This window comes from Gasterosteus aculeatus, chromosome 12 (genome assembly GCF_964276395.1).
Source record: "Gasterosteus aculeatus chromosome 12, fGasAcu3.hap1.1, whole genome shotgun sequence".
Classification (NCBI taxonomy): Eukaryota; Metazoa; Chordata; class Actinopteri; order Perciformes; family Gasterosteidae; genus Gasterosteus; species Gasterosteus aculeatus.
In genome coordinates, this window is record NC_135700.1 from 9,569,663 (window position 1) to 9,681,012 (window position 111,350).

Consider the following 111,350-nt stretch of genomic DNA (forward strand, 5'->3'; position numbering starts at 1 on the left):
CAGGGATTTGGAAGAAATGTCAATTTAAAGTCAAATGCATCAATCCGGTGCCCTTTGAGAGCAAAAGAAAGATCTAAGAACATTGTGCTCTTGTTTTATCAGTAGTGCAATGTAACTAAGTACAATTACCCAAATAACATACTTTACTTGAGTATTTCTTATTCATATAAAGCTTAGTTCAACACATCTCAGAGGAACAAGCAACAAACACACACTGCTACAGCTACTTTGCAGGTCCAGGTTTCTTAGTACAAAATATATTTGAACAAAACAACTATGACGTATTAATAGGTACTGAATAGCTTAATCCGTACGTATATAAAACATATACTATATTGTTAAAATTAGTTTTCCCCTTACTTGTACATGTCACTATTGACACAGGTCTACACACAGTAAACATTTTATGCTTTGATTTGAATAAACTGGAGTAAAGAAAACACACACAAATACACTTTGCAGTTTGTATATAATGTAACATCAAATATATTTAATATACTGTATATCTTAAGTATATGATGATTAAGTATATCTGATTTTAATTACATATATTTGTGGATTGGTACCATGTTCATTTAAAACCTCAAATGTTTGCCTATCCGTCAGAAATATATTTGTGAATCCAATATTTCTGCCATTTGTTCATTAATCTCGAGACTGAACTGAGCTCGTCGATTTCTTGTTGTGAAAATGTCTTATTGGATAAAAGATGGAAGAGACCAATGTGCGGGATTCTCCCCAATCGATCACACCTTCCTCTGCTGACAAGACATAACAGGATACTGAGCTCACACCTTGAACCTAAACTGCAGCTCCAAGGCTCAACCAGCAAATTCCTGCAAGCCAAGATATCTCAGACTGCTTCCACCTCGGGCTTTTCTCCAGCAATACAAGCCATTTGGGGAGACGTGCAAAAGAAAGAAGAGTACCTCCTTACGTTAGGTCACCATTTAGTTTTCAATGATGAATTATAAATGTAATGCTTCCGATTGGATTTTTACATACACTGTATATTTTCTTATATCCTACCTTAGAATCTAAAACTGTAACATTTTGGTACTTTCATTGGTCTCCTCCTTAGGATTGCCCTTTGTGGGGCAGCATCAATATTCTTGCTAATTAAGATTTAGGTCTGTGTTGTCCCCTGTTGAGTCTTTTGTCACCACAGTGTAAGTGATCTGCATTGATTTTATTTTCTCATTTCTTTTTAATTGCATGGATTGTGTCCCAGTGTAACTGAGCCTTTTCACAATCACCCAGTTCACGGAACGTTACCTCACACACTGAGATTGTTTTAAGCATCAAATGTTTCATTCAGGCTGAACTTTACTCATACATATTAAGGGCACACACACATACACACACACACACACAGACGCACACACATTTAAAGCATTCTATCTGAACCACAGACTAATTGTGCTTAGCACTGGTCTGATACCCATTATTACACAATGTCAATATGTGTACAATTTTATTTCTCAATAAATGACCTGCCTTTATGAAAAATTGTGGTTGGCCTTGATTTCATTTAATTATCTAATTTTAATCAAAGGATTACACATGGGTATCGTTGAAATGGCTGCCTGTTTGAAACGTAATGCCTCTAAATAAAGCCTCCAAAACAAAACAGTAAAATGAACACTGAAGATGTGCTATGATTAATGCTGCATTATCAATTTATTTCTATAAAATTAGATAAATCTCAGTTAAGCAGGTGGAATCATCACCTTTTCAAATCCTTTTCAGACGTGACAACCCATGGAGTGAGCTCCATGTCGGGCTACATCAGACAAAAGTAAAAAAAACAAAAGGATGGGTGAAATATTATAATGTAAATGAGGGAAAGAAAACTTTTATTGTTTCTGTAGGCTTTGAAACATCTGGCAGAAGGATGAGAGGGGAGACAACCCCTCATATTCTCCAGATGTGATCCCCACCAACAGAGCTGGGGAAACATTTTGAACAAGTTTGAGACAAGTGTGGATGGGAAAATGGATGTGTTTATTGCTTTATTACCAGGACAGATGTGTAACCCTGCTAGGAGAAACACCTGTCTGTTACGTGTTATGCTTGAATTAGTATATTATAGTTTTTCTACATTTTAAAAAGTCCCAGTCAGGTTTGTAGATTGTTAAAGACGTCTTTGTGAGACAAGAAGTACAAAAAAACTGCATTGCAATATGAGAAAAACATTTGGCCATTGGCGTTTAGGGATTAACTGGCTGATAAAGAATTGGAATAGCTAAGTGTTTTAGTCTTTTTATTAAAAAGTGTAACCTTAATAAAAGCACAGAAGAAAAGCTTCACAAAGGGTAGTGGTGGAGTGTTGAATGTATTAATAATTTGTTCGGAAATACCAAGATTAAGGTGCCGTATCCTCAATAGTCAACATTGGGTTCTTTTTTAAATCCTCACTCAGTATGACGTTTCCTAAAGAGAGACATATTCTAACCATGAGGGTTATTTTAAAAAACACTGACACAAATCTATTTTGTGCTTTAGCTATAGCATGTCCAGGCTAAATCTTATTTAATACTTTGTTTTTCCACCTGCCTTAACGGAAGTAGTGAGTTTAGCACTCCTCTGAGAGTAATCTCTTTCCTGAGCCTTGTTCATTATCCTGCTACAGTGCAGAGAGCTGTCTGGTAAATTACTTTATAATGGCTCTTTGCTTCCGCTGTGATATCCCTGCCCGTTTTTCTGAATTCAAATTCTCCTTGGTGCAAAGAACCGTGTGACTCAAAACTACTATTAGTCTACCAATAACACCAAACTCTATATTCTGACACCAAAACTTTCGCTCTATTTAAATGCACCGATCTTCAGCGCAATCATTTTTTTTTTTTTATATTCCAAAAGTAACCAAACAGAGAGCGGGCTTAGCTTAAGCAACTCAATGTTAACAGGTTTCTGATCATTTTGTCCTCGCCTCATTTCATTTTACTCACATACCATTCCGACTGCAGCAGGATCATCCTCCATGTGTACCACCAACCCTCGGCCATCTCCTCATCCGCCCACAGAGGTGAGTCACTGGCCCCTGCGCCACCTTATTTTATGTCAATTATTTCCAGATATTCAAAAAGCTTTATTATAAGCGTGATGCATTTGAAATACTCACCTAAAATAAAAAGAGTTCAAACAGTAATGCTGCTCTACGAACAAACACATGTGAGTCTTTCTTTCTATAGTATATAAAGTCCTGAATGCCATTTTGGGACTTCAATATTTCCTTTGTACTCTTACGTGTTGCAACTCAGAAACAACACATGTTGCAAGTCACAAACACCTGATTGATTTTTGTCTCCTGCAAGTTTCGTGATGCACATTTGCGACTAAAACAAATGTGTTTATTGGTGAAAGTAATTCATTGGTAAAATTTGTCCTAGTGTCAATCTTATATCAAAATCAATATCATGTACGTTTTTCAGTTTCTAACAATGATATAAATTTAATAACAAGACAGATTCTACAGCTGTAAGAGCTCTGTAATGTTATTATTCCTGCTTCGCATTATTTATTCTGCTGGCGCTTCAGAGGTTTACTCTTACTTACTGACAAAAGAACATTGTACATTATGACACACTCACTTTGACAGCCCGCGTATTAATGGTTTTATGTTCTTCATAGTTTGTCCCTGCTTGTCCAACTGCAGTCTAGATAATCGGATATTTCTACAGAAGAACATTTCAAAAATAGCTACAGCTAAAGCCATTATCATTAACAACCATTTTGCTTTAGTTTCAACTTTCCTTTTACTGTAATGAAGTCGGATCATGGTGTTTTATATCCCAAAGCCATCAGAGTGCCCATTTCAAAGGCCTTGATTTATTCTGCTGTTTTCAGGTCTTTCCCGGACAATCAATAGATGCTATCAGGTAAACAGATATTACTGGCATGTGTCTAAACTAAATGATAAGGGTATTGCAGCTCATTGATTTCAGACAAATGGGATTTTGAATAATGTTGAGGAAATCAAAACAATTCCTTTGCCCGTATAAACCAAAAGCGTCTTGCAAAATGTTTGGTTATGGTACATATAATTCTATTTCACTTTTGTTTGAATTAAAGACGCCTTTTATCCTTTTCACAGTATTAAATACTTCTCAATCTCGGCACTACTGTCTTATTATATTTATTCACCAAAAGACACCATAAACCTTAAACTCACCTCCCAGTTCACACTTTTAGGAGCCAGGCTTGCAACACATTGAATCAAAAATACATGAACTTAATGAAATGCAACATGCTGCACTCCCCTCTCCGCCCCCATCCATTTCACCTGACATTTGATCGCATTTACGTGCATTTACTCGGCTCCGCAGGAGTTCGCAACAATGAGTTTGAGACACACAACTGTCTCTTTGGTCCATTTAGAAAGAAACTTGAAGTTAATCACGTTGTCTATGCAAATCAGGCTGGATATGGTGCTTTGACAACCTACGGCACAGGTTACTGATAGGTTACTATTTTTAATTTGCCAGAGTGACAAATGCCAATTCAGCTGCTTTGTATAAAATCAAACTGGTGTAAGCTTGTACATCAGCCGGCACAAGCTAAACCAGAAATCCACCAAATATTATATGAATACAACCCTTTCTTTAATAGGGAATTGGTTATGAAGCAGAAGCCCAGGGCACAATGAAAGTGACTAATTATTGATTCACTGCGAAAACATAAAATATGCCGGTTGCAGTGTACTATTTCCATCACTTGGTGAACTGCACGGACTTACTTCTACCTACTTTTTAGATTTGGGTCTCATCTATGGCGAAATATGGGATTTTTTTTTAACCACTGGGAGATTTATTTTCCAATTTCTAATGATCCCACACATATATTTCTTTAGTAAAGTAATTCAGAGAAAAGTACAGAGAGGGAAGTGACAGCAAAATACCACTTGAATTAAAACCATTACAGCTAGGACTTTATTTGAGGGTATATGCACTTAGGCACTGTTTAGCCGCCTTTCCAAATATTGAATGTTTCTTGCTCACATGCATCATCACACCAAAAGTATTTATGCATGGTTGACTGGGGTACAGATCGCTTGCTTTTTCCACTGGTATTCTCAACAAGCAGGGGGAAGCTGCCCACATGCTGAGTGGAGATAAAAACAAACCCTCCTCTGCACTCAAGCCAGCATCAAGCAATGTAAGGCACTTAATTGTTATCTCTACAAATGAAAAGAAGGTAGTTTTATATAGAGAGCGGATCTCACAGGATGCTTCACTGTAACAAAACATATAAATCTATCCTCCAGATGTCAGAACCTATAAGTTCTTATCCTGAGCATAAGTTCTGTAGGTCAGATTGAAAAGAGGAAAGTGGAAACTCTCTATTGCAGAGATGGCGGTTCAGTAGGTAAGAGAATTAAACTGAACTCTGCCCAAAAGAGACCCATCTAATTTTCATTATCAAGTGCAAAACAGTATTGGCTACAGATAATTATTGCAAATAAGGGATATATTAAATCACAAATTGTCTAAAGCAAATGAAAACCTCTTGTTATCAGAGGTTTTTCTTCATGGACACATAACATCATCATCTGGAAAGAGCTTTGCAGAGTAGACAACTAAGAGAGACACAGATACTTAATTATGAATGAATTAATGTTACAGGCAAACATTAATACGGGGTGGGGGTGTGCTGGTTAATGTTATGTGGTCTTTTGTTTTTGGCCCATTCATTTCCACTTGCTGGTCAGCAGTCCCAGCGGACGGAGGGCTTGATGATGTAAGCCTGCTGTTGTCCCTGTCGGAAGATGACAAACAAGGGTTTGTGGACATGTCCCCGTGTAGCGGGAAAAGAAAACTCCAGATTTACCGTAGCTCAACTGCTTCCCCCTCAATCAGCAGGACAGACAAAGGTGCTGACGCATCTCAGTGCCTCCTCTCCTCTTCTTTTCAGGTCAGTCATTATCATATTGAATTTGCATCATCTCCTCGCTGTCCCGGAGCAGGAGCAGCACCTCTCTTACTATTCCACGCATGTTCTATCACAAGCAAATCCTTGCATTTCTCTCTGCCCACTCACTCAGATGTGTTGCCACGTTCTTCCTTTTGTAAGTCACGTTATTCACACGTTTTCATGTCCATGTCAGACAGCACACATCTAATACAATCCACATATCCTGAGATTGACTGTGCTTTACACTTTGCGAGTGAATCATTATTTCAGAGATTGAATGTGCACAAATCCACAAGTAATGAAATAGGAAAGCTTCCTTTTGACTCCAGAGCTCGCCTGTGAAGCGACACGCACATTGTGAAAATCCCTGTGCATTCAGAGAGCTCTACCATGAGTAGCATAGTCACTGTCAACCGCTTTGTTAACGGTCAAACATTTTTCTTTTATTGTGTTTTGGCAGGTCGGATATTTGCATACCACAAATGCGTCGGTGGTTGCAGTGAGTGTAAATGGCTGCATTAATGGCAGCATTGTTTTGACTAAAAATAAACTTCAGTATTAAAAGGTGACATTAGCACTAACATTGACATTAAAAAAGTATATTTCTATAAGTGTAGATGTAAGCTACAGTATATATGTACAATGCCTCTAAGGGAGAACGGCAGACAAAATATTCAGCAAGGATAAAAGATAATCATATCGATATCCATCAAATAGATATCCATCTGTAACTCCATAACATGGCTTTGAGCCATAGATATCCATCTTTAAATCTCTAAAATGGCTTTGAGCTTGTTGCTTTCCTTAATATTTTTTACACAATACTGTTTCTCATTATTTTGCTGTACTCATTTTTTGCTTTGATTAGTTAAGAATTGTAGACAGAAGTAGTTTTTTTTAATAGTGGATTGCAAACACTATTTCTCTAATACAAATACAAACAATACAGAACACACAACATGAAGTGATCAAGTCAAAGCACTAGTGCATCTGGCCACTCAGATGGTGGTTTAAAGGGGATTTTACAAGCGGTGGTATGATAGCTTGGAAAAAAACAAAGGCACTGTCTTATATTTTAAAGCCTAAATGTTCCCTTAGAACAGCTCATCAAGCAAATTTCTACTACTATTGCAAAGGTGGTTCAATTTTTGCAGGCTGGTACACGCTAACTAATAGAAGCAAAAAGTTGGACTGGGTTAGGTTTATTTTTTACTGATTTTTTTTCTGATAGCGTGGACATGTTAAGCTTATTATAATTCATACACAGGACTAGTCTAAACTTTACCAATGAAGGTAAAAGCCGTGTGACAGTTAAAGGTCAAGACGACTTATATGTTTACAATGGACTTAAGAATGATCAATGATTAATACAACATTTGAAATAACAAAGAAAGAAGGAACACAAAATAAGGAGAGAAATGCAGCCCCTAGCAGCTGACAATATGTGCCTGTAAAAAACATTGCACTAAACCTTATAGGCAACCTTTATCTCTGTCAGACCCACAATATCTCCAATAGAATTGCAGCAAAATAACAGGATTTAAAACGTATTACCTTGGAAATGCACCGGCAGAGTAGCACCTTGAGCGTGCAAACAGATCACAATCAAATGTTTTTGTTGTGAAACATCACAGAGAAGTAGACTGCAGCAAGAGTTTGAGTCTTTACCTATTAAAGCTGGAGGGTGGGGGTGGAAGGGGGTTGTTTCTTTGAAGAATCTTGTTGCATGTTGAAAGACTCAAAGACTTGTTTTCTTCCAAAGAAAACGCCTCCCAACAGACCATTGAATTGTTCCTGCGCTCAAATACCTGATTTAAACGGGCAGCAGAGGGCGTGCTGTTCGATGCCACTTTGTGTTCTGACCAGAGATTGTAATAGAAAGTTGAATTTGCTATTTGACCAGAAGATGTGAATACCCGCCAGTCCACCTTCAGATGCAGCAATTTGGAAGCTAATAGTGTGCACTCCCACGTGGCCACTTAACGGCTCGCAATGCCTAATTAGGCTTTTACTTCATATTTTTTTAATTGTCTGGATGGAAGCTGCCTGAAAAGTTACACATACTACCTTGTCATCATTGTTAACGGGATGAATATTAATCGTTAACTCTAACTCCCCCATCAACCCCTTACAGTGTCAGCTCCCTGCATGCACGATACAGTGCTAATCCTTACATTTGAATAATACAACAAACTCTGAAGGCAATCAGAAAGGCAAACCACAATCAGCTTTGTTTCCCCCCCCCACACGGCTGATGCCCCCCCGCCCTCCCTTTCTCTGCTCAGAATCAAAAGTTACATTAAAATGCAATAATGAAGAACCTCCCAGGTGACTGGGACTGCAGAGGAAGCACTCTCACTGTTTTCCCAGCCAGCATCCTGTTGTGATAATGTTTCATACCTTGGACCACACACACAAGACACTGGGGAGCGGAGGCGGGTTGAGGTGAGACTGAACCACAAACCTGAGCTCTAAGGCTCTTGCTAAAGGGACAATTAGGAAAATTGTTTTTGTTGTGTTTTTTCCCCTTTTCATTTTTTTTTCGTTTTACGATCCAACTGCCCGTAACATACTGGATCCTTTGTCCAAGTTGGTAATCGCATCGTTGGTAAGGTACTGGTGGCATGCTGGCTCTAAGTCCCCAGGAACATGAGTAGCCAATTTAAACCTGTTGTGTTGATTTGATATATTATCCGTAAAAGCATAACAGCAGGACAGCAGGTCATAACATCCATGAGCCCAAATGGTTGCTACGGTAGATGGTTTCAATTTTCACCTTTTTTTTTTGTCCACTTAAAGCCCTAATTTACCCATTAGTACAGAATCATGATCCCTAATGACAAGATCACAACATTTTAGCTGTTTGCTGCTCTGTTCTCCAGCACAAATAAAGAAAACAACCGTCTTGCATTTGAATACCATAGTAAAGTATAATAGTGTAACCTTACAATTATTATTTTTCTTTCTGAAGCACACAGGAGCCAGTAAAGGGAGCGTGCAGATTCCTGTAGGGTTTAAAAATAAATAAATAGGTGAACTAATATGGAAATGTTTGTTTTTTCACGCGATTATCTGGATAAAATGCACAAACCAATGACTATATTTACGTCTATAGTGGGGACTATAGGGGGACACTATAGTTAGCCCTCCTCTCTTCAGAGGAACACTATAGGCAAACCCTCCAGCTATTGATTTTATATTGGAGAATCATCACCCCATTGATTCACTAATGCAGATTCTGCACCAAATATAACATTCATACTCCATAGGTTTCACTCATTGTGTGAAATGGCCAATGCAATAAGCACTTTGGCTGCGCAGACAGACAGTTTGATGCCACAGAGAAGGAGGTTGGCGTGAGGCTGAAGGTTCAATATTCTGTATTGTTAACATACCGTGTTTTAGTTTTCCGTCCAAAATTCTGGAATATACATGTGGTGGTGAATTAACAGTTGCTGATAGATGATCCCCATCACATTGGGAAAACTAGGAAACCATATTTATTACGTTGTAGTACACACGTATTTTGTAGGTATTTGTAGACATTTTTTGACTACCAATACTGTGTGTTTAAAAATATTCTATATGCGTCTGCATTTATTGTTATAAGAGTTTTAGTCCAAAGTTATTTGTTTTCCATTCAAATTCCCTCTGGAAATTAATGGAAAGGAGATTCGCTGCTGATGTTGCTGCTGTTGATGACAGTTATGATAGTGAGTGTAATTGAAAACTGTGTATTCTAAGTAGCATCACATAACTCTTCTCACACTGGACTCGGGGGAACACGCAAATGGGAAGTATGGGAAATATGGGAAACTACTGCTTCATGTGAAGGCAAATCAGATTGTCGTCACTGTCCATTTCACTCTGTCTGCCATCCCTAGTCTCCAAACTCAATACCAAACCATCAGAAGCCCCACGCTGCCCGCTCCAAGTGATGCATGAACATGCAGAATTACAGCTACACCTACTGGTAGTCATGAATAAATGCAACAGATGATTTCCTTAGCTCTAATAAGAAGATGTACTCAGCGGAAAACTCATGAAAAATGAAAAGAAATGCATTTCCTCTCTGTCTTGTTTTCTGTTACACCCCCCCCCCCCTTTATGCAGTTCCTTCTCGTTGTTATACTGGTTCCTTCTCTAAGATAAAGATAAAGCAATCTTTGACGGCTGCCACTGCGCATAGTAAATGTAAGGCTAAAAGCAAGGCCCTGCAAAAATCTATCCGTCCATCTAGCAATCTATCAATCTAGCTATCTCTCAATGTAGTATCTCTGTCCACCATCTACTTACGTGTATATCAACCTAAACATCTGTCTATACATCCACCTGTTTTCTTGAAAAGATATGCCAAACATAATAAACCCACATCAGATGAAATTATGCACCAAATTTAAATGAATCGTCACGGTACGTGATATTGTTTGCATCCTTGTAGTCTATGAGCTTGATACTGACTAATCTCGCTTCTCATTTAATAAGCAGCAGATCAGTTTGTGCAACAAACCCTTGTCCTTGTAATAAAGATGATGAGCATCAATCTGTTTTCTCAAGTGTCCCACTCGTCACTTTCAAGATCAATTAGTATCACATGTGCCACGGTGGTGGAGTGCTGTTTCCTTCAGCTTGGAGGGAGCACATTGCTGACACAAAAGACTGAGCTGCGGTCGAGCCCCCGCGTGAGGATATGGACATGAATATACCAGGAGATCTAACAAGCCAAGATAAATCGAGCAAATACCAAGCACTTCGTAAAGGTTGAACAGAGCTGTTTGCACTTCGATAGCACCGTGAACTCAGATGTGCAAAAACAAAGCAAAGCTATTTGGTGAAAAATGGACCTTCTGTCCGTCTACCTGTTGTTTTTGCAAAAGGTTAAAGAGTGTCCAGGCATGCTTTTTTTTAAAAGATGTTTGTTTTGAACAGAACTGGAAAACCGCTTCAACACGATGTCAGAACATTGAGGACCTCACAAGTCTTGATACTTACAAAAGTGAGAAGGTTCAGAATTTAAAGATAAAATAACTTAATTCCCACTTTTCTGTTAGAGTAAAAATACTACCAGAGCAACAATACTACCAGAGTAACAATACTACCAGATGGGGGAAGGAAAGTTATTTTAATTTCCCCGCCTAATAATAAATTGAAAGTCTGTGATCATTGATTCACATAATGTTCTTTGTGCTCTTAATAGGCAGGCAATTACCTTTTCTACAGTGTCCTACACCTCTGCACCTCATTTTACTTTTAAATATTTGGATTCCGTCACCGACCTTGTTCCCCACATAGAACACCTCTTTGGGCATTTGGCAGGATATTGGATCGGAGCGAGCACGTGCTTTAATACAAGATGAGGCTCACACACCAGATTCTTGTTATGCCACAATTTCAATTGTGTAAAAAAGAATACAAAAGGAAACCTGTTTTCTATTCATAGACATACGCAGTGACCTATGGTGTGTGGAAATTAAATTGTCACAGGCCATCTTTTATCACTTCAACACATAAAGGCAAGCGAGTGGAGACACCTACCCTTGAAGCACACTGTCATATTCTGCAGACATTATCAGGCTGCTGCTCTTTCTGCAGCAAAAGACAAAGGATGTGGGTAAAGAGAGGAAGAAGAGACAGAAGCAGATTGTTTGTGTCTGTACACAGCCTGTGTAGACAATTTTCTCTTTCACACGTCTGCCATTTAAATGCTCGTCATCCTCTGAAGGTAGTGGGTGAGTACACATGAGGCTTCTAACATTTCGCAAATTGTACCTGTGATGTCAGTGGTATGAATCAACCACAAGAAAGGTTGATTCTTTTTTTTAATGGAAGATGCTGAATTTCGAATTGAAACAGGCAGGTTTGTCATGTGTAAACAGGGCTATCTACCTTCTTGTTAGATTACAAAATAATCCGTTTTTAATGGGAGGATTTCAGCTTCTGATCTTCCTCTCTGTGTTTCACTTCAGATCCAAAACTTTGCTCAGTAGTTCAGAAGTGGGCGGAGACCTTTCCTCTTCACTCCAGCCAATAGGCGAACAGCTGTGAGTGATGGGGGGAGAGTCGGGTGCAGAAGTGCGCACCGGTAACCCGGCTGTCAATTAGCGAAGAGCCTCCACCGGTGAGCAGCTACGCGCGGCGCGAGGTGATTAAACACGCGGCGTTTTGTTTGTAAATTAAAAAAAAAGACAATTAGCATGTATTGACCTTTTGTCACCAAGCCCGAGCTGTGTTGTCTTTTCGTCAGAGTCGTGCCGTTTTGCCTGTCCGGCTGGGAGACGATGGAGTGGCGCCAGCAGACCAGCGTGAGCTGTGAAGAGGCCTTCGGCGAGGCGCAACGCTGGATCCAGGTACGCGCTGCACCTCCATCCGCCGCCTTCTCTTTTCTTTTGTGTTCCTTTTTTAGCTCACCTGTGCGCAGGTCAACCGGGAAAAGTTTGACCAATGAGTCACTTGACCCCTGAAAATCTATTGTCACCCACAATAGATTTTAAGTTCACGGACTTATTTAAGTTTAAATGAGAAATATTGCGCGAAAAGACTCCTGACAGACTTTTTTTTTTTTTTTTTTTTTTTTTACTGTAGCACTCACAGGCCCGCAGAGGGAAATGCACATTGCATTGAAGCCATATAGGCCGGTAACGTTAATGTTTAAGAGAAAGGCCTTGCACTGTGAGGAGGTTTGTTCTTCACTCACTATCTCCATCTCATGGTGTCATAAAAGCTCTTCTAGGGACGTCTGATGCAAATTAACCTCTGCTTATAAACACACTGATACTTCCATCCAAAAGCTGTTTTTGACTTTGTCTATTGATATTTTGTCTGTCCTTAACAAATAAACCACAAATACCCCAAAGTAATGTTTGTCAGCTGAGATGCGGTGATCTCCATGAACACATCGTGGAGAATGTTGTTTTTATGGCAAAGCCTTTTTCTAGGTTGTTAAAGGCTGCTGCTGCCAACAACATTGTTGAAATTGTAATCCTCAAGTCCTAACCAATAAATACAACTTGTAGGCTCCGGGCACAGAATTTCCACCAACTCCAAATGGAACCATTAATGTCAATTGTGTCCGAGTGGCTCATTAGGAGAATTCTGTCTTGTGCGTTCTTGGCATGAAGCCCGTGCCAATTTAACCTGGTTTTCCTGCACTGGCGACTGGAAGGCTGGATGGGTGAGCAGTGATGAGGTGTGTGTGTGTGTGTGTTTTTGTGAAGGAAGCCAAGCATGCTATGGCAAATGGTTCCACAAATTCTCCCACATGCCAAACATCAGGAACGCGTTGGCACCAATATTCAGTGTAACCGATTGGAGGATAATAAGCTTCCATGCATTCAGGTGGTCAGCAATTGTTGTTGTTCATCTTTAGCCGGGTGCCGGCGGCCATTACCGGTAAATGTTTGCTCAATCCCTACTGGATTTGAGAGGAAATCGAATGGATTGGCCTCTTCTACATAATGTAAACAGTCCATTTCATCTTGCTGTAAAAGGAGCAGAACGTTGCTGACACTACCTAACCAGGGGGATTCATCTCGACCTGCAAATGTAGTGCAATGCTCCCTTTTTTTAAATATATCTACAGCTCTGCAACAATTATTTTCTTTATGGGTTCATCTACCATTTGCTCAATTAATATTTCTCTCTATAACATACAACACAGTGGGGAAAATGCAGATTTGTTTACAGTCCAAGGGGACATCTTCATGTCTTATCTGCTCCACGGTCCAGAATCCAAAGAGATCTGCGTCACGATTTGACACATTTGAGAGGCTGGAACTAACAAATGTTGTTCACATTCAAAAATGACTATACAGTTAACAAAATAGTTACACATGTATGGACTGATCAGTGCCTGAAGGCCTATCAATCGAAGTCTTTGAACTGGAATGCGTGGATTTCGTAATGATGCTGCATTTTCATCCCAATTGAGATAATTGCCGTCCCTTGCTTTTTTTTTGTCCAATTTCAAGTTTGCAACTTACTTATATATGGCTGCAATCCATGAAAAATGGCCGTTAAAGTTCTGGTGCCGTAGAACAGAGTCCATCTCCACCTGGTGATAGTGCGCGATGCCGTTAACCGGGCACTGCGTTGTTTGTCTGATTCCGTTCCCGGTGCCTACCACTGAAAATGAGTTGTGACGGTGGATTCCCGGGGGGACTAATTAGTGAGAAGAATAGCATTTTGGGGCTCTGTTAGTTACGGAGCTGAACCGTAATAGCCCAATTTTTATGTCCTCATTACAAAGCCCACATTGCAGTGTGCTTGCTTCTACTCTGTAAAATCAGTTTAGATGCCGCCTTTGTTTTGATGCGAAACATATTTGATGTTTTTGGTGAGAATGTCCATGTATGTATATGTAAGCATGGCCCGATGTTATGCTGTTCAGATAGTTTTGATTACAGCGCCTAGCTTTTGTGCCGTAGTCGGCAGGTTTTCCCTGCTGAGTGTTAACAGTATCCAGCTCACTTAATTTAATTTACTTCATTTTACCGTTGAGAACTACAACATGGGAGTGTTTTCACAGAGGGCTGAAGAATGACTTTAATTAACTCCAACCAGGACTTTGTTTTCCTAATTCTTGCCACAGTTTCTTTTTTGTCCCCCTAACAGCCACAGAAAAGTGTTGTGCATAAAGGACCAAGTCACTCGTCAACAGTTGACCCAAACACTTTAATTAAAATAGTTTTAACACCTTAGAGACCTCACTGCACTTAACTTAACAACCTAATTTGGTTTGTTAACTTCCATTGTTTTCATGTGTTTGTACTATGTTCATTATTTCTAGTGTTGACACCAAATACATTTTTGAAGCCAATTATGGAGGCCGTTTCAGTGATACTTGATAAATGATGCTGATCATAATTTAGGACATGGGAAAACAAGCTGATAATGATTATATTTTCTTTTCAACGTTTTGTTAATGATGCCCTAAATAGTTAATGACAATTATTTACCCATATTCAATGACATTCTTTTTCGTTTTGGGGCTTACGTTTGTTGTTACCTGCCAGTCAAAAGTTTGGACACCTTCACATTTAATGAGAAGCTTTGACTGTTACTCTGCGCCACTACCAGTATTTGTTTAGTATAAACTCATAGCATTCTGTTTGCATTCTGTGGCCAAGTACAAATGCAGTCATCAAATTCTAAATATTTCCTTTTTTTTTCTTCTTTTTTTTTTAGGATGTGACCGGAAAATCATTTGGCTCCAACGACTTCCGTGCCGCACTGGAGAATGGAGTCCTGCTTTGCGAGTGAGTAACGATGCACAAACCTTTTTGCAATGTCACCTTTTACTTTCAGGGAATTAAATTCAAGCTAAATGCTTAGGGAAGTATAGTTGCTCTTCGATGTGGCTCGCGGTCTCGGAACCTGCTTTTAAGTGGACGTAAACATTACCAAAACGCATATGGAATGAATGAATGAATTACATGTTATCAGATGAGATTTCTTTTTTTCTACACCAACTTTCTTATTTTATATCACTTCCTGTGGAGTAGTTTCCTGTAAGTAAAATCAACTTGTAGCTGCAAAGGAACACCCTGATAATACCACTATAAATTGTTTCCAAATATGTGGGGCATCAAACCATAATGTTCTAAATGTCCTATTTGTGCTTCTTCTAGCTTGATCAACTGTCTGAAACCTGGCATTATTAAGAGAGTCAACAGGCTTTCTACTCCCATCGCTGGCCTCGTGAGTTTATGAATTTACATTGACGTGTTTAAGTGACAGGTAGCTTTGTGGTGTGGCGCAGGCGGCTCACTCTCAGGAAGGTACAAAAAACATTTAAAAGACTCGTGCCAGCCAGGAAATTGACGCATTTTGTGGTTTCCTGTTCAATGCTATGAGAGACGGTGGTGCCTCTGTCTGAATGATCCTGAAACTGTATTTCAGTTTGACGACTGAACTGCTGAATATATATATATATATATATATATATATATATATATATATATATATATATATAATATATATATATTCAGGACTGTTTTATTTTTGTATATGGCATGAATACAAATTTTTATTTAGGCTCCAGGCTGGGTTTTTTGTTGGCAAATTTAATTGCCCAAACTGCCCAAAGCAAAGGGAATAAGGCATCGACACATTTCAACCTCCCAATAAATAGACAGCACAACGTTGGAAGCTGGACTGAAGGAGGGTGTCTGGTGCAGATGCAGCAGAGAATGTGCAGTTACTTTGACCCCCTAACGCACGACAGTGATGGTTTTGATTACTGCTGATTATACCGAATTGTCTTTACTATAATATAAAGATTGTAGTATGTAAAAGACTAAAAAATGAATTAAACCAGGGTTTTAGATTTTAGAATTTATTTTTAAATGTATGAAATAAATAAGAAGTTGAAACTGCTATTAAGATAAATGATGCTCTGCCCAGCTTTCATTGAATCCTTTTTAATGTTACATTTAAAACTAGTTGTGGTTTTGAGTTAAACTAGAAAGGTTTTTTTTTTGCTGTGCTTATAGATATCCGATCAGGCAGCGTACTGTTGGTGTTGGATTTTCCCCCAGCTCTCCTGACGTTACTTCAAACGGCATTCACAAGCTCTTCTGACTCCCCAGTTTGCTACCTGCACTCATTTTGCTGCCTCGTTTTAATCTCCAGGATAACGTAAATGTATTCCTGAAAGCCTGTGGGAAAGTGGGACTGAATGTGTCCCAGCTGTTTCATCCAGGAGACCTGCAGGACCTGTCCACCCGTGCAACACTCAGGTAAAGATGTCTCACACAAGCCATGTCTTGTCAGGTTAAGTGACTGTGTGCATCTGCCTAAAGCTTCTGAAGCTCATGCCAGCACAGAGATGCCCTCATTTCTACTTCCAAAGGTCAACTAACTTGACAAATATCATTGCTCGATTCCGATGTGTTTTGTATTTGCTGCACATTGTTCAGCGCATGCCACACTGAGGTGGTTTTAACTGTAATGCCTGTGTTGGAAGAAGCTTATAGTCCGAGACACTCTGCTGCTTTGCATTTTTTAGAAGGTATGAGCTGTGCCCGATGACAAGCTGCTGCTTTGTACGCGTTGATAGCCCGTCTCCATCTGTACGTTCTGATAAGTAGCTTGCAAATGAGAAGGCTTAAAAGGCCAGTGTAGATCTCCCTCCCCCACACCCCCGCTATCCAAATACCTCATTTGTTAACTGCAGTATGCAGTAGATTTTAAATTGTATCAAAACGGGTGTCACTCTTCTGCATAGATACTTGTTTATCTTTTTTTATTTTTATTTTAGGCAAGATGAAAGTGACCGAAGACTCAAAAATGTAAGTTTGATTGGAATGTATGCTCACGTAAACATTTTCTTATTCTGTATCTTTGCTGTTAATTACGTGTACACGCTTGTGTGCACGGCTGGTATTTTACATGTTTCAAAGTGTATGACCTTGTTTGTGAAGCTTCATTTGAATTGCACAATAGCTGACAACATGGATACAGTAATGAGGATGTTTGTCAGAGCACTTTCTTTGAAACGGTTGTAGAATTTTCTTTGAATTCACCAATTAGGGTCAATTTGCACTACTGAAATCCAGTTTTTGTGCAGCTCTCCAACTAGGTGCACTAAACAATTTAAGTTTCTTTACACTGATTTCACGTACAGCACTGATGCATTGTTAATTAATGTTGCACCTTTAGACAAAACACAGATTTACTTGAAGAAAAATCACATGTGGCAATTAACACCATTAGCAGTGGATTAACCTTTATATGTGCTGTGTAATTATTCTGCTTTGCCTGAAGTTGTTATTTGACTTCATCATTTGTGCTGAAACATGAAGTAACTGTTAAGTTGGTTTAACACTGAGTGCCGGTGAGGTAGCGGCTACAGGGAATCCATAGAGGTATTTCATCCCCGTATTCTTCAGCACTGTGAATGTGGATTGATTCAAATCTCACGGTCCACCATGTAACTTCTCAATCTTTGACGACTTTGTTAAAATACAGAGACATTTTGACATGTAGTGTTGTTGATGGTTGTCTTTGCAGCAAAGGCTGATGCTCTGCCGTGGAAAAAAAGGCCATCTGTTAAAATGGTACCCGTCGCCTCAAGGCAAATGAGAACGAGTTGTATCCAAAGGGTTTTCATGTCAGTGAAGAGGTCTCTATCCTCACAGGACATCACTGGCTGTCCTTATTAATGGTGTCAGGATTGTCTGACTGTCAACTCTTTTGGAGTGTTTGAGCTCTTATGGAGAAGGATCTAATACAATACTTTCTACAGCAGTGGAAGCTTTCACTCGCCTGAATCCTTAACTGCCGAAATGTACACAGTTACGTGTGCGCTTTTTTAACTTTTTAGTTGGCGAGGAATTGAATTGAGGAAATGTATTTATAGAAAACCCAAACGTTTTAGCAGGTAGGGGGAAAGGAGTTGTGTGTGTGTGTGTGTGTGTGTTTGGTGACATTGTTGTTTACTCTCTCAGGTTCTCGTCACGATCTACTGGTTGGGTCGCAAGGCTCACTTGGACTCATTCTACACTGGCCCTCAGCTGAACTTCAAGGCCTTCGAAGGGCTCTTGGGATTGGCCTTGTCAAAAGTGAACTGCTCTTCTAGCCTTTAACGCGGGTGTAGTCCTTTTTCACTTTTTCTTTTTTTGACTGCAACTCCGCATTCTAAATCTAGGCGCTAGATGAGGGCTGGTATCCAGAGAGGGAGGAATGTCGCGGCCTGAGACCGAGCTACGGATGGGCCAAGTCTGTGGACAACATTGACTCTCGAGATTTTCGAACCCGCCCAAACAGTGAAGGTACATCCGTCCACAGCTTCTGCCCTCCACACCGCCTGACCTGAAGCCTGACTGCCTTTTTGTTTGACTGTAAAATAGTTACTGTTCATGAATCTTTGAAATTGCTCCGTAATCAAACACTTGGGCTATAAGTGACATACTTTTCCTTTCGCATCCATTTTGTTTTGATGCATTATGAGTTCCTTCATTTTTATTTTTGCCAGAAAAAGAAAGAACTGCTGATGCAACTTTGCTGCAGGCGAAGACATCACATCAATCCAAATATTTGTGAGAAGAGGCCTACGTGCGTCAGTCTGCTAAAAAATAGATGCATTTTTCACAATTCATGAATTGCAAGTTTAGGGTTTCATGTGTTCCTCACGTTCCTCTTTTTGATCGACCAAATTTAAGTTTGATCAACAACATTCTGATCTTTCACAATGTGTAATTGGTTTTCTCTCTGCTGGGCTTGATCTCCATTTACGTCATTGATAGATTGTGACAAGTTCCACACCATGCTGATAAAAGTTTGTGTGATGACGGTGAAATACTTTGCTATGTTAAGACTCAGTCTCCCGCGTACGTGCTAAGGGACACACTCTTTCATGCGTTCTTGGCCTAGTTGGTTTACTTTTTAGTCGATTTTAGCTTGTAGGTCAACTCGTCGTTCTCCAGATTTGTATTCTAACTCTTTTCTCATTTCCCACATGTTTGTGCGGTCTCAAGGCTGTGGAAGCGACGCTGAAGCTGAGCAGGTGTTCAAGATGGAGACAACCAAGCAAAACAAAGGAAACGGTTTTATCCCTCCGCTGCCTCCACGGAGAAAACAAGGACGGGAGGAGATGGGAAGCCCACTATCCAGGTACTGAGAACGTGTCTGCTACTGAGTGCACTGACCGCCACTAACCAACTTGTCAATCGCCAACCTTTCCCTGTAGTTCCCAGCGGTTTACGATTTATTTATTTTTTTTATTCATGTTTGAATGTTTATTTATTATAAAAGTTGGCACTTATTTACTAAATGTGGAACATACCAGAGGATCATTTTCATTTCCAAATCCAACTGAAAGCATTATTTGTGAAACTGTTATTCAAGGAAATATTGTGTGATGAGAGAACTGGGTTCAATATTATCCATCAATAGTATAATGACATGAATTGTTCCTTTTTAACTCATCAAATTTCAAGGTTTTCCAATCAGTTGAGCACTCATCTTACTTTTTAAATTCACTTTTTATCTTCACACGAAGCTCAAATTGATGATGTGGAGAGACGTGCGTTCATGAACATAGAAGTCACAAGCAGACTGGCTCACTTTTATTCTCATTTTTTAATACGGTATTTATCTCTTGTATTATTACGCCTTTCATTCTAAATGACACTACAACCACTTTCTCAGTCTACACTCAGTTATGGCTTTGCTTTTGTTTTTAGCACTTGTCTCCAGAGGTCCGTCCATGTTCTATTTATCAACACGATAAGTGGACCTTTGAGAACCTTTTTGTAGGGTCGTGATTTATGGGAGAAGTTACGTGATTCTCATTACATTTGTGAGCTTGATGTCGTCACTTTTAATTCTCAACCATTTTACCTGCCAATCCGCTGCTTGGATCCGAACATTCTCAACTAAAAACAGTGAATTTGCCTTCATGCATTAATCATCAGCCACGATTCCACCCTTAACATTTTGGAGCGGCTCCGCGAACATTTCTGTGATACTTCTTTATCTAAAGTGATGCGACATAGACGTGCGTATCCCGCTCTTTGCTGCAGCATTGAAGACAATCCTTTCCCCACACAACCTCGCCACAATGAGAGTCCTTCAGAGTGTGCCATTGATGAAGAGCTTTTCCTGAGAGCTCCATGCGAGGACGACTCTGAGGATGATTATACTGACGCCGACCCCGTCCTCGATGACTTGTATTTCCGGCGAATGCAGCAGACCCTTCATCAGACATCCAACAACCCAAACTATGACTGCTTTTTACCCCGATATTGGACACCTGAAGAGGATACTCGCGTGCGCACCATCTACCTCGGATCTCGTAAAAGACCCTGGTATCGTAAAATGCAAGGCTTAAGGTCTGTTGGCTGATTTTACTGTTTGCTGATTTTACTGCTCTATCCGGTGCGACTGCTTTAAGATTCATAAATACTTAATTTACTAATACAAGTCAAAGTTGCAGTTTTGTGTAACTTGCATTGCTTTAGCGCATTTACTTTTAAAGAAGCAAAAAATGTTGCATGGCTGGAGTGATATTGACTGTACCTCTCAGTGAAATCTATCAAAGTTAAGTGTGTGGCGCTAAAATAACCTACTGTCCGTCATGGCTGCATGTGATCAGGTGTCTTCTGTCGATCATTGTTTTTGTCTATAGTTTAGAGAAAGTTGCTAAATCCATATTGACTACTGCAGTAGCTTAACTAGGCACATGAGAATAGCTAGCATTACTTTGCTTTTTTAGTTTCTAAAAATAAGTTAAAATGACCCAACATTTTTACATTTTGCATTCATGTAATTTCTGTGAATTTCTGTTAATGTTTCTCATCTTCTGTATCTTTAACTGTAGCCATAAAGCATCTGGTTCCTCCTCGGAAGTATTAGACGTAATTTCCTGGCTTGAGACATCTGCTGCTGAGCAGAATATCTCTACTACATCTGGAGAGCATCGAAACCTCGAAGAAGCTTTCTGCCAAGCCTGAACACGACTGTCCTAAAGAGCAACAGCAAATGAAAGCTGCTCTACAACACTGGATTTGTTCTCTTTTCTCGTCATGTAGCAAAGTGTCAAAGCGAACCGGTTACTGCACTTGCAAATCCCGAATTCATCTGCAAACTCCTTAACTATGGCATGCAAATGTTGCCCTGTTTATCAGAGATATTCCATGAAGTTATGATGGAAATTAAACCTGCTTTGAATTTGCACTGCTACTGATTGTTTTCACAGGTTCTATGTAAGAGCTGGCATTCATCGCTTTGCTGATGTGAGACATTTTTTAGTGACTCATTAGTTTGACTGATGACACGTGCCTTGACATACTTTGACCTGTCGTTTAGCACACCTCTTGTGTGTTCCAGTTCACTCTGTGTGAATGGGGCTGTGGTCTGGACAAATGAAGTGTATCAATAAACTAAAATATTGCGCATTTGTTTTGCCAAGATCTACTTCGTTTTGTATTGCAGCTCTGGTACGGAATGCATGAAGGCATGTGTTTTTGTGTCTGTCCAATATTTCCGAAATATATGTATAGAATGCCTCTTATGTGTTTAGTGACGCTCAGGCCCTCGTCATTCCTAGCCTTCATTGTTTAAAATCATGCTGTTTGTTACTTTGTCAAACCAGGTAGGTGCCTTTTTTTATATTTAGATAGTTGCGTTTTGATTTAAAGTCATTAGTCTGTGTGTCTTTTTTCTTTGGTTCTGTAGAACTTATCAAATCCAGGTCAGACCTGAGAGACCAGTCCAGGTCAACCCTGGCTGGATTTGGTGAGTTCCTCAGTTTTGCACAAAGGCGTCTGAGACCCTTCTGACTAATTGCTTTGTTGCCGCTTGCTCGGAGTGCCTTTGTTTGTTTTCAACTTGCCCTGCCGGCCTCATTTATGCTGCAAACATACTCTGCCTTTTCATAAAGACGAAGCACCTGGGATAACTCCTATTAGTTTTCATGGCGGTAGAATTTATGACAAACTACAGGATGACTTGTAATCAGTTTTGGTTCCTCCCCATTTAAATCATGTCACTGTTTTGATACACCTGCTAAATGCTTCTGTGATGTACTCGAATGTCACCTGACACCCTCTGTTGCCCGCAGCAGTGCTATTACTGGTTGCTGTTGTGTTCTCCTGACGGCAACATCTGTTGCACTTCATACTGCTGCCTTACTTGACTTGCATGACTCTCCTGCTCGCACTTTGCTAAGGATTTTGTTGTTTGGATGCAGAATGTCGTGCTGCAGCTGTTAATAGTGCGACGTTCTGCCTTGTGATGTTCAATGTACTGTTTTGGCTTCGAGCTGACATGAAGCACGTGGGGGAAAGTAACGTTTGTGTGCGCTGCAACACTACTATTCATCATCTTTCTGCTACATGGTGCTGCTTCCGTGTTTGCTCTGTAGATCTGTAATTTATTCCCATTTCCTGCCTCTTTGCCCGTCTGAACCAGGAGCAAATCCCTCAGTGATATTCCGATGGTGTACCCTGTGCGTAAAGTTCCTGGTGGGACCACCATTTATGATTTGGACCACGAGTGCGGCCTGGAAACCAAACGGAAGTGTAGCGTTGCTGCCAAGGACAGTGAAGCTCAGTGGCATGATGTAAGTCTAGAAAAGCCTCTTTAATAATGAAAAAGTTAGTATTGTATATTATGCTGTGATATTAATGTAGCAACTTTTTCTGCTTGGGAAGATGTGTGATAAGAATGAGTGGAGCAAGAGTTATCATTACTATATGACTGCTAGTATATCTTAAGTAAAATAAATCCCAATCTCAACAAAATATTTTTGAAGGTCTGATAAGATGGAAGAAAAATGGTTTTAAAACAATTTTCAACATTACATTGAAGTTTTCTGAATATAAGCAAAGGTGTTTGAGTTGTGCATTTCGTTTCAGGACTTGATGAAGTGGAAGAACCGTCGCAGGAGCACAAAGTCTGACCTCCGCAAGAAATCGCAAGAATGGGACCAAGTGATTAACCAGATGGCCATTGGTGCCATGAATAGATTTGAAAAGAAAGAAGCACAAGGCGGACTGCCAAGGTACGCTCGTGCAACAAATGTGGAAATCTTAAGTTGAAGCTTCCAAACACTGTTGCTACCCACAATTTATTGAAACTCTTTCTGTAGCTGCTGACCTCTCTTGATAACTGAGTACGGCACAGTAAATTCATGTAATATGACACATCCCCCCCCACATCTCTCTGCTTCCTTTTTATTACATCTGCTCCTCCTTCCTCCCGTGACAAATCCCCAGAGACCAGCAGTCCCCACGCAGGCATCACGCTTCCCCTCGTCCTTACTCCACCTCTCCGCCATCAAAGTCATCGAGCTGTAATCTCCGGCCACATACTCGGGCTCTGCTGGCCTGCAGCGACTCCACAGAGGCACCTTTCAGCTCCAGGTCTCCACTTGGCACCTACAACTCAGTCCGCGCTTCGGTACGTTAAAAGCCATGATCTGTTGTGCCTGCCTGACCTCCATCAATGTCCCTGAATGTCTTTTTTTTAATTTATTTTGCATTGCCATTATTTATCCTTTAGGGATCCCCATTTGGAGCTATGCCTGCCGCTGATGGGAAGACCTACTCTGCCTCCCTGGCTTCAGACGGAGCAAGAGTTACCACCCCTTCTCTAGACTTTCCTTTCAGCTCCCAGACCCAAGTCAAGGCGCAGTGCAGCCCAGCTCCCCTCCAGCCCACGACACAGATGGTACAGCCGAAAAATGTTTTTACCAACCAAATTGTTACTCTGAACCCAACTTCACAGCTAAACGATACCTCAAAACCACCAAGGATCCTGCTGAATCCATGTGGATTCAACGTGATCCTCCATTCCGTGATTTCACCATTGCGGCCCAATGTTTATCAGGCAGGTGTTGCTGAGCTGGAGGACTCGGCCCTGGAGAAACACGCGTCCCAGACAGAATGCCAGAAGACCTCTATGGCGCCCGCCGTGCAGCAAGCCGCAGGCCAGCCGGTCGCAGGCGTCTACAAGTACTTGTCCAGAACAGGATCGTGGTCCGGCTCGGCCAGCCTTCCTCGTGGCTACCGGCGGTCCGAGGGCTCATCTCGTCTCTCTTCTACAATGGCACCCAGACCCTTTGGTACCAGGCAGTCCAGTGTGTCCTCACTGCAGAGACGATGCAGCGTGAGTTCATTGGTTGTAACTGTTGCTCTTTGGATGAATCTGTTTAATCAAATGGTCTCCACGGGGTTTTATCATGTTTGTTTCTTTCTGTATTTGTGTATTCTACATTTTTATGTTGTCAACAAAGACAACTATTCTAAAATTAATTTCCATGAATTAAATAACGCAGCTGGTCACTGTGCTTTTGATCATACATTACTCAAATGAGGGTTATCAATGCAATTGGTCTTTGACTAGTTCAGTCGGCACATTTGCAACTTTCATTTCTTTATCAAAATATTGCTTCATATTCTCACTGACTGTTGAGCTCCATTTAAACAGTATTTAAATTAGTGGGATAACTCCACTCTTTGGGAACTCCAAATAAACAATTCCCATGGTCATCTTTACAATGAAAAGATCACCTGAATTGGCTTGATTTTGAATTTGTTAATCAATAAAATTGTCTCGTTTTGAAATTAAGACACTCAAAATGTGTGTGTGTGAGAATATGGTTCTGGGATAATACAAGAAATGCTTGGCCTCTCTGAAAATTAAAATTAGTGTGTCAAAGATTTTGGACTGATCAAATTTTTATTTAGCAGTCAGGACGGTTATAATCCCGTCTTGATAAAAGGTTTGTGCTCAGGAGGGTGCACAGGGACTTGTTTAGTCAGCCAAGAAGGTCTAAACTAGTTAACGTAATGAGCGCATTTCATGTGTTGAGGGAGGGTGTGTGTGGATGTGCTTGTATGTGAGTAAGCTTCTGTTGATCTCTCTCCTTATTAATAATGGAAACACTGGAGCACCATTGTGAACGGTGTCAGCTCCCTACAAGATTCCACATTTCTATTTTCGCACAGTGCTGTTTGGTTGTAGACGATCAGTTCCAGCTGTCTGTTGGCACAGTCACATGCCAAATGCTGCGGAGTGAATGTGGCGATCAAATCCATCTGTTCTGTCTTTGTGAGCACGTCTTGTTTTTGTTAATCTCCAGGTAGACAACAACAGCGAGGGTCGGCTTTTAAAAAGTGAGAAAGAGGAGACCTTTTCTCCAACCGCAAAGTCTTCCCTCAAAAGGCAGAATGCGACCGCCCATCTGAAAGGTCAGCACCCGGCCTCCATCAGACCGAAGGAAGCTAACCAGGCGAAGCAGAGTGGCACGGCGCAGACAGGGGAGGTGAAAGGTGCCACTCTCTCCAGCAAGACCGACGCCTACAACTCTCAGCCCTACTCCCAAACCAAGCTGGCTCCTCGGCCGTACACCAACCCGCAGAGCCGCGCCACCAAAGGCTTGACCCGTCCTTCTAATGCCAGCAATGACCACACAAAGGTATGCCAGATTATTTTTCGGCATACAGCTTTTTTTATTGGGTATATATTGATAGAACTTGGTTAAATGTTTTTGTTTTTTAGGATTTATTTTTGTATTTATCAAATTACAATCTTTTTTTTTAATAGGATTATCAAATCAATTTCAATTATCAGTCTGTGACAAGGCCTGTTAATCAATAGACAAATTCAATTAGCCAAAGTAAGATTAGAAGAACCGGGCAAATGGATGGAAAAATAATCACTTTGCTCAATTTTCAACTTGGAAGCTGGGATCAGTCGGCTGATTATATTTATTGTGGTTTAATAAACAGCTGTTCTCACTTCCTGAGGTGTCTGGATCTCAGCTATGCAGAGGGAAAAAACATTTAAATGTTGTAATTTCTGATTGCTGCTTTTTCTCTCTTTATATAATAAGCAGCTCGTAGCCTAAACTAAAACATTTGAATTACAATTCAAACTTGGATAACAATGTGGTTTATAGACATGGAGCAAACATTTATATTCTTAATGTCTTCCTCACCCACACAGGTGAGTCAGCAGTGTAAGTGAAAACACGTGTATGCGTGGGTGTACAGGGCCGTTAAATAATATAATCCCTTAAATGCCTGAAGGAAACTATAACTTCATGTTGCAGGTGATTCTATTCTGCCTGCCTGATTTTAAGTAAATACACTTTAAAGAAAAGCCTTTCGATACAATGCTGCACAAGCATTTATGTAGAAATGCATCTACATAACTAACGACAAAAGAATTTGAATAGACGGCATTTGTTGCAGGGATGCCATGATTGCGCAGTATTTCACAGAATAACCTGGTCCCTCGGTGTGTATCTTACTGTGTGGATCTAGTTTCCCCCAGGAAGCACAGGACATTGGATCACAGGGTGTCACCTTTTTTTGTGTGTGTGTGTGTGTCAGGTGGATCACAGTGACATGAGAGTAAGCCTTACTCTTAAACCGAACAGTGTACCAGACTTTGGTATCCAGACTCACTGGGGCTCCACAGGCGCAAGAGTCAAATACGTCCAACCTGGTAAGAATCTTGCTATATTTGTGGATTGCTGAAATTTTGGTTCACTGACAGTCATGTTTAATCTGTCAAAGTGACTCATTATACCTTGTATTGTAAAACGTTTTAAGAGCAGACGGCAAACACACAATCCTCTTTTTAAAACACAAATTGTCAGTTTAAGAGCTAAAATAAGCGGCTCCTCGTGGAAAAGAGCTGAAACTTATTTTTTATAGAATTTGGCTTAGTGACTTTCATGAACAGTGGCACATTTATATGGTGATGCTTTTTTGTTGTGCATTTGCTTTACATGCATAAAACTACAAATTGTAACCAGACCATGAATATTTGAATAGCAGTGAGAGAGGTGTCACTTACCCTCTACGGCTTACTGGCCTACTTTTCAACTTGGAACAGCAACCTTTCTTTAATACTACATCTCTGTACCAGCTTCAGAGATTATTTTAATACCAAGCTTCATTCACATCCCTGACCGCCTGTCCTTCCCTCCTCAGGCAGTCCAGCGGAGCTTTGCCAGCTGTGTGTGGACGATGAGATCGTGGCGGTTAATGGAGTTGCGGCGGCACTCATGAACTGCAAACAGTGGAAGGATGAAATGACGTCTTCCCTGCGAACCGGCAATCTGACCATGGACGTTCGGCGCTATGGCAACAAGGGTAAGATAATGAGCCAAAGATGGTCTTGTGCCACCCTGGTTATTTCTCCTAATTTAACCTTTTTGACCAGTGGTCACAAAAGGTGTGGCCTTAGTTTTGATGGCTGGTTGTTCCCATTAGATTGGAGCACCAGTGAAGGGATTACTCCCAACCAGCCAGGACAGAGCAGAATGACCCTCAATCTGACTGCCGCCGCGCCGGTTGTGATAGGTGGCTCCGATCACCATGCCAACAGTTGTGCCGCTACAGAAACCACTGTCAGGAAAATGTCCAAATTGAATGGGCAGGCGGACAACGTGAGCAATGTTTAAGCCAGTTATTTTATCACTTCAGTTCAAAAAGATGCACACTACTTCTGACAAGCGGTGCTCAATGGGTGAATCTTGGTGTTCTTTCACCTGCCCAGGTTGCACACGGTAAAGTCATGCATGGGGAGCTTGCTGACAACCACAAGACAGCCAGAAGTAAAGGTAATAAGGCAATAAAGTTTGCTATGGCAGTAACGTGACAAACATCTTTGAGAATAACTCCCTGTACACAATGTAAGCTGATGTTATTTGTCCTTCATATAGATTGTAATAATATTGGTAGTAAAAATCAGAAAAAGAGGGCGGAGTTTTTCAAACTTAAAGGTAAAAACTGGTTTCCGCTTAACCTTGTATAGCCGCTTTGGTGACTGTTGCTTTGCTTGGTTAAATGTTTTTAATAAGCGAAAACAAATTGTAGGCTGCACTTCTACTTTAGTACAACCATATTAGCTTAGTCCTTTTAGCTTAGTACGCTTAAAACTAAAACCCCTTTTTTTTTTTTTTTTTTTTAAAGTGAATTAGTCAAGTTAAAGTATTCAAGATGTAGAAGTTTAAATAAACGTTTATGTTCTTAATTGCTTTTGCAAACTGGGGCGGAAAAATGCTACTCTGGTGCAATTTTCAGAGCAGACTGCATTGATCATGTTAATAACATACAACTGCAATCTGCAACAGATGCTTCATTTACTGCTTGGTCTTCTGCACAATGAGTGATTTGTGATGCTCTCCTTTGTGGTTGTTGATGAATCTGATTGTGTGTGTGTGTGTGTGTCCCACAATACTTGCTTCACTCTGCTAACGCGGCAGGATTCAGCTCATGGGTTTACTTGTGTGGTAAATGCTTGCTCGGCATGTGGTTAACATTAAGCAACATGCTAGTTGTTTTGAAATCTCAACATTTGAGCACCTTTGTGTTGCCGTGAATATGTGTTCTATGTTTTACTATGGCATGCTTAAATCTCCTGCTCAGCTGCTTTTAAGTAGCTGTATGCAGTATCTAGGGTGGGGACACCTTAGCAGATCTCGACCTGACCAAAGATCAGTTGAGATCCAAGACCTCCCACGACTCTCGTTACTCACTACATTTTTCACCCGGTCCTTTAGGCAAAGCTTTACTCAGAGAAAAACAATAGTTGTATTTTGATTGACAGGGAATATTATTGTGTAGCCACTAAAAGCATCCAGAACTGCTGCACACTTGACTCTTAACTGTAAACTTTCCTGCTAACCTCCAGATTTGGAGATCGTGTAGTCTGCAGTTCATGTCTGGATGCTCTCTGGCTGCTGCCGCGGGCGGGAAGACATGGTGCACTTTGCAACATTGTGCAACGTAGGAGGACGCTGCAAAAATAAATAATCCATCATATGATCCAAGTGCCTTTTTCAAAATGCTCTGGATTCTCAGTCTTCTAATGTGTCCCCAGCCCGTTTGGTGTTTTTGTGGCCTTAATGGCATTATACCAAACTTAAAAGCTACTATATCGCGTTCTCTCTACTGACCCTTCATTTGTCCATGCAGGAGGTTCAGAATCGGCGATATCCGATGTAAGTTACCACGCCACTTGATCAAAGGATGTTTGGATGTATGTTCAAAAATAAGTTGTATGTGTGTCTCAAGAGTTGGTGTGCGCTGCACTATGATCGTGTTGGAGCCCACCGTCTGTTTGTGTATCACCAGCTCAAAGTGCCATCCCTCAGCCCCTCCTCCTCCAGCTGGTCGTGGGACCGTGAGGAGGATCGAAGGCGTCAAGAGAAGTGGCAAGAAGACCAGGAGCGCCTCCTACAGGTCATTCATTTTATTTTCATTAGAAACAGAACTACGAAGCAAAGACTTTTGTAGCCTTATATTACATGTAACTCAACATGCAAATATTTTTATGCCATCTTTTTTTTTTTTTTAATGCAGGCGCAATATCAGCGGGATCAGGAGAGGCTTGAATTGGAGTGGCAAAGGGCACAACAAGATGCAAAGCAGGAGTTATGCAGGAATACGGGGGTAATGCGGAGTGGTCCTCTGAGCATTTTCCAACAGTTTTAGCTATAACTCAGTGACCCTACGATATACCATAGTTATACCATATGTTCATCAACAAAGTCGCAGTGGATAAAGCTTGCACCTCGTATGTGTAACCGGCAACAATAACTGGAGACAGAACCCCCCCTTATTGATAATCTTGTTTGGGATACTCACAGTATCGTGTAACTTTAAAATCCCAAAGGTAACTACAGGTCAGTTTTTACACAGATGCAAAGTTTTTTAAAAAAAGGTCTCCCTATGTGAAATGTCTTCTATGGGGACTAAGATCTTCACACATGAATGTCAGTGGGCTCGATTAAGCTGAAAGAATCTCAGCTTTCCAGTCAAGCTCAATTTGTGTAACTAGAAGACTGTTTAGGGAGCCCAATGTGCTGAAATAGAAGTGTTCAGATGTCTTTAAGTCAAGTGACTCCTCTGAAAAATGTACTCTGCCATTGTCCCTTGCCAAGATGTATTGCAACTTTGGAGCGTTAACGGCAGCTTCTCTTAAACAGTCTGACTGTCTCAGAGTAGAAGGCTACATGCGTAAATAAAAAAATATTTGCTGTTTTTTTTCCTGTGCTACGGTGTTCTCTGCAGGATAATTAAGATTCGCTGATTTCAAGTTTCCCTAAATATTGTACAGCTAAAATGTGTGTTGACAGTAACACTGTACAACCTGCTAAACCTGTTTATGTTCTCTGCTTTCCTTTAAAATCTTTTTCTTTAATGTCGCAGGATTCATTTTAGAGCCCCTGGGCTCACGTTTAAATACCATTGCTTTACATTTTCTATAGAATGTCGTTTCTTTTGTTGCATTTGAAGCAGACCTCCTTTGAGATGACTGGTGGTGGTGAGCGCCCTGCCAGCTCCCAGATCTATGTGAATGGATTGACAAACAAAACCAGAAAGGAGCAGAGCCCTGCCCGAGATGAGCCGCACGAAGCAGGATCGAAGCCTCAAAGTAATGCACAAGGAGAGCGGCATGACAAGAATTCAGAACACGCCTGGTAAATCACTTTTTCTTTTTTTTTTTTTTTTTCCTCCCCAACATTGTCAGCTATTTTCCTTCCTCGCTGAGTGAAACGGTGATATGCGTGTGTGCTGACTATTGAATGAATGTTTGAGAATTTTGATTTAGAAATTCTTTTAACATATTTTTTTGTGATCTCTTCTGCATTGCTGCGTTTGCTGAATCTGCCGTTTCCTCCTGCTTCTGCTGGGCCTTAACGCTTCTCATGCTGTACTTCAGGGCTGAGGACTCCTGTGGCTTTGCTCAGCTGTCTCCTGCACACAGGTCTGGTCTAGCTATACAATATTCCTGATATTTAGCTTCTGACATGGATGTCTAGTCTATACTATATCTGTCTGGTTCGGTGCTAATTAATGACACAAAGTGGCTTTGTGATTTTGTGGGTATCTTTTAATTACTACCTTTTTTTATTTTACTACCACATTGAAACTAAAATCGGCACACACCCAGCTTGATGCTGAAAGCCCAATTCAAAATGAATAAATATTTTATTAGAGTTGTAATTCTTTCTTCTCACAGGGCAAAGTCCTGGTCCACCCCAGCATTAGCCGGCCCCTACAAGCCAGGAATCGGTTAGTCTACCCTCTGTCCTGTCTCTAGATGATAAGACGTTACCGGGCTAACTCGCCACGCTTTGGCCGATTCAGGTGATGAGAGGAAGAAGAGAGGGCCGTCTGTGTCTAACGCTGAGAAGGACAGGAAGCAGATACTGGAGGAGATGAAGAAAAGAACTCAGCTTCTGACTGATAACAGCTGGATACGTCAGCGCAGCAGCAGCTTCTACAAGGAGCCGATCTATGTTGGGGTGCCTATGAAGAGGTGCGTGTATTTGGGCTCCACAGCAACTTGTTAGATGTTTTATTTCTAGCATTACCACACTGACTTTTCCCTCTTTTTCTACCATTTTGTGAACTGTGTTGCTTCTCTGCAGGTACGAGTCTCTGGACGACCTGGATGCCTTGCGTCTGTCCACTCTCTCAACCGCCACGTTCAGCTGCCCTCGGCCACACTCTGCCGCTGCAGGTTACCGCGCTCCGACTAGGAACGCCTCCTCCCGCTACAGCACTGGAACAATGTTATCCCACAGAAATGAATTTGACGGGTACGCACTTCATTTAGAGCCTTGCTCTCGTTATTTTCTGTGTTATTCATTTTCATGCCTCACATTGTTATGTGCCGGCCCAGGATGGTGTGTGCGTCCTGGGTATCGGGGCAGCCATGGTCATAGAGACACTTATTCTCTGCTTCCACCTCACCTGTTTCCACAGGAGAGGTCATGACCAGGTTAAGGTGCAGTCAGAGGAGCTCCAATATTTGGAAGTAGTGTTTTGGTACACGCTGCGGGTCAGAGTTACCGTTGTTTTGTGACCTTTAATGAACCGACTAAAAAACGGTGTCTCCACCTGTTAAGCTCTTTTTACTTGGAAAGTACATTTTGTGGAAATATACTTGAGGGGAAGCCGCAGAATTCCAAATAACGCAGAAAAGTAAAAAATCTTCTTATTATTTACAAATATTTCACCGTGGCAAAAAGTGAAATGGAGCCGTAAATAAAGGATGTGACTTCAATGTATTTAATAAACAGATTTCAAAGTGCATTTCCTCTAATAACCACTAGATGCTGTCTCTGAAATTCCCAAAAAACTGTAAATACATTAAACTAATTCATTCATATAAATAAAACTTTACACATGAGGTTCTTTTTAACTACAATGTCTCGTTGCGGCCTCTGGGTCTGCATTGGTGTAAACGCCAGCTGGTGTAGACTGAGCAATGTGACTACCTTTTTGAAATGTCAGCAGGAATCATATATCAGTAGTTACAATCAGATCCGCTTAATTGGCATTCGTTGGAACTTGGCAGGAGCATTTCACGCCTTTTCCTTACTTCAAATTCAGTGTTCCCCAATCTGTGTTGGGCCGCATGTCTGTCGTAGTCCTGTGAGTTTTTTCTGTTGGTCTCTAGTTTTCTGCATGTGGTTTTGTGGGAGGAGCCAACCTGCTCTCCTGCTTTCTTTTAGATGCTCATTGTGAAAATCTCTAGCGGAGAACCCTGTTAGTCAACCGATGTTCATTAGCATGTACATGTAAAAGCCACTTCTAAATGTCCATATGAGCTGATGACTCTCATAACACCCTTGTAGTATTTATATACTATATATAGTATGCGCCTGAAACTGGAAATGAAGCTTAGTTTTTCTTTGCTCGAGTGGCCCACAATCCAGTGCAATTATTTAGACACAAAGGTCAGCAAGATTTCTCAAACGTTTTTTTTCCTCACTTCTCCGTCCTCCCCTCAGCGTGTGGGCTGCCACCAATATCTCAGAGGAACTCCGACTGGAGTTCATGAAACCAGAAGCCCCACTGTGAACCCTGCTGTTTGCAGCCCAAGGGTGAGTGTTTGTGTTCATAATGTTCTTTCTGAATCAGTGCAATTGTTCTTTTATGGCACCTTTTCCCTGAGCTGAAACACGGGAATGCATCCTAAAAATGTGCTTTGATGAAATATGCTCTACCCGTGCTGGACAGTAGTGCAGGAATTGGATTTGCTTGTCAAGAGTAAATGCAACTATTATTAATCAAGCTTATTAACATTTTAGCCTCTGGTGTCCCCTCCATGTGACCAGCATGCTGTACTACACATCATGGAGTGAGCAGCCGCATCACTGGCAGCTCCTGTTGGATACACTACAAACCCCAGTGACAACATCATCCAAGCTGCGCCTTTTTGTCTTAAACAGTAACTGTCTCTCTGATGTGATAAAATATTAAATCTGTGGATCCACATGCAAAGTAGACATTTACTAAATTATGGTTAATATGGTACTTATGTGAGCTTTCTTTTTTTTGCTAATATATGTATACCAAGAATATGTAGGTTTAATATATACAATAAAGTTATTAAAGCAATAATTGGTGTTTATGAATGCTTTTGTTTTGATAGTTTTGTCATTTGTCCTTTTTGCTTTTGTCATATTTGATATTACTCCAATAGTACATTAAAGATTTTATGTGGATGTAACTCATGTGTGGAGGCTCATATTAAAATTTTCACTGAAGCCCTTTGTTTTGTCCTGTAATCTCACTAAGTGCACTTTGGGGCAAATCAGTGGTATCTAATGCATGTGCTTATGTGGAATTAGGGATCTGAAACCTTTTTAGTAAATAAAGTGCATTAACTATGATCTGAGGAAGTCTATTCGTTTCTTTGTGTACCACATGGTGGCATCCTTGGTCTCATGGTAAAAACATCATTCAGAATCTTACCGCAGGTACAAACGTCTGTTAATTATGCCAAAATTATTTGAGCAGTAGTTTTTACTGTAGTAGTATTCTCACATTGGCAGACCGAGCATTTTGTTATCTTTAACTTTGTACAAAACCTTTTAAAATGGTTTATTTTTGTATATAAATACGTTTTACAAAGATTGGGACTAAAATATCATGGAAAGGTTTTTTTAAGTTTGGATGCCTCGCTGTGTCCTCACAAAAGTGAACGATTGTAAAACCGGCAAAGATGTTCGGGTCCTAAAACAGACTCTGCCTTAATGATTTAAGTGAGTTTTATCAGTTCCGACTACACATTGAAAATTGAGAGTTAAAACATCAGGTGACCCTTTAAATTAGCAGAATGAATTGCATTGGTTCAGAATAACCTGGACATTTCAGTTTAATAATCTCTCAATGGAGGTCTGCAACGCTTGACTGACCGTATTAAGGGAAGTGGTGCTCAGACTGGATGCTGTGGAAACCTGTTCATAAACCGGTTATGAGCATGTAGAACACAAAGTTGTTCTCTGCTGTCAAAAGAAAGACTGAATAAACAAATATTCTGCCTCACTTTTGGTTAATCTGGTAATCTGTTGTAAAATGTTTCAACCTCTCCATTGTACTAAATCCTGTTATTCAGTAAAATGTACGGGCGAGGAAGGCTGGTATGTTTAGAGTACTAATTGAAATATATATCATCTGTTGTGTGCATGCGGACTGCTTACACCAATCGCAGTGGGAAATCTGTTTAATAAATGACTGAAGCAGTGCTTAAAGACCTACTACTGCTTTTGGAAATGAAATGTTATTTATACACATTCATTTCCCATGAAAAGGACAAAAGCCTCCATTGTGTGGGGCGAGTTAGAAAGTGCTTCGGGTTGTTTTGGTAAACTGACCGTTGACGCGAACGTGAGGAAGCAAGGTTAAATAAAACACAGTTGAAGAGAAAGTTGAAATGGCTTCAATCTAAAGACTGAAGTGAGCCTCTGAAATCCCAAATTAAAGAAGTGTGTGTGTGTGTTTTTTTCTGCCCACTGTGCTTATAAGGAAGGAGTAGGTTCTGAGTTGCATCACACAGAAGGTCACACTGCAGTGAGTGCGTAAACAGTACTGGAACAGCACAAAGAAGTACTTCATCCATATCGGGAAGTTGTGTGGCAATGCAAATCACACGTCTGTAACCGCTCGCGCTCCGCTGACACGTCTTTACGTGAGAATAGAAAGCTGCGGGAATATTCCGGATACGTCCATGTGACTCGGAGCACGTTGGGAGAAATGTGTTCATCATATAAGACATTAAGAATGACAAATGTCTGTTGGTTCTTGGAACGCTGAGCGGTCTTTGCACCAGAGACTGATGGTTGAAAATGTTTTCATGGTTGTCTGTGATGGTCTTTTGGAATGAAGAGTTCAGCCCCCTCGAAGCCCGAGTGGAGACATTTTTTAGTTTTTGATATAGTCCATCTGTTTTGCATGACTTTTGGGACTCCGGCCTGAGCCATTGCAATATGGCGAGTAAGCCAGAAGCAACCGAGGGTCAGACTGGACAGGAAGTCTGAACATGCAGAAACATCGGCTACTTCAAATGTATCTGAAACATTTCCCAGACTGATTCAATTATTTCATACTTTTTTTTTTTTTTATGTGACTATCGAGTATAAATTGGAGTACATGACCATGAGGCTCATAATAAGAGAGAGAGAGAGATCTTGAGCACCCTTTACCTGGATATTTTAGAAACCCTAATTGTGTTTATTCTGGTTTGTGAGAGCAGCTAAGTGTTGCATGGTATTCTTGGTCTTTGTCGGCCTCATGTTGGGCTTGGGAATTTGAGTATTTGGGTATTTCTGTGTTATTCTTGTCTTTTTTTTTTCTTTTTCTTTACAGGAAATCGTTTTTAATGCAAACCACTTCCCACAGAGTTTCCATGTAAACTGGCCACATGTTTTATTGATGGTTCAAAGTTCCCTGACTCGTGCCTCCGTCCTGTTTATTCTCAACTCAGGTCAACTTCATCTGCTTTAAATAGTTCTTGTCTTTGTGAAAGGATAACTTTATCCCAACTTGTAACCAGGTTTTCAAACAAAGCAACTTCTTTTTAGTAGTTGGCTCCAATGAACACACGTATCTTTGAGCATCTGAAAAAATAAAACAATATTTTAAATGGGCTGTTTTGACAAAGACCAGGACTTTTGGGTTGACTACTCTGGGCTGCAGGGAAAACCCACATGGCAGGTGTGGGCATCCTCACTGTGTCCATAGTAAAAACACACTTAACCACAAGGAGCTTCGGGGCAGTTTCATAACTATTCACATTTATTATCTGCCAATACAGAGGGTATTGGCAGACAGAGGGTACAAACAGAGGGTGCGTCCGTAACACAGTTAGACATTAAAAAACTGACACAGGAAGCAGTGAAGAGGAAGTGGGCGTGTCCGTTCCTCATCTGTGTGACACAATGCTGCTGTAACGTTGTCCAGAGCCCTCGACTTGGAGACGGAAAGGCGCTGTGACTTGGATCCAGCTTTTACAATACTCACTTAAGCTTTAATCAATGATAAAATATTACGTTTTGGACCATGATTCGTGAACACAGGATAAACAAGGTCAACGCGTTCTTTAGCACCTAACAGTGCTTTATTTGGGGGGCCGGGGGAGGAGGAGGAGGGGGTCTGCTAACATCAGCGCGCTATCATTCCCACAACCATAAATCCATGTTAAGCAGGTGTAATGATTCCCATTCGACCATTTTAGCGTTCTAATCCACAATTGACGAAACCTACAGCTGAGTCAGAAATATTTAAATTTTGGGTCATAAACAAAAGCCACAAAATATTTGACAACTAGTCAGTTTCACCTGATGCAGGTAGACAAAATTTTTAAGAAAATCCATCTAGTAGTTTTGAACTTATTTCACTCAAAACGTAGTGTGAACCTGCTGTTGGCATCACAGGAGAGGTCATTAGGATTCCTCCTCTGCTGTCCTCGACTTGGATCCAAGCTGCAGGTGCTTAAGTGAAAAGTTCTTTAAAAGCAGAAGCAAAGCAAGGCTTCAATTCACAAGTCAATAGTATTAAAGTCACTTTCTCCAGGACCTTGTTTTGTTGAACCACTGCACAAAGGACAAACGTAATGTGCTTCCTTAATATTCATGAAATGGCATTACAGCTCAAATTAAAACAACCTTAGCAGCACTCTCACAGGCAGACTTTTCTCCACATCTTGCCCTTTCACGCGGCCCTGAGAGGAGGGGGAGGTAGGGGGAGGTAGGGGAGGGGGGGGGACTGCACTTATTGTGAAAGGAAGCCTGCTCCAGCCACAGCAGGGAAGGAGGATGCTCCCTGTCTTCCGCTCTGTTCCCTGCAGCTGATTGATGCTGGCAGCCTTTTACCTTTTAGTTTACCGGCACAGTGCAGGGCTCGGCTTTGTCACTGGGAGCTGCAGCAATCTCCGGCCTGCTGCTGGGCGCCGAGAGCAGCTCAGCGGAGACTGGCGACATTTACACCCTCCCTCTCCCCAACGAAGCTACACAAGAGCAGACGGGAGAGCCCCTTGAAGAGGACGGATAAAATGGCCACTGGAAGATCCCAGATTTCAGTCTCCGTCCGCAGCGGTTTTACGTCCCACTTCTGATAACGCGGCAAAACACTTTGTGGTGTTTAAAACTGCTAGATCTGTGGTTTTTATAAATGTGTTTTGTATTCTTTTTGCATTGCTGAGTTATCAGGTAGAAAAAGAAGAGGATGGTAGAGGACAAAACTGATGACAGGTTTGTCGGACATGCAGGCCTCAGCAGAGTCGTGTGGAAGTTCTCATGTGATTTATATCTTGCTTTCATTTCCTGCATCCTACCTTTTCTCATGTGCTGATAGGGGTCGATTTCATCATGTACTTGGACACAAAACTGCGCGCACAAACTAATTAAACAATAACCGTAGATTGTATGTGTGTCGCTTCTTTTAACTAAAGAGGAAATGATGAAGTATAAGGCTGCAATCCTTTAAGAGAATAACATAACTGTCCAATTATAAAACTGCAATATTCTCCAACATGAAATATTCAAAAGCTTCAAAATTGCAAAACATATCCTGGCTTTGAAATGATGGATAGTGTCTTTAAACAGCATTATGGATCTGCTAGGCGTTTGCCGCGGTAATCGATGTGTTGAAGGGGAAGTTCGCGTTCTTGTTAAAGTCAGTGATCACATTCACTGAGGTGATTTATAGTTAAACTCAAATCTGAGAGCTGTTAATGATTCAAGGAATGTTTGGTCTCTGAATTACACATTTCACATAAGCTTATCGTATGTTCAGATTAATAACACACACAGGAATGTAAGCCTACCATATGTTGACTTACCATGTCCTGCTTTTATTGAAACAGTGTAGTGTTTCCTTTAACAAAGAGTCACGACGAAGGTCAGAACAAGCGAGTAAGTGGACACCTGTCGATCGAGGGCAGAAAAATGAAGGAACAACACAATTCCTGCAAAGCCAGGTGTCTTTATTCACTTTGGACATCCAGTTAAAAGCTAAATCAGCGTGAGCAGCCATTCAGCGTACCTTCACCAGCCAGCAGACCATAGAAGTGCTAATGCGTGTTAATGATGTGCCAGAGTACTTTGCAGTTATTAAATCCACCGGCTTTTACATTGAAACAGAACGTTTAAAAAATGTGTGTCCAAAAAAAAAAATCTCCTGGTAAAACTATTTGTTACAAAACCAGCCTGAGAAAGAGGAAAATCTGTAAGAACAGCACGAGATCCTGTTAAGCAGATGCTCTTTGAGGCTAGCCGGTGCTACGCTAGGACTGAGCGCTCTGCCCTCAACTATTCCTTTACCATACCTTTATTTTATTTTTTTGTGATAGATGCAATGTTGCCGACATACAGACGTACGCAGCACGGCTACAGCACAGTTTGTGAAACAGTTACAAAATGCAATCCATTGCCCTGTTTGCCAGACAACATTACGCTGTAAAACGAAAGTTAAATTTAGGAAACAAAACCACTGAGTTTAGGAAAACATCGTGGCTGGGCTTAAAATAACTTTGTAGGTTGAGGGTTAGACAACGAGATAGATATTCAGAAAAACAATGTCAAATGTTAATTTTAGGAAACAAAACCACAACCAAACTTAAGGTCACATTTTCAATTGATGTTTTGGTCCTGAGCAACACAAATAAACAGACATTCTGTACATGAAACCTATAGATTACATATTGTCCCTGTTTGGATTAAATATTCCAGGCTCAGGGGGAAAAAAAACCCTCAAAAACGTGATGCTTCACAACTAAACTAGCAAAATCTTTCATGAGTACAAATGTAATGCAACAGCGACTGGTGTCATTAAAGGAGCTCTGGAGTAAATGGAACAGAAAACAAAAAAGGAAGAAATCTTATGTTTAGCTGCGTGCCATTTCGTCTTATTAATTCATTATACATGTGTTGTTCCCCCGGTGAGTGTTATGTCTATTTCAAAGGGCTGGAAAACACACACGGGCATTATTAAAAACATGCCGGTTGCATTGAACTGGAGGCAGATAATGTGAGCAACTGTGTATGAATTAGCACTGATAAATTTAGAGGCTGATATGAAGAAAGCTGTTATGTCCGACTCTGCAAATTGGCTAATTTGCCCCTCTTTATCCGTCTCCCTCCTGCGTGTGTTAATTTACGTGTGTGTTTGTGTGTGTCTGTCTGTGCGTTTTCATTGTTTGGCTCTGAGTTTTCACAGCAAAAAAAAAAAAAAACATCCACCCAGTGAAAAGTGTGTTGGAGGTGTTTTTATCAAGAACACACAGCACTGAATTCTAAATAGCAGCTTGTCACGCAAACTCATTTTCTTCCCCAAGAAGTCTTGTGACTAACACTTGGTCTTGTTCTAATACAGAAGTTCTAAGGTCTTGGAGTTCATCCTTAATTATCCACCATCACTGTAACAAGACGCACGAGACGCACAATGAGTCCCTGTGTTTTGGCTGAGTACAGCAGAGCACCACGTCCTATTTCTGGAGGATGCACTGGTGGAGAAGTCTCCGTCTATCCTTCCCTTTCCTGTCCAGATGGCAGAATCAGCTGACAGCAGATACGAGGTCTCTTGTGCAGAAATGTTTATCTTTGAAGCTCTTAAGGAGCTCATTGGTGCCAGAAGCGAGTGTGTGGGAGGTTGGGTTGTTGGAAGGTTGCTGTGTTGAATGTGTGAGAATCTTTCTTTGTCCGTGTATCTTCTCATGATCTTGTTTGCATAAATGATGTATTGTTCCGCTTAGGTGCTCCTGGACATCTGACAATTAAATGAATCATTTTGCGGCCGTTGTTTTTACAGAATTTGTTCACGTCAGGCACAGGCCCACACAAAGCCTTGATTTTGGTTAGACTCCTGGGATAGTTTGGATTTGTGCCCCAGTATCCCAGAAGGGAGCAGACATTTGATTACTGTATTATTTCTCAGCCGAGAGAAGTCCTTCCTCCTGTCCGCGGGAGATAACAGAGCTCTTGTGTGGTGCAGAAATAGGACACTGTTGTGCTCTGCCTGACCAGCTATACCAAGTCCTGCTGTCGGATATCATTTGTTGGCATTTTTTAGCCTGAACTGGGAGGAGAACGACCAGGAGCGGTCATTTGGTTTAAAACCACAGGGAGTGCTTTTCAAAGAATCATTTTCATGAAAATGATGAACCTCTATGAGAATTTACAATGAAATGTTTTACTCTTCCTCAATTTGATTTAAATAGTGTTAATATGGAGAATTTTGCAAACTTGAGGAAGTTTTGAATTCAGACAACTAGCCTTTTTTATAGAGTGTCATGTCCAGTAAACCCTTAATAAAGAAACACATGGACTGACATCAGCACATCGCTGTCCCTGTAGTAGTGTGTCCTTGTTGGGTTTACGTTCATGCTGCACTTCTACTGACTGAAAGTATTTATGACAGCATTTCTCTCTTCTTGTTCCAGTGACCTTTACATTGTTTGGTGTGTGATAAATGTCACATTCAATGCCTAACACATTAGGGTGTGATGTAATTAAGGTCAAATTCTTGTCGAACCCTATTTGGTGACATTCTATTGAGGCCAATCTCTATTTCAATGGGAGGGCTGACTGGATATCTTAAATAAACCTTTGTATGAAAGAACCCAGATAAGATGGTCTAGCAAACTTCTCGATACCTCCAGAGAGGAAACAACAGGATCACTGGCGACCCGAGAAAAGAATAAATGTGTGCGTTTACTCGCAATGAAATCAGTGTATTAACACATGCGACTTAAATACGTTTTCACAGTAAACGCTCAGGGACTACTGGCTGTCTCACTTTATTTGGCCTCATATCTAAAGAGAAGAACAAAACAATGAAGCACTTTAAGGTCCAGACATGTTATCCTAAGAGCAGTAATACTGTAGTTGATATAATAAAATGTATCACAGAAAACATGTACATTTAAATATATATTATACCAAAGAAGCAACTTCCTTATAAGTGAATCCCAATGATTAAAGACTTGAGAGGCTATTTACAGCATTAACCTGACGAAATACAGTACGGATAAAAAGAAAACCACATTCTACAACTCGGCCGGTATCCGCTCATTTACTTCATTGAGAACAAAGCACTTGAAAGCTACAAAGAGATACATTGTCACAAAGATGTAACGCGGCTCGGGACCCATAAAGACGTCTTTCTAACCAAAGAGCGACCGACACGTCTCAGGAGAAAATGGCGACACTGTGGCGGAACAAAAACACCCGAAGACACCGAGCCGACCCGCGCCTCCGGAGGGCTCGTGGAAGCAAGAAACTAACGTCGGCGGCTGCTGCGCGCGCGCGGCGGGAGCGACGCGTTCCCGCACGCGGCGCGCGGCGCGCCCGCGTTCACCGGGAGAAAACGTACTCGGTGTAGCTGGTCCACAGCTTGTCGTCCGACGGCTCGCTGCCGGCGTACGAGCAGGTCCCGGTGGAGTTGCAGGCCACCATGTGGAAGCCCACCTCGGCCAGCCGGTCGAAGGCCTGCTCCAGGAAGTTGTACTTGAGGTAGTACCTGGCGGTGTACTTGTCGGGCGGGCGGTCCGGGTCGCGGCTCTCGTTCAGGCTCTCCCCGAACACCTCTTTGGCCAGAGAGATCTTGCTGCAGACGGTGATCCTGGCCACCCTGCGGAACTTGGCGTCCGCCTGGATGTCCCTCCCGATGGTGTAGCTGCCTCTGTACCCGATGGTGATGTAGCCGGCGTTGCCCCCCGGGGAGCGCGGGGTCCGGTCCGAGAAGGAGGAGGAGGACGACGTGACCGGACTGGTGAGCTCCGAGTCCTCCGGCTCCCCGCTGTCCTCCGCGTACGAGCCGTCTTTGGCGGCCGTCGCCAGGCGCCTCGACAGCTCCGGCAGCTGGAAGAAGTCGGCTTCTTTCTGCAGCCTCCTCCTCTCTTTGAAATACTCGGGCAGGTAGAGCTCGGCGTCCCGCAAGTAATCCAAAATGTAGCGGAACAGAAAGCCGTCCCGGTCGAAGAAGAAGCGGCCCTTGCCGTCCTTCGGCAGGTCGCCCGGGGCGCTCTGGGTGAACTTGGTCCACAGGAGGGAGTCGGGCACCGCCGTGAGGGTCTCCAGTCGGGTCACATACACCTGCCCCCCCACGTTCAGCTCCACAATGTCGGAGAAAGTGGAACTCTGGCTGTCGGTCTGCGCCATCTCTGTCTCCCCCTCTCTCTGTCTCTGTCTCTGTCTCTCTTATGTCCCGGCGGTGTCTCTGTTGGACTCCCAACTAGTTTGAGCGTGTCCGTGCTGCACTGAAATGTTTGTGTTGGCTTGTCTGTGTGGGAGGAGAAGGAAGAGGACGACCAACAGAGACATTAACTGTTCACTGGGAAGGTCTGTGTGGAAACACAACGATGCATTCAGAGTGATGACACTTTATGACTTCCCGCGCGCACACAAAGTGACGAAAAAAGGCCCACATTAACTCAGATAGGCTGCTGAAGGCCTGTCAAACACACTTTAATGCCAACAGACAGATAGAAGTTTGGTGGGAGACGCCTTGTGCGGCTCCGTGGAAAGGTCATAAAACCTGCCGCGCCTCCAAACGTCACTAATTAGTCATTGCGTGTTATTTATACACACACCAGTTTTAGCATGGGTTAAACAGACGAGAGATAAGGTCCTATTTGTGAGGCGCATGTGCTTTGAGTTTAATGTGCTTGATGAGACCTACTTCCCATTATTCTGCAATAGGTTTCAGTAGGAAATGTGCCGTGTGTTTGACAGAAGTAGCACTTGTGTAATGAAGAGTGCATGAACACATTAAACAGGCATTACGAGCCTTCATAATACACATATTACACTGGGTCAAGTAAAACAATTGCCTGGTTACTTTTTGAGTTATTTTTCATATTTCTAACCATGATTGATAGTGCGCGTCTTTATTCCTCGCCCTATTGCACCATGACAGGTCAAATAAGGATCTTTATACCTGTAACAGGACGTTTGTCCATTTTTGCAACAGTTTAACGGCAAAAAAAAGAAAAAAAGGCCACGGTGAATTATCACGTTCCTTTTGTCTGCTTAAACAGACACGGTGTGGTCTAAAGGTCACGTGGTTTTAACACTCCAGCACACAAGCTGCTGTTATGGAGACAACGTCACAGTGGCAGACTCTTTCACCTCGCCCTGTTTACTTAAAACACCACCACTTTCCAGGAATTCCTATTTTTGTTGTGCTCAAAAACAAATTAGAATTTGTTAGAACCGATCAAACCGACTGTGAGATCACAACCACTAAATAGGCCTGAAACAAAACAGAACTTGTGTGTTCTTTTAAAATGGACCAAAACACGTTTGACCCGTATAAAGAATCCTTTATTTGTTAGGGAAGATGTTTTGTGTTGTAGAACTTGTAGAAAAACAAAAAAAGAAACAATCAGAATGGTGTCAAGACAGTGCAACAACGGTGAAGCAAGCTTCGCTTTTGATGAAGCATAAAAACATTTAAAACCTTTATAGAAATTGAGGTTATATCACTGATTAACGCTGGTTTACACAAACTCCGAATACACCAAACCAACATCATCCAACTTTTGCAGATAAAAGCATTAAAAAGTACTTTACTGACACTCACTGTTCTAGATTCAGAGCACAAACATTCATTGGTCAACCGTTCATTTCCTTCTGAAGACGTTTCATTCTCCGGACCAGAGCGACACCCAGTGGACATTAAACGAAGGAGCATGTTGATGAGACGCTATGAGGAGTCACGGTACAACCTTTGAATGACGTACAGTATAAAATAACTGCACCAGCTGTGTTTTTTAGATGTCTATCACAAACAGTTTTACACACATTTAAAACGCCGCAGTCCTCCGTTCAGTCCCGACCTCGTATCTGAGTTATCGCAGGTAAAGGTTACCATTTTTATCAAGGTCTGAAAGAAGGTAATTTGATGACGGGACTTATCTCTCCAGCCATTTCCTGGAGAACATAAAGGTCACGAGATGTGGCAGTGCAATCACTCAACACATGGTTTCCACTCAGAGGCCGTTTATCTGTATTTATCTGTTGTTTTTTGTTCATATTTCTAAAGCCATGCATCACTTGTGTTGATGGCTGCTGATCCGTACAGAAGACACAATAAGTTGGGCGTTGATGTCACATGTCGGGCTTGGACTTGGAAGAAAAAGCAGTATGGTGGAATGTGGAGAGTATTTAAGTAAATACATGCACAACAACTACTTTGCTCACTCGCATGTCGGCAAACAGAAATACTCGTCTGTTCTGACTGCAATGAAAGAGAGGGGGGGGGGGGGGGGGTGGAAGGCAATGACATTTAAACCCTAATTAGTGTAAAAGCAATTCCAAACCATATCTTTACTGAGCCCTGAGGTCCTCTGGGCGTTCCATCAAATGCAGGACCACTAACCAGCTCCGTGAGGCACATTCCTCACCAGCCAACTGGGACGGCTTCATTTAAAACACAATTATTTAGCAGTCATGGAAAAATTTGCATCATTGAATTCAAACAGCTCATTTAACAAATTTTCAAATCAAAATTGGAAGCCTGGTTGGGGATATCTGGAAGAACAACTTCTCTCGTTCTGGTAGATTTATTTGTCAGATCACAGGTCAAGTACCAGCGCTGCGTTTGCAAAGGCAGTGAGCCGCCCTGTCGGCCCGCAGGCCGGAGGAACAACTACCTAACATCAGGAAGTTACGTTTTCTACTCGTTGTTAGATACAGAAGAAAAGATTTCTATTGGCCCTAAACTATCGTCGAGGAGGAGCAGGTCCTCCTCCTGCGACACTAGATCCAATCACATGCAATGTGTGGTCTCCTAACATCCCTGTGAACATAACGCACACAGCGTGAGGCTTGTGTGGTGCTTGGTGTGTCTCCAACTCTCATCCTTATCAGAACCGTGTCTGCCCGGTCGGCACTTTCTGCTCCGTTTCCCCGTACCAGAGGCAACACAACAGCCTACCGAGAGCATTTAAAACACATTTCAACACTGTTGTGTTAGTATGCTAAACTGTTTTTGTATGTGTGTCCGCTGCAGGGGGGGAGGGAGGGTTCATATATGTCCCGATACAACAGTCTCAAATAGGACTGACTTGTCCAGTGTTGGTTGTTCGCTGTTTGGGGAACAGACCGTAAGTGGGAGATGGTGGTGTGTGACACTTGAGCCGCATGGGGGCCCTCACGCCTCCAGTTGTTCTAGTAAAGCGACTGAGCAGAAAAATAAAAACTACAGTTTCTTAAGTACAAATAGGCTAACTATATATTTTTTTCTTGTGTGTTATATTATGTCTTTCTCTCTGTACCGTTTGTTATTGTGTTGTCCTGGTTTTGACCTGCCAAGGGACGGCAGATGCAAATTGGCTGAAGCTATAATCCGGTGCAGTGGACCAAATGGTGACATTAATGTTTTAACTGCTCATGGTCCCTTTTAAACAAAATCAATAAATACATTAAAATAAGAGATTAAGATACAATTTTCTCTCTCTCATGCGGCCTATGGACAACGTGATCTCCGTCCACCTGGCTCCACCTAGTGGCCAGAAGACAGAAGACTACATCCACAGAAACAAATATATACGCGTATATTATGCTAACTCGTGCTTCTAAAATAGAAATATTGAGAATCCTCTTTGGAAACATAGGTATTCGCCAACGGGACAGCTTCAAATGCGTCTAAAACTGAGCAAGTCCAAGTGCTGTTAGATTCTCTTGACTTTCCTTTTGAGTACTTATCCAAATGTGTACATGTTTTTTAGTGATGTCTGTGTGTGTGTGTGTGCAGCGCTGTATTGCAGATCTGAACAATCGCGTGCCCTCCTGCTTTTGACACGGGTCAGCCTTCGGATGTGACACCCAGTCAAACGCTGTCACTCTGCAGTGCGCCGCAGGGTGACCTCCTCACCGATGTCTCAGCAGCAGCCCGGCCCATCATCCATGTGGCGTCTCCCGTCTCTCGTCCTCACGCAGCTCCTCTGCTGTGATCCTCCGCCTGCTCCTGTCTGACACAACGGCTTCCCTCCTTCTCAGTCAACAGAGAAGCACTCCATAAGTCACACTTGTTCTTCTGGGGAACACACACATTGAGACATCTACGATCAAACGAGTACAGTTGTATTCTTTATTACTTTTTTCTTTATTTTCTATCCTTTATATTTCTAGAACCTTTAACTAGCTTCATTGTTAAAAGATAACAAGACACATTCCCATGTCTCGGGCATCGGAGCGCTATAATGCAGGAGGAGCCTGATGAGATGAACGGGCTTCAGTGTCTGAAAGAGAACCAGGAGGAGGAGCTCGGTGTGATTGTTAACTGACTGAGCGCCCAGCGTTGACATGGAAATAATGGAGGGCTTAGTTGTTTTTCTCTTATACAAAACTATGCAAATTCACCCCTCCCTCATCGGTAAAGTAGAAGGATTTTTGTGTGTGTCTGTAATATAAAAGGTAAGTAATAAATGGTAATAAATCAATGTTTTCTAATCCAAACACTCGCCTTCCCAACGTGTGTTTGTGCATCTTTAAATATGTTCACATGGCGTTTATCGTTTCTATGGCAGCCATATTTTGCTCACGTGTAACTCTTTATAGACCTGTGACATAGTCACTTGCAGCTGTAGTTTCTTGCTTTATGAGACTGGACAGTGTGTGTGTGTGTGCGTGTGTTCTTGCGTTCTCGTCACCTTCTCTCAGGGTTACGTCTGCACCCTCGTGCTCCTCAATCAGCTCTAATGGATCCTCTGGCTCGGACTCAGCCGGGCAATGATCGTGATACTAAAGACACTGAAACACACACACGCACACACACACAACAGGGCGGGGCTGGATGTGCGTCGTGATGAGCTAAGAGGCACGACGACCCTCGGAACATTTTCTCCCTGTCTTTGTCCTTTGTTTTTCTCTCTTTCTCTTTGCCATTGCAGCCCCTTAAATGCTGCACCTCCTGCAGTCTATTACATGTGTACATGCTAATCTACAATTAACTCATGTCCATTTTAACAAACTCTGCAAGGTGGCCTTTATATAAAAAACAATCCTTAAATTCTTTCTTGACAAAACTCTTAAGGCTATATTTGTTAACTTATGTCTCTGTGTCTTTGTGTCGTCCACCCCCCCCCCCCACCCTCCCCCCAACCATCACCACCAACCAGGCCCCTGTGTGTTCATGTCAATAGTTCACATGGGTCCCACCCTCCTCCCTCCACTCAGCGGCTTCATTCGGAGGGTGAGCGGCTCCCCCGGGGCCAATGTATGCTTTTATATGTGTGTGTGTGTGTGTGTGTGTGTGTGTGTGTGTGTGTGTGTGTGTGTGTGTGTGTGTGTGTGTGTGTGTGTGTGACCGCTGCTACATTATTCTCCCCACTGACTCTGTATGGGATGAAAAAAAGGCCGGAAATCCAGTATGTCTCTTCCTTGCTATCTTTAGAAAAAAAACTGTGCTGAAGGGGAGCATGTTGTGTGGGAGGGCTGCCCTCGCATGGGAATATGTAGGACAAACTGTACTGGTGGTTACATTTCTACTTCTTTTCTTGGCTCACAACAGACTTTCCACAACTCTCCTGAATGTGTCTATGAAATCTCCAATAACGCACAAACTGAAAACAATGAATCATATTGATTTTTACATCAGCCAGTATATTTATCTATTTTGTTCACATTTTATATGTTAATGAAATAATTTCAATTATGAAATTGTTCTTATCCTTTTTAAAAATAGCAATGATAGAGAGTGTTAAAATGCATGTAAAAATAGGGATTTCAGATAATACAGGGTAAGAAATATTTGTATTTATTTAAATAATATTGCTGGAAAAATGTGTCTTGTTTGCATCACAATTTTATTGTGAATGTAACTGTATCAGTTTACTTTTTTAAAAGTTTTTAGATTTCGTCAAAATCTAAATCCTTGAAATCTAAATCTTCTATTGCAAGTTTGGAAATGCTATTTAACAATGTTCTCTTTACTTACGAAACATTCACAGTAATAAACTCTGAAACATTTTGACAGTAATCAAAAAGCAAGAAATGGCATTTCATTTTATTTTCCACTGACAACATCTGAAATGTGGGTAATAAAACAAGGAGAAGCCCTCACGTGTCATTGGTGCAGTGATTTGGACCAAACATGTGATTTAGCACAGCACTTTGTATTTGAAGCTAATCATTTGTCCTTGTGTTGCAGAAGTTTGCAGATTGAAGAAGTTTGCAGATTGAAACACGTTTTTTAATATTGCCAATGCACTCAGATTTTCTCATTTCTTCCCCTTTCCTTCACAATCTCTGCATCGCTGCTGCTCCATACGTGCAGGTCCATCGCAGATATTAGATTCCCATCGATTGACTGCAGCTGACGGCTCTGCATCACTAAAAATCTCCTCTCGGAGGATCTGACTGTTTGACTGCCAGCTCAAATTCTGCATCAGGGAGGCAGTTTCCTGGCTGTGCCGGGTTGGGAATCAGTCTGATTGTAAAGGAGTCTTCTCACTGCTGCGGTTCTACCTGCAGTCGGCCCGAGAGGAACAAGGCTGCTTCTATAATTAGGTTCTCCAGGCTGATTCGTTTAGAGCGCCCGCTACGCTCATTTCGCTGAAGATGCTCCTCAGCTGCTCAGCGGGACTAATGGAGGAGATGAAGAGATATGTGGGAAACAATTAGAAACCATATTGTGTTTGTTATGTCACGCGTCCCTACGTGTGTATTCAGAAAGGCGCCGTTTGTTGCCAGTAAGTAGAAACCTGTTTTCCCTAAACATTAATGTTTACACGCCACACACAATGCTTATCCTTCTCAGACGAAAGCTCCTCTTTTTCCTCTCCATCCATCGCCCTCTTCTGATGTTTCAATTAGCTGCCCAGCAATTGGTTTACAGGAGACATTACTTTAGAGGACGTAAATGGTGTCCTGACACAGATGAAGCATGAGCTGCCTTGTGTATGTACAAGAGACGTTTAATTCAGAAACCCCGTCTCATGCTCGGCATCGTGCTCAAATCACAGCATTTAAATTACCCGTTGCTGTACTTTGCGCTAATAAATTCAAAATGTGATTCCTTAATATTACCTCACTTGGATGTTTGACCTTCACCTCGCAGATTCATTGCCGTATCGATCTGCAGTTAAAATATTAAGCAGATAATCCGATGCTGTCAGTGTTCTTCACAATGAGAAATCCAGCCTGCGTTTCAGCGTTTTTCACACTGGAGTCGTTGTGACAAGATGCTGTTTGGGAGCAAAGGCCGTTTTGCCGCTCCTGTCAGATAGAAGCTCTCTGAGGTTGGAGGCGGTGCGGCATTCAATTAAAGTTTTTTTCTTATTTTGCAGAGACAGATTTAAAATAGATGAAGAAGAAGCATTTGAAAAATTTAGATTTTTATTTACCGGTATAAACCAAGCTCCAAATAAATCCTATGCATGTCAGTAGTGTCCGTCACTTCCCTGCCAGGTACAAATCTAGAGTGCTGATCTTCAAATTTAAACTTGGTGAAGGGCCCCTTTAAACCCATAAATGCAACATGGGTTCCCATTTACTCACCTTTTCTACCAGGATGTCAACCCTTAAATAAATCCAAAATGTACGTTGCTGACTCCACTTTGCATTGGATGTTATAATGTTGTTGATTTATTTAGAGCACAAATACTATCAGTGCTGAGGCTGAGCACAAATAGGTCTAATTCCAAGCGTTTTAAAAGTTAAATAAATAAAATTCAATAACATTTCCAGGCAGCGGTGCGATACCTGGACAGCCTCCTGGCATTGAGTCCTTTCTCTAAAGTTATGTCTGACTCCAGATAAAAGATGTCTATCTGAATGCACCGTCTGCTCTCCGTAATCTCATCTTCTCATGTCCCACCTTGAGGGAAAGTGCTCGAGTGAGGCCTCGGTTTGCGGTCTCTCTTTTATCTCCCGAGGTTTGGCTGGGAGAATAAGCCAGACAGCTGTAGCAGATAAAAGGAAGGGAGTAAAGTAAAAACGCTTTACATTTTGAAACACGTTGTGTGGGAATCGGGCCTGAGCTCGAAGTAGCTTCCTCCAGACCAAGACAGAAGCTAATGCAGCACAATAAGGCCGTTCAACTCTCCCTTTCGCTTTAACGAATGGAGCTGCTAGAGTCAGCGATCTCACTGTCTGCTAGAAATAAAGTTAAATAAACGTTTCATTAAAGAGAAACCAACTGGAGACGAGACCAAAAGCAGGACAAACATTTTCCCGCGTATAACATCAGTGACTCCTGGAAAGACATCAGCCTCTAAAGATATCCAGCAGGAATGAAGCTGTTTTGGTTCACATCCAAATGAACCGAAGAAGGAAGCCCAAACCCTCCCCCAACGCTCTCCTCCTCGCCCGCCAAGCCTTTAATAAATGGATTGACTCTCGGACAAGCGTCAGTTTTCCTTCATAATTGTTAATTATCATGAGTGCTCTCTGAGGCACTTTCTATGAATGTAGATGGGACCACCCCACCCCCCTCGTTTTTTATGTGATCGGCCTTAGTTCTCAAGGACGTTGAAAAGGACGCTGGCGATGGGGGGGGTTGTGCAGGGGATGGGTGGGGCTCCTGCGTCATTCCTGCGCATCAGTCGGCGGGTTTTACGGCAACGGGCGCCAGGAAGCCAACCCCCCCCTCCCTCCATCCCCCCTCTAACCCCCTCCAGGGTCCATCTCCCCCAACTGACCACCGGCAGCCACACCCACCCCTGGGTGGCTCCTCCCCGAGTCCCACATGAGAGAAGAGAGTACAGCACTTAAGGTAATGTAAATAACCAGTGAGCGGGAGCTATTTTAAGACGCTGTCTTTCACTGTGGCGGCGGAGGGGGACAAAGATGCAAGCCGAGCCATTGTCATTTCAGTCACGTTTGGGGACATGTTCTCTTGCTCGTCCAGCATCCAGCTAGCTGAAGGGCCCGACAGACAAACAAAGAGCTCGGAAGAGTCTTCATTCTGAGGAGAGATGCTTTTTGAATTTCATTTTAGAGTAAGAGAAGCACTGAAGCCTGAGAACCACGATTAAGCTTAAGACAAATAGATGAATAATAAAGGGTTGCTGAAAAAGATATTTCTGATACACAAAAGTGTTACTTTCATGACTTTCTGACCTCTTAGGGCCTCTAAAAGTTATTGGTGCGTTCAGCCTCATCTCTAATTAAGAAAAATAAAATGAATTGAATTGCAATATTCTCAATGTGTATTCTTTTTTAGTCAAGAAACAAAAAATGTGAAACACCAATTATATCTTGTTCCAAAAGTAGAATTTATATATATTTTCTGAAATAATGTTTTTTTTCTAATATTGTGTCTCTCATAACATCAAAAATAAATAAACATTTAGTCAACCTTTTTTTTTCCCCTTATTTGAATCATTTTAACCAGTATGATTTGTTTTCTTTGTCTATACATTTTTTTTCTCCTTAATTATACAAACACACATGACAAAGAGGAGTATCTGCTGTTGACAACAAATAAAAGCACACATCTGTGAAGCAGAACCTGCCTCCACATTGTTCTGCAACAGTTACCTTTTGACTTTGCAAAATCACAAACAAAAACAGCAACACAAATACCAGTAGAAGTACACAACTATATAGTTAGACATTTTTCTAGAGATTACATTCATATTCAAGTCTTTGTCTGACCAGAGTCAAGTCACAACTGTGGAAATAAAACTGTTTCATGAGTTTCATTAAGGCAGTTGAATAAAAGATTATTTAAAACACTAATTTACACAGATTCCTATGATTAAAACCTCTGACATTAAAGAGAATGTTGAAGTCAACTACGGTTACTATTGCTTGTATTTTTTCTACTCAGGACAAAACATGGATTGCATCCTTTTTGATTCACACAGTCATGATATGTTTACAGTAATAATGAAGAGACGTCATTGCCATTTAAATGTGTCAAACTAAGTTTGGTTTTGGGTGTTGGTTAATACGTCGGATGTGTTTCACGTCATGACATTGTCGGTTTAACGTGTCACTTAATTCATGAATAACATTTTTTTTCAGTTCAACACACGTTACTTACATACAACATACATGTGTTGGCTTGTTTGGACATAGTAGAGTTATACAAAATCCTGTGTTCTATCATTTTTGGATCTATATTTATTTAACTTTCTCTCACAATCAGATATATAATAATTGCTATATACTTGTTAAAGTCTGTGTGTGTGTGTGTGTGTGTGTGTGTGTGTGTGTGTTATTGCTTTTATCTAATTAGTACATGACATGATTGCAAAGTCCGTGGCTTCCTATCAACTACTTGCAATTAGTTCATTCCTTGTCACATTTCTGATGAAACATTTCAACACTAGTCAGCAATGGAAATTCTGTGGAACATCTCTTGTCTCAAGTCATCTGTAGTTTGATGCTTTAGTGGTATAAAATCAAATCCATCACATTAAAACCGTCTTCTTAAGTATAACTCCAAAGCGGTTAAAAAAAAGGATGAGTATGCATTACACCGACCTATATATATAATATCTATCTGAGCGAATGGTTGATGCACAGAAAGAGAGAGTCATGTCCAGACAATCAGCAAGCTGCTAAACTATGTATCCTGTCATGTGGCCGTTATCCAATCAGCACGAGCTGGATGTGTTTTCTTTTGTAGTCCCAACGAAGGACGTTTGCGTCTGCTCTCATACTTCTTTCAGGAGAATTGGACAGTAATGTAACTGCTTCTCCGACAGTTCCCTCGTCATGTTCAGTTTCATTTTCTTTTAAAAGTTGTTCACTCCTCACCATGGTGGGAGGAATCAGAGCTGGACTCCTCCTCCTCCACCACCATTTCCTTCGGCAGCGTGTCGCGGCGCGCGAAAGCGGCCGCCAAGGTCACGCTGAGCCGCGGTTTGACGGGGGCCATCTCCGACAGCCCGATGTTGTTTCCGCGAGTCACGAGCGTCGTCTTATCCATAATCTCGCCGCTGTGCTTTGACACCACCGCGTCGAGGAAGTCGTACTTGTGTGAAATCTTGCCGCTCTCAAACAGATACTTTGCCAGGTGGGAGACGGCGACGTTGCCCAGGAAGGAGGCGATCATGGAGATGGTCTTGAAGGGGAACTTCTGGATGACGACGTCCTCCATTTCTCCGGTTACGTGGTGCTTCCTCTGCTCAACGGTCCAGCCGGGGTAATAAATGAAAGGAGGCATCCCGAGGTAAGGCTCACCTCCACCTATACGCAGCACCATGCCGAACAGGTAGGCGGCCACGGAGCCGTACGTGTTGGTGCCTTTGACGAAGAGCACGCTGATCAGCTGTGGGAAGATGATGACGTAAACCAGGTCGGAGCTCAGGTACCAGAGGCCGTAAACGGTCCCGGTCACCAGCGCCATCAACGTGGCAAGGCCGCCGAATACAAAGATGGTAATACGCATGACCCACACGATCTCACGGTCAGACGCCTGAGGACGTAGAGAGACGAGAGGGGACGCCATGGTGACGTGAGCCCGAGGAGCCACATAAAACAAACAGACATGTATTAAAGTTGTACTCACAGACTGTCTAAAGGCGAGCTGGTAGATGTTCCTCGCAAACATGGAGCTGGCTGACAGGATGGAGGAGTCTGCAGATGACATGACGGCCGCAGACACGGCGCCCAGCCCGAAGAAAGAGACGAACGGAGGGCAAAGGTGTTGGAGCACGATGGGGAGAATCATATCCGCTTGATCCTTATCTTTGGGAGGAATAGCCCCATAACTCGTCTGGTTCCAATCTGAGTAAGGAAAATGATGAATGACACTTCCAACATGGCTAGTAGACTTGAACTGCATTACAACGAAATAATAAAAAAAACCATGTGGCCTTCAGAGAAACCCAATATTCCCAAATTCCTCTGAAATGGAGGTAATTTGCTATTAACCATTCATAACACTGACTATATTCTTAACATGTGAGCCAAAGAAAAATATGATACCACTGTAACATTTCTTTAGATTTTAGGCTCATTAAAGTAACGATAACGGGAATGAGAACGGCTGAATTTGAAATACCATTTGTATTGTTGTAATTTTGTCCCAGCAGCCGATGGTTATTATTTTCATGCTAAAACACGACGAAACAAAGTTGTGTTTTCCGATGTTCACAGAGGAATCTGACACCTGAAAATGTGGAGATCAAACCTCTAATTCGGTCCCTTGCCTCCTTCTAATGTAATATTTACACAGCCAGCGTGGTTATTAAACGAGTCGCTGCTTCATTATGGATGAGCTGAACCAGCTGCTATTTACCAGGCTCTCTCTTGATCTAAGGGCAACACGGACCCATCCGGAGCCTTCCCTCACTAAACAAACACCCACACAAAGTCAGCGTCAGCCCTCTAACCTGTGGAGGCCCCGATGGCCCCGATGAGAACGGAGGGCACAGCCATGACGAGGCACCCGAAAGCAGCCAGGAAGGAGAGGACCTGGGCGTAGTTTGCCGAGGAGGCAGACAGCACTCTCTGGAAATACACTTGCCAGGGAATTCCTCCAAGCATCTGCAGCACGTGTGAAGAACGGTGAATAACACTCGCTTGAATAAGGACCAACTTTAGAGAGTGGTTCTACAAAAAAGATGTAATGAGAGTGCGTGGAACACGTTCACGTGAGGTGACTCGATGACAAGCAGTAGTGTTTTTCTAACTGATATTGCCTCATCAACGAAGTCACTCTTAGACCTTTCGACCTGGTCTCGGACACAGTGGACTACACTCTGATGAAGTAAGGGGTGATTAACGTGTGGGGACCGTACCAGGAGGCAGAAGTTATCGATCCACACCCAGGTGTCGCCTTTGTGGATGCTGCCTCTCCAGGGCGACTGGTACACCTGCTTCACTGCAGTAATGGTGATGTCTGACACCGCAGGGTTGGTCAACGCAAACGGGACGCTGATCCACTGAAAACATCCGGAAAAACAAGTTGCAACAGTTACAAAAAAACAACAAAAAACTATAGTTTTGTTACGATAAATGTTATGCACGTGCCAAAAATAAGGGGTTGCAGTGTCATTTTATGCCAGTTAGTTGCCTTGGAGCAGCAATCGTGACTATTTTCTTACGACAGAGTGATTTGTCAAGACAAAGTCAAAGTATGTTTATTTAGTGCAACAAATACAGTGAATCTACTTAAGAGGGTAATTCAATTACAGCAGCTATAATCTATACCTAAATTTGGGGTAAATATGAACCTACCAGGCCAAGAAAGATGCAGAAGAGCTGCACGACATCGGTGTAGGCCACCGAGTAAAGTCCTCCAACCAAGGTGTAAAATATCGCAATGAGCGCTGAGATAACCACGGACATCTTAATGTTGATGTCCACGATGACACTCAGAGTAGCACCTACAGATGCATGTGGATAAAACCTCACTTTAATCTTAATGGCCCACCGAATCATTTATTTCCCTTGTAGATGGGCACATGAACTCACCGAGGGCGGATAAGATGGCCGCCGACCAGAAGATCTCTCCCATGAGTGCAGGTATGAAGAGGAGGCCACCCATGCGTTTCCCGTAGATCTGCTGGAACGGGTCCAACATGGTGACGTAACCTCGTGAGCGCATGGGCTTGGCAAAAAATAGACCCCCTGGGCCAAAGAGCAGACACATTCAATTAAGGCTCCTTCAAGTGTATCTTTAAATGGTTTGATTCGGCACTGTTTTTGAACAGTGCCGGGTTTTATTCATGTTAAATTATATATGTTAAACAACAGCTTAAGACTCAACAAGGAGGTAAAGTTCATTAAGATGAACCAACAACATGGTTTGATGAGCACCCAAAACTACCATTTCAATCAGGTATATAGTCTGTAATTTCACTGTTAATATGTTGGCATAAAACTGTATTTTAAACCACTCACCCACAACAAGACTGAGTGCATATCCAAAGGGAGCTTGAGCCCAAGCCAAACCGTACGCAGGCAGATACACATACTCAGCTGTACCATTTATATATCCTCCTCCAACCCACGTCGCTGAAAATCACACACATAGACACAACATCACTTTAGATTAAAAATAAATTATTTAATGATCGCATCTATTTTGGCATTTTTAACAGACAATCTTGAGAAGGTTTTAAAAAATATTGCTGTAAAAAAAAGAGAAATACACAGTAAATTTGCCAGTGTCAAAAAGGCAGTGTCAAACTATTTTAATTCTTCCGGAGTTCTTCCAACAATGGACAGAGTAAAATTGAACCAGAAAACTTCCAGTGTTGGTGAAAATAATCGGAGTTAACAGAGGTTTTACTCTGTCAGTGTTATTGACTCTCTCAGGCCCTGATTCAACACTGATTAGAGCAAGATACCTTCCAGAGTATCACAAAGAATACTCTGGAGAGCCCCGCCCACCAACTTTCCCGGTCAAACTGAGAATGTGGATTCTGGCATCGCCATCTTCCTCGCATCGAAATACTGTGGTAAGTCTTTCTACTATAAACTATTCCCGTTGTTTTTCTTCATTCCAGTAGAATCTGTATAAGAATAAAGGGACGTATTCATTCACCACACTAGTCAATGTTGGGTTCGTGTCTTCAAATACCGAATTTCAAATGGCTAACGTGATATCGGGTCGGCGGTTAGCTTAAATGTAGCAGCCACATGTCTGACCACCAACACCAAACTGAACAAAAACGACACGAGGTAACGTTAATGTCAGCGAGGACGAGCTGTCCTGGTGTGTTATGTGTCATGCTTGCACATTTATTTCAGTAAAATGACGACAAAAATTTGTTGAAGCAGTCATATTTATTATTTCTATTTGAGCCGGAGCAAATCGCTTTAGCGTCACAATTTTGGTCGAGCATAGCGGGACATGTCGCGGACATGCGGACGTGCTCATAGGACCCGCTAGTTCACCGGCAGACGGCGGAATGCACCGAGTCGACCCAGTTAACGTGAACCGAGCCGCGGCTCCGAGAGGCTCGGTTCCCGTTAGCTGCTGCTGTAGCCATAGACATATAAAGAGTAGACGCTGCACTGGCTGCTGAGGCGCAAACAAATATTTTTTATTATATTATATACCAGAATATTATTACTGTTATGCCTACTATGAATATTAAAATACGCCGAATCATGTTTTCGGTGTCATGCCTACAAAATCCCGTGAACATCCGCTTTTGTATTCAGCGAGTGACGCGCTGACACTTCGTTGCGCCAGCTGGCACTGAGTGGAGCGGGTGACCGGTCCAAGCTGGCGGCCCCGCGGCTCGTCAGCACCACTAGGCAGCAGCGGTCGATGTCTATTCTTTATGTCTTTGGCTGTAGCTGCTGTAAGCTTAATTTATGCTTCCACGTTTCGGCGGCGGCGGGTGTGGCTGTGTGTTTCTGCGGGTGCCGAATCCTTGGTGAGCCGAATCTCATATTGAAGCGCAGGCTACGGAGAAGACGTGAATTTACAACACTGGTTCACCCACTGAGGGACCTGGACGAGCAAATGCACTTTCGATACTTTCAAATGTCAGCAACTGCCGCAAATTACGTTCTGAGCGGACCAATCACAGCACTTGCGATCCACGTCAACTCGACTCGCAGTTAGATTTTTTCGGAGGTGCACGTCAGGCTACGGCGGAGGGGTCTACGTAGTTACGTAGTTACTTAATATGTATATTTTCCTTTTTTCTTTCAGATTGTTCTTTAATGTACTGTGGTGCTCTGGTGGTAAGTAATAAGTTTATGTACTTGACCGAAAATGTAGTTGTGTTTGTGATTTTTAAAGCTGAAATAGGGTATTTTCAGGTTGTCAGCTTGTATGGGGTTGTAGATCATAATGTTGATTTCAGTTTGCTGTCTTTGCAGATACCATCATGTTGATCAAAACATTCCTGTCATCCAGCACCAACCAAGATCTTTGCCACTGTGATAAGATGTGAGCTTTACATGTTTTAGGTTTACTTTTGATGCCAATATTTCATGTTTACTTGGAATAAATATGTATTACAGTATGGATACAATTGTCTGTGTGTTTTTCCCCCTGCATAGATATGCAACACTGGTAGGAGTTGGTTAAAAATCAACACTCTTTGGAGTGATTTCATAATCAACATAGTGTAAAGTAGGTTTAACACTGGAAAGGTTATTTCTTTTATAACTCTTTAGTGTTACATGTGAATAACACTATGGGTGTTACTTCTTACATAGTGTAAAACTTGATTGACACTTCTTAGAGTTAATATTATTACACTACACTGCACCTAGTGTAAAATTTTAACTCTTACCAGAGTAAAATTGACTCTGGAAATTTAACTCTGTATTCAGTGTACATTTAACACTCTGTAGATAGGGACCATATGTTCACTGAGGTAGTGTTAAAATTGACTCTTTAAGTGTTGTATTAACACTGGCGATTTTACTGTGTACTGACACACACATTATACAATAAAAAATGGAATCATCTAACTTGAGAATATTCAACTTCTCAAAAAGAAACCCAAGTGATCATTTTTGTATTTTAAACGCTATTAGCTAGTAAAACAACTATTATTGAATAATAAAGACAAATTTCACCTGTCATGGTAAATCCACCAACAAATAATCCAATGTCCCTCCCACCGACCATGATGGTTTCGCTGCGGTCGGTGCCCTCCGCCTCCCCGGAGTGTTTGTTTTTCCATGCCGCCCAGATGCCCACGCACAGGATCAGTAGATAGAAGATCGCGATAGCCACAAGCCCCTCTATGTGGATGGTCATTGTCGCAGCGGACTTCCACTAGGGACGGGAGGGCATGGAGACCTGCTGGGCGCACGGAGGAGCGAGGATCAGCTGCATGAGTATATAAAAACAACCGTTTGGCATTTCGTTTTTGGCAACATCTGGACTTTTTTTTGGTTCTTGTGAAATAGACAGTAAGTTTTCATGAGGTTTTACTTGCATTGCGGGGTCAACTGAATAAAAACACTACTTGTTGAAACAGAATATAAGAGTAAGAACAATTCCCTCTTAGATTTCACGCGGTCTTTTCCAGAAATTTGACTTTCGACACAGTTAAGGTCATTTGTGATTCTCGTCATTTACATCATCACAATAAGTAAATTGATGAAAATGTCGCTTAAAGACACCCGGAGGATCGTTTTTAGTCGTTTTTGATTCCATCAGACAGACTCAAATAAAGTGTCCTTTAAATTTCGAATACATATCCTATCATTCGAAAAATAACTATCAAACAAATCTGCGAAAAATCTAGTAAATAATTAAAACATGTCCTCTTCTTCTCCATCTTCTTCCATCCTGTGACCGCATGTGTCCGCGTAAAATTCAAATTACGCACAGCATTCGCTACAATTATTTCAACCAAGCCAAGTTCGGGACAACCTTGGAGAAATTATATCGTAGATAACGAACTGTGATCTGAACATCTCCACTTTGGTCATTCTCAATTTAATACGAAATTATTATTTTTTTCAATATCAATTGATCTGCAGTTTACGAAAGCTTGAAAAAGCGCATGCAATACTTACCAAAAGTGTCTCTCGGGTCATGTGCCGGGACACCCGAGGAGGAAAACTGCTTTAGATGAATCGGTGGTGAAGGTCTCCCCGGTGACTTACTGAGGCTTATAAGGGGGCAGGTGCCGTTGGAGGACTCATGCACACGTCAGAGAAACCAAACGTCCCTCTTAATGAGCACCTTGCAATAGAACCACGTCACAGTGCACTGGCCGAGATGAGCACAGACTCCTTTGCGCAATCTTTTTTTTAAACCAATCGCCGAATAGCAAGATATGCGTTTTAACGCAGCTTTTTTAAATAATTGTGTGGATGAGGGGATGGAGTAAATTGTGTATATGCGTGACGTGGATCGCACTCAGCACGCAGCTCTGTGCGTAACAGGCACTTAATTTCGCAGCCATACTTCATGTGGCCTTTTATCCGCTGTCACTCGCGCCTCAGCCGGCATTTTACCTTACAACCGCAATTAACTTTGCTCTAGGAGAGCCATCTTTCATCCTTAGAAGATGTGAAACCACCATGAAGCCTTCTTTGTTTTACACGGGAGACAACTATGGAGCAGTATATGTAAAATACTTACTTAGATGTAATAATCATCAAGTGAATTTACAGCGAAACAACCTAATCGAAGCTTGGTCATTTTGCTGCGGAAGCAGCCCAACCTTCCTCTTGATTTTGGGCCTATGTGGAAGCAGTCGTCCAGCCTAAAGACGCTACCCACCTTGAAGCAATTAGAATCAATTAAATGTACTTTTCTCGCCACTTTCACTTCAGAGTACATCCCTGAACTGTGTCTACTTAATGGCAAGCTCTGCCTTGGCTCATTTAATTTGGCTGCTCTTGTCAAAACTGACAGACATCCAATTAGGATGGATTCCGAAGAGCAGTGGTAGAGATTTAATGATACAGTGAGTCTCACTTAAAAAACCCACTGTGGTGCGCGCGCACGCGCACACACACACACGTGTACAACAGACACGTGCTGACTGAGGTGTTTGCTCATAAAGAGAAAGAGTGACAAAATGTATTTTAACTGCTAGTTCCACACAGTTCCCCAGATTCAGCACCATGGACAGAAGCTTAAATAAGCCTCAGGTTTACATTATTAGAAATCATTTGAATTGATCTTAACTGCATTAATTGATGAGACTGCATCAGCTGTACGTCATTCTTTATTTCTATATTCATTTGTGTAATTATACAATTCCCCTGTGTCTGCCAATCATTTCACAACGTGATGAAATTTTACAATGAAAACATTTTAAATCGCCTTGAACGGCTCAACAGCTGTATATTCTTTTATGTGGTCTGATTCCCATTCAAACTAAAGCAATAAAGTACCAAATAACCACAGTTACGTTTGTAAAACTTTGACTGGAGTGTGATTTTTGCTCAACATCTGACAAGTGATTCTGTGTGATACTGATGCCAAAATCCCAAACTTCCGGAAGACAGCTGGGAGGGTTTCTAACGGCATGTTTGACAGATGGCTGCCACATGAACTTGACACTCCACGTTTGCTCAATGATGCTAAATACATACACAAAAACATAATATGAAATGACACAAAATGTACAACAGCTAACAATCTGCCGCAGAGAATTATACCAGACATTCTTTGATAAAACTTGTAGAAATTGATGTTTATGTTTAAGCAAATAAATTCTTCTGTGCTCAAAGGGCTCGAGGTTTAATGAGCAGCTGTTACTGGCAGCACTCAAGATGTTAGTAAGAGAGCACCAGAGAGACTCAGGGAGAGATAACACGGCCAACATATAAAGCCCCCAAAGTGACATCAGGAAACAATTTTCATTCTCCACAGCGTTTATTCTATAAAAAATAAACACATACAATGTAATAAACAAACCACACAAGCTCATTTGATAAGAACAATCTACAACGTCTTTGGTGCTAAAGTGAACTTGTGCTCAAAGGGTCCAAATGTTTTAAAATAGATGTCTGGAGGATATGAAACGTCAGCTGAAGGAGCCGTCTTCTTGTTTAGAACGTAGTGAGGGAGGGGACAGAGCGGTATGAAACGTATATCATTAACATTCACTCGGGAATTTAAAAATATATTCAAAAGCAATGTTTTTTCCTGAAAGCCACCAGGAGAAGAATTGGGATATTTTGGCGCTTGGCGTCCCCCAGTGGTCGTCTAAACAGAGTCACTGACATGTGTGAGTGCCGTTTGCAGTTTCTGCAATTTGTGATATTAAAAGTCAGGTTTACAGATGATCCATGAACACAGTACTATACAGTATATCAACTATTATCTTAGATACATGTATTAACATAACACATTTGTGTCAGTTGTTGCTCCCCTTTGCTGTACACAAGCTGATGTGTACAGAGGTTTATTTTTTAATGCAAGCTTTTAGTGAGAGACCAGAGGAAGATCAAAGGCTTGCCTTAAAAACCCGGTGCAGTGGGCCAATGATGTTTTTCTTTTTTATTGCCTGAATTTGGATCACTGAAGAACAGAGTAAATGGAATGACGCAGTTTGTTAGATTACCTTTGTTTTTGTTTGAGCACTGAAATAAGGCGAAGATAGGAACACAGGTTAAATAGATTTGCAAAGACAAGTTTTGTTTTTTAAGCAAACAAATTAACTTGATGTTCACTTTAATACAATAAAGCTAAGCAACAAGTTACAATATGTATTGTATGTATCAATGAAACATGAGCAGAGACCTATGAGGTATTAGCCCCAGTAAACATACGATGGATCTTATTTTTAATGTGACAATATTCAAGCTTGAAAAGGCAATGTGCGCTTCAACATATTTTGATATTTTCAAAAAGCTGGGAAAAATATGTTGCTTCGTCATTGTGAACTATTCAATCCAAACACAAACAATAAAGTACCTACAAAGCCCCTGAGAGACAAAAGAAAAAAATAATAATTTGGCATATTTCAGAAGTAGAAACACTTTTAAAGGACCTTTCTTCAGTGTTGTTGTATTAGCCCATTCCATACACATTGACCCGTAACTTATTACACAATGTTTTTTAGAATTATATCTGATGCATGGAGGCGTAACACAGGCAGAGACCATCCCTTGCTCTTAAGCTGTGGTCATGAATTTGCGGTTGAGCATTGATCCCCTGCTGTGTGTGTTGTGCAGTGGAAACAAACATAATCGCAGCAGACGATGCTGAACGTACTGTATCTAACATTGGTAACAGTGAGTGGACACTAGTATAATGCGTTGTCTGAATGAATCAGCTATTAGAAATGTTTTCTCTCCAGGGAAGCTGGCATATGCCATTTGTCAGACAAAGGACAGTTGAGGGGAAACTAAACTTAACACCCAATGATATGTCTTTTCTAAAAGACACCCAGAGTCCCTCTCCCTAAAATGAAGACAAAAACGATAACAACAATGTACTTAAATAAAGCAACAATATAGTTCCTCCTGTTTCCTGTGATCTGGTTCAACAAAAACATTGAGAAATATAAAAGGGTAAATATCATTTAGTTTTAACATCTTTAACATCAGCTTACTATTGGTACCGGGAGAAACAAATCATTTATTCACTTTTCCACCTGCAAGCGGAACAATCTAAATACGCTATAAACATTACTATCCCATGGTACCTCTAAAAAACACGTCCACTCGTCTTTCATAAAAGATCTCCATGGATGTTGCTTCTTCCGGCGCGTCCATCATGATGCCCTCACGTTCTCATTGTTTTGATTTGATCTGGAAAATGTGAGAAATGCTGTTAATAACTTGAATATTGAGCGCATTCATTAAACTGTAATAATATGAAAGTGAATGATTTGGGCCATAATAGTCCTGTCGTGTAAATCTGATATTGTCTCAGCCCAAGTACTGTTCAGAATAATCTTTTGGCTACTTCAACACAAAAACTGCAGCTATACAATGAGACAAGAAATAATGAAACTGCTATAAAACACAGTATTTACTGCATAATTTGATCTATGGAAGGATTTCATTGTTAAACGTAGTAAAAAGAAAAGACGGTGATGTGACGCCGTTAAACAGAATACACTCTGTTTCTATTATTCAGTCAGATAAACATTAAAACAAAAACATATGAGTCATTGAATTGTTGAGTAAAAACATTTTTTAATGACATACTTTTAGGATTAACTGGTATTGTATTGCTTGAATTGAGGACGAAAAATATTCAATTGTAATGGAAACTCAAAGAAATTTGAATCCAAGAAATGTCATCCAAGATCAAACCAAAAGGATAATTGATATTAATGTACAAATTGTATAAATACAACAATATAAATCAATTGTAGGTCTTGAAAATGATCTGTAAGGTGTTGCTAATCAACAGTGGCCATGCCAGCACATGGTGGCACATTTTAAATGTAAACAAAGTAAAAGTTAGTAGTGCAGTGTGTCTATTATCCATATGTGTTTTTTAATATAACGGTATATAATGAAGTAAACTGATTTTATACAAGTGTTCTATACACGGTCATGGCCATCCCCCCTTTCCTTCATTTGAACTCTCATCATACCTTGTAACCAGTCCACTCCCTCCTGTAAACCTTCTCCTTTCAGAGCATCGGTGGCACTGAAACAACACATCATGTTTTAGGAAAAGATTAACATTCTGGCAAACTATAATGGTAATAACTGTGCTTGAATGTTCATACCAGATGTGCCAGGGTTTGTCTTTAATGTTCTCCAAACAGAGCAGCTGCGACACCTTGACAGACGACAGAGCATCCCTGACATCCATCTTGTTAGCAAAGAACAGGATGGGGATCCTCCTGTGCTTCACGTCTGTAGCGAGAGTGCGAGGGGGAAGTTGGGAAAGTTAGTATAGTGAAGTAGTAAGTTCATTAAGTTCTGCTAATGAGAAACAATATTATGCAACCAAAACACATTTAAAAAAAGAGGAATTTGGGAGGAAAAAAAAGTGTCTGCTCATTCACAAAAGGAGACACAACAGTAAGACACTTAACAGGACTGGGATTGAAAGCCAAGTTCAAGAATGATCTTAAATGTACATGAGCTTACCAGGGTGGTTTAGTAATGTGTCAAGTTCTTCTTTGGCTACTACCATCCTCAGTTTGTCTGCACTATCAATGACAAATATGATAGCCTGGCCTTCCCTGAGAAGTACAAAGAGATCACAGAAATGAATATGCATACTGTATCAAATGGCAAATAGTTGGTTTTGTAGCACTGGCAAACTCACTTGTAGTAGTGCTCCCAAAGGTTCCTGTATCTGCCTTGACCGGACATGTCAAACACTGTGAAAGAAAGACTACAGAAGAAGAAGAGAGAAAACTTTTGTATTGGGCGGGATAAAACAAAGCATCACATATATAACAAAGATTTCTATCAATTTACTAAAGACAATAGTGTGTAACTATTAGAAGATGGCTTAACATTTCTGGAATTACGAGTTGTATTAAATTAAGTTGTTATGTTGACCAGCTACCTGGATGTCTTGAACTTCTCTATGCTGAAGCCAATGGTTGGGACGATGTCTTGCGCTTGAGCCTTAAGGAAGAATAACAAAGTGATATGTAGGCCGATATGGTGCAATGCTGTAGATACTAAACAGAGACTAGCATGCAATATGGATGTGCACATATCACTGATTTGGCAAATACACAAATAGCACACGATTGAGAGTCAATCACATTTCTTTCACAAACTCACTCCAATGAAAATATTGGTCATATTTACATTTGCGGGTTTCAGCTGGTTGATGATCGTGGTTTTCCCACTGTTGTCCAAACCAAGACACAGCACATTCACTTCCTTTTTCAACCCCAGCCATCCGGCCAACTTGTCAAACAGCCCCATCAGCTGCCTGTCAGGTGTACACAACAAAAAGCCCATGAACTCGCTAAAAGCTGCACGCTCACAGAAGCCTTTGCGAAATTCAGTTGCGTATTGCGCATTGAACACAAGGAGTATGCACCTCGACACAGATATTAAAGCTGACTTCTTGTCTGCCTTTATCACCAGGTCAACCTGGTGTGCAGTTAGTGAAATTACTTGTTGTCCCTTCCCATTGCGAACTGTTGTTAACTTCAACTAACGTTTTGCCTGATCGGTATTATCGCGATGACTTGACCGTTATTTTGAGCTAACCGTTAGCTTAAGCTAACGTGTTTAGAGGACTCCGGGCAGCTTCTAACGTAATTAACATTCGCTAACAGCTATTTAACCAGTTAATCTCTTGTTCTTCCTGCTGCTAGCAAGCCTCGGCTAACGTGTAGCCACTGGGTTAACGTTAATAACTTTAGCTAACGTAAATGATCTACTAACGCTAGTAACTATTTTAAAATCCATTTGCAGTATTGTATAACAAGCAAATCCAAAGACGAGACGGTATAAAGTAAGCAAACGCTTAATATGTTTGAAACCTAGTTAGCTTAACATTACAGTTAAAGCTAGCACGTTAGCTGTTAGCTTGCATTATCCTACTCCAAACCGTCTTGTAGTGCAAAATTGTACCTGTTTTTTTTAGCGATGATGTCTTGCTTTCAAGATTCACTTAACGCCCGCTTAAGCTCGCTCATTAAATGACCTGGGTCAAACCAGTGTTTGATTCATTTCTCTTCTAGTCCATCATGCTCTCAAGTCAACAGAGGCTACACTAGGTTATTTACACCGTGTTGCTGGGAGACCAGTGTGCCGGATCAAGTCTGCCACCTGGAGGCCAAACAAGAGGGCGTCCTGCCCTGAGACGTTGCTGCTAAAAAAGTGGCGTTTATGAAAACACAGACTAAAAACGGAACCAGCTTATTGTAACAAAAGAAATGGTACGCTTATGAGGTGTAAGTTTAAAATAATAATGTTCTTGGTGTAGGTTATAAGCAACCTTATTCCACTGTGGAGCCACTCCACTTTTATTGTGTAGCCTAGCCTACATTTTCATTTTTTATTTAACAATTTTCTGTTTGTATTTTTTAATCCCTGCAAATAAATCTTTATAGTTTGAATGTCTTTCATTTATAACCTACCAGACACAGCCGTTTGACAAACTCACCTTCTCCATGTCCAGAAAACCTGTCAGTTTCTTAAAGTGGCACTTAAAGAGGACGCGTGTGTGTTTGAGAGAGGGTGCTTCCATGGACATCTTTATATGTGTTTGTTAATGTGCTCAAGCAATCTGATCAAGGACAAAGTATTAAAATAGGGTTGTTTATTAAGGAACTTACTGAATAAAACATACAATTTTCACAAGACATTTTGTACAAGACATACTGCATTATCATGAGGATAGAACATATATTTCTATAAAATCTTTTGACATTCAGCGGTCTTCAGTTGAAAAAAACATGATTGTATTTACCATTCTTTCAATCTTTATTCCTGGTGAACTGTTTCATTAACCGACTTGAAAGGTTGTTATTAAAATCGCACACTGTGCCATTCATCAGCATTTACCCTCCGTTCCATCCACTTCCTCTGCGGTCATGAGGTAACTGACTTGAGACCATTCAAAGTCAATAAAAACCATTGGATTGTCACTTGGAAAGAGAAGAGGTATCGGTGAACACTTGAATAGACACTAGAGTAAAGAGGTTCCGAAATTCAAGTGAACGCTAACAGTTGCTGAGATAATAAAGAGAGGGTATTTGGCCAACACTGACAGAGGTTGGTTGTTGCGGAGGCTGTAGTGATGAGGATCCACAAGGTGATGAGCGTGTGTCTAGCAGTGGCCCTCTTTCACACGAGCAGCGTTTGGTTCCTGCTACACCTAAAAGTCTGGTGTTTGTCCGATTAATCGAATGGCGATGCCAAGGAAGTCTGGTGGGTTTTCCGTCTCAGTTTGAAAACACATTCTGTCTTTGTGTGATGGTCTCATACTTGAAAGCCACTCTGTTGGATGTGGTGAAGCTGCAGGCGGAGGGACTGTATGCTGCTTAATATTCTCCTCTGGTGGCCAATCAAACAGATCCCGATACGCCTGATGTCACTAAAGTGAAGCAGAAGAAGAAGTTCAATTTTGAATGAATGTACAGCCCAGCTATTTTAAAATTATGACAAACATGCAATGAAGTTAACAATCTGCCACAAGCCCACTGGGAAAACTTCATAATAGGAGCAATAAGCATATTCATGAGAATAATATAATACTGTAATCCTGGTAGCAGCAGTTATAATATAGTTTTTATATATCCACATACTGTACAGATACTTTCTTGCTTGATTGTGGAATCACAAGTACCATTTCACAATCTACTCGCTTCCCTTCATGCCCGATTGCTTGTAGTGCTCTTCTTCATGCTATAGCTGCACTCAGCATAATGTGGCTACACTCACTCTAAGCTCATTGTTGAAATGGAATCCAGGGTTGTGTAACCCGCTGCAAGGAAGTTGTTCTTGTACTGGCTCATTTTGATAGAGTCAAGCCAGTCGCCGATAGAGATGAAAAGAGGGTAGTCCGGCATGTCATCTGGGGAGTCGGGGTAACTGAGATGACAGACAGAAAGTTAACCAATACAAAGGCGTTCCTGCATCTCAATGTAACGTATTATTCTGATTAACAGCCCAGTGATTAAATCTACAAACTGTGTAGAGCCTTTATTAGCACGTATCATTTTTCAGTGCATACATTTTCCAGCCTCAGAGGTTAGTAATTTAGATTTATGTATTTTGGCAACTAATTATTATTTTCCGGTGTTATCGCCGTCCCACAATTAGAATATTTTCCAACATGTCTCTGCTTGCTTGATGTTTGTCCCCTGGGTTATATATTCTTATAGCACATGACGCTCATATCTCCTGAAGGCACCAACAAGTGTTTTTTGGTCTCATATGTGAACTGCACTAACAAGCAGGGATGACATGTATGCAAAATATTCACTCTGTGGCTTAAATGTGGCAAACAATTTTTAGATAATTATCATTCCCTCCTGAAACGGGAAGTCCCTGGAAGGTAGGCCGATAAAACAGTGCAGCTTTCTTAGATAATGTCATCCAGTTTACACTCTTATGGTCCGTTCGTTTCACCGGGTGGGTGTCTGCATGTATCGATAGTCACCTCTGTAGATCATTCACCAGAGTGAGCAGACTACTGGGATTGATTATGAGTTTGTCGAGGAACGAGAGCACGGTGTTGAAGCGTGGCCGCTGGTTGGACTCCTTCTGCCAGCAGTGCAACATCAGCTGGTGCAGAGTTACGGGGCAGCCCATCGGTGCTGGTAGACGGTAGCCTTCGTCAATTGATAAAATTACCTGAGATGAACATCAATTAGAGTTAAATACAATTTTTTTTTTTTTGTGTTTCAATGAGGCCTACAGTGCTCAAGGAGCTTTAAAGGGATCGGTGGCTTACATCTTGATTGGACATCTCCCAGTAGGGCCTCTCACCGTATGACATCACTTCCCACATGACAATGCCGTAGCTCCATACATCACTGACTGAGGAAAATTTTCCATAAGCAATCGCCTCCGGTGCCGTCCAGCGTATTGGTATCTTTCCTCCCTGATGCAACATCGATAACCCAGATTAAAGCCACTGTAATACATGTCAGATTGTAATAGCCTGCTGCAAGATCCACACTCACCGTAGCAGTGTAGGCAGCTTCAGTGTCATCTTCAAGGACTCTGGACATGCCAAAATCAGACACCTTACACACCAAGTTCTCATCCACCAGGATGTTGCGAGCAGCTAGGTCTCTGTGTATGTAGCCCATGTCTGAGAGATAGGTCATTCCCACTGCGATGCCACGCATCATGCCAACCAGCTGGAGCACCGTAAACTGTCCGTCACGCGCCTGGAGAGGTAGTGAGGAAGAGAAAAGGGAGAGAGAGAGAGAGAGAGAGAGAGAGGGGGGGGACAAATGTGATGTTAGTGGGACAACATTTTCTAAACAGTTGCACATCTGAGAGCGTTTATTTCTCTCACCCGGAGGAAAGAGTCGAGCGCTCCGTTTTCCATGTACTCAACGACTATCATCACCGGTCTGCCTGAGGAAAGGGTTGGAAAGTATCTATCTTAATGTCAGATAGTTGATACTACAGTAAAACTAACACTAAAGCACCTATGCAAAAAAACAAAAAAACAATGACAACAAACACAGCCAGAGAGAGACACTAAAGAGAGCTTACTCCTCGTGACCACGCCCTCCAGCCTGATGATGTTGGGATTGTCAAACTGTCCCATTATTGAAGCCTCGCGTAAAAAGTCTCGCCTCTGTTGTTCCACATAGCCGCCTTTAAGTGTCTTTATTGCCACGGCGATGTCCATCCTTCCAGGTATGTGCAACCGACCACTACAGACTTCTCCAAATTCCCCTGTCAGAACAACACGATGCACAAAAAGGGTGCACAGTCTGTCATATAATCACAAGAATTTACTGCATGCAACTCAATGACATAATAAAAACAATGCATAGATTCAGTAACTGCTGGCCACATCATTTGTTGGTATTGTGTGTTCTTTGTAAAGTATAAATGTATGCTTTTGTTTTCATAGACAAGCAAAACAGACATGTGTTTAACTGATTGATTTGCTTTACCGTTGAGAGTTACACAGCTGTATGCACTGCCTCCACCAGATGGAGTCCATGTTAAGGAAACTACACAGAAGGAAGGCACCTTCATAATTACTCCTGAGTTAAATAGCAGACACAATCTGCTCCATTTAATGAAGCATTGAATTTTCACAGTCGGCAGCACAAGCTTTGCTCCCCTAATTGTACAATCCTATAAACTACTTTAAAATCAGTGGCTGTAAAAGTCTTGAATTGAACTTTATGAGGTTTAACATTTCTAATAAAATAAAAAATATTACTCAACATTAAATGCGACGTTTCTTTTTTTTTCTCACCTAGTCAACGGCCGTTGGGACATTTTTACAATAGTGCTGTGTCAGCCTGTTTCTCAACATAAGAAGTACCCAGATTAAGATAATCACTCAAATTAGCCCTTTCTCTCTTGTTACACAAATTCACGTTTTCCTCTTGTAGACAATTGACACCTGTGCAGTGTCGGAGATAAAATCTGGAAACACGTATACAGATTAAAGTATGAGTTAATGCTTGAATACGTTCGAGTATGTAGTATTTTTGTGTGTATATCTGTTTTACCTGCACCAATCACCCTCTCGATGCATATGTATGATGGGTCAATCTCTTTGGCAAATTCCTCAACAGCCTGAGTTGGGTCTTCATACGTATCTGGATCCACATAGGTCTTTATCCCCGAGAAGGGGACTGGAAGAGGAAAGAAAATTACAATTTAGATATTTTAAATATTAAATTGGAACATGGAACTTTGACACACATACACATCTTAAACACACTGATAATGTGCAGATGTTTTCATGGGAAACTCTCAGCTCTTCATACAGCATAATGGAAGTGGAAACAAGGTACACATGCAGGTCACACGATCGTGCATCCCTTACTGTATACAGTACGAGAGATCACATAACAACATGAGCACCTGTGCAACCTGATTGTATAAAGTAAAATATGAGTTTTAAACCACAGCTTCCCTCACCAGATTGAAAGATACTTTAAAATTACTTTGATTTACGTAGGACATTATTTCTTATATTTTACTCAACATGTGTTACATCCTAATTTAATCCTAGTTACATCCTAATTTTGGTGTATTATATGAACCATTATGTCGGAATTTTCCTACTTTATTCAAAATGCAAAATAAATCTTTGATTTAAACATTTAGGCTTCATTGACAACTAATCTTTGAACAATAGTATATTCTGATGCTGTTGGCTTTGGCCATATCAGACAATCATTAACTATACATTTGCTCCTGTTATCTATCTATTATCAGGTTTTCCGCTATTCTGTCAAGGGATGGAGAAAAACAACAAGTAACAAAAGAAAAAACAACGAGCTGAAGAAAAAGCCCCAGAGCAGCATATAGAGACATAGCAGGCAGCCAGGCTTCAGCATCCTCCTCACTAACTGCGGCTGTGGATATTGCTGCAGTGAGCACTGCGTTCACGATGACTGGCACAAATGATAACTTGAAGCAGCCCCCGGTACAGCTGGAGCAGATGAGCTGGGGACTAAATGTACGTTATAGCTCTGTCAGCTTCATCTGAGAAAGATTTCAGTTGGCGTCTACACCCTCCTCTCTCTCTCTCTCTCTCTCTCTCTCTCCAGGGTGTCTGAACAGCTCCATTGCAGAAAAGGCCTTTTCTTACAGTTTGTTGAGGCTGCCGGCCTCCCCCGCCTCGCTGATGCCTCGCTGATGCCTCGCCGATGCCTCGCCGATGCCTCGCAGCACCAAACACCAAGGAACAGAACAACAAAAAAACACTCCCGGAGGCCTGGATTCAAACTATTTTCAAACTATTTATTTTATGGCAAGACGGTTGTCATTATGTATTAAGTTCTGCAAGCAAAACTAGATGAATGATGAGATGCAAAATAGCAACAAGTATAATTCTGCAGCAAAGGTTGTCCAACTTTCTGCAGACGGGAGGAAAAGGAAATAGCTCAAAGTCACACAAAGTGTACACACAGACAGGCCAATTTGTGTCTTTGTGTGGGGATTGGTGAGCCACATTTGTGTCCCTGCAGCGCTCAGGTCCAATCCTACAAGAGCTCTCACTCAAAGCACTCGGCAGGACGACATTTTCTTCCCCAGGATTGGTATGTCTCCCCTATGGTGCCAATCAATAACCCTGTTTTTATCTGCAATGGCCAAAGCACACCGGGGTTAATCCTGTAATTCCGTAAACAGAGCAGCGGTTACCCGCTTTCGTTACAATCCATCAATGTGTGCATGAGACAGTGTGAGTGGTTCAGTCTGTTGAGGAACGCTTCCTCACTGATGTGAAAACCAGCACAAGCAATTTTGTAACACACACAACACAAAGAACATGAAATACAAACCATGTCCAGCACGGAAGCGAGTCCTCCTCTTCTCCTCTGACTTCATCCTGGCTTTAATGTAACCCTGACACCTGTGCAGGTGAACCAGTAAGCATCAGAATCAGAAAACAGCCCCATATGTGCTCTCTTTGTCCCGCCTCCAGTGTCTGTACCAGACGATAAGTGTAACGTTGGTCTGTGTATCATTTTGTCTTTTGTTTTTTCCTAGAGCTGTGTGGACTCTCCTCCAACGTGCCTGTTGTCATGTGGAACAAACTGTGTAGAATAATGAATCAAAACAACGAGTTTAGTGCGCACATGAGCACTGTTATCTTACAAAACGTATCAGCACTCTTTTTTTCTGACCATATCCAGTCTCACAACATGATTTCATAATGTCATTGTCATTGTATTTTAACTACAAATATTCTGTTTTTACAAAAATCCAATGACTTGACACCACTGACGGGCAGTTTTACTGCCCTTGTGATAAAAGGTGGAAAATGGAAAACATTTCAGGCAGCAGAAGCTGACGCCAGTCTTTTGGTTCGCAAAAAGGTGTTTTCCTCTTCCAATAACCCATTACTTTTTTTTTTTTGTTCCATTTCACAGCTTTTACCTCATTCAGTCCCAAAAATTCAAGGCTTTCAAGGCTCAGTCTCCATAGAGTCAGGACAAATGTAGCAATCAATCCCAAATAGACCAATTTGCATTCTCAATGCTCAAACTGTACACAAGATACATATGAAGGTAAAATCCTCTTAGTATTAAACCTTTACTTGTACTTTTCATCTTTTTGCTTTAGAAGAATTTACTATTAAAATAATGACTGCGCTAGATAAAAGAAGTACTGTTACTGATCAAGTAGGAGATAAAGCAGATACTGTCGAGTGTCGTTTACATACAGTAGTTTCTGACTTTCTGGCACAATACTAAACTGGTTTGAATCATACTTCGATGACATGTCTCAGCAGGATTTGGAAAAAGCTTGTCCACGCATTTGTCTTCATTTGGTCTACAACTAAAATCATTAGGACCGTTGATTCAGAACACGGCTGCTCAAGTACTGCTCAGCACAGAAATGCAGCGGATATCAGAGACTGTCTAAGACACACAGTCCTTCCCAAAATGCATTCCTTTAACATTTAATACATATTTAAAAATATGGTCTACACTTCAGGGCACATATGTAGAAACTCATTTTATTGGAAATTATGGAAATCTCACTGAGACGAATCAATTTGTCGTCAACAGGCAGATACCTTATATGATACCCGCCAATTTGTCTCATTACTCTCACTACCCTTCTTTGTGTGGGAAGTGCCTGGATCTATTTTTCTTCTAGAAAGTGAGACACATCGTGGAGATATTTTCAGCATTCGAAGTTTGCAAATTGTGTAATCTAAGATTATCATTTCAGTTTTCAGTTCATTATAACGTAAAATACAGACAAATTACCTCCGGATTCTGGTCCATTTGTCATTGTTTATTAATAAGTGCCACTAATGGTAAAACCCTATGAACCAGACTCAGCGTGAAGACAGAGCTAACCTGTGGAAGTTAATGGAACGAAGCAAACTGCTGGTACTTGCATTACACGCTGAGTAATTAGGCAGAAAATTGGTTCAGCCATTTGGAAAATGAGAGTGTCGGCTTGGTGGCAAAAAGAGAGTCCATTAGCAGACTTTGGGCTGTAGCCTCACATTTGAGATCATGAGGGGAGAAACACAGAGGTTGGTGTGTGTCTGTCTGTGGGTTTGTGTGTGTGTGTGTGTGTGGTGTTAACAGAAAAACAGCATCAGAGAGAAACGGGAGTGAGGGGGTTTGGAGGTCTCACCGTCCAGTGATAAGGAGGAAGAGGGTCAGGATGACCAGCAGGGAGAAACCTCCTACAGACGCCGTGACGACCACCAGAACTTGACCTTGATCAGAAATATCTGGATCTGAGGAAAGTGAGAAGAGAGCAAAGCCAAACCAGTCAGTACCTACCTGGTTACTATAACCAGCTCTGCTCAGTGTTAGAACCATAGAACCGACACACTACGTGGTGATATGAAGATGTTGCAAATGAATGAACAAAACGGTGAAGACGTATATTTAGTTTCTGTGCTGATGGCTTTAAATGGGAATATTCCTACATTTCATTTCCTCGGTGATATATCTGTTAAGTAACTAGAAAGTCCTAGAATAAGGTCAGGAGTAGACAGTCAAGAAACACATAGATCACTGCATTCTGTGACATAACGCCAGGTAAGAGGGAACATGGCACATTTGGAGAAGCAAAATCCTAGTTTGTAAATGCATTGGCATCTGGGAGTATGAAAATATGAAGGTGGACATCTACATATTCATTACCTAAAGTGTGTATTTTGTAAGAGGATGTGCATTCCTGCATATTTCAGGGTCATAATCAGCAGAGCATAATGTGTGCATCAGCAACTTACAGAGCTTATAAACATTTAAATAAATGGCTCGTGCCTGAAGAAGCACTGACGAGTTTCACTGATCCATAGCAGAGAATGACCATAAAATATGTTAGATTTTATAAGGTTGTTGATCACATCTTTGGCCTTAAACTGCCTTTCCCCTCCAGTCCATGGGTTGGAAACAATACCAATTTCTTTATTTCAACACAGAATATCAGTGCCTTTTCTTTTCTAGAACACAGCCAGTGTGAACACAAGCAAAGGCGCCGTCCCTCGTGCTCGTTACCCTCGGCCGCTGTGGCGAACTCATAGTTGGGGCTGTAGGCGGTGTAGCCAGCAGCAGTGCGAACACGGACGTGGAAGACGTAGACAGTTGAGGGTCTGAGACCCGTCACAACCACGCTGGGGTTTTTGGTCCGTGTTGATGAGTAGCTCAGCTGCTCTTGCTCCTGAAGGAAAAAAACAAACATCATTATATTGCCAGAGAGGATACGGTTTTTGGCAGGAAAGATAGATATGTGTTTTGCATAAGACTGTTATCACAGAAATCCAAATCCAGATCCAAATAAATTTTCATCTAAATAACTATTGGGGCAGATGGTGAAAGAAGCGGAGAGCACATTGCATTGACGGTGCTTTGAACTTGCACCTTCTGAAAGCTAAAAATGCAAATTGCTTTGTGAGCAATGATTATGTGTGGGTTGCGTGGACTATACGCAACACCTTGGGGCTCCTCTCAGTGCAGAGGCAATTAACACAAACATCATATCAAAATGGTCGAAGAAAACAAGTCCAACTGTTACATTAAGTACGATCAGAGATTTTACCTTCTCAAAGTATTTGACTTCATAGTCCACTATTTCTGAGGGCAGCTTTTCCGCCTCTGGCCAGGAGAGGGCAATGCTGTTTTGGGATGCCCAGTCTTTCCTGACTACACCCACCAGAGCAGGACCTGAGGATGCAGTCAGAGGGCAAGGAGATCCGCTGTGATTTTCCTTATCATTAACTTAGAAGACTTAGTCGACGTATTATCTCAGGGTCATGTGCCAAAGAATGATCGGTTATATGGATGGGGGGAAAAACATGAGCAAGAAAAGTGAGCCAAGAAAAGTGAGCCACTCAGTCACCCGTCCAAGAGGCCCGAGGGAACGAGGAAATGAGTGATCTCAGCCATGTACTGCCCGAGCCCAGAGATTCCAAAGGAAAGACACAATTTAAAAGTATCTTCTGCAGTCACAAAAGAGCAATGTCAAAGTATAAACAAAAAGTTTTAAAAAGTCTACACTGGAAAGAAAATCGGAATCACCTGAGAAAAGCACCTGATTTGTACGTTACCTCTCCCCTCTCGCGGTTCAGAGAAGATTTTTCAGAAATAACACAATGTCATTGTACTCTAGAGGACAATTTTTTCTCTATTAGAAGAATACCCAAAGGGAATAGAGGGCGGAGAAGAAACCATTTCACTGTCCAGCCCCACTTTAACAGAGACAGTTTTGTTGTCAACAAACCACTAGACGCACGGCGACTCTTCATCATGTTTGTCTTTATTTTCAATTTCGAGTACTGTTCTGCAAAAAGCTGCTGAGGAGACAAAAAAATAACCCAGCAGAGATTCAAATACTTCAATTATTCATGAAGCCTTTGCTTGAACAGAACATGATCTGGCAAACGAACACATCCAGTCCCTCCGTTGTGGAGCTCGCTGTTTTAGAGATCATTTTAGGAATACAAATTCAAACGCAGACGTTTTACACCGTCCTTACACCTCAGAAGCAGATAACTCACTATTAACAGGCTGGATGAGGCCCACTGAATTAAGTCAGAAGTCCCGAGTTGCAAATGCGACTTTCACATCTTGTGAAGACTTTGTCTCAGCAGCTCGGTCTCAGCACAACGCTTCACACGTCCACCAGCTCCACCACTTGGACCGGTGAGAATCTCATGTGTCTTCCTAATACCGGCACGCACCACAAACACACGGGGTCACACATGCGCCACACGCCGACAGGATGGAATCGCTGGACCGCGCTGTCTGTCAAACCGCTTGCAGAGTCACATTGCACGTCTGCCATGTCAGCCGTGCTACTGCAGATAACATGTGTCCTCTCTGTCCCCGTGGCAGGTGGTGGCTGAGCTGCACGCAGCGCCCGGAGATGTTGAGGGAATATCTCAAGCCTCGGAGTGGCTTCCTGCTGCAGTTATTAATAGCAAACAGCAGACACACCAACAACAAATAAACACCTCGTATTGACAGCCGACTCGGTGCAAAAGTGCATATAGCCAAGGACAAACTGCAGTGACCTGGGAATGTCCCCTATGTCATACATGTACGGTATGTTTTAGCTCCAGCCTGGCCACTTTAAAGTCTAATTGAGAACAAGGGTCTAATTATTACAAAGGTCACTAAATTAAACTCAAATTTCTTTAAACAAATTGCTCAGCAAGTTGTCAAAGGGGAAATATGACAGGTAGCGGAAAAGCTTTCAGATTTCGCAGTGGATATTTTATTGTTTATTTCAGATTGACTGGTGACCACATCGCCAATCAAATGTGAACAGTGAAATCCTCAACAAAAGCAATTCAAATGTGCACAGTAGGGCTGCATCAAATCATTGTTTTCACTGATTCATCTGCAGATTCATTTCTGTTCTCTGTACTTGTGTTCTTTATCCAAATGTAGCTGAAACAGAGTAACTGACTATTCAACTAAGCAAGACAAAGAACAATAACTGTTTCACTTTATCATTTTGATAATTTTACTATTTAAAATATAAACAATATTTATTAACTATCAAAATAAGAGTAATTGTTTACTTAAACTAAAAGCTTAAAGCTTGTGATCAATTCTGACCAAGATTGAACAACTTCAACGAATAAAAATCAATGTATGTGAAGAGGAACAGCTACAAAATGAATATTGCATGTAAATCTGACCAAAGTCACGTTTTGCTTGTTATCAAAAATAAGAAAAAGTAAGACCAAAAAGACCATGGGTCTGTGTGTGATGGCTTTTTTTCTAAAAACGCATTAAAGAATTGCTTTCATGAAATCCTGAAAATCATGCATTAGCAGACCCCAAAAATAGAATGAATAAATTAAAGTGTAACTAAATGGACTGGTTATACAAACTAATTAATTAGTTGAAACATATCAAAGCAACAAAGGCATTGATGAATTTCATGGTTTTATAGGAAATCATAATGTTTTTACGTTGCCACCAGTGAAACCAGGCAGATAAATATGCATAACCCACTTGGTACTTGGTATAAAAATGTCCAAGAAAATCCTATTACTAGAGGGGATTTCTGACTGCAGCATACAGTATAATGTTACGTATCTATCGCCATGTGTGTGTGTGGTCGTGTGTGTGTAGGTGTGTGTGCTTGAGGAGTGGACTTTTCTTTGCATGGGCATTTTTGTTAGAAACTCTCTAAAAACCCTCTGAACTCTTACGCAAGAAGCTATTTTAGGTTGAGGATGAATCAGCCCGTTGGTTAGAAACCTACTTCTATGTATGAAAAACAACTGCGATCATTACAGTTCTATCACGATTCAAGAGAATACTCACAACGAATGAACTCTCTATATTGTCTATGGGAAACATCTGAATTTAGGTTAGGCCCTCGACTATAGATGAAGAAAGATACAGAAGGGGGTGGGAGAGAGTAGGAGTTAACAGGGAAAGCTATGAAGAAATCCCACGAGGTTGCATCTCCCCAGCATCTGAGTGTATAAATAGACGTCAGCCTTATTCCCAAAGCCAAGGAGATGAAAACGCAAAGGGAATCCACTGGGGGAAAAGAGAAGAGAACAAAGTAAAGAGAGAAAAGCTCCTGAATGAGGACACGGCAAAAACGTTAGAGAGATGTTCACACATGCGTTTAGGATGTGCGACCTCCGCGTGACTCTTGTTATTGTTTTGAAAAGAAAAAAAAAGGGCGATGAAGATACCATAGCTGAAACATAAACAGAGATAAACAACGGATGTGAAATAGACTTAAGTAAAGGTTGAATTCAAAAATCTCTCCTCTGGATGCAGCCCATAGAAAGACATGCATACAATACAACAACAGTCCCCTTATTATTTACACTATACTACATACGTACATTTAGGCGTTTACGTATAGCGTTCTAATGCTGTTCAACACATACGCATGCAGAGTTTGAAGAGGAAATGTTCACGTAAAACAATTAACTATCTAGGTTAAAATCTGGGTTACCGACCTCAAAACATTGTGGAAATACAAACACGGCGATTGTCACTGTTAAATAGAGTAAAAATGTGCTCACAACACACAGTTGTAATTCTCCTGAAAAGCTAAAGCTGTAGTTGCTGGACTTGCACTGGCGTTGTATTCGTACCAGTTTCTTGATTGTTGTATAAGAAGATAGATGAATCAATGATAATCAATTAGGAAAACAGTCCTGATTGATTGACAGTACGAACAGAACCAGACAACATAAAAGTTCAAATGTAAGCCGCGGAGAGGCACGGAAGTAAAGTAAAAGTCAACAAAACAGCCAACAACGTTGTCCGGCTCAACGTCGGTCTGGAGGGTAGGTGCTTAAAATCTGGCATCTTAAAATGACTTCACAGAGATGGACTCAAACTACGTAGAACAGGCTGGAAATGCACACTGAATATTGTGACTTAAAGTCACTGATTGTTCAAACCTTTGCTATTGTCAAATATTAAAAAGAACGAGTCAGCTGAGAATACAAAGAAATACCCCTGAAAAATGAATACTAATAACTTGTGATGTGATTTCAAAGACGACTACCATTAAAACCTGTATAATATCCAGTAGTAGCAGAGTAGAGCCTCAATTTAACAACTGAGCACAACTCTGTAGAGATTTCCCCATTTAAACTGGCAGCGATTCTATTCAGGTCATCTCAGAATCAATGCATCAATAAATCATTTTGTGATGGATTTGATTCGATCATTAAATAAACCCCATGAAAACCCACGAAAAAAAAGCAGAATTTATGTCCCAACTTTCAAAAGGCTCAATAGCAGAGCCGCTATCAGTCGTTGGCACCATCTTTTACTGTACATGAGGACTGTTTTGAACACAGACGGGAGTCAATCCGCGTGTTCTTAGGAGCAAATCAGTGTGCAGTAAACGACTGGGACAAATTTGCCTTCTCTGACTTCTCTGCGCCTCGTCACAAAACACCGCGGTGAACTTAGTGGGAGGAATCGTCGGTGAGAAACGCTCTGCTGTGCAATAAGTGCAGAGATCCAACGGCTCCGCGTTGCTGCCTTGAGAGGCGTCGGGACAACAGCTGCTGACCTTCATCAACTTCAACAAGCATCCTGCTCTGCAAAGGGAAATTAAGTGTGACACACAAAGAGGCCTTCACTGCGACTAAGCGTGTCTTCTGAGAATATGTGAGTAAATAAATATTGCTCAGCTCTATCTGCAACAACAGCGAATGAAAACGAGGTCAACAAGCGCCGGACTCTGTTCAAAGACAGACCGATCGTACCCATTGTTCAACTGGGCATCAGTGTTAGACAACCACAAGAAGGTTTAGCACAATTACAAGAATAATGAGACATTAATATGCAATTTATAAAAAAGATAGCATGCCAACAGAAAACAAATCACAAAAAAAACAACTTTAATTGCTATTCCTGCCGTTGATTGGCTACCATTCCATCGGTGACAGAATTTCACAATGAATTAAATGAATCAGCTTGCAGCATCTGAGTTAATTGGCAATGAGCCTGTCCAACCAAAGTACATCCAAACAAAAGGTTTGGCAAACAGAGACAACAAGCCTCTGTCTCAGCTCAGTTATACGGTTTTGAGTGCTTGATGAATTCTTTGTATTTAACAACACTGTAATATGTAAAATAATAATGTAATATGTATATCTACAATAAACTGTATATGTGAAATATCGCGTGCATGTTATCTGTTCATTTACACTCGAGGGAGTTGTTGAGAAGAAATAAGCAAGTGTGATACTTAAAATCACCTGCCACTTATGTAAACATGTATGTCCAATGAACTATGAGTGTGGGAGGAAGAAAAGCGAGGGCGAGCACAGGGACGAGCTGGGAGGAGAGCTAAAAATGACCACATGCAGGGCTGTGCGTGGTATACGCGGGTGAAGCGAACGCGTGTGTGAATGTTGCCTGCGAATGGATTTGTTTGCCTGCTTGTTTGCATGCTTGCCTGGCTGTGGGTGCATGCAGTGTTTCCACTCTGGAGAGTCGGTTTGACAAGTTAATCCATTCTAAACATCCAGAAGGAAACATCCCCACAGGCTGCTTCTCCTCCTCTACAGAGATTATTTTGCATTACAACTTCACACCCATCTCTCGGCTGACGGGAGGAAGCGAACATGTGACGTCTGGTTTCCATGGCAGGATTTATTTTGATCTAACAAAGTCTATCGCACCACTTTGGTGCAGACAGAAATACATTAACAACTACTAAATTGATTGCAATGAAATTTGGTACGTCCATTAAGTTATCCCGACTTTTCCCCTAACGCCACCATCAGATCAACATTTTCATTTTCATTTAAATAATTCTATTTTCTTCTAAACAGCTCCAAATTAAAAACCGCAAAACATTCAACCTCAGCTATATTTTATGTAGTGTCTAAAGCTAGCGTGGTAAAACGCTACACTAAGATGGTTCATACAGTGAAAATAAAACTTGTTAACACCAGAACGCACACAGTGACAGAACTTAAATAGGATAAAGCACCATTCTGACTCAGATACCACGATACAGAGATTGATAATTCAGACATTGATGTGTGACTTTGATGCAGCCATCTATTGTACAGATAATTAACAGCCATCTGCGAGCCGACAGATTGTCTGTAATTGTAAACATAACTTTAAGCTGGTTGTCTCCAAAACACAAATATCTTGCACTTCAGAATACAATTGACAAACTGCAACAATCTTACCGCTGTAATTATCGCCGCCTGTTATTACACACAAAGGCGACATCCTCAGAATGTCATGTCTAACATAAAGGAGAGAAAATGTGCACATACATCTCAGTATGAATTATTAATCCACTCCTTCCTTCATTTTGACCCTCTCCATCAATAATGCTCCCATTATTTTGAAATATCAGCATCCAGTAGTCACTTGAACAGGCAAGTCTCTTAAATCTCCAATTGAAGCCCAAGACTGTGCTTCTTTGAGGACATTTACCAGCAGTTGATCTCAGGTCAGCCGCCTGTTGCCAATTAGCACCATGTTCAAGTCATTATGCTATTAAAGGTCAGAGATGATGTCTTTTTTGACATCTAAAGCTGGACGGAAAGACAGCAACTTTGGAAAAAGAGTTCTCAGGAGAGAGAACGGTAAGAAAAAAATAAATGTTCCTGTTACAGGAGCATAAATATCTCATTGTGCTCCTGCAAAACACAGTTTTTATGTAGCTACAGCATGTGCATATGTCAGGCATGCATTTATTCCCACCAAAGTTACTGAATCTCAATCTCTCAAACTCAAAGCCTTGTTTGATCGATCAAACATATTTCAAATAATCAATATACAGTAGATGAGAGTGACTTTAAGCATTCAGCACAAACCACAGTCCACAGTTAATATGGGGTAATATAAAATAATCTAAGGTGAATTGTGGACTATTTTTTACCAACCATTTACAGAATTCATCCAGTATTTTTGGGTCTCAATGCTTCTGAGCGTTAGGTAGTTTAGTGTAGCACATATCTAGACAAACATGTGAAGGAGTAACCTGCTTGTTATTTATCGGTTTTTATCGGTTTTCTTTGGCTCCCTGCCTCACCGGTTGAATGGTCCACTGGGAAAAGTCCCACCTGTCCAGATGGCCATTTTTCCCGTGCCAGCAGACATGCAATGTGTTGCTATATTTTGTAGCTTCCCACGTACTATTTCCACCCTGGAAAATGTTATAAAATTGATATTGCAAAATCCATGGCCCTAATTAACAAGTGTTTTTGTAATTAGTCTTTCAAATATGTTTTAAAGTTATAGTTGAATCAGAATATAAAGTTGAAATTAAACCTCGGAGCCCATTGTGTAAATACCTTCCATTAATTGTCTGTTAATACATTAATTTACCTGTTTAAGCGCTCAGAAAATAAACACTTCATTTTTACATATGATCCAATATAATTCCCCCCTATAGTTCTGCGGTCGGCAAATTAGCGTGTCATCATTACCCCAGTTGGATTTGAAGGCACTGAAGAAAACAAAAGCTTTCAACTCACCAGCTTGGTTCGTATTGACGGTGACATTGGCCAGCGAGCGTGGAGACACCCCCAGCCCAGAGACGCCGTTTGCCGCCTCCACATGAAAGGTGTAGTTAACGTGCGTCGCAAAATCTAGTATCGCCACGGAGGTAGCGGTCAGACTGAGCGGCCGCGGGATGAAGCGCAGGTCTGGCTCACACGGCTCACACTGCGTCACGCCACTGTCGCCGTCTCTTCCATCACAGCGCTGGCACAGGACGTTGTAAGTGATGTCCTCCCTGCCTCCCGTGTCGATGGGAGGCGTCCACTGCAAGAAGAGAGCCGTGTCGTTGATCAACGACATCAGGTTCCTGGGAGCCGACGGAGGCCCTGCGGGGAGACGAGAGAGAGCGAGAGAGATTGACTAGAGTGAACCAAAACCTACGATCTATGATCTCTGGTGACATTTCAGAGACTTCTTTGGAGAAGCATGTCTGTATTTTACCAAGTGATACCAGTGATAAAACCGAACTTGTGGAAGACTAATTCAGCTTTGTATTCAACAATCAGTATTACTAGTATTGGTTTGGCAAATTCATCAGAACAGGAGTTTGTGTGAGAGGGTGTATTATTGTATATGTGACATGATGAAGGTGAGAAAGGTGCCGGGTCCAGACGGCATCAGCTCAGTTTTTTGATTCTTCCAGTGCCTTCCGGGGTAAACCACCATCTCTCTGCCAAGCGTCCCCAGTATGCACAGATACACAGCAGGAGTCAGACGTGGTGCACAGGGGCCCCGCAGAGAGCCGTTCTGGCTTCACTCTCCCTATACACCTCGCACTTGCAATACATCTCTGCTAACTGCAACAGTTAACTGATATCTCTGCAAAATCGTCTGCTTATTTCTTTCCATTGGTGCCAGCGCGACCACCTCCAGATCAACTCTAGTAAAACCAAAGAGCTGGAGGTGGACTTCTCCCGGGATTCTCAGCAACTAAGAAGGTCCCAGCCGAAAGAAACACAGTTTTAGTAAGAACTTTACTAACTTGTGCAGGCCACGGTGGAGGAGTCTTTGATTGCTCTGTAGAAGCCTTTGTCGCAGTGACAGATGGTGGCGGCCTGGTCATGGCTGGAGCTGTGTGGAGGACACTTGGAGCATTCGGTGTTCCCAGAATACGCTTTGAAGGAGCCAGGCTTACAAGCTGGAGAAAGAGAGAGGGGCAGGATAGAGCCAGTTACAAAAGCGCACACACACACACACACACATTTAGTTCAACTGTGGTCTGACATTTTGTCTGATGCCCTTGGCTTTGCACCTAAAATAATCATCCCAGTCACTTCCACCATACTATGGTGACCAAGCTATGAACCTCAAACGTTGGATAGTGTTTGCACCCGGTGATGGAAAATAACACAAAGGAAAGTTGTTGTTATTCGTCTGGCATGATAAAATAAAAACAAGAAAAACATTCACATACAAATAATGTATTATTAAAATGCAATTGTGGTTTGTTTCAGATTAAAATCTGCATCCACTTATCTGATCCATCCTACTGACCTACAGTACCAGTTCACCAGCTTGAATAAGAAGTTGCGTCCAAACTATTGACAGGTACTGTAATTATTCTTTAATCTTTATATGCATTTCTTTCCAACCTCATTACTTCCTCTGGTTCTCTCCTATTTGATCTTTCCATTTCCCTTTCCCCACCTTTTCAACCAACTCGCCTTTTCTTATCTCTGCGATTTCTTTAATCTCCCCTTTTCTTGATTTTATTTTCAATTTCAAAATGATCAAAAAAATATGCCTGATATGAGACATAATGGAATTCAATCGAGGCTTCATGGCAGACAGGCGCATTTTACAATTTCCGCATTCTAACATTTTCCCACATTTGCTTATTTTCTTCCACACATCACCGGAGACAGAGACCATGTAGCGTCCTGTGAGCACGGTATTGTGACGCATAGTTGTCATTGAGACTAAAATCCTCTTGTTGTTATAATCACTGGTTATTACAGAGATGCTGTAGGTCTCACGCGCATGAGTCCAGCTGCTACACAGAGACTTGGTACTGCATGTTGGTGCATTGATGGTCCTGGTAAAGTAAATGGCATTAAATGTATCCGGCCAATAATATTTAACGGAGAACAGTGAGAAGATTAAAAAAATTCAGTAGTCGTGTATACACTAAAACCTGCAAATTATAACGCAAAGCAACAGTATCTCCAGCATCTTCATGTGTGTGGGAGAAGAGGTTGAATGAGGACTTCCTACCTCAGGCTACATTGGTGTTACGTGAGTCTACCTGAGGCCTCTTGTTAGAGCGCCATCAACAGCTCAGTCGTTCATTCAACTGATACACTCTGCTGTGTAGAGACCACCTGTAGGAGAGCAGCCTGTCACATCAGCCTGGAATATTATTTTGAGAAAAAACAAATTGCAGGGTTTTGAATACGTCTCCCGTGGTCCCGTCCCACAGAGAATTATCTTTTTTGAATCCAATCTTAGTGAGCGGAAGGAATCTCATCTCTTGTTCCCGGCAATCTAAAACCATATAATGTCATCACTGTCAGAATAACTGCAATCCCTTTGCCACAAACACACCTCAAGCTAAGGAATATGTAAAACAAGGGTTTGCTTCCTGCAAGGGAAACATAAAATATTGCTTTATTTCTTCACAAAATTGAGCTTTACCTCAGCGCGGGATTCAGAGCTACAACTGACAATTATCTTCTGTTGTAGATGAATCTGTTCTAATTATTTTTATTCATTTGAGATGTTTTGTTGTTGAATGTGTTCTAAGATTGTCCATTCTGTCCAAAGAACTAAAGAAGTATTCAAATCTCATGTTTTGCCGTCTCTGTCGCACTCTGAGCTCTATTGAAGACATGCAAGGTGGAGTTAAAATGAAATATATAATACCAGGAAAAACAATCTGCATAACAAGGTGGAACTAATTGAATAAAAAGATATGCAAATAGGATGCGATGAAGTATTGATACACAGATATATATCCTTTCCAAAATCACATTGCTTCTTAGCTCCTAATGGGAAGAGTAATTTGTCACCCAGCTTCCAATTTTTGAGGCCCCTCAGTCACTTGAATATTACTTTCCTCCCGTGTTGAGCTCCTGCCAAAGGCAATAAACTCTCAGATTCATTTGAATTGCAGCTGCTCCCTGCTCTACGGTGCTCGCTGGCAAGATCACCACCAAAAAGCAATTACAATACTCATAGCACCATTTCTATCGGAAAGTTGGAAAACATCCCCGCCACACACATATGCACACACACACACACACACACACACACACACACACACACACACACACACACATAATGAGATCCAATTTGTACCCTATAAGCTGTTTGGCTTTTTGTCATAGAACGCATTCTTATTCAAGGAGCAATATTGCCACAAAATAGGTATTCCCATTCAGAGCCAATACGGCTGGGGACAGAAAACAAACAATAATAGTGGCGACAGGGAAACGTTTTCTCCAGTTTGTAGAATCGGGACCAAAACTAATGATCCTTTTTTTCCACTATCCATTATCCTGCCAATTATTTCTAATTAATCAATTAATCACGTGGAGTATTAGATGCCAGAGATAGTTAAACATGTACGTTATCGTTTTAAAACTGCCAAAAAAAAGTTTTCTATATAAAATCCAACCATTTTTACATTAAGGTAGGACATCAGATAAGATGTACTTTAAACACATTTATATGATCAACTACAAGCAGCCGATTAGATCTAAAGCTGCATTCTTTTGGAATCGACGCTATGCCCTAAAATCTGTTTTTTTTTATCTGTGTTAACTAGGCCGCTGAAGGGAGCATGTGGCTTTTTGGCTGCTAAATGATGAGACATTGCTGATAAAAGCAGTAAGCAAATGAGAACATTGAAGTTGCATGAAGTCCAACGATCTACAAGATGCTGTAACGCTCCGTAGAGCCAAGGAAGCCTTACGGAGTAATTCCCTGATTCCTTAACTACAGGTGATCCCTTTGAAATTGCACATTAATTTGATCAATAAAAATATTGATCAGAGCAGCTTAGTAAATACACTTTTCTAAACACAGTGATTCGAAGTTAGCTTGAGGTCAACAGGAGCCCTTGAGAATGCATGACTTCAATATTTAAAAAGCAAATTCAACAACTGCACAGTCAAAGGAATTTAAAGATAAACAATTCAAGAATTTAAAGATCTGCCAACCAAGAGATGTGGAGTTGAACATACTTCTCTTGGCTTTACGTTGTCAGAAACAGATGGAGGCAGAGCCCATGTTTACCCTGGACTCTTGTCTTTGATATGCAGATGGGGAGTTCACAGAGAATGAGTGATGCTGTAGTCTGGCTGAGGGAGGGCCAAAGTAAACACAGTCCTCAATGGGCAGAGGAGGGCAACCGATGCAGCTCACGGGATGGATGGATTTCATCGACTCTTGTTCCATTTTTCCTGAATTCAAGGTCACCAGTTTGTACTTTTCCTGCGCAATCAGTGCCGTGTGCGGGGACAGCAGAGGTCCTCGGTGAGCAAGCCACGTTTTTGGCAATTTCTGTAACACGGACGGGTCGAGAGGTCAAAGAGAAATGGGGGAATACGGACTTTACAGAGTGTGATTCTGGCAATCTCCGTCAATCCTTCCTCCTTGCAGTAAAAAGGGAAACGCATCTGCGTTTGTATCGACTTCGGGAAATAAGTTCTGCTCAAATTATTTTAATAGAAGATTTTTCGAACTGTCGCAGAATCACCTCCAGCTCACTGGCTGGCGTCTGTGTCTTGTCTGCCCGTTCGTTCTGATTCAAGCGAGTCACAGCCTCCCTTTGAATGTAATTGTGTGACTAAAAGACGTGGAACAAACAGCGTTAGCGCTACGATGTTGCCTTATCTAGGTCATGATATAACCAGCCTATCTCTAAGTAATCCTCTGGTGGCTGACACTGAATGAAAGGAATGGCAGAATAAAACGCTGGAGTGAGATGTCAAAACAGTCTGGCAGAATGCTATCGGGGTGGAAAGCAGGGTTTGATAAGCACTGATGCCTTTGTTTAGGCAGCTGGGAGGGAGAGATGGACGTGTTGGCGCAGCGCTCTGCTTATATTTTGGAGCGCTGGGGTTTTCCCTATTCTCTCTCGCCCTCGCTCTCTCTTCCCGCTCTCTCGCTTTTTTGCTCTTTCCCCCGTGCTGCCTCTCAGACAGCTTTGATCACAGCACCCTTTGAAGCAGTGTTCCAAAACGAAAACGAGGAGAAAGCAGAAGTCACCGCAAGTTCACGCCTAAACTTCCTGCACCTACTTGCACTGCGCACATATGGTTACAGCAAAAGCTCTGCAAGAACTGTGCAAAACGGGAGTTAAAGCCCTGAATCATTCATTGCAAAGTCGTGATGTGTTTTTACTGCCGATCTGCTTTTGCTAAGCTGATGTTAATGAGGTCAAAGATGCAGTTTGACAATTGAACAATGGATAAAACCTGATAGATGTTCCCTAATATTTCTGAACCCAACTATGATTCCTACACAGCTGAACAACGGAGCAGTACCTCCGCTTAGCTTTTCCCACGATGCCACAACAGTATTTCAGAGAAGAATCTGAAGAGAAAGCAGCCATTTTGGGAAATATGCCGTTTGTTTTCAGACACGGTGAGACAATATGTTTGTGTCCAGTGCAGAGACATCTTTGGTAAATGTTTAGCTGGGTTTGTGTCCTTCTGGTTGAAATGCACAAGTCGCTTTGGATAAAAGCGTCAGCTAAATGACATATAATGTAATGTAAAGACACAAAGGCTGAATAAAAGGGGAGTCTGCTGGTCAAATGTCAAAATATAGTGAGAACCTTTTTTAATGTTTTATTGTTTTACACTTTGTATTTTGCTGTACATGTAGTAGTTAAGTGGATAATAGATTACCGAAACAGAGACTTTAATGTAGTGACTAAATAGATGAATCGATGACCTATGGGTTGAATTATCATTGTGATTGATAACATTTCTACGTAGTTGTTTATAGTTGTAAATCAATTCCTCAAACTCAATTTTAGGTGAGTTTACTCAGGTCAGCCAAAGGTACCAGAGACACTATGAGACTGCTGCTGTCTCATCACTAATCTCTCCTGACAGGCTTCTGTGTTGTTTAACCAAAGAGAGAAAGAGGATGAACACAAAGACCAGAAGAGCAGAAGATACAATTACACCTGCAGAGAAAATAGAGGAGACATCACAGCCTGCCCTACATATAAACTTTGCCAACGACCGTCGGAGTTCTCTCTGTAATAACCTGAGTTGCATGAATATTTCCCCCCAACCAGCTGAGACTCCTGTACGTAGCAAGTAGCAGGAGGTGCACTCATTGTAACCGTGCAGTGTGGCCTTAATTACAATAGCAGGTCTGAGCTTTCTAAATTAAAGGGGCGGGTTGGGGAGTTTCAAAAAATACTTAGTTCAAGCTAAATTAGCTGTGAAACTAATAAATGAAGGCAATTAGCCAGCTAGCTCCCAGTCTGTCTGCACAGTGTAATTGGGAAGCCAGTCCTAAGGCCATCAAGTATTTCTTTTACTTTTTCTTAATCTGCTTTGCTAACAAAAGGGCGTATTTCAATAGTGCTAATGTGACTAATTAAAGAAAAGCTATACTAAGTAAGTTGTTGGATGTAAGTGTTTGTGTAAATGCAACGTGGCTGAATGTTTGTATGTATCTACCACAGCAACACAACAGCCAAAACAGCTTAACATTAAAAGAAACGACCTTCCCTTTTTAAACCAATATTTGAAACAGTCCAGAAAGCTCCTCATGAGGGTGATTTTGAAATGTCAAACATAAATCCTTCCTGATGTGCACTAATCTCTTCTTATCCACATTGTTTAGGATCGGGTGGCAGAAAAGGGTGGTGATGAGAAAGAGCAAGAGTCAGAATTAAAATGAGGAATGAAAAGAAACGCGGCGACGCGGAGGGACAAAGAAGGACGGGCGTGTAAGTGAAGCAAAACAAAGTGGACAAGAGCGAGGAGAAGATGATGAGGAGGCGGGCAGAGGATGTGAAGAGATGAAGAAAGATTGAGAGGATCAGACAAGGATGCAGCATCTTAGAACGAGAGGAGGGAATAGCAGCTCTGGAAATTCAAACTGCTGCAGACGAGCGGGGAGGCCCTGGAGATCTGTTATAGCGATGCCTTCCCTCCCCTCTTCGTTTCATTCGATTCCTTCTGTGTGTCCTCAGCTTTACTTCACTGTTCTGCTCTAAAACGATGAGAAACGCCGACAAACTTCTCACCCCGACAGTCACCATCCATCTCGGCGTGGCCGATGCTGCAGATGCAGCGGCCCAGGGGCACCAGCCAGTCTCCGTCAGCCCCACAGTACAGCTTGGGCGTGTCCCTTTCTTCTGCATTCTCCACACACGCGCCCCTCACTTCCACCAGCGAGGACGAGTCCGTGTGTGGCACCGTGTCTGGAAATACCGCCAGGTTCCTCACCGTCGACGGGCAGCGTTTGTAGAACACCTTACGGGAGAGCAAAACAGAGGAGGTCAAAGCACTGGTGGTCTTGTGAGATGAACGGAGTTGACAATTCCACGGCTGTAGTCGCACGCAAAAGTCTCCGCTCGCTGACCTTGACGGACACAAGGGCAATACAAGCCCCGACATCCTGGAAGGCCAAGTAGAAGCCCCTCCGTGTCACCGGCCCGACCTCCCTGACCTCGGTGTTCAGGCGAAGAACCCGATCTCCGAGATCTGTCTGTGTAAAACTCTCATCTGCCGCTATGGTGTCCACCTTGAAGCCAACGACAAATACAATGCGGAACAAAGTTCATTGTTACTGAATCCTATGCGCAGCACAACAGAGAACGCTTTCTTTTTTACTTTCATGATGCGGCTCTGAAAAGCAACCTTGGCGTAGTCGGTGGGTCTGAACCGCGTCGCTGCAGAGAGCGGTTCCTCTGTCTGCAGGTAAAAAAGGTTGAAGGTTTCCTTACAGGTACCAGACACCCAAGGAATGGAGTTGCAGTCTCTCAGCGTGAAACGCAGCTCCACATACACCTGAGTTAAGAAAAACATTTAATAAATAAATCATCAAAAGCTCTTTTTAACATCTCAAATACATGTCTATTAGACTTTCTACGTAACAATAAAATGCCTTTTTTAGGGTCAGGTATCAGAGCAATAGAAAGAAATACAAATAGTAAAATGAGTGATATACAACAACATGTTCCCATTAGCCCGACCAGGCTCGCGTGGTCTCCAGCAGCTACTGAGACGGCTCAGCTTCTGCCATAATGAGCAGCAATCCAGTCAATGTGCCAAGAAGGAATACTGTAGCGTCTTTAATTGATCATGCACTGTTCTCTACTCACTCACTTCAATGGAATCCTCTGTTTCAAAGTGAAATCATGTTTAATGTTATTTTTTAGTAAATCTGAATCCCCCCCCAGACTTTCCCAACCTGGAGAGAATGTCACGCTCTGAATCAAGACGACTACATTTGATTGAAATTAGATCTAAAAAAGAAGATATAAGAGGTCCAGACCCTCTGTGCAGCCTGCCGTTGGATCCATCCAGACCGCAGCCAGTTGTTCTGGTTTGGCTCCATTACGTGGCAAACCTGGAAGGTGTGAATAGGTCTGTTCTGCTCATCCATCTCAGTGATGGCATCCCACTGTAGCAACATGGGGAGAAAAGAACAATTGCCATATGCCGAACAAGTATTTAGTTTGTGTATTTATGGCCTACAGTTTAATGTTTGTGTCATTTAGGTGAACTGACCCTTCGATAACAGTAATTTGTTAATCGTGTGAGTTACTAGAATTCGTTGTTATCGCAGTGGTAGATTAGTTTGTAAAGAGCTACAGAATAGAAGATATATTGGTATTGACCCTATTACATGTTTAGAGATTACAATATATGCATCTCCATGAATAATCAGCTTTTAGTTCATTCCACATGAAAGTGTAACCGTTTAAGGCATGAAGTGAGACATCATTTCTATGAAAACACGAGGTTTGAAAGACACCGAGTTAGTTTTCGCCGATGTTTTCAAGCTGTTGCATCAGCCAGACGACCTCGATTCGTCTGCTCCATTTTAACTGTGTCATTATTGGAGCTTGAAAAGCACTAACATGAATTGACAGAACTTCTTTCTCACTACTCTCGTGGCAGCAAACGGGCACCTGAGATCGTGTCAGTTACACAAGAGCATGAGATCCATTGGATAACTCCAAAATAAGGGGAATTACTTTCCTCAGCAATGGTTGAACCAACCAACCATTGGGGCATTGTGCCAAATCAATGCCTGGTTTGCTTACGGCTCAGCACGATCTCAGTAATATTAATACAATCGTGTGCTCACAGCAGCTCACTCTTCACAATGTGATCAGGTCAGCTGCAGTGACCGGTTTATAACCAAGTCCCCAATCAGAGACGGGACTCTCCAAAGGACGCAACTCGAAAAGGGGGCTTTTTTTCCAGGGAGTCAACACGGATCACTCAAACGCTCCATTGGCCATGTGATGCTGCACGCTGGGTCGTGCTATACTGAAGGCAGCAAAGGCTACATAGGAGTTGTGTTCTCCCACTGAGAAATCCACTAAATGGGACATCTTGTCAACTATTGCAACCTCTTGGTCTGAAAATGCCGCCTTTCCAGCATCTTTCCCCTGAATTCGTACCGTGATTGACGAGATTTCCATTCAAATGTTGTCCGCATTCAGTAAAAGACTTCCACATAGGATATAAGGATCAATATAAAACATCATGCTGGATGGACTAACATACACAAATGTTATTCCAACTTTTGTTGCTGAATTCAAAGCACTTCTTATTGATTTCACTCTCCACCATGTTGGTACCTACATTATAATATTCTGTACCTTTGATATCTGCACAACATCTGGGGTGTTCAACTGGAGAACATTTTTCAAAGCAGCACATACGATAAATGATATTCAATGATGAATATCAGAGAGGTGTTTGACAAAGACAGACCCAAGGAAGGTAGATGAAAGAGTTGCATTGCAGCGAAAATTGAACCGACTGAGTTTGGATGTTTACATATGTAAATTATTTGATAACACTTTAACCTTGACTTGAGCGCACAACTGCAAAAGCAATTAATCTAATATTAATCAAGCTATCTAAATTAGCTCCATAGACACCCAGGTACTAACGATTAATCAATTTCACTTTCAATTGGAACTCCAGCAGGCGAGGCAAGAACACTGGGCTTCACATATGGCCTCTAAATACTGTATATCATTGCTGTTGAAAGTAACTTCTTGGCATTTGATCATTTTATATTAGTCAGTCAAATTTTATGTTTGACTGACTAATAAGCATTGCCATGCATAGCCCAAAATAAAAACTGTGTTAGCAGTGAATTGTCACATGACAGTAAGCCTGTAATCTCCGAGATGTTCTGCTTTGTGTTAGTTGTGTGAAGTGTGAATGTTCTTGAAGTCACAGGAAGAAATGTATCACACTCGCGATGGTTTTTCTTCAACATACGCACTCCACATTTATTCCAGTGCCCTCTAACAGAGCACAAACAGAAACCTACAACCTTTACAGAAAACAGGATTTTGTGGTTTGCATAAGATCAGCATTAAATAATTGAAGTTCAATTATGCATACAAACAAGAGAAAATGGTAATTTGTCACTCTATGAGCCTCTGTGTTGTAAATGCTCCCTTGGGATGTGGCGCGGTTCAGAGCAGAAAAAAACAAACACATGCAAACCCAGGTTTTGAAAGATGAGCTGCAGTCCACGCTCTCCGAGGCGATCAGATATGCGCCTACTAATCGCTCTGCCGGTTACCCCCAAGCTTAGCCGACTGCAGCAGACTGATACCAGGTTTGGACAACAAGATATGGACGTGATTCATGTATTAAACTTACGCTAGTATTGGGATGTGCAATAACAGATTCTCTTAAACTGACCTGCTCAGTGTTACCTGCTGTGGAGGCTGCCCCTGTCACTAAAAAATATGATTAATGCAAGAATTGATTTTGGGCCTCAGTTTATTGGCATCGTGACCCTTGGGTGTCCAAAAAGCAATTGAAACACTACATTTGGACCCTATGGAGTGACTTCTCGACTTTGGCTTGTGCAGACGCACTTCTCGTCCGAAGGGATTTTAGCAAAGTTTTCACCACAGCAATCAATGACTATGGTGTCTGCATACAGATGATGACTTGAAGGAGAGAGTGGCAGAATCATGCAAAATCATTATTTCTTCATAGATGATCATTAACTTGAAGAGATTGAGTCCATCTTCGGACTTAAAGTGGAAAGACACATAGCAGCTGCTCAGTTTCAATCAGCTCCATATGGTCGCCATATTACAGTAACACACCTGTGGCTGCACTGATAGTTCTCATATGTTAAGACTGGAAGATGCTAACTGCGTATGCATGGAGGCAATTTGTCACAAGTCAGACGTTTGTGTGGGGGATCTGTGGCTTACTTGTGGGAATACAAACAGTTTTCTTTTTCATACAAACCTGCCTCGTTACAGAAACGTCTTTGAAACGATGAGCTGTTTTGATGCAGGACAGGATAACATGTTGAGATTTGTGTTTCTGCTGCTCTTTGAGCCTCTGCAACATCATTTGCATGCGCCGTTCCAATATAACAAAAGTTCAGCCTTGTTACCATTCGAGAACCTCTCTGTGGATACGACAAACGGGACGATCGGCCGACAAAACCTTCAGCTTAATTAGCATTGGAAGATGTCCAAATCTGAAAGGAAGTTGTCAATTTTGATTATCGTTGATTATTGCCCTTTTGAAATTAGTCTTTTAATTGAATTACCACTTGAGTCAATCAATGTTTCTGCTTCTTTTTTTTTTTAGTTCACTTAAACCTGTGATGCCTCAAACACAAATTATTAAAACAACCTGTGCATGTAAATCGTAATTCAGAAAGGGATCCGACCTCTCATGAAAAGCAGTATTCCTGATTTGAAAATCGATGATCCCTCGGCTTGTACCCTGTATCTACCCTGCACCCTCTGAGACGTTTGCAGTGCTCTGGAAAAGTGTGACCAGAACTTTAGATTTATTTCAAAGTTCAACACAAGGCGGCTGTAGCACGTTCTCTTTCCACCCAGTTTCCTTTCCTGTGTGTTATTGAACAACTGTGAATGTTGGCAGTGGTAGAACTGTGAGAAAAACGAAAGGAGGAGAAATGGAGTGAAATAGGTGCCATTTATATGGATGATTTAATGCTAATGCAGTGCTTTTAATGCCAAACAATACTTAGACCTTTCATCGGACCTTTTGCATTTGGCCTCAACCTATAAAATACATATATGATCATTTTAAAAATCATACTCACATAGTGAAAAATTACCTTTTCTCAATATCCCAGAATATGTGAGAAAAAGCATGAATAGCAACATAATACACATGAATTAACTTAATAATTTTTCCTGAGTATGTACGGAGAGTGTTTAGGCTCTATTCAAAAGAATTGTGGACCCATTTTGTCAAGATTAAAACCCTTAATGTTGCCTGTCTCATGGTCAGAAGGGCCACATTCATGCACTGAGGCCACATGATTGAAGAAAACCTCTTAAAGATCTTATCCTTTCAGTGCAGATGAATTCATTAAGCATTAATATTTCTCAATTTTATTTGTGCAGCCTAATATCATAACCTTTCCTCTGCAGACATCTACAATCCGTGCAAATCCTTCCCCATTGGAACGTTTGCATGGGTCATATACATAAAGTATGTAAAGTAAGTAAGTAAGTAAAGCATTAGTTTCTGCAGGTACAGCTACAAACAGCACATGACAACCAAGACACATTCACAATTACTATCACATCAGCCACTTTTAACTTTAAAAACGCTAAATCCCTCAGTAAACTTTCACAGTAGAATGAGGTGTCAAGCGTGACCTTGAAAGAGAACAATACTATGTGGTGGGAATTTGCATGGAAGCATGTTAACCGTTTCTTTACTACACAGAAGCAGAAGGCCGTTTGCTGACGGGGAACCAAATCAATGCATTTTGGCAGTTTCCCGTGATAAAACCTTTCTGGGCAGAGTTTCATAAAACATTACAAAGCATAATTAACACTGACCTGTCCGTGCAATTTTCTATATTATTCTTAGTAAAAATTGACTTCCAAACATGAAAACCTGTTTGGCATTTTAACGACAGCCTGCAAATCAGCGCTCACAAGGCTCTGGTTGCTTCCTGAGCAGCAGATACAAGAGCGGAAAGATTTCATAAATTACATCTACGTTGCTTTAGCTGAGCAAGCCAATCACATTCTCTTTCAAGCCCCCCCCCCGTCTCATGTTTTTTTTTTTTTATGCGTACACACTCCCAAGTTGTACAAACTTATCCAACTTTTAAAAAACTGTAGACACAATGTATATTGTATAGCTCATCGCTTATACGCTTTCTATAGCGTGAATCTATACTTTGTTACCTAAGCTACATTCAAAACACGTAAAAAAAACAAAGATAGTGTTTCCTCAAATTACGTACGATTGACCAGTGAGTCCCTCAAGGCCCCATTCAGTTCATCTCACTACTGAAAGTATTATGGTATTAGTTATTAGCGTAATTGTTGGCGTAAGGACTTTTTTAATTAGTATTTAATAGTTTTAAGCCAACAAAAATCTGTGAGATCATGTGTCGAAAGGAGAAAGATATGTTAATCCCATTTACAGGTAAATTCTATCATCGTTTCATAGATGATTACAGGACAAACACCCACACACAAGCACACAAACACACACACAAACACACACGTACCTGTATTACACACAGTCACCAACAACGGCGGAGGCTGAGAGGTATGAGCCTTTGATTAAAACAAGACAATTTGTCATTGTCAGACTTAAGGGAAAAGAGACAGAGAGGTCTTATGAAAATATCATTAAATCTTGGTAGCAGTAATGAATTATTGATTTGACGTGATTCGTTCAATCAATTGATGACGTTGTTGCTCTCCATATCAAAAAACTGTGTGGGGAATGTGCAGTGGCGCAGAGCCATAATATGGCAATATTGGTATTTGGCACTGAAAATATCTCAGTATTTTGTTGCTATTTATTGGTTTTCCTCCAAAGGATTTATTACACTTTTAATAACAGCCTGAAAGCACAAACAGTCCCGCCTTCACCCTGTGTGGCAAATTAGACACAGCAACACAGGCAAATTATTGCTGTCGGTGATGTTTAGAGTCCCAGCTGAAATATTTGTAAGGCGCAAATCCACAGCATTTTCCCTTCAGGCTCAGTCCTGTAAGACTGATGTGCTACAATTCAATTAGTCTAATATCTAGAGGTTCCAGAGGCTTGATGAAATTTGTATTCATTGTGGAGACCGTTAAGTCAAGATTTGGTGTTTTAGGCGATTTATTCAGCCTTTACAATTCAGTGTTGGTCTCTAAAAGTGTGGTTTGTATGTTCTTATTTTTATTTGTGTGTGCATTGTTTGTGAGTCGAGTCAGAGTACAGCGGGACGCAGGATGTAGATCTCGATGCTTGGGTGGTATTGTCCCATTCACGGTTGCTGAACCCATCTGTATAATAATCCATTACACTGTATGTGTAACATGTTAAAAGCTGTCGGAAGGTTCAAGAGCTCGAACTGGTCATTAAAACATTTCCTGTCTGTGTTTGTATGCACATAGCTGATATTTAGGGTATAATGTTTGGTAACACATACAGTACCCTAGTTATCCAAATACGGTGTAAATAGCATGTTGCTGTTGTATATTGTTGAGCTGGAACTCATTTTTATAGTTCTATCAGATAGATTTGAGATTAGATCATTGGGGTATAAGAAAAGTAAATATCGTGTTTTGTAGAAAATGTAATAATTTGACCTCTCTGGTCCTCAAACAGTAATTTAAATGAAACAATCTCATAAATAAATTGTCTGTTTGGTTCAACTACTAACAATTCGCAGAGAAGGTTATTGGTTTGAAACCCATTGTAGATGTGACTTCTCAGTTCTATAGCAGAAGGAAGACATGCCATTCTGTGTGTCCTCAGTTTATTCACTAATCGCATTTGTTTTTCCCTCTGGTCAAAGACAAGCATTCAGCGACCGCCTGTAGCGATCCAGAAGCTGGATGTTCTTGTTTCCTTTTGACATGACAAGTTTCTATCTGGGACGGGTTTGTGTAACAAGGATTCTTTTTCAGGATTTTTTCAGCACTTTCCAAATTGGATTGAATTAAACATCCTTGTACAAACCGCAAACAAAGTGCAGTAAAGTCAAATGTATCCAGCTGTATGCTCACTTCTCCCCAAACACACACATCTGCTTACTATTTAAAACCCTTCTGCATGAACACGCTCAGGCTCACGCACTTGTATTAGAGAGTCCGGAGTGAAGGTTTTTCCACAGATAAAAGTGTTTGGGATAAGCTGAACTAGTTTTGCTGTTGAAACCGGCTACCATCTACTTTAATTCATCAATCATTTTCTTAGTTTTTTCATCCTTTACTGACCGTAGAGGCATTAGAGAAAAATAAGAATCCAAGGTAACACAGTGAGTAGTTGATAAACAATTGGTCATCCTTGGAGCGACGCAGCTTTTCATTCAAATAAAGCACAGCCTGGTTCAAGTCTGGACACCAAACATTAATGATAATCCACATTCACATAACTCGGCTCGGCTGATTGGGTGATTCACATGCTTGATACATCAAACTGTTGTATTTCATTTGTGGGTAAATCATTCAAATTGCTGCCTGGTTATATTCATGTGTGTATAGTTGTATATCTTGAAGAAGAAATGTCACTGATGTCACTCACCCCGTTGACAGGATAGGTCTTCCAGTCCAGCTCTCCCAGCACTGTCGTTGTGTCCAACAGAACTACTGGAGAGAGACAGAGACAGAGAGACAGAGGGCAAGAGGTTTGACGACGCATTTTAAAAAGAAGAAAATGGAGGTGACAAAATGGGAAGAGAGCAAATAATAGTGATCTAGCTGTCAGTGAGGAGCCAACTCAGATGTAAAGCCCTTATCGGATTCAACCACCTATGAAATAACAGCTCTCAGGAAAGTCCAGGACAACCAACACACAGATCCGCCCTCCATCTGGAAGTGTGGGAGATGAGGACTCTGCCTCTCAGAGGTCAAGACTTTTCTTTGCCTCATGACACCAAAGATAATTCAGATACAAATAAAGAGGAAAGATAAAAGACAAATACTGCCGACTTTATGAATGGCGAGAACCATTTCAGTAACCGCATCACAATCTTCAGCAGAAGTTGCCCCATTGAGCCAATTGATGTCATTCTGTCACGAAACACTGCTTAGCTTGGAATCCCTCCACCTCGGCCTGTGTGGCTGGTTGAGGTCGGACTTTGGAGTCACGACGGCGACCTTTTCTTGAATTTATGGCTCCGATGGCCAATCCGAACTTTAAAAACTCATCTCAACATTAGCATTTGGTGGTGCTTTTGTCCGAGCGCGGTGACAACTTTTGTTTGTTTGCGTGCAATCGCGAGCGCGATGAAAAGCCGTCTGCCCTCCGGCCGCTGCTCGGGCATCAGGAGAGCCGCTATCTGGCCCTCGCTAAGCCCCCTGAGCTAATTTGATATGATGAACGGGCAATTTCCTTTGTCTCCACACAGCCAGTTAATTACAATCTCTATCGATAGAGTGCGTCCCACTCCAGCGGTCGCCACTACAGGCCCAAGAGTCACATCTTCAGACAAGCTGCGACTTTGGGATTAATTCAATGGCGTCGCTGCTGTTTTAAGAACAAGTCAGGTAACCAGAGTCGATGCAACGCTGAATGAAACCCTCCAATATTTACAGGGACTTTGTTTAGCCTTGATCACCTGCTGGTAATTAGGGGCAGGATTATAATCAGATGGCCTTGCTTCTGTTTAAAAGGAGGACGTGGACAAAGGGAGGGAGACGGACAGCAGACAGGCAAGGAGAGAGAGGTATTGATCTTTGACCAAATTACAAAAACAATCTTTCATAATCATGGGCAATGTTCCATAGCATGTTTGACATCTGCTGCTAACTCCCTTCACTGTCTGTCTATACCTCTCTCACACACACACACACACACACACACACACACACAAACATACATACACAGTAATGTAGTGATAACATAATTAAAATCCTGCAAATGTATTTGGAGCCGGGAAATGATAGATGACCCCAGACTATAGTACTGAATTTGATACACTGATTTTCTCACTAAAAAAGCACGCACGCACAAATACACACACGCGCATATGCCGACAGGTATTTATCAGGAGGACAAATCACTTTCACTTGTCTGGGTATTTTTTCTGGAAGCATAATACGCCAGCACCATTCTATAGGCCCATAGGAAGAGTTTCCAGTTTTATGAAATAAGGCGTGCACAAATAATCGATTGAAGATGAGCAGAGGTGATTCAGGAGCCAAAAGCTCACTGAAAACAACCACCGTCACCATGTGGCAACTCTCCTGTAGAGGTGCTGAGCTATTCATTTTAATAAAGGTCTATTAACCAAACTAAAAGGTTCCAGAAAGAGACTAAACATACGTAGCACTTGACACTGAACAGAAGCAAAGTCACAATGACTCCAAGGTCACGTCAGAAAAACTAATAATTAGCTAACTTTTGGTATAAAAAACAAAAAAAGGTTCTCGAAATAATGTGTATGTGAGTGTCAAACGTTTCCTTTTAGGAAGTTTCATCTTGTGTTTAACAAACATCAGAATAAGATTTGGTCTATTATTTTACCTTAATTATATGGTATATTATACTTTACTCTTGGTAAATACAACAAATCTCGTCCTACAGTGGCACCACATATAGGATTTCTGGATAAAAAAGCCTCACCCACTAACAGTAGAGTCCAATCTCTCCTCAGTACGCAGCCTTTACTATGCAGTGGATTTCTGGAAATGGCTGCGTGTGTCTGTGAGTGACATCCGATTAAAGCGGGGGAAAGTTTCCTATGAATGTTCCCTGCAGGAAGAAGACTCAACAGCTAAGCATTAAGTTGGAATTCTAAATTATTTATTATTATATTCTAAGTATTTGGCTGAGGATATTCAAGCAGAAGAGTACTCGGCTGAGATCCTTCAGAGAGACGGGTATCTTTTTTACAAGGGCCCTCGTCTTTTTTTTAGTTTCCAGGATGGGTTTTCAGAACGCCAAGGGGAGACCAAGAATCCTTAATTTCTATATGAGATGGTAATAAAAGTCGACAGCAGCATCTAATTCAGCTGATCATGACACAGATGACGCTGGATGCATCCTGGTGTTAAAAGAGGAAGATAGTGAAGTCTACCTCAATGCTACCAGAGCCCTCTTTTTGAAGTAGAAATTAAGGTTTGGTCAATAGAGATTAGTTGGTTAGCAGGATATTTACTAATGACAGTTTGGTTGCAGGCTTTATATTTATATATTTATTGAGAGATAATGCTCGTTACAGCCTCTCGGATGCAGGAAATTTGCTTGTCAAACAAATACCCAACCAAGTCTCATAGCAAAACGCGTAATAGCTAAGTTGTGGACCAACGTGCTATTCTCACGCTTTCTCAGCAAAATCGTGACAATACTACGTTTTATTTTGGCCCATTCATTTACATTGCCTTGCAACTACGTCACTAGAAACTAATAAACAGAAGGTCTTCTACATTCTCTGATAGAAGATTATGAAAATATATATAGTATAGCAGAGATATACTCTTTTTAAAATAAGTATGCCATTTTCCAGCAGAGGCCTAAAAAATAAGAGGTTAATGTATATTGACGGCAAACTGCAATATGACCAATTAATATACGGTTATATACAGTAAAAACAACATTTCATCTCTGTCACTCTGTCGCAGTCAGAAGGGACATACACAGACGCGTCACAATTATTAGAAAAGACACGTGGGGATGCAATCTAATATAGTGAAATCAAAATGTGTACATACATATATAAATATATATATATGTATATACACATTTCCCCTGTGTGGATCCTCTCCTTTTCAAGCTTGTCACCACAGCAGGCAGACAGGCATCCTGTGGGGACAACTGAGCACACACACACACATGGATTGGGCTTGTGAAAGAGCTCCTGTCGTCTTGGAAAATCAGTATCCTAAACATTAAGCATTCAGGAAGGAATATCAAACATACCTCTGCAAATGTGCAAAGTGGAAAATATAAAAAACAGATTACATTATGGCAACCGTTTTCCCCGTGAGTACGGCCGAGGGGAGTTGAAATGATTATGTCCCGCGTTTTTCAATATATATGGAACTCCACTAACTCCCCGTGAGACTGTAATTCAAAAGATAAAAGTGGGAAATCATATATTTCAGTACATTTTATGTCAACCACTAGCCCAACATAGAAGGTAACTAACATCATGAAGTAACACATGTGGCTGAGGAATTATCTCAGGACTGTGTGGGCCAAAACCTGTTGTATGAAGTCAGAATAGGCCACTCAAACGCTGTGTATATATATATATATATATATATAGCTGTATAGCTGGCAGAGCAGAGGCTGACATGTACGTCGTGCTGTGGCACCGTTTCTCAGCTGCATTCAGACTTTCAGGTGAAGTGCAATGTCATCCATTATTTGGCTGATTCAACTCAGACTGTGAGCTGTAAAAGCTAATCTGTAGGTTTGACTTGTGCCATTCTCGGTTGCTGTAAATTAGTATTCTAGTCTGTATTAGTTACAATTCACCTACAAATTAATTGATTTTTGAGATGTTTGAATTGGTTTAGTTATATTGTCATGTTTAGTCTTTTTGGATTGAGCCCTAAAATATCAGGAATTAAGGCTGTGAATAAAGAAATGTGTTTCAAATAAAATACGGAAATGTAATAGAGAAACTAGTTGATATATTTTCAGATGGAATGGCTTGAAGAATTTTAAAGATAAGTATCATATGGCATCAAGGATTGTAATACGATTAGATTATTCAAACTGTATATTTTCATTGAGTAGGATAGATAGATCAACTGTGACTTACTCATCCCTTACCTCCCCCCAAAATGGGCATTGGCCAAGTATCATTTTGTGGATCATTTTACAAAAATGCACCTGTGAAGAGATTACTAACTCTTCATGGCACCAAAGCCCGTGCAGCGCAGGTCTTTTCAAATGCTTATTAAACGTTTATTTGGGTTCTGCGTGTGAATGTGCGCGCAGAGACACGGATCCGTCCTGTTTTGGGGAAAAAATCCTTTCAAATTCTCAAATTGGTGCATCTACGTGTTGGATTCTCCTTGCACTCACCTCGGTTTGTGGTTCCCGGATCCGACACGATACTTCCAAGCAAGGACAGAAACGCCAAGTATTTCCCACTGGAGCACATCGTGGAGTCGGACACGAGCGCGCTCTGAACTAGCGGGCTGCGCAGACTGCTGAATAGACCCCCAAAGTGAGGAGCTAAGGAGGTTTCATGTGAGATCCACTCTCACAAGGCTCTCCGATCCACGCGAGTTCCTATTTACTTATTGTTCAGCCATCCCGACCCACTCCACGTGGACACGAGCGGACAGACGATGCAAACAGCTCGCCATTGCGCACAAAAAAATATATTTTACAAGTTGGCAAAAATTAAACGATTCGTATGTGTTTGGGAAAACGGGGTGTTCGGCACGTGCGGACTATCCCAAAAGTCTCCAGAAGTGATCTCCCCGGATGTGCGTTCGTTAACGGCTCTAATTTAATGTTTTCGTCCCGAAACGCGCGAGAGAGACAGGAAAGAGAAAATCCCGGACTTTCCGCCAGTGCGTCGCTCACCGTGTCTCTGTATCACTGCATGCACCTCTCTCTCCCTCTCCCATCCCTCTCTCTCTCTCTCTCTCTCCCTCTCCCATCCCTCTCTCTCTCTCTCCCATCCCTCTCTCTCCCTCTCCCATCTCTCCCCCCCACCCCCTCCCTACCATTTCTCCCTTTGAGGACGGATGCTCTTAAGGCAATTTCCATTCCTCAATTCCATCTAACTTGGTCTTTGTGATGTCTCACATGTGTCTCACTTTACACCATGTAAATCGTACCTCCGTCAGACGGACTGTGCGGGCTTGTCTCTTATTGATTCAGAGGGAGACACTGAGGAGATGAGAGGAAATATGAAGCCATTATGGAAGGCGGCGTATCCCATCTGTGCCATGATGTAGGTTACCTGCATTGGACTATGTTGGAATAGTAATGCGTCTGGGACGGTTTCTATTAAGGGTGGCAGGGGAGGAAGGCGGGCAGACAAGTGGAGTATAAGTTGATATGGGACCTGGTGGGTTGAAGGCGCGCAGCAACACACACGTACACACACACACACACACACACACACACACATTTATTATTACATGTTCCCATGAGTCACTTCACTGTTAATGTAGATCCAAACATAAAGTTCCTCTTGCCCTCCAACATAAATTGGTGCAACACAAAATTGATTTATTAACATTATGAAGGTCTTTTTAATTATTCTATTTTTGCAGGAACGTATTGGACCTAAAGGAATGGAAAATACACAGGACTCCCAATTGTAATCCTTTAAAATGCTCGCATCACGTATTGATTTACGGTACCTGCTCATTATGACAAACCCACTCAACACCTCCACACTGTAATTGAGCTTTGATTGAAGGACGTCCTGAAGATTTCCATCCTTGCTTCAACCTGTCCTGACTAATGGCCTGTGAGTTTTAATTTGTAACACAATAGCGAAAACGATTGTTAATAGTCCACATGGAGAAGATATAATGAGCCCTTTGTCTTCAGAATCACAGCCACGCTGCTGCAGGAAGAAGGTGCTGCTGGGACCGATGGGTTACACATCGGTCACTCTTTGTCTGTTTGAGTGATTATTCAATAACTCTGGCCTTACATTGGCGATAGAATCTTCAGGTAAGGGATGCAATTCAACAATGTTAAGAATGAGGTTGCTGTTGAACAGAAACTAAATGGTGTTGTAGATACAGCCAATGTGGATGTCTTGCCCTTTTCAGACACCAAGTGAGTCAACAGGATGATTGCTAAACTTAACTTAGTTTCTCTCTTGGGCTGCAACGGTTTCAATGTAATATCATAATGAAACCATTTCCTGGAGGCCAAACTAGTTATCGAGCCATTGTCAGTGTTTCTCGTGGGCCGCCGATATGCAAAGCTTTGAATTGATAGAATATGAACATAGTCTTTGCGACGTCACCAATAGATTTCCAAAGAGCCACTAGGAGGATAAAGTATAGCGAGGCCTCACCGGCAGTGACTTCTTTTTTTAAATCCAAAAATGGGCAAATAAGTGGATCGTTGGTGTGGCGGAGGTCAGCCAGGGGAGCAGATTGGACTGCTAGTAGCGATTAATCACTTCTACAGTTACCAGGGATGTCAGCTATAGAGACTTAAACTGTTTTAGTGCCAGGCTGTAAACATGGTCATTTCTTGTGTAACATTGGGTATTTTAGTCTTGGGGTCATTAGAGTTGGAAGGGCTTTTGGAGTCGGCTTCAAATTGCTATTTGAGGAGCTGATGTTCTCTCTTAGAATTTCCACGTTGGCTTCATTCCTCAGTTACACGGGTTGCCACTTGCCCTCAACCCAGGTGGTCATTTTTGAAAACATGGAAAATGCTTATTTTCTAACAATACTTTTCATTGCCTCCCTGAGTAAAGTTTTCTAAGAGGGTCTTTTTTTGGAAGTTTGGAAACCTGTGTGTTTGTTTACACAATGTAAAATAACATAATTTAATAGGATTTTTGAGCCCCCCAAAAGACAATGACTGGCCTGATTCAATGAAGGAAACAGGACTCACCTCTTTTCTCAGTGTATCTCAGTATCCACCAAGACTACCACAGTATTTCAGCACCATGGACAGCGGCTTCAATCTGATTAACATGGAGACACTATTATTGGTCAAATGTGTTTTCCCTTACTTTCAAATATTCATTTAGCTATTTAATTCAAAGGCTTCTGCTTTTGTCGTTTCAGGTTTAGCTCAATTCCCATGATGTTGGAAATCCATGGAATTTCCACTCTTCTCCAAGTGTCAGGATATGCTGAAGTTAAAAAATCACACAACCTTTTGGATTGTATCCTTACATGATATTTCTGTTTAACGTTTCCAATAACCTAATTTTACCCATGTATTTGGTTGCTAGAGGATTGATGGTACTCACTGTGAGCTGACCACAGGCCACTCCTTATTTTATACCTTCGTGTTTTCAGTCCCTGACCGACAAATTGCCATTTTGATGTTGAGTCTAACCCTCAACATTTGGTTCCTTTTGTATTAGCAAGGTTGTTTAGCCCCCCCAGCATTTATAAAATGAACATACAGTACATCCATCAAACTTATAGAAAAGAAGGGGCTGCAGAACATCCAAATTTAACCTCGTGGTGTCTGTCAAATGAATAAATGCAAGTAAATAGCACATAGCACTTGGCTGCCCAGTAGGGGATTTTTGACATCCACTAATGGTTTCTACTGGAAAAATGTGTTGTTAGAAGTTCAACTCCTCTTGGAAGGCATATGTCAATCTTCTAATGTGTCTATAAAATGTAAGATCTATAATGCAATGGGTGTCTTTGGTTTCCTGCTGAGGGGAGAAGGTTAACAGGGATAGTGCTCAGCAGCTGCATCATGTGTGGACACCAATTCTTTTAATGAATATCTGTGAGTAAATTGCTTTGGCTTTCAATCAAGGTCTAGAATTACAGTTTATTTATCTTAAAATCTTATCTTATCTTATTTTAAAAATACAAATAAAGTAGGTTTACAATAAAATTCTTTCATAAATTTAACTCTGTTTGAATCTTAATATTATAGTTTATTCTACTCTAGTTTTCCAGTCTGTGTCTGGTCTCCGACAATCATATTTCAGTAATAGTATAGTATTTTTTTTACATTTGATAAAACACATGTTGTCATTGTTCATTCTCATAAAAAAACACTTGGCAGCTCTTATAGCCAATGGGCTAAGAAAACCAAAAACAATGTGAATGGCAATTTGCAAGGGTACATTTCAATTATATAAACTTGAAGATCTAATTGAAATCTTACAATTTGAATCCATAATTAATCTAAATATTTTTGAATATTATTTGTGGGATAAACTGTACATATTATAATAACTATGCTTTAGGGATTTCTACAGAACAGCAAATCGGCTTACTGTTTAGCTTCGGGGGAAAAAGTGATGTTAGCACAGAAAACACAATTTGGAAAAAGGTTACACCAAAGAGACGTGTAAAATGCAAAGGATTATGCTCTCATCACAACCTGCAATATCTCAGCACTGCAAGATTGCTTTTTTCCTCCTTTCCAGTGAATAACCATCACTTTACATCCACCACAACAGCTTCAATTCCCCGTACATTGAAAACTAACACATCTCGTTATTACAAATATTGAAACACATATTGCATCACACAGTCTGGCTCGTGATGTGATGATTCCACACTGATTTGTCATTTACACTTAATCCTTTATGACACAGTTGTTCTGCCCGTTTGCCTTCGATGGAAATGATCACAACATTTTCCACACATGTAAGTGTTTGCTAGATAATGCTGTTCAGGGACAGCCTTGCTGTGTATTTGACTCATTCAGCACCTATGTGAGATGTTTCTATATTCAGCATGGAGCATCAGGGAAACCGTATGTATGCTTGAAAACAAGCTAACAGGAAGACATCCTACCGAGTAAGAGGCTAAAGTGAGAGGGCGCATAATGAGTCGAATGAGGAACACATTTACTTACTACACAAGCTACAGAAATCGTTGATGGGGATGAAAGACCAGTCTGTTAAGATAACATAACACAGTTAATACAAGATCTACCAGGGGGAAGTCTTTCAGGATAACCTGGGGAAGAATAAACCCCCAGTTTGGTCTTGATGGGGATTATTAGTCTTCAGCTGAAGACTGACTGGAACCGAAAGTGCTGCACCACACATTGTGCTGTGTGATTATTCCTGATTTAGTCTGCCTGTCAGTCGACATCTAATTTACAGCACCCAAACCTCATCCATCTCCTTCTGCTCCCTATTGTCCCTTGCCTCCTAGACCTCTTTCCTGTCTGTGTCTCCTTCTCCATCTCCTCAGCCTTCAACCGTGTTCATTATTTTGGCCTCCCCAACACCTCTTCTGCTTTTTGGTCCCTCTCTCTTCTTCTCCACCAACAACCCTTTCCTCTCCTTATGATCTTCTGCTGTACCACCGGGCCACTAACCCACGCATTATTTTCACTCCGTCCATCACACTCCGGTATGTGTGACCTCTCTCTCGTTCTCTTTCCCTCCTACCATTTCTCCCTTTGTGAATATTTCATGATTTGGTGGCACAGTGCTGAGGTGAGGAGCTTTCTCTTTCTTAGCTTTCACAGCACAAATATTTACTCTGGGAGCTGGGTTTAATTTAGTATAAGCAGAGACTAACTGTGTGTGTGTGTGTGTGTGTGTGTGTGTGTGTGTGTGTGTGTTTGCCTTATAAGTAACAGTGATTGGATGTGGCATGGGCCCTAGGGGGGAAAGGAGGTCTTTGGTCCTTCCTACATTGATGTTACTGCTCCATTGCACAGCTCTCAGAGGTCTTCCAGGACAGGCAGACAGACAACCAGACAGACAGAGAGAGACGGAGAGACAGACAGACAGATAAATCCATAGAGAGGATAAACATATACTGTAAGGAAAGGAAATATAAGGTAAGGGTAAAGGTGGGAATAGAAGGCAGGACAAATGAGATGAAGTAAAGGCCACAGAGAGTGAGCGGGGAATCTCACGGTGGCCGTTCATTGATAAATGTCTCTTCTGTCTTGGCTGGCGAGAATGGAGCTCGATTGCAGGTCTGGAAAGAACATCAAAATACAATTAAGGGCTGACATGGAAGTGGTCATGCAGAAGAGTGACGACAAGAAAGAAGAAAAAGAAGGAGAGGAATCAGCAACGAGAAAGGAGGAAGAAGAAAGCTTTGTGAAGACGTGAGATATCTGGGACGCAGACCGAGAGACGCAGAGACACATAATTGTATTTTATTGACTATGATTAGAGAAAACGTGGGAAAGGAATTGATAGAAAATTAGAAAGACGGTACAGTAATTTAGAAGGTATGCAAGTGTGGTTTGTGTTTGTGGTGTGTCACTCTACACACACAGTGGTGTGTGTGTGTGTGTGTGTGTGTGTGTGTGTGTGTGTGTGTGTGTGTGTGTGTGTGTTTGTGTTTGAATAGGCCCTGTTCATCACATGAATAATAATGTATTGTGTACAGGAATTATAATGCATTTAGAGGGACTAATTTAATTAGTTTAAAGTAAGTGATTCTGAAATGTTCCATCAATTCCTGAGCGATTGCGAGTATCTCCACGTCCAAAGAACTGTGTATGTTCTCAACAGACCAGATTTTAGTCCCCTTGTAAATTTTAAACTGCTTTGGTGACACTCACAGCTGTCCTTTGTAGATATTGCTAATAGGATACTGTTAGCGTCAGATATGTAAGAAAAGGTTTAGTTGTTTGAATATAGTTGAATATTACTTCAGGCTTCATGTCACCTCTCCAGCTCAGCTTTCTTTGTGAGTTTGCCAAGTGTAATACTTCTGTGTAGATATCATAAATCAATCTGCTCCACAGCGAGAATTTGTTTGACAGAATTGTACAATGGACTCTTCCTTTAAAGTGGTTCGGGTACCTGCAGGTTTTCTGTGTTGGATTTATTTATTGGTGTTTCTTCTTCAATGCAAGCAAATCACTTTCCCTTCCTTTATTTTGAATATTTCTCATTTTCGGCCCAAAAACATTTTATTGCAACTGTATAGTATCTGAGAGTTCCACAGGCATTCATTTTTGCATTCTAATAATCGATATGATTTAAAATTCTGTTCTGTAAAACAACAGCTATAGAGCTGTGGCGTCAGCAGTAAGAATCCCAACTTTAACATTACAGCCCAGTAGACTAAGCCCACCTTTACTGTGGCTGTTAACCACAACTTCACTGCTATTAAATGGAACAGCGAGCATCGAGCTAGAAAATGGTCCTTGTGAAAATGAAGTTGTGTGTATGTTAAGTTTACTAACTATTCTAGACTCGCTCTGCCCTTTTGCAGCATGTTTGATTGATCAATTACATTCCCCTCAGGGAAAATATACTTCAACTCAAAATCAAAAAAGGTCACGATTAACATTTTGTTAATGTGTTTTTCTCTGTCCACAGGAATCATTGCTATAACAAATAAAGGGTTTCAAATGAATACCGGTAACACAACAATGTCTTCTAAGACATACAAGGACCTCAACATGGAGCTCTTTGTGAGTCGCCATCATCATCGCATTGCCCAAAAACAAATATCTGAGCGTCAGTGGTGAAACGAGGCTGGTCGCGCTTTGAGTCTGACCTTGATAATACCGACGTTGTAGAGACCATCGCCTGTCCACATAGCGGCAAATCCTCTTCCTTCAAGTCAGAGGACGTTTGGGGTGTTCAACCTTGTCTCCGGTGCAGAAAGAACGTGTCCTATCAAACAAGTGGAGGACATCACACAGGCTGCGGCCCTCCCTCGCCCGCTGCCCACTGAGCCGAAGGCCTTTGTTCTAGAGCTGAGAAAGGCTCTTTAATACCTGCCTTTGAGCACCTGTGAACACCTGTTGTTATAAGATTGATCTTTGTGGCGGGGGGGAAGGCCCAAATATGTGGTTTAGGAACGGGACTGAAGCTGTGTCTAAAAGGCCCAGTGGGATGTTGGAACCTCTATTAACGGATATAATAAGCTTCATGCCCTTCAAAAGTGTCTCAGCGAGAGAAGTACTACATGGTAATGATTTGGCAAAACTGCATTTGAACACCCAAAAGGTAGTGGCCTACGCATGGTGACAAGACACTGTAACGTGGTGAGCACAATGTTCACACCT

At 41.4% G+C, this 111,350-nt stretch overlaps 5 protein-coding genes and 1 long non-coding RNA gene across 31 annotated transcripts; 2 read left to right on the forward strand and 4 right to left on the reverse strand.

Moving 5' to 3' along the window:
- The first annotated feature begins 11,906 nt into the window (after window positions 1-11,906).
- LOC120811151 (LIM domain only protein 7) lies at window positions 11,907-34,063 on the forward strand. Of its 24 annotated transcripts, none has more exons than XM_078085444.1 (31): window positions 11,907-12,031; window positions 12,158-12,260; window positions 15,097-15,167; window positions 15,540-15,609; window positions 16,543-16,649; window positions 17,171-17,201; window positions 18,360-18,473; window positions 18,560-18,683; window positions 19,389-19,524; window positions 22,090-22,149; window positions 22,825-22,975; window positions 23,271-23,416; window positions 23,631-23,814; window positions 23,917-24,084; window positions 24,244-24,522; window positions 25,499-25,834; window positions 26,754-26,868; window positions 27,360-27,521; window positions 27,642-27,817; window positions 27,928-27,991; window positions 28,094-28,153; window positions 29,349-29,374; window positions 29,508-29,615; window positions 29,736-29,825; window positions 30,672-30,856; window positions 31,099-31,143; window positions 31,399-31,451; window positions 31,527-31,698; window positions 31,811-31,981; window positions 33,179-33,271; window positions 33,479-34,063. In XM_078085444.1, exons 2-30 carry the CDS (start codon window positions 12,192-12,194, stop codon window positions 33,246-33,248), a joined length of 3,543 nt encoding a protein of 1,180 aa, XP_077941570.1. In that variant the 5' UTR covers window positions 11,907-12,031; window positions 12,158-12,191; the 3' UTR covers window positions 33,249-33,271; window positions 33,479-34,063. The 24 variants fall into 24 exon arrangements, with proteins under 24 accessions (XP_077941570.1, XP_040022278.2, XP_040022287.2 ...); XM_040166344.2 differs by having other exon boundaries at window positions 11,915-12,055; XM_040166353.2 differs by having other exon boundaries at window positions 11,915-12,055; window positions 33,506-34,063.
- A 7,390-nt stretch (window positions 34,064-41,453) lies between these two features.
- On the reverse strand, window positions 41,454-44,021 carry LOC120834678 (BTB/POZ domain-containing protein KCTD12). Its single transcript, XM_078085103.1, has one exon. The coding sequence runs from the start codon at window positions 42,827-42,829 to the stop codon at window positions 42,023-42,025; it is 807 nt and encodes a 268-aa protein (XP_077941229.1). The 5' UTR covers window positions 42,830-44,021; the 3' UTR covers window positions 41,454-42,022.
- A 7,853-nt stretch (window positions 44,022-51,874) lies between these two features.
- Window positions 51,875-60,310, reverse strand: slc5a7a (solute carrier family 5 member 7a). 3 transcript variants are annotated; one of them, XM_040168326.2, is made up of 9 exons: window positions 60,074-60,310; window positions 59,123-59,348; window positions 56,477-56,590; window positions 56,048-56,203; window positions 55,811-55,959; window positions 55,372-55,515; window positions 54,964-55,117; window positions 54,138-54,355; window positions 51,875-54,044 (listed from the first exon to the last, which is right to left on the reverse strand). In XM_040168326.2, the coding sequence occupies exons 2-9, from the start codon at window positions 59,304-59,306 to the stop codon at window positions 53,373-53,375; spliced, it is 1,791 nt and encodes a 596-aa protein (XP_040024260.1). In that variant the 5' UTR covers window positions 59,307-59,348; window positions 60,074-60,310; the 3' UTR covers window positions 51,875-53,372. The 3 variants fall into 3 exon arrangements, with proteins under 3 accessions (XP_040024260.1, XP_040024248.1, XP_040024254.1); XM_040168314.2 differs by having other exon boundaries at window positions 59,123-59,378; window positions 60,074-60,223; XM_040168320.2 differs by having other exon boundaries at window positions 59,123-59,351; window positions 60,074-60,180.
- On the forward strand, window positions 58,139-58,562 carry LOC144385304 (uncharacterized). The gene is made up of 2 exons (XR_013451529.1): window positions 58,139-58,276; window positions 58,415-58,562. It is a non-coding gene; the product is annotated as an uncharacterized LOC144385304 (long non-coding RNA).
- Window positions 60,311-61,870: 1,560 nt separating the features above from the next.
- arl6 (ARF like GTPase 6) lies at window positions 61,871-66,790 on the reverse strand. The gene is made up of 8 exons (XM_040204276.2): window positions 66,530-66,790; window positions 65,753-65,879; window positions 65,502-65,563; window positions 65,256-65,324; window positions 65,075-65,169; window positions 64,708-64,837; window positions 64,570-64,625; window positions 61,871-63,772 (listed from the first exon to the last, which is right to left on the reverse strand). Exons 2-8 carry the CDS (start codon window positions 65,870-65,872, stop codon window positions 63,747-63,749), a joined length of 558 nt encoding a protein of 185 aa, XP_040060210.1. The 5' UTR covers window positions 65,873-65,879; window positions 66,530-66,790; the 3' UTR covers window positions 61,871-63,746.
- Window positions 66,791-67,205: 415 nt separating this feature from the next.
- On the reverse strand, window positions 67,206-104,292 carry LOC120835370 (ephrin type-A receptor 6). The gene is made up of 20 exons (XM_040204255.2): window positions 103,743-104,292; window positions 99,288-99,352; window positions 92,035-92,163; window positions 91,398-91,547; window positions 91,120-91,281; window positions 90,782-91,010; window positions 84,548-84,703; window positions 83,541-83,891; window positions 76,133-76,257; window positions 75,592-75,754; window positions 74,717-74,822; window positions 72,901-72,971; window positions 71,116-71,241; window positions 70,136-70,321; window positions 69,933-69,994; window positions 69,592-69,801; window positions 69,360-69,509; window positions 69,066-69,259; window positions 68,345-68,494; window positions 67,206-67,997 (listed from the first exon to the last, which is right to left on the reverse strand). Exons 1-20 carry the CDS (start codon window positions 103,819-103,821, stop codon window positions 67,883-67,885), a joined length of 2,979 nt encoding a protein of 992 aa, XP_040060189.2. The 5' UTR covers window positions 103,822-104,292; the 3' UTR covers window positions 67,206-67,882.
- Between the last annotated feature and the right edge of the window lie 7,058 nt (window positions 104,293-111,350).

What these genes read in the sequence shown, in the direction of transcription:
- LOC120834678 (XM_078085103.1), bottom strand. Translation starts at nt 42,829, where the DNA reads ATGGCGCAGACCGACAGCCAGAGTTCCACTTTCTCCGACATTGTGGAG.
- arl6 (XM_040204276.2), bottom strand. Translation starts at nt 65,872, where the DNA reads ATGGGGCTGTTTGACAAGTTGGCCGGATGGCTGGGGTTGAAAAAGGAA. An exon ending in GAGAAGTTCAAGACATCCAG is followed by an intron (nt 65,325 to 65,501) that starts GTAGCTGGTCAA and finishes CTTCTTCTGTAG; the next exon opens with TCTTTCTTTCACAGTGTTTG. An exon ending in CTTTGGGAGCACTACTACAA is followed by an intron (nt 65,170 to 65,255) that starts GTGAGTTTGCCA and finishes TGTACTTCTCAG; the next exon opens with GGAAGGCCAGGCTATCATAT.
- slc5a7a (XM_040168326.2), bottom strand. Translation starts at nt 59,306, where the DNA reads ATGACCATCCACATAGAGGGGCTTGTGGCTATCGCGATCTTCTATCTA. An exon ending in TCTGCATCTTTCTTGGCCTG is followed by an intron (nt 55,516 to 55,810) that starts GTAGGTTCATAT and finishes GGATGTTTTCAG; the next exon opens with TGGATCAGCGTCCCGTTTGC. An exon ending in GGCCATCGGGGCCTCCACAG is followed by an intron (nt 54,356 to 54,963) that starts GTTAGAGGGCTG and finishes TTCCTTACTCAG; the next exon opens with ATTGGAACCAGACGAGTTAT.
- LOC120835370 (XM_040204255.2), bottom strand. Translation starts at nt 103,821, where the DNA reads ATGTGCTCCAGTGGGAAATACTTGGCGTTTCTGTCCTTGCTTGGAAGT. An exon ending in CGAGAGGGTGATTGGTGCAG is followed by an intron (nt 70,322 to 71,115) that starts GTAAAACAGATA and finishes TTGTTCTGACAG; the next exon opens with GGGAATTTGGAGAAGTCTGT. An exon ending in CGCTCGACTCTTTCCTCCGG is followed by an intron (nt 69,802 to 69,932) that starts GTGAGAGAAATA and finishes CTACCTCTCCAG; the next exon opens with GCGCGTGACGGACAGTTTAC.
- LOC120811151 (XM_078085444.1), top strand. Translation starts at nt 12,192, where the DNA reads ATGGAGTGGCGCCAGCAGACCAGCGTGAGCTGTGAAGAGGCCTTCGGC. An exon ending in GTGAAGCTCAGTGGCATGAT is followed by an intron (nt 22,976 to 23,270) that starts GTAAGTCTAGAA and finishes ATTTCGTTTCAG; the next exon opens with GACTTGATGAAGTGGAAGAA. An exon ending in CAGAATCGGCGATATCCGAT is followed by an intron (nt 29,375 to 29,507) that starts GTAAGTTACCAC and finishes GTGTATCACCAG; the next exon opens with CTCAAAGTGCCATCCCTCAG.